Raw genomic sequence first — 144,179 nt, forward strand, 5'->3', positions numbered from 1 at the left:
AATGAAAGTTTTGATATATTTACTTTACCAGCATCAGCAACACCAGCACCTCGCCAAATTGCATCATTATCATCACCTTTTCTTACCAGCACAATTGTGTGTTTAGCTCCAAAGATGACTTTTCTAACATTTCTGCAGAATCCAAAGATATGAGATAATGGAATTGCACACGAAAAATTTCTATCATTTCCCGACAGCGCTGATCGACGTGCTGCAAACCCTAAGTTGTAAGTCGGGGCAATATCTTTTATGATTTCAAATTCAGCAGCTGGTCTAGCTTCACGATCGGGGTTGGCAGCTTCTGCCTGTGGATCAACTGCAGAAGCCCTTGGAGTGAGTACCTTGGTATACTGATTATGGTTAGCGTTGTCAGTGATATCTTTAGCGAACATCATTGTTGGACCAGCCGATCTTGTAAAGTCGTCAGAATATCTCGCCAGACCAATTATTGTTGTAGCAACGTCGACATCATTCTGAATTGATTCAATATTTTTTCCATCAATCATGTATGTGGCGCCACTAAATAATGCCATGATCCCGTTGTTGACAAAACCAACACGCAAATTAGCAGCATATGCCGTATCAGCTGCAACATTCGTCACAAGTTTACCTTCTACTTCAATAAACGCTTCAGCGGGCAAGAAATATCTACTTGTATCATGAACCTGTAATTCGATTCTCCCCCGCTGATTTGGTAGTCTTGCGTCATAAGAATAAAATTGATAATCACGTACTGACTCGTACTTAAGGACAGGTGCCTCCATATCAAATGCTGGGTCTGATTCGCGCCTGAACATTTTTATTATAGTTACCATTTTTCCAAATGATGATCATCGTCGACGAAGACCGCTTCCTGCTATTAAATTTGCTGTTATATTTTTTTCTGCTTCTTCAGATATCGCCGCTAGTTTTTGATTTGCAGCCTGATTTATTATTTTACTTACGTCTGCGGGCATCACCTCAGTACTTGCCAGTTTCACCGGTGGTTGTTGTTTTCGTCGCAATAATCGTGCTAGTCTTTCTTTGATCGCCGAGAACGCCTTACCAGCAACATTGACAATTGCACCAGGAGCTTTATCACGAACAATATCAATAGCCTTCATCGATAATTGTTTTGCGACGGGTGCTACTTTTGGAGCTATCCTCGTGAATAATCCTCGAATGACATCACCAAGTCCATTTCCGTAAATAACACTATAGATTGGTAATCGTGAGTTTACCGCTCTAACCTGTGTGGGTTTACGATGATTATCATGCACAATCATCTTATTTTATTTACCATTTATCTAACAACTAGTCATCAACGAGCTCATCAATAAGTTCTCGGTAAACGCCGATATCCATGATGCCACCTTGAAATAGTCGCCGACAAATATCAGCTGCTTCATTGGTTATTTCTGGTGAATTATTTCCGGCACGTTTTCCTCCTATGAGAACTTCTAACCGTGACACGTCATTGATGATATTATCAGGACATAAACCACGTCCTGTTTTAGGTTCATCTTGAGGTGGTGGTTGCATTACCGGAGTAAGTACTTCAGTAGTGGCCGGGGGTGAGTCACTTTCTCGAAATCCATGTGGTGAACCTGTCGGTGTAAATGTTACATCCGGTGCAGAAATTTTATGTAAAGGTGAAGAAATTTTCTTCGAGGGGGGTGATTTAAGTGGCTCTTTAGTCCTTTTAAGTTCCGACCTCAACCTTTGTTGCGGCGAAGAAGATTGCTGTTGTTCTATTTGTTGCAGAGGTGGAGGAAGCTGATACTGGGAGAATTCTTCTTGTTCTAGTTGTTCCCGTCTCCCTCTAAGTCTATTTACTTCTTCATTAAGTTTTTCAAATTCTGGACCTCTAGCTTGGTTTTTATTGTAATATACGCGATATATCCATTTAATGAAATTATCATCATTTGTTTTTTCATGAGAGGGTTTTAAAAAATTAGATTTATTAGATATATTTTTTGATATCATCTCAGGTAATCTCTCTCTTTCAATATTTCTAATTTCCTCAACAACTCCTTCGTTAAATCTTGCAATTAATTTTAAGCTCTCTCCTGCTGATTTGGATTTAGATGCAAGTTTTTCTCTCACATCGGCGACTTCAGTACGAAGTTCTCCAATACCTTCAAGTATTTCCTCACCAACAGGTGGAGGCTGAGCTGCAGCTATGTCAGTTGGAAGGTCTCGTAAAATCTTCTTTGCCTGTTTAGTTCTTCTTGCTATTTTTTCTGATACCGGAAGAAGATCTTCTTTGATGACAGTTGTAACTTGTTCAGTAGCTGCAGTGACGGGCTTAAACAGTTTTTTAGTGTCTTCTTCAAACTCAAATCGTGCTTCTTGCCGCGCTTGCAGATTTTTTCTAAATGAGTCTTTGACAGGAAGAAATTTTTTAATTGCTTCTAATCGTTCTCGAGCTGTTCTTGCAGTATGAGATTCTGGATGTACCATTTTATTATAACATAATAATTTAATTAATATCAGCAGAAGAGGAGCAGCAGAGAGGGTACCTACCAACGTTGGTCGTCAAAAAAATAAACAAGAAATAAATAAACACGTAGAGTACTTTATTTTTTCAGCTACTATTTCGAACTGAGGTTTTATTAGTACAATCGTCCATTACAGAAATAAAACATCTCAAGGAAAAGTTCATTTGTAAAATCTTGACCTTTCTACGAGATGATTTATTTGTTTGTTTTATCTGTTTTGTCGGAATTCTATGGTCTGTTCACCCTCTCTGCTGCTCCAAATGAGACAATGTAAGCATGTTCAGGAGCCAAAGTGTATGATGAACTCCCCTCCCCCACCCCCATACCGATCATCTAAGCTCGGTCAGAACATCTTCCACTTGTGATGAGGTAAAAATACCGTTAAACTGTATTGATGAGGCAAAGGTGTCCTTAGGAGAGGCACTTAGTTACCATTTCCTCGGCAGAACATTTCTGTAGATTTGGCCAGGTGTGATCACCTATGGAAATTTAACATGAGGATGGGACAAGATGGCCAGCTATGGAACTTTAATATTACGTAATGTCCCATATTGTAAATTTACTATTCGCTGTTTATAGCTCCATATTAGAATTTAACACAAGAGTTTTATGCCCTCTATGGTAACTATGATCCCTGTTGGGGATTAACATTACTTGGGAGGTATGGCCTCGTATGGGGAAGTACCATTTGGTGTTTATAAGGGCAATATATCATTAATTGCTTGTACTACCCTATAGGAATGGAACATTAGTGGTTTATATTCCTTTATGGGAATTTAGAAATACGGAAGATAATATGGGGCTTATAAACATTTAAGATAACGGAACTCTTTTAGGTTTCTTTAACTTGAAAAAGGCGGGTCAGAGACATTTAATAACATATAGGTACTCACTCTTACAGACCAACACACGATGTTTCTAATCAACTCTGACTCACTAACGTCTGTTCTGACTAAACAACATATATTTTGACTAACTAATACACATTCTTACTAACCAACACCTGTTCTGACGGACACCACATTCAATACATATTCTGACTAGCCAGCACATATTCTGATCGAGCATCAACTATTCTTTTCATTTGCGAATTCTCTAAGTCACATAATTGGGTTTTGCAGAGATGTTCACAGTGCTATTTTGGAGCCAGTACACAATCACATTATTTCGAAAGGGCAGCGCCATCGATGAAATTTGGTGCGATTGGCATGCTGTTTTTGGTATAGCTAAGTTGTCAACATTAATATTGTGGATGCCTGCACTAACCCCTGCCCGTTTACAGACTACCGTTTGTTGCGTTTATGAAGTCTACGTCTGCTTTACTTTGGTGTTTCTCGCACATGACACGCAGTCACTCACACCCAGTAACCGTATTCAGGGACAGTTTACATGGTAAATAAGTACCAAATATGGTCTTACCGCACTAAAGCACGTGTTCGCGGCGTTTCGAAATTAGATTCGATATAATGACGAAACGCAGAGAAAGATTGTATTTGACCACTGAAGTGTCTCTATGGTTAAACTGCCACCAGAAACCCTCTGAAGAAATTGTGTTTAAAGTCACCGACAATCGTGTCGCACGTGCTTATCACAAGCTGTCATTGTACGGATATCAAAATGTTGACACAGTTCTGCAGATTTCCCAGGAGGAATTTTGTATATTGTACCCGATTTATTACTTTTCATTAGAACACCCAGAGGTGTTCAGACAGTCAATGGTAGACGTGTACTTTCTTGGACGTGTAGACGTGTACGTTCAACTGCCGTGGCGAAAACAAATGCAATGCTTGATCCCGTCTGGCAATACTGTTGTTGGAGGGTGAGGGTGGCCGGATGAATCATTGATGCTCCTGTAGAAAATCGATAGAACTGTAACATAATAAATGAGATTTGTTACTTTTTCAAATAATAATGTACTATCATGTAGTTATTGTTGGCCTTATTCAAAAGCAGTTTACGAAACTATTCAACGCAATATGAAACAATTGCGGGGTCACTTTGAGACTATCTCAGAGCTAACTGAGATGATTTTTTATTGTTGGCAATGTCCATATTTTGAACTTTGCCTTTATTGGTTTCATATTGCCACTATTGTGATGAGGCGCCATCAAACACTACATACATACATACATACATACATTCATATATATATATATATATATATATATATATATATATATATATATATATATATATATATATATATATATATATATATATATATATATATATATATATATATATATATATATATATATATATATATATATATATATATATATATATATATACATATATATATATATATATATATATATATATATATATATATACATATATACATATACATATATATACATATATATACATATATATATATACATATATACATATACATTTATACATATACATATATATATATATATATATATATATATATATATATATATATATATATATATATATATATATATATTTCCTGAGAGTATATAAATTCAATCTCATGATTAAATGAATTCCTATCACGCTTAAATGTGTTTTATTCACCACGCACACGAATACGATTACATGAAAAAGAATATGAATATGTCAAGACTTTGATGAAACATTTGAATCTTTACTTTCTATTAGACCTGCATCACAGCTATCTGCAGATGGATACATTGCTCTTGTAGGATATGTTTGAAGAGCTTTGAATTGAATTCATGGTATATCCTACAAGTATAGCTCACCAGGACTGGCAAATTTGAAAATTAACAAAGTGGAATTAAAATTGTTAACCAGTTAAAATATGTTCCTCATGAAAGAAAGAGGGACTAGAGGTTTGATCTCCATGTTGTCTTGCAGATATGTGCAAATCATGTATTTGGATAGAACAACTTTTACAAACATTCGATGATGAAATATTTACCACTATAATCTTTAAAGCGAAACTAAAGCACAGACTCGAGGCATAGAAGAAACGTTGATGTTATGGAATGAAAATTGTTATATTGGAGGGGTAACAGAAATAGACCTGGAAATACCCATATTTACACCAATAGTGTCGGGACTTCACATTAGCTCCAGAAAGGAGGATTCCTACCTTCGACGGATTGTCACTGTTACAGAGAAAATGATAGATGAAATGGGATGAAGCCATCCATACCCTATCTATTGTCTATCCGTTAAAATAGTCAAAGTTATGAAGTTCGCTACAGTAAACTTAAACCATATGTCCATTTAGGGATACCATTGAAGAAGACACATAGAGATATATACTATTCAATTAAAAACATTGTTTACGGAGATATATTGAACTCAATACTCATTTACGTACTAAAGCTGTGAACGAATTTCAAATCAATGAAAACTGAGAAATAATGCTGTTTCTGGCAAACGGATGGAAATTTTTAGAAACAAATTGAAGATATGGGTAGATGCGTAAAAGTTCTCAACTGACCCGAAATTCCTACCCTGTGTCGTTCATATATTTATTTAGACGAGTCTGTACAGTGGAGTCGAGAAAATCACTGGTTTATGATTTCTACCACAAGAGGTTTTAGGTAATGTATGAGATTCGTTTCATAATAAATTACAAAGATACCGATTTGCTTTGTGCGACCATTCAGACTTGTAACTTATGTATCTATCTATTTCGGGGTTGAAAAGAATACAAAAGAGATATGGTAATAAAAATGGAGGTCATAGTTCAACTAATTACATTGAGTAGAAAAGTAGTAGAAGTGTATTTTCACCTATTTCACAAGAATTAGAAAATATGTACCTAAATAAATTTCATTTGGTCTTTTAGCGTCACTACAGTGGATAAAATATGTCACATCTTTTTGGAGAAGCCATTCAGTTTGTTTTTCATCTGTTTCTTCTCTGCTTTCCATTGTAATGGAAATTATATCTTGGCACTTATGTCTTAATGGGAGCAGCGTTATGATGTGTATAATTAGAAAGGAAACTCTTGCGGGTAAATTCCGTATTAGGTGAACAGCTATGCGATATCGCTTGCAATAATAATAATAATAATAGTGGTTATTTTTAAGATTGGCCACTGGCCCATGATACATATCCATACATCATACGGTACGAAAAGATGTTATAGTGCGTAACAAAAGAACATCATATTAATAAGAAGTAATATACATGAAAGTAATCATTATTGCATTTTTCGAATTTGTGAGATACAAGAATGCACTACACAGTAATCAAACAAATGGATTTAAGGGTAGCCCTAAAACTTGTGTGGAGCAAGATTTGTGACATTGATCTAAAGTCTTATGTAGAAGGAGTCGTTGATAAAACGGTTTTTCTAATCTTTAAGGCTGTTATAGTAACCTATGCTAAATTAGCCATCAGAATTTTACTAGTATCATTGTGTATAAATGACCTAATTTTTTCTAAAGTTAGTTTTTTAGATACAAAGGTGAGTAAGAATTGTCTTCGTATTTCTCCATATAGCGGACAAGCAGTAATAAAATGGAATTCATTTTTGATGTTAACGTTACAAATTTGACACAATCTTTCCTCATAGCAGATACGTTTATATCATCCGGTATTACCTCTGATTAGCAAGTTCCCCACTCTAAGCATAGTTATAATATATCAAAGATCGTTATCTTCCAACAATTTTTGACAAGTAAATTCTACTCTCAATGACCGATAGAAGCACAGTCTTTCCATCGACTTAATCTTATCCTGCAGCTTTTTGCCTAAAAATATCTTCACCCTCAGGCTGAACAATCTAAAAAATATATTTTCATCATTTACGCCCTGAGTGCACCAAACAATGCCAAGTCCAAATGTAAATAGAAGCTTAAACATATTAAAAAACTTGAAATTGAAACAGTCCCTGCTTTAATAACAAATACCTCGAGGAATGTGAAGATATTAAATTTCCAGTTTTGTTAATAAACTACTTTAAAATTTACCGGACCTTTAAACTTGATTAAATCTTAAAAATAACAAACTTCTACCAACCAGGCTACGAAGACAATTAGCCAGCACGAAATAATCGTTTGACATGTTTACAAGTATACATAACCCTCCTCGTAATTTTACGAAGTGCTAAAATTTATTTCGGTATTAGGTTAGACTAACGGAGCAATTTTAAGCCACGGATTTCGAATATTGAACTGAATGCATTATGATGTCCTTACAAACTGGTGCGTACCAAAGTCCTATCAATCTGAACCTCCTGCGGTTTGAAAGATTGAATTGTGTATGTAGGAAATTTGATATGTTATTTGCCTGTTTTTCCAGAACATGTCTAAAGTCCATACGAAGCGTATCATTAATTTGGTTTCGACTTCAAATTGTATGCCCTATTAGTCTTGCTTTTGGATATTTAACCAGATTTTGATCACCGTTTTGGATTTGTATGTTACTGAATGTGACAAAATGTTTTCATTTGTTCTTTTTTGTTTGTATTCGTTATGCCTGTTGTTGACTATGTATTCTTACTAGAAATCGAACTCACCTGTCGTAGATGAAAACGTTCGTAGCAAATCGGTCTACTTTAGACGGGTACTTTCATCACCTATCGATCTCGCATAAGCGGACACTTTCATCACAAATAGGCCTGTCATAGACGGACACTTTCATCATAAATCCATCTGTCATAAATTGACACTTTCATCACAAATCAGGCTGTCATAAATGTACACTTTCATCACAAATCGGCCTGTCATAGACGGACACTTTCATCACAAATCGGTCTGTCATAGACGGACATTTTCATCACATATCTGTCTGTCATAGACGGACACTTTCATCACAAATCCACCTGTCATAGACGGACACTTTCATCACAAATCGGCCTGTCGTGGAGGACACTTTCATCGCAAATATATAAGGGCTGTATTGTATGTTAAAGTTATAAAAGAAACGGTTTACTGATGGAAAGAAGGTTGAATAGTTCTGGTAGCAAAGAAATTAAATACAATTGTTGGGCTTGAAGAAAAGAGACTAGCGTTTTAATTTTGTAAAATAATGTTTATTTTCTCCAGAAAGATGGTCATAAAGTAAATATAAACAATACATTAAAAACATGGGGGAGTAAAATGTACTCAATTTTAACATTTTTAATTCCAATAAGGATGAACTAATTTTCTTCAGTTTTACTCCGGTATATCGGTACTTCAAACATATCTAGATAATTTTGTTCAGTTGACAATAATTTCTCAGTAAATGTTGTAACATTGCATCCAATGGATCGTTAAGAACATTAATACGAGTAACATGGATAATATCCAAAGTCTCAAATATTGCAAATGGAAAAACAATTAATTTTCCTGCTGTAGAGTGAATTGTATTTGCTAACGTTTATGAAATATAATTTTTACTACCACAATGTAGTTGTCTGTCTGTAAACTTTTTAATAACACATGGATGCTTAAATACTCTTTGATGGACACCAGTCGATTTCCATACTGTATGATTAAAACTCTGTATAATTAATGATCTAAAGAAACTTGCATATTGACTACATCAGTATAAATTCAATCCAGAAGGAACTAAATATCGTTGTTTTTGTTAAACCTAACTGAATGGTCGTCTGCAGGTTATCTTAAGGCATTTACATAAAACTACATTTAAAAGGCTTGAATTTTTGAGGGTATATCTATATCTAACCGAAAATACAATTGGTCATAATTTAATTCTCTTTGTATTTCCTATAACCAGTGCTTCTGCCGTTGGAGATTCCTTGATTCCGCAGCTATAGGTTATTCTCATAACGGGCATGTCGTCCTATGGAATATACATTCTCTCAGAGTCTCTTCGAATATCCTCCACAAGTCTAAATATATATCATCTCCTAGTTTCTCTATTGAAACAGTGCTATCACCACTCACAAGTACCTTTATAGATCCGGTAGGCTTTTCGGTAAAACGATTTGTGACAACAAGCCCAAATTTGGTCTCTTCCGAAGATCCAATCATGACTCTTACCTTTTCTTCTGACCTTATATCAAGATGTATGGTAATCAGGTACATATTGTTGTTGAACAGTTGTATAATATACTTCCTTCGGTGGTCTGCAAGAAAATTAGTTGCTATTTGAGAAACAGGTCTCTTTGTAAGAAAGGTTTTGAAGCAGCCATTAACACATTGGGAAGATTAAAGTCTACACAATATAGACTTGGGAACGTCAGGACAAAACAGCAACAAAACGAAAAAGGATAGCGACAATAACAAAGATATGATATCGTCAGAATTATCATTAGTAGCATTAGTAGTGGTAGTGTTTTAACAAGGATCTTACACTAGTATTCTAAAAGCAAAGAAATGTCCCTTGCAAATTTCCATTTCTAACTTTTACATTGACTGTTGTTCATCTAAGAATTATTAAAATGCAAAGGAGTGCAAAATACAACGAAACTAAAGGAAGTGAATGTTTTCTCAGAAACGATGTGATCAATATTGTATTTTAGCTACATCGTTTTCATTCGTGTGGACCTGATTAAAAGACGCTTCTTTTTGGATAATTATTATTGAACCTCAGGACAGATATATACATAGATAGACAGACAGATAATTATGGTCCCTAGATTAGTATACCACAGCATCGTCTATTCCCCGGCGTCATATCATCGTCCTTTTATACGGGTATGAAAACGTGCCTGTGCTTGACAAATTTGTGCTTGTAAAATGCCTATTGAAATAATCACTCTTTAGTGAGACTATACTATTTATTTCTTTATATGACTTTCTGCTTTGTCGATTTCATGAATGCTAGATTATTTGTGGAGCTTTATACCTGACAGCTGGAACATTTGTAGACCTTGGAACTCTACGCCATAGGCATTTAGCCGTGGGGGCAATGGCAAACCCAATGGATTTTTAAAAAAATAATAAGATCCATATGGCATACCAGTGTTCAGATACACGAGACCTTTAGCGGATTCCGAAGGATTGTACTAGGTATATAGTAAACATTCTGTCACATTTGGACGCAGTATTTAACAGTTTAACCAGGAGGTTAGACTCAATACAGAAGGAATAATTAAGCTTTCTTTAAGAAGTGTGCCGGGAAAACATTTGACTTGGATATTTAATGCCTTATGATGATATTCTGGATCTAAATGGTATACATTTTAGCAAATTAATTTAATTTCTACCTGTCCTTTGTTTTTATAAGGCGACTTTATTGATTGTTATGTGAATTAAGAATAGGTTTGCTTAACTAAACACTGCTTTCTCTTTTGATTTACAAGTGTTTCAGCATACAGTTTTATTCCGTTTATGTTATAATGAGAAAGTAAGTTCTTGCATGATCCTGGCATTGATACGGAGGAAAAAAGATTTTCTTTGTTTTCTTAAAACCTGACTTTCACAATGTTTTCAGATTTTGTTGAATGTTTACGCTGACTGAGTTAACATTAAACATCTTCAATTCAGACTTTACTATGAGACATATTTTCCTCCACGTCTAATTTAATGTGTTTACAAGATATACAGAATTACTTAGCATTGACCAAAACAGATTTGTTGAGAATTATACGATTGAAAATGAAAGAATTTAGTAGGTGAAACGGTCAAGAGCTTACCCATGAGAATGTTTCGTGTTTCCATTTTTCGTGACAATTTCATGTAATCATTAATAAGTGTAATATGTTGAGGAAAAAGAAAGAGTAAATAAAGTCGTACTTCGAAAAGTCGTAGCTCCAACGGTTTTCCGAAGGGGTTCCTTTAGTTGCTATCGACATAGAATACTTTACACTAGCACAGAGTGACTTATAACATTTTTGTCCTGGTTTTAAAAAAATAGTTTTCAATGGCATATTTAAGACAAGAAAGGAATTGAAAACTCACAATCACAATCAATTTTTGAAATTTAATGTTTTAAATATCCTACACCACATTTTCATACGGCAACACGATGACTGTCCAACAAACACATTATCTGTCATGAAAAATTATATTTCACTCTGATCATAACTTATGAGATTTTCATTAGAAACCAAATATAGACTTTTACATGTTGATTAATTTTCTTAATTTTCTCCGTACTCATAATAGATGTTGCGGATAAATAACGATTTTCTTTTACAGAATAGTCCAATTTGCTAAGACAAAGCGAGGGAAGAATTTAGTAATTTCGGAAATTTAGATTTGGTAACGAAATGTGTGAATTTGAGGAATAAATCTTGATTTTCCATCTGTTATTTACACAACCACAATCAGCTTCAAACCTGAAATTAAGCAATTTAAAATAAATATTTGATGTAAGTAAATATCTACCGACCTCTAAATTTTTCTGAAATGTTTCTTTTTAGGAACAACTTGATAGCTATGGATCAAGTCTATTGAGTTGATTTCATACCTGTCTCAAACCTTTGTAGTACAGGGTACACATTGAATATAATGTCACTAACTGTGTTATCTACAACCCTATCAGTGTTGTCTATAAAAGAGTTCAATTTAAACTCAAATTTTTGCACTTAATATTTCTAACTAGATTAGGATTAACTGACTTCATTTTCATTATTTTCACATGTTACACGTTGCATAAGTTGTTGTGTGGTAATCTTAAGTAGAAAGGAATTCTGCAAGCATGTTCTTCTTCTAAAAAATTATACACATTTTGTTTTTATCTAATCTATATATAAGTAAAAAAATATTTATACATAAGGTTTATTTTCTCTGAAGATTCATTCGGCTGAACTAATGTCTAGATATAGTAGACTGGAATACTCAACAGTTACTTGGCATACTTTGGGTACATTGTTTACCAAAATTACCATACAAATAGTATAATGACCGTTCAGAAATTGCACACAAGCCTTTTAGAAAAATAGACGAGAACGTTGAATTTATACCATAATTTCCTCCAGCGTCATGTTGTGTTGATTTTCGATACCTTCAAGAACAACGATCTAACCTAAAAATAAAACCGGTGTACATAGAGATATCTCTTGCTGTGAGATTAAATCCCTCATGGGAAGTATTGCATGTATAATACATTTATTTATGGAATATGGTATGTCTTATCACATGATCGATTTTCATTTAAAGTTGATCGGTAACAATCAGTGAGTTTAATGTTGAGTATTTTAAATAAAAAGCCAGTAACAGCCAAATATTCAGATACATGTTGTCTGCGATTCAAACAATTGTATTTCATTCCAATATAAAAAAAATGGCGATGGTATTTCAGATCTGTTCTCATTTTCTTTAGCAAACGTCCTTTTGTTCAACGTGGAAGCAATAATTTTAAGCATAATTCTAACACCCCTTGCAATTGCAGTTCTATATTAGATAGTACTTGGTTTCCAAGTTGATTAGAAAATTCCTACAAGATGTAATCAACAACACTAATATTTACAACAAATATAAACAGTTTATACATTTTAATAAAGACTTTTAATTTTCTAATGGAATCTTTAATCATCACAGTCAGCACTGTTAATGAAAGGCTTCGCCTAATCCATTCTCGCTACATAGAGGTGGATTATTGAATTGGGAAAGATACCTAGTAACACTGTCTACTTAGCCTTGTAACCTTCTAAGACTATGTCATTTAAATTGCATAAAAATAATATTTTCATAAAGTTTAAAGCTTATCAATTGTATACTTTTAGGTGGATAGGATTGTACGCTAAATGTTTCAGAATATCTCCCTAATCCTCACATGGGTGGAGAATGTATTTAAAGAACAAAAACTCATCTAGCACCGGAGTTAGGTCAGTCATATAAATAAACGACAACAGGTCTGGTCACTTAACGAAAATCGCTTGGGCTGCTCATTTTTCCGCATAACTTAAGGGTGGATAAATAGCATGAAAATCAAATATATGTGTAAATACAATCCGTTATGAAGCAAGATTTCGTTCAATATGATAATGAAGTTCCCAGATAGCATGAAATACGTAAAAACGAAAGGGGGTGGGTTAGTTAAAAGTTTGCGGTTGAGGGATAGATGGATTTTATAGGCCAGGATAAATGTATTTAATATCTTCCGGTCCAAAAATAGCAAATACTTATTATACCAACGTTGGTATATGACATGCTGATGTTTTTTCCAGCACAATGTGGGTTATGCAATGTTTGTTCGGCACATTTTTGTTGATCGGCCCTTAGTAGGGTCAAATCGTTGACTCCTTGTTGGTCCAACATATTTGCCAACCGAAGGCAATGTTAACAATATTGGCCCAACAGTCAAACAATGTCAGAATCCATGAAGAATTCATATTGGCCCAACAAAGATGTTGCTAGCTACTGACAGTTGCTGTTTTGGTCCAACTATTGGCCCTTCTTTCCCAAAGAAATACGGCAAAATGCTGACAATGTAGGATCTGCATTTAAATAATATATTTTCCAGTGACCCATAAATGCTTTAAGTGTTTCACTATTGATTGGAATCAAAAATAGGGAGAGCAAATTTTCGATGCGTATTTCAATAGCTACTTCAGCATTAAGGAAAAATATATTGCAGTCTTATATTTTCAATTATGATACATTATTGCAATCAACGCAACATTTAGTTCATTTTTAAAGCAGGAAAGAATGAGTTGCTGCAATATATGTCTCTCAAAATATCGATGAGTATAGTATGTCTGCACATTGACATATTTCAACCAGTGTCAGTTGATGCTGTGACATTTTTATTAAAGGTTAACTCTGGATAATTATTTGAAGAACATATTTAATAAATTCAGATCAGATCAATTATTGGAGGATTAAACATAAGGTTCATTTCAAGAAATATATCGATCTGAAATCGAATGACAATCCAATTAATTTTCTGAATAGACAACAAAATGTAAGTATCTTTAATCTTAGTATCCAATCAAAGCAGAACACTGAAATACATCAGTCCAAGACACTAACACCTATTCTCATAATGCGATTACAATTTTAAAAAATAATAACCCAGGCGTGTCTAGCTAAGTTAATATACAACTAGTACACATGTCTTTTGAGTGATTTTACACATCCCCGAACCAAAGGTTTGAAGTTGTTCTTATGATTATCATCATTTGTTTATGATGTGTTATCTCTTCTTTCTCTCTTCCCTCTCTTTTGTAACCCTTTCTCTATCCATTTTCATTGATATGTTAATTCTGGTACGTCGTTATGTATCTGAGGGAGAACAATATTCTATTCTCTTTAAAGATGCATAATTGCTTGCCGCGCCATTAAATGTTTGACTTCTTGCAAGTCTTAACCGTTTTAATTTAACCAGAAATCCCAATTATGAAAATGAATTCAAAGTAAACACGTGATTTGGTTGTATGTCTGATTAAAGGAGTATTACAAGACAGATCCACTGTAATATCAATCATCAAAATAACAAAGATGGCGACTATATGTCCTTCTTTAATAAATGCTTTTCTAAATCCACATTGGACATCAGATAGTAGTTTATAGAAATGTTTATAATGAGAGGTAAGTGTTTCAGAAGCTGACAGTGGATCTCATCCGGTTCTGATTCTATTGAAGTGACATGGACTCAATCACAAGGAAATTTTAGTTCTCAGAGAGAGAAACGTTTATTGCAATCTTCAACACTTGAAGATTTTAAATTCCCACGAACCTTTTATTTAAGCTTTTTCATACTGCATTAATAAATAATTAATAGAATCGTCAAATCCTTTCGAAGGCAAGGGGTTCTGTAATTCCTTATTCATACGTTGGAAACATACATTTCCACTCGCACCAGTGAACTACTGCTCTTTCCGTAGAGCTGGGACTTTTCTGTCACAATGTTATTGTAACCACAATAGCCCTTTGTGTTTCCTTCTCTTGTCCTACTTAGGGAAGTCGCTAAAGAAATAGACGTGGTCGCCCTACTAAAGCGGCCGCCCTACTAATTCGCATACTAGAACCATTGTGACCCTCCTGCCCAGATCTGGGGCGGACTCAATCAATCAATCAATCAATCTTGCAACTAAGTAAATGTTGGCCCTACGTTTGGTAGTTCAAGTACCGCAAAGGAGCTTAACGCCATTTTTTCGGATCATGATAGATATTCATGCAGCCATTATATCTGGTGTAGCAGGAATCCAGTAAGAACCACCAATATCCACAGTAGGCTATTGGCAAGCTTTATTACATATCCATAGTAATTTGTATGGCATTGTGTTCTCGTCTTACTAATCTAAAGAGGAACATGGGAACAACTACAATTATTTAACACCAGATATAATGGCTGCATGAATATCTATCATGATCCGAAAAAATGGCGTTAAGCTCCAAAAATGAGCAACAACAGCAAATTATTAGTCAGCTAATTTGCATCGATCTAATAGTGTGTTTGAATAAATTTTCTTCACCAAGAAAATAAAAAGGGTTGAATAAATTTCTTATAGTGTATATTGCCACTTGAAAGCAATGTGTCTGCTTATTATTTCGCAACTGTTCGCCTTGCTTCTACCTTGATCAACTTATAATTAACAATGTATTTTTAACGTATACCAAACATAACTATTCCATACCTGGTAAAAAGACAGGATCGGATATTCATGACCAAATTTTAAGGGAATTCCGCGTAACATCAGACCAGATAGGGTCGTCGAGTGAGTCAAACAAACTTTAACGAAACAAAAATTAGCTTATACGAAACGAAAATTTTTGTCCATGTGGTTATCGCATCACACAACCCACGCCTTACGAATAGATAAGAAAAATAAAAATCACGTAAATCACGGTTAAATTAAAGGAAAAACACAATATAAAATGATCACGAAAGAATTAATGTTCAGTTCGAATGGCAGTCTTTATTTCACAGTACTTCCAGTTCTCGTGACACGTGTTCACTATTCCAGATTAGAAAAGTTCAACAAAGAATTCATCAATCTCCTTGGGTAGTTTCCTGTCTCTAATGGGTAGCTTATCACCAGCTTTTATTGACTCTCTATTGTTTCTGTCTTTCACTGGAAGAATTTCTGTCATGGAGTCGACGGGATAAGTCGCAACAAGACTAACATCTTCGGGGTCGTCTTTCCCCTGATTTTTATCAGTACTTCTAGAAGTCTCAGAGTCCAATTCCCTCGCTACTTCAGTGACTTCATCAAGTCCATGATACATTTCTAAGTGATCCACGTGCACTATAAGAGGCTTTCCATATCTATCGCATTTGACTATATAATTGACATCACTCAGCCTATTAATGACGTCATAAGGCCCATACCACCAAAACAAACCAATTAGCTTATGTGAAACGAATATGATGGGGTTTTTCTTATTACAATACTCTATTCATCTCCTGCATTCCTTCAAATATCATTATTAATTTTCACCAGAACATCTTTGAAGAGAAAACGAGTGTTTAACTTACGTTTCATATTCAACTCGGTGGTGCTTCCAGAAATATCCATAGTTATGGTCCAAACGTAAATGAATATTCAAATATTTGTCATTTCCAGATATAAACGCATCAACAGCAAAAAGCTACAATCAGTCTAATCCAAGGTCTGAACACTGCAAAGTAGAGTGCCAATGCTACAAGACTAGTTTTGTAAGGATATCTCGTAATTTTGTGGCGTTGTTAAGTTGGCAATTGGTTGCGTTACTTTGTTTCGTTGTCGCTTTATCAACGCGACAGTGACAATGATAGATATCAGCCAGCATACCTCCCTGGTCAAGTGATAGCACAGGGTGCTCCAGAATATAGGGTGGAGTCACGATTTCCGAGTGGTTACTACGCTACGTCGCACTACCAATCAACATACATCTACACCGTGTATTCATGCCCCTCCAACGACATGTCTGAAGGACCATCATGAACATTCTTTTCGATGTTAATCATTTTAAAGATCCCCTGGTGTTGACAGAGCGTTAAAGGCTATCAACATCACGAGATCAGACACTTCTGGGTGTGGGTTCCATCCTCATTATTGCCATCCCTGAAAAAAAAATAAGTTATTAATTGTTTCATTGAATTCTGAGATAGTCTGTTGCACAATGTCCTAAAATATTTGTTGACGAAATGTAAAGCACGCTTCACTCAGTCGCTCCTTCCTCTTTTCATTCATTCAGTGTGGATTGGATCAATGTGTCCTGAGTTTTGAGCAGGTACTCTTCTCATAGCGTATATACGAAATCTAGAAACATCTCTCCCTCCCTCCCTCTTCCTTAAAGAGTTTTATAGAAGAATTGGTTCATTCTCTTATACATTTTCAGAACTCATAAACACATTTATTAAGTGCTTTGTGGAGCGTTCTAAGAGGAAAACATGTTAAAAGGCCTATTGGTCCAATATTTATAAAAAAAAATAAATTCTATGCCAATAATATTTTTATCACAGTGCTTGAATTTTGTTTAAAAACCCAAATATAAGAATGAAGAATAAGAAAAAAATTAGTTTCATCACATAATAAAGGTAAAACATTCAGATTGAATTCTTTTGCATACTTTTCAATCCTTTCAATGTCTTAATGGGCTTCTTTAAATTCTTTGATCTCTGTTTGACGATTGTTGAGTGTCTTCATCTTCGCAGTTACCCAACGGTGCCGCATTCAAAGCGCTTTTAGTGTTTGTGGGGTGGGTGGTTTCTAGTACCTATGTATGGGTTGCATTTAAAGACAGGTCTATTGTCGCCTGCCTAGCTGGTGTCTTCGCCGTTTCATACTAATCACTGAGGTTTCGATTGTACATCCTGGTATGCGATAGTGACGTATTTGTTCGAATAGGAGAATAAGTAAGACTGGTGAAATTGGTTTTGCCGTCGTTTCCTGATGTTCACAATTATGCTTAAATCTATTATTTCCATTTTGTAGCCCGTTTCTCATGAGCGTACATCGATTCACTGATTTATGTGTTTATCGAGCGCGATTATATTGTTTGGAATACTCTCTTGTTTATGTGTGTGGTTATTTTGTGGGAGTGGGGTTGTTTGTGTTTCTTTTGGGAGATGGGGGGAGAAGGATCATGAAACTTATGACATGCTCTCTGACTAACGTAAGATACGACTGAGTGGTAAGAGGCGCTACCCTTCCAACTGTGGAATATCGAGCTCGACCGCTAACCTCATCTTTATCCATTCACAAGAGCAGAAAGATCTTTTTTGTAAAGTTATGATCAGCAGTCTGTAAATAAATAAAAGATATAGAAGCTTTGCATCGCAATCACTGCTGTTTTTGTTAACGAAACGGGTCAGCATGGAACAACGCGTGCGATTAAATCTTACTGTCAGACCCCTTTTTGGGCTGATAAATGGATGCAGTCCGGTGCTCTATACTCAATTTGCTGCCCCCCCCCCTCCCTCAACCACAAAGAAAAATGGTTAACTTTATTGCATAATTCTCTCCCTTGGTCTGTAGTTAATACCCCCCTGTGTCCCGTGGTTACAAAGGTATTTAGTTAAGGCAATTTACCTCGTTTTGAGCATACTTTATTTTATAAAGAAATTCTTTAGCTCAGCGATAATTTTTATATTTTTTAAAATAAGAAATTGTTTCGCTCAGGAATATTTCATCAGCTAATACATTGTTCTAAATTAATACCGAAGACGTATTCACTCTTTTAATAAAAAAAAATTACAACTCTAGTGGAACATATTAAAAATAACAAAAATAAAAAAAAAATCATTAAAATGGGCCTTTTTATACATGTGTTAATGGATATTATTAATTGTTTTCCTGGAAAATTTTAATCGACGTGTAAGAGTAGATTTTTTGCGAATATTGATACATTCTTTGTGAATAATGTTCTTTTCTTTTATCCCAACATAAGTGTCTCTTACGTCTCGTACGTGAAAGTAGTAGCCTTTCAATCGAAAATACTATTTATCGACATGTCAAGATGCTTGTTTAATGAAAAAGTGACAATTTACACTTACTATCCAGCAAAAACAGTAAAACATATGCCGTTGGGGCGATAACATCAACGGTTCAATTATCCAGCGTCCCGCACTACTATCCAATTTACCGCTGAATTGACCAATACCTAGTTATGTACTATTCATAACTTTAAACTTACTATCCAACACGCCGATGTAGCGACCAATACACACGATTACAAAGCAATGGAATGGTTAGGATAAGTTTGTCTTGAGAGAGGATTTAAACTCTGAGTTACACGGATGTGAAGGAAACACCCACTTTGTTAATACAGTTAGCTGTCGTTGTGTTCATTCTTATCATGCTTGCCGTATATCTTTGTGTTTTAGAGGTCATATTTCTTCTTAAGTAAATACACGAATCAATAGACAGACAGCTTGGGTTTTCATCCTTGAGGTTCACTGTATTTTTCCTTCTTTACTTCATACAAACCCCAAATTCACTAGTTTGAAGAAAGAAAAAACAAACAACAACAAAAAACATGCCACTCATTACTGAACAAGTCTGACTTTACTGATGTGAGTTTGAATGTGAGTGTTTATGTCAAAATGTTTACGTGAGATTTTTTTAAAAATTGTGAGCTAGGAAAGGCGAACCAATACTGTAACCGATCAGTATTTGATGTGGTAAGAAGAAATGACACAATATACAATAGAGGGATTGTAAGTTCATTTTCCAGTCTGTCTGCACTGCATTGGTAACAACGCAAGAACGTAGGCAGTTTTGCCATACTGCCTTAGAACAAAACGATGCATTACCCGTTGTAATCCATTGCATTGGCTAGACTTCTTTTCTTACCGCGTTCGCTTCGAACTGACTTCAGTAGCTCTTAACACAGTGAACGAGGTAAGCCATGTTTTTCTGGGTCTCGCCGCTAGGCGATTTACAAAACAAATATTTTTTAAAAAATTAAAATAATGCACGAACAATCGTACCATGGGCGATCCCACAGAAATTGTGTCAATTTTATTGCAAAATGCACCAAGAAATGTTCGAAAGTTTAATTGTACTATTCTGTGAGAACATTTTAGTCGCATTCGTCATAAGTTCACTGGTGACATTTTACAAGGTGGATTTTTCATGTGGATTTGATTTTCTAAGTGGAATGTGTGTTTCCTTGAAACTTTCTTAGGGAAAATATACCAAAAAAGCAAATGTAAGTGTCGTGATACATTTTAACAGTAGGAATAACATAGTAGTCTCTCTCTCTCTCTCTCTCTCTCTCTCTCGTAATAGGTTTGCCCTTTGAAGATACCTCACCGAAAATGTGATCAGTAGTTACCATAATTATGTGAACTGTTCCGTTTGACATGTATATTTTTCAAAACTTACCCCCTAACAAGTGTAGAACGATGTTTTTCTTCTATCAGTAAATCGTTGGATGAAATAAAATCTTGAGTTGACTTGAAAATTTTACAATTTCACGGAAAATATTTTTAACATTAGATCTACCGTTTTTCAGAAAGGAAACAAACACAGGGCTTTTTCAAGAATGACGCGATTGCACTGTGTAACTCTACCTATGGTTAACTCTGAATTATAAAATCAAAACACAAGTTCGGAAAATATGTAACAATATATTCAACCTGTTTTCTTTCAGTTTAGACTGTTCATTATTTTTCCCCCCCGCCCTTAGATTTGTGAAAACTTTGCAACATTGTTGTAGCGTGTGCTGCGAAACACAGGACATCTCTTAAATTTGGAATATGTTAAGCAAATGTTAAGCAGTCAGTCGACAATAAATATCACACTACCTTTTTATGAAATTGATGAATAAATGAAAACAATGAACATTTTTCACATTGAATGTATTTTTTCTTAATTATCTTTGTCCTATATTACTGCAAAAAATAACAAAACCAAACATGATGTCATACGTTTTTTTCTTTTTTCTGCCCGTTCTACTGTCACCCAATGCAGTAACACTTGTGTGTGTGCGTGCGTGTGTGTGTGTGTGTGTTAGCTTTCACTTACACACATATCGTTCATACAAAAATTTAATTACAAAGAAATATAAACCATTGACGTAAACCATTTAATTTAACCGTGTAGATCGCTAGCACAAACCTCTACCATCACGCCTTGAAAAGTGTTGTGTGACATGGATCGCCATTGTCGCTTGGTGTCTGATTTTCCTTGGAAAATAGTTCGTTTCGTTTCGTCGTTCTCAGTTTTCTGGAAGTTCGTTTCTGCGCTTCTCAAATGTGGTAATAATTTTTATGGACAGAGCGAATTTCTTTTGGCGTGAATCAGGACTCTTGGTTTTGTGGCATAAGTGGAGAGCATGAATTCGAGCTCACTTATGTCGTCTTCGAAATCGCTGGCACGGATTTAAGCTAACACTTCAGCTCTTCTGTGAGGTGACACTGCACGTCTTTGCCTCTTACTTTCTCAATGAAATCGTTTCATCTTATTGCAAACTTTCATTTTACTAGGTTTCATACGCAGCTGGTCCCTGTATAGAGGGAGACTGTCTTAGAGTCAGAGTATTCATTCAACTCTCAAACGATAAAGAATATGGAAGAGTCAGCACAGATCGACCTGCTGGTCAAAGATTTGCTAAGAGTCATACGAAAGCATAATTCACAGGCGAAAGTGGAAACAAAACTTAACTTCGTTGATTTGATGAGAGTCATACGAAAGTGTAAGTGCTGATGAAGTTTGCTATATCTGCAAGGTAAATGGGTATTGTCTCCAGAATATCTTCTTCGTCCAAGAAAGAGACAAAAGTCAAGATACCTGTTATCGTTGCCAGGAGAAAGGACACTCGGCTTCAGAGTGACCTAGGAGAAAAGAGAAGAAACAGAAACAAAAAGAAAAATAAAGAGGTGTTAAAGAAGAAGAAGATACTGATGATGAGAAAGAACTTGTACCAGTGAAGAGATGGAAATGGAAAAATTGACCATTTCAGCCGATGCGTTGGCCCCGATGTGAAATTTCACACTAACTCCTAAAAGAAAATAGACCAGAATAAAAAACGTAAGTGTCTCTTGGTCTTGACATTTTATAATAAAGATTGTTTTTTTTTGTTTTTATTGACACTGCATGAGTATATGCTCTTTCACCTCTTTCTATCCCTCTCGGTCATTTTTTAGTTAGAATTGAAATGGAAGGGACGTTTTCCTTTACGCACGCACTTTAGGGGTAAAGTGGGTAAAACATAGTTAGTCTGTTCATCCATCATTCTGTCTTGATTTTTTTCTAAATCACACTGAAGCCATATAATAACTTGTTTAAAGTGTTTTGGAGAGTGTGTGTGTGGATGTGGTAGTTGGTAGAGTTGGTCATTGTAGATGAGGGATTAGTAAATTGAGAAGAAAAGAAAAGAAAAACGTTTTCTTCTTCACTCTGTGTTGATAGTATATAATGGGTTATTTTTTCCCTTTTATTGCTAGTATATTATGGGTTTTTTTCTTCCCTCTGTGTGGATGGTAGATATGGGGTTTGTTTATTACTTCTCACCTCTGTGTGGATAGTAGATATGGGTTTTTTGTTTCCTGTTCCGTGTGTGCATAGTACATTTGGGGTTTGTGTTTTCTCCTTCATCTGTGTGAATAGTAGATTTGGTTTTTTCTCCTTCCAGTGTGTGGATAGTATATTTGGGGTTTGTATGCGTGCCCGTACGTTGTGTGGATAGTAGATTTCGGTTTTATATTTTTCTCCTTCTTTTCTGTGTGGATAGTAGATATGGGATTTGATTTTTCCTCTTCCCGTGTGTGGATAGTATATTTTGGGTTTGTTTTTTCTTCTTTCCGTGTGTGGATAATACATTTGGGGTTTTATTTTCCTCTTCTCGTGTGTAGATAGTAAATAATAACTGAAGTGAGTGTAAGGGATGTTTTCGTTCATGTCTGTGCTTATCATGAATGAAGTCGAGCGTTCGTCATTCGTGCCATTCAACGTTGAATACAAAATGGCTTCGAACCACCTTGATAAAATGAAGAGGTGCGAAATGATATATACAATTTGGGAATGATAGAGGAGATGCGAGTCAAACTAGATGAGTTAAGATGGAAATCAACAATCTGAGAAAATCAAAGAAACGAGTTAAAGAAGAAAAAGAAGAAACGGAAGACATATAAGACAAACAGAGGATGAGAGAACGTAATGCTTAGATTTAAAAAGAAGAGGAGAATGAAAAGAGAAAAAAGAGGAGATAGCGGAGAAGAAAGAAGAGGAGGAGGATAAAAAAGGAAGAGAAAAAGAAGAATGTGATATGGAGGATAAGGTGCTGTTGGCAAAGAAAAGAAAAAGGCAGAAATTAGAAGAAGAAGATAAGCAACGGCCCTTTTCAGGATCATTCCACTGTCTCGAAAAGATTTGCCTCTTGCCTAAATTTGTTTTGTCCTTATGTATATGTTTATGTCTATGTCTATCCTGTTCTATGTCCCGTCCCGCCAAGCATTCTAGCTTTTTCACGCTGTTTGGTCCGATTGAGGTCAGCCCTTTGCAACATTGTTGCTAGCGGCCAGTACCATGACGTCAATTCCAATTGTTGCCAAACAGGCCCATACCCTTATCGCTGTACTGTCAATATTTGTGTGGCTCTATAGGCCCACCCATGTTAAATTTCCCCATGTTAAATTCCCCTTGTAGCTATCTTTGCCTACGACCTTTTTGACTGGGATTTCCATTGTCTCTATAGTGCCCCACTTCACTACTGCTTTTGCCTATACAAAGAATCATAAACTATCGAAGAACTCTACATGTGGTGCGCCACGTTTTGTCGTGGTTGCATATAAACGCAGGATACGAGCTGGTGCAGTACTTGACTTCAGATCATTAAAAGTGAGGAGGCACTGGCAGGCAATCAATGCAGATTTGTACGCATTGAAAAATGTGAGCACTGCGAAAGAACATGCAGTTATAAATATTGTAAATCACATTGACGTGTTGGTCGGTGCTCAAAAGTTGCATAATCAGTTTTGTTACCCATGCCGAAAATCTCGACGACTTCAACGATGTAGAAGTCAATGAAATAATAACCAGGATTTAGGCGATTTCCGTTTCTAATCATTGCAAAGTAAAGTATTTTAAAACATTATTAACGGAATGTGCAAATAGACAATGATTTTTCCCTTATATGTTACCATTCCGACATTGATTCAACTAAGATAACTCGCGCGAGAGAGTGGGACACGAATAACAAGCGGAATGCGAAAAGTGGACATATATGTATTGTTTGGACTTTCTCCAGAGACTCCGCAGTTGAATGTGAAGCAACTTCAAGAAACAACAGCGCAGCATCATTTCAAATCTCATACACAGGCCAAGATGTTTGAAATAGCAGAGATGATTGATACGAAATAAGAATGTCTCCGCTATATCATAGCTTATATATTATCGTCACTGTGGCGACCACAAAAGAACGACAACTCCAAGTTCCGGAGTGTGTGTTTCATAAACGTTCTGGCGATTTACAAAGTTATCCACGGGAGATCTTCCTTGGTGCGGGTTGTTAAATTTGCCACAGAGCTTGTTTGCCTTGGAATGTTCGAGAAACTCCGATCATCACCTTTGTCGCGTTCGCTAACTTTTCAACGGCAGCTTCTACTTTTCAATAACCGCGCGGACTGTAGTAGATCGCGGCTGGTTTCTTTATATCAGTATGATTTATCTCCAATGAAAATCGTCGCCGTCATATATCTGAGGATCGGTTTGTCTATTCCTTATCTGAGTGCAGGTTCAGGTCAAGGATGATAAATGTACTGACATGTTGGCGAGCACGGCTATCATTTTATGCCTTATAAGCAAGATCATGTCGCCAACAGTCATCATCAGCACAATGAATAAGTATTTCTCCAGGCGCAGGAACGTAAAACTCCTTGCTCCATGCAGAACACAAATTAAAGTGATCGCTGCACTGACATTACGCGTTTGAAATCGAGTTGGAATTTCAGTACCAATTTCATGCGGCATTTCAAATAATATGACGGCATGATTGTATTATACAATAATTGACATTTAGAATCTCACTCTTATAAGATCAAGTCAGGCAATCAAGACTTGTTGACCATAATCTGTTCGTCTACAAGATTTCCAAAGGTATTCCTTTGATGAATATTAAAACCAAAACAGGTCAAAAGCTTTGACAAAGTTTTTGTTTATACTTGTTGGCCTTCCCAAATCTGTCAAGTCTGATCACATTTTATTTCTGGAATTCTCCAACAATGTATGCATGAATTAGGCATCCAACAGTTGGAAAGATTACATCAGACTTTATAAAACATGATTTGGTCATATTGTTTTAATGCAGGAGAGGATTGGCATGAGCAAAATCAATTACTACAGGTTGATGCTAGGAAATGTGTTCAAGAATCATTGGGATTTGGACCTTTTGAACTGGATTTTGGACTTAATATCAGTGCACTATTGAAGTTATTAAAATTGAAACGTCTTTTAAATGAAGATTCCAAGATTAGTCTTCTAGAATATGTCTCTGATTTCAAACGTGAGTCATGAAAGGCTTATTAAGTAGCAAGATCTAATCTTCACTCAACTCTGTCCAAAATGAAATTAGGATATGAAAAAAATACACAGGAAAGGAGTTTTCAGCATGGTGACAAAGTTCTGATTCTCTTGTCCATACCTCCAAATCCTCTTAAGGCTAAATTACATGGTCCTTATAAAATTGAATAGAAACTAAATTACTTTAAAAAAATATATTAGGAAGACTCCTGTGAGTCAGAAACAGAAACAACTTTGTCATACAAAGATGTTAAAGGAGTATTTAGCTACATCTAGCCTAGTTAATTATTCAATCGGTTTAATTTCACTTGGACCGCATATATAGTTCAAGCTGACTGTAATGACTCTCGTTTACTGAACAATCTGGACCAGAAACTTACAACTACAACAACAGGAACGAAGTGGTAATATGAGCACTTCTTGTTGTGTTGTTTTGTTCTGGGTGATTATGGGTTTGGGTGGGGGATTGCGGGTTTGGGGTGGTGATGTTCAAACAAGAACAAATAAATTCGATAATAACGGTGAAACAGCATTCTTATGGGATGAATCCTCTCAAGCAAAAATGTTTGGAAAAAAAGAAGAAAAATCAATATTAATTGTAGAATGATTTTATAGATCCAAGTAGAAGTAACTGGAGTTCGCCTTGCATTATTGTGCCTAAACCAGATAATATAATCCGCATGTGTACCGACTATACAAAATTCAACAGTGTCACCAAAGCAGATTCATTTCCAATGCCAAGGTTAGATGTCACCAAGTTTGACGTTTTAAAAGGATTCCGGCAAGTCCCACTCACGGACAGAGCAAAAGAAATTTCGACATTTGCTACTTGAGATGAACTGTATCAGTATAAAGTGATATTTAAAATTTCTTCGTCTTCTTTCTGGTCTATCAAACTGAGATGCATTATCAATGACGTCATTAGCTGCAAAGATAAAGGTCACCTGGAAACTATACGATAATTCTTTGATCGACTCTATGATGAAAATCTGATGGTTAATTCAGGTAAAAGTCAGTTTCACTGTGCTTGTACCACATGTTTAGGACATATTGTGGGACGCGGTCCAGTTAAAACCTGTAGAAGGGCAAAGTTAATTTTGAATTCCGTGTGCCTATCAGTAAAAGCAATTAATGCGATGGTTGCGTATGACTAGGTATAATCGACTCAGTTCGTTGTCCGATTATTGTATTCGGTGATTGATCACAACCCCCAAGCTGCACACAAAATGAAAACACAAATCAGAGATAGTCGAGATGGAGTTTGATATTTCAAGAATACAATATTGACACTAGACACATCAGAGGAGAAAATAATCTGATTGGACATTCACTATAATATGTATAGAAGTGCTATATTGCTTTATTTTGTGTCAATCATAACATATCTTCATATGTAATATAAAATAGTATAGTATCTTATGTATATTTGACTCGTATGTGAAGAAATATTTGTGATATAAATCTTTCTTTTTGTTTATGACGGGAGGTGTTATGTGTATTTAATTTATATTGTGTGCTTGACTATAGTACACAATAGCGGGCTGTAGATAGCGTTTTGGCGGACCTGACTTTTTACATAATTGTAACTGGTATATAAGATTTTTTATAAGAATTTGAGTTCATGGCCTAACCGTGTTTACAAATTAGTGGAATTTTCTATGAGTTTCCAGAAATTACTATTGCGTAGTAGGTCATGTGAGAGATGTATAAATAGAGGTTTGGTAAACAAATTATTCATTCCTATTATAAGATCAATTTGTGGAATCCATTTTTTATTAGAGTTTATGTAGTGATTTTCAAATATAATTCTAGAAGATTTAATTTGTCATTGGAATTACAAAGTGCTCATTGACTGGATTAACACATTGTTTTGGGAATTTTGGGAATTCTCTCAAAGACGTTCTGTATGCACTAATGGTATATCAGGATATTCAAGATCATTGGTACATCAGGACTTTCAATGCGACTGGAATTCATTCGGAACATTCTATACATTTTAAAGGACAATTTGGATTATTTGGAATTTAATTCGCAATACTGTAACTTTCACTTTGTAACATGGAAAAATAAATTATTTGTTGAATTTTACTTAAATTGTTGGTTTCATTTCCTTTCTGTTACATATTTTAAGACCTAGAGTCATCACAATATAACAACAACTACGATAATAATAATAATAATAATATACTCATGAAGAGATTAAATATAGAGAATCTGACATGCCGCGAAGAAGTAAATTCGTAAAGAGGGTGTTAATTATCATTGATAACACGGAGATTCACGTTGATATTGTGATTAGAAGGCGTAGGGTACCGTTGAGGAAGGTAAAGCTTAATGGGTGAGTGAGACACAGCAATTTTCCCGCATTTAAACTTAATTTGTAGCTCTGTGAACTGTGAATCTCACCAATGTTAAGAATCAAAACTCGATCACTGATATATGTATGCACGTGGTAATCTATTTTATGTACGAGCTGGGTATTTTGTACCGAACTAATTATAGAAAAGTCTGGTTTTTTTAAGGATCTTATCTATTTCTGATACTAGAATTCTGACATTCAAAATCAAAAACTTGTGTTCGAACTCGGCTTAATGTTAACTTAGATGAACTTTTTTTTACTTTAATATGAGATTTTTACATCACAGAAAGAAACATAAGGTCAGTAATCAGTTCCTCTGCCTTTCTAGATGGTGTATACTGTATTGGATAAACAGAAAAAAGTAATACCTTCCTCACGATACTAGTTATACCAGGGTAACTGAAAAGTCACTGTTAAAAATGTCATGAATACAAATTTGAATGAGATATAATAACACCGTACTGGACTTAATAACAAAGGATCGGTCGATGAATGAAACTGTAACAAATTTGGAAGCCTAATAAAGATGCTGATATATGTATTGTGTTTTGATCGGAGAGCATAAAACTTGCACAAAGTTTTGCGTTGAAATTTGTTCTGCCGGAAGACATCTTTTATTTGGGAATTGTTTTTTAGTATCTTTTATTATAAATTTGAGCATGTTGATTAATAATAAAGCAAGTGTTTTAACATTTTTATAATTTGCTAGAAAGATATCATAATAATGCAACTATATTATTTTAAAATATTCATTTAAACTTATATTGAAGAAAATTTTGTGTAATTGAAAAATTAATAATTGTGAACTTTCCTAGTGACTTTTTCCAATCACTTTTCTCTTGTTACAATTTTATGTTACTTTCTTTCCTTTGCTTTTCCTGTTTTTTTTTTTTTTTTTTTTTTTTTTTCTTTTGAATCCTCATATCAAACTTAAGTAATTAAATTGAATTACGTCCACACAAAAACAATTCAAAAGATTTCATGCAATATTACACGGCGTGTTTGCTATCATGATGCAGCTGTAGTGAATGTGTATGAAAACAATATTTTTGTTAATTTATTTTTGGCTTTTGCTTTCGCTCCCTGATCCGTTTTCTCTCTCTCTCTCTCTCTCTCTCTCTCTCTCTCTCATAAGAAGACTGTTACTGAAACAGGCAGTATAAACGTGGTTTAAAAGCACGTGACACCATTGTGTAATTAAAGGCGGAGGTTGTCTGAAGAATTAAAACTAAATAAACTTGAATCGCTACGATATGTCCCAAAGCCTGTAAGTATTGTTTTATATATTTTGCGACATCGTACCGTAGGAGATCGCTCACATGCGAAATCGTTGGAACCAATAGTATACTAGTATTCAGTAAAATATTTGTAAGATTCACTCTCATTGGTTGTTTCTCGAAATGCTGCAGGATGCTGAATCTTTAGTACTGAAGAGTACAAAAATGTATAAAAGTCATGGCGGGCAAGATGTTCAGTATTTTTCGTAGACCTAGTAATTCACCTAGACTGCGTTGTTTTATAGCCGAAATTGTTATACAAGAGACTTTAAATGCATCGAGGTAGGTAGATTTATATTATATTTATAGTATTCGCATATCCTCCCGTTTGTTTGTAAGCCCTCTGTCTATTTCTGATATTTAGAATAGTCTATTTCAGTAGTAGCCTTAGTTCTACCTGTAAGACCCGACGCTGATATAGTAGCCTCGTCCTACATGTAAGACCTCGACACTGATATTTATGTTGTGGGCACCATATCACTAAAACAAAAATAATATGTGCTATGTCTTACATTGTAGGACTAAGTAGAAGCAGTGCCATCTGCATCCAATATGTGCAGTGTTTTTTTCTAATATTTCAAGAACATAATCCAATGGATGGGACTTGGTTGGTTTTGAATCAGAGTTTCCTTCTCCTAGATGAACTGCCTGACAAGGCTAACGAGCTTCATCTGCCCGGGTTTGGGGTCAGAGTTTCCCTTCTCTTAGACTGGTTTCCTGCCAAGGCTAATGAGCCCAGTCTGCCCACCCAGTTATACCGCCGGGTACTCGGTCGCGCCACACAGCAGGCTCTGTTAAAACAGGGGGCACCACGTGAAGGTGCTGCTGTGGACACAATAGTGTAGGAGAGGCCATATGCAAGTAACCTCCCGCCCCGCAGAGCGAGACAGTGGTCCTGCGGCGATCGCTACACCTGGAAAGGAGAGGCTATGAGAGACGCTTCACTTTCCTTTGGCAAGCGGGATGTCAGACCCAGGCCACGCACCCCCCATATACGGTGCCTAAAACGCATCCTGAAAATCAGCTGGCAAGACTGTGTTCCACACAGTGAGATCCTGCAGCGTGCACGTACCCCCAGCATGTACTCCCTGCTAATTAAACGCCGCCTTCGATGGCTGGGTCACGTCCGACGCATGGAGGATGGAAGGCTGCCAAAGGACATCTTATATGGACAACTGGCCACTGGCATGAGAAGAGTCGGACGCCCCTCACTCCGTTTCAAAGATGTGTGCAAGAGGGACATGAAGGCATGCAACATTTCACCCGATGGCTGGGAAGAGCTGGCTGAGGACCGAGGCACCTGGAAACTGATGGTAAACAATGGCATATCAGTCGCTGATGTGAGGAGAGGCCAGTTGGCGGCAGAGAAACGTAAGAGAAAGAAGAACGCAACAGCAACCACAGTAACGCAGACTTCCCAGTATGTCTGCACCAACTGCAATAGGGACTGTCACTCACGTATAGGCCTGCACAGCCACAGCAGACGATGCCAACGGAGACAGACAACACCCCAAGGGCGCTATTCGCATGGTCTTTCGAGACCGAGTCGCCAATGATGATGATTTCAAGAACAATTTGAACAAATAAATAGAAGGAATTCTTGTATACACGTGTTCAAAGAGATGTAAATCCCAAATTTATGGAATTACTGAGAGTTTGAAAGACAGTAATTTCAATCACAACTGTGTTTGAAAACAAGCTGGCCCAAGCAAAAATGGCGACCATGTTGCTAAAGAAGCTCCCTTTTGATTAAAAAAGTCAGCAGTGTTGGAGACCCACCTGGAGGCAATCAGTTTAGAACTCATAAATCAGTGAATGCAATGGCTAAGTTTTGTGCATTTTTGATATCTTTTATTCTTTCTGTTTTTCAAATCAGTACGGTGGTACAATCAAAGGGTATGGTGTGAGAATACTTTAGTAGTTCATAACCAAACAGCAGCATAACAGGCAGTCATTTGTATAATGTAATGTGCAGGTCAGGGTTATTGTTGCTTACAATTTACTCTTCAAATTATTTATTTATTATTATATAGTACATTTAATATTTACAGGAAAATTTAGTCTCGGGCTCTGCTCCGTTTTGAGAGAGCATGCCACTAGCTTCCCATCCGTCCGTGGTTTTTCCCAGTGGTTTTCCAGGTTCTTCCTCCACCAGATATATTTACTGTTGTGTAGCATGAAAAATGGCCTTAAGGACACACGGTACTAATTATACGGAAGAACTGTGAACCAGTCTAGAAATGGGTGAAGAAATGATAGAGTATTTACAGGTTTGGTGGTCCATAATTGGTTAATAATGAAAATTAAAATTTTAGGAAAAATATCTTTTGAGAGCTTATCCTATATGTAATGTAAAAAAAATATTGACAAATTTCTACTGATGCAACTTTAGCATTTTTACAGGCTTGACTCCGGAGTACTCAATACTGAAAGTAGCACCTGATTCATTTGGTGCAGAATCAATAACACGTGTTTCATGCACATGTATGTAAACAAATTGCCGCGGGTCATGTGGTGTTCTCCACACATAAGCTTGCACCAAGGTTAGATGTGCATGAAAAATTATAGGTGTCATTATCAGCACCCATAAATTTTAAGTTATTGAATTTTGAATATGATAGTGTTTCCATATGTTTACCATTGGAGTGGAATTAGTACCGTGAGTCCTATATGCGACCTATACCATAATAGGAGTTTGTTGTTTCCATGGTTACAACGTGCATACAGGGTATCAATTTGGTGGTTTTTACATATGACAGTCATATTGGAGTCTTTTTATCATGGTTTGAATGTGATTTTGGAGAAAAATTCTATACAAAAGACAGATGGGGATGGTTTTATACAATGGAGAGTGGAAGTAGATAGCTCAGGCCATAGGGAAAAGAGCATAGTATGGCCTAATGGCAGAATTTCATATGATGGTACCCATAGATTGGCCTATATGGTTAAATACCATTTAACACATGCAACAATTCACCAAAAGGGGGTGGGGGTGGGGGAGATTTTATATGTAAGCCACTTATGTCACAATCACTTATGTATCAGTACTGATCATTTATCTTTAGAGACACACTCAGCAGATCAAAGCAGAGAACATTGTAAAAATAAGGACTGTGCACAAAACTGCACATGCTGCATTGCCTCAACCTGTAAATTGAATTATTATATGTCGAGTCACATTGAATATCAATTATACCGGTCTTATTTCTTATCCTAGAATTAAACTCCTTGACACCTATTCTATGTTCAGCATGTTTCTCATATTGGTACATTACATTTTTGGGTAAACAGTATTGGAACTTTTCTGCATTCCTTTTGTTGAGGGAGCAGGGAGGGATATTTTCACTTAAAATAATAGTTTTCAACCCTTCATTCCAAATATAACTCTGCAAAAGTCCTATCTGTATTGCATTCTTTACACAGGCAGTTTTTCTTCCCCAACCTCTCTTCATACAGTTGAAACATTCTTGATGTATAACTGCATGGTGAACATACTGCTCTCTCCCACCAAACCAGATCTCTTTTTTCTTCATGTACCAAGTCCCATGATAGAAAACCTTCATACTCAGGGTGTTGCAACTTGTGGTCTCAGAACACATTATTCCAAATCTCAGCATTTGATTACTGCGTGCACTAAGTGATATGTGTTTTGTTCACCATATATGTTGTTGTGAATAAATGAAAACAAGCTTCATGTCAGAAATATGGTTTCATATTTGAAACAAAAGCTATTTATAAAACCTACATTGCTCTGTTCTTACCATCAAGTAATAGTAAGGAATCATTTAGCTGTAAATTAGACCTTGCTATTTGGTTTGCCAAATCAAGGTGTATTACCTCCCCTTTGACTGTAATTGAGTGATTGCAATGTTTGCTTTGTTTCTCTTTTGTTCAATAATGTATGCATTTTTTCAGCTTTATATTAAAAAGTAAGTAATTTAACACTGCTTATAGTGGAAAGCAGCCACAGTAATGATTTTTAGACTTTTTCTTAACTTTTTATGAGCTTTGGGTAAATGTAGGTATATGTTTATGTATTAGACAACTTCAATATGCAATTCAGTTCTATTACTTAAATTTAACAAGTAGTGTATTCAGTGACAATTTTTATCAGTGTCTGCATATTGCATAGAGACATGAACTTGTCTTGGCATAGCAAAGTTTTTCACACATTTCTCCACCTCCAGCATACTTAATAGCTTGAGTCATAACAGTTTGTGCATACACTTTCTGTCTCCAACATCAATGTCAGCATTATAGGAACTTTGGATAGCTTTTTCAAATTTGTCTCTTGATGTCCTTATGTAACATACCTCATGTTGATGTGTTATTTGGGTTGATATACATTCCCCCCACCCCCTTTGTTGTGGGGAACATTACCAGGCTTGAAGAAATTACTCTGTCTATTCTTTGCTTATTCACCCTTCCCCATAGTTTTATACTAAAAAGTAGCACTATGTTATTTAATTATTCAGTATAATACAGCTTATGGAACTCTTCCTTGGCTTTTACACCTTTTTATTAACATTTGTGGGTCATGAATCACATGTGATGATAGTTTAAATAAGTTTGGAATATCAGCATCTCTTGATGCTTCATGGGTGTGTGTATTTGTTTTAGTCACAAAAGGGCAATGGCCTCGTATCATTTTGACCTGTCATGTGGCACACTTATTTGTTTTGTTTGATTGATGTGAATAGGGATGCACTGTGTGTTATTTCTGTGAGAGTCAGCAAGAAAAGAAATGCAATTTTGAAATTTAAAACTTTTAAAACTTGTCTTATAGCCAGTGAGAGATGAAAATACAATGCGTCATGTAATTTGATACCCTGTGATGTCATACTTGCTGACGTCAGCATGCTTGGGTTTCTTTTGTGTAGCATGCATGCCATAGAAAGATAACATGAAGATACAAAGGCAGAAAACAATTATTTTAATAACAAGAAAAAGCCATTAATAAGTACAATACAACACAGCAACATGTAATGCGGATGCAATTTAACTACAGATATTGGTATCACATAAAATGCTATTGCACTATTATCCATGCACAAGCATGGCCAATTCTTTCTTACAATTATGCTCTAATATCAAGGAGTAAAATACAACTTTTTCAAAAAAAATTAAATCTGGTTATAGGACACATGGTACTAATTATACGGAAGAACTGTGAACCAGTCTAGAAATGGGTGAAGAAATGATAGAGTATTTACAGGTTTGGTGGTCCATAATTGGTTAATAATGAAAATTAAAATTTTAGGAAAAATATCTTTTGAGAGCTTATCCTATATGTAATGTAAAAAAAATATTGACAAATTTCTACTGATGCAACTTTAGCATTTTTACAGGCTTGACTCCGGAGTACTCAATACTGAAAGTAGCACCTGATTCATTTGGTGCAGAATCAATAACACGTGTTTCATGCACATGTATGTAAACAAATTGCCGCGGGTCATATGGTGTTCTCCACACATAAGCTTGCACCAAGGTTAGATGTGCATGAAAAATTATAGGTGTCATTATCAGCACCCATAAATTTTAAGTTATTGAATTTTGAATATGATAGTGTTTCCATATGTTTACCATTGGAGTGGAATTAGTACCGTGAGTCCTTAAGCTAATCATAACAGTGTAAGACATCAACCCTGATATTTATGTTTTGGGGATTTAGGTTTTACTGACTAAATAACGGTATGTGTAGTGAGTTCCAATGTTGACTAACATCAGAACAAGAAGTCAAATTGTCAGGAATATCTCACACTCTTGGCAGCCTGTCTCCACATTTTTCTACAAATTAAAGTAATAAAGTTTATCAGACTTTACTAACTCTGATGTCTTTTTTCTAATTCAAATTCTCACATAAGACATGATTTCAAGTTCGTTGGCCTACATTTCAGTTGGCAGTAATGCAACGGAAGTCAGAAATGCCAAAATTGGTTAAAAGGATGAGAAGTATCTTGAATGAAATGAAGCTATCTAAGCACTTTCTTAAGTATTAATATATTTTTTATTCTTTTCATTAGCTAAGTATACTTCAGCTTTATCTGATTTCAGCATTCCCAAAATGAAGTACATACTGTACGTACAGCAAGAGTAGTATATGTCTAAATACTGTGTTCTCAACACATTGAACAATTTGTCTCCAAAACATTAGTCAGTTTGATTGTGTAAAATATACAGATTCACTGCTTATCTATAAATCTGCAGTAGCATGGAATAAATTGATACAAGTTGTACTCTTTAGATTAACCAGCCATGCTGTAAGAGTAGAGTGTATGACTTAAAATTTGTATGAAGTTGTTCTGGTGGCAAAATTAAATTATTTTTGTATTTTCAGCACTGTATACCTCAATTTTGCTTGAGACGACCTGTCAGAGAAACCACCTGGTGTCACAGCAGATAGGTAAGTACCACACCCAGACAGGAATACAGAGCTGAAACAACAATGACCACAAACCATAGTAGGAGGTATAGCGTGACCACTCTTTTTATTGTATGCATAATGACGCATTAGAATTTTATTTTACATGTATCAGTTAGTTGCTACCATGGGTAAAAAGTTGATTGCATAATCATTGACCTAGTAGTAAACTGAACACCCAGTTGTTTCCAACCTATCAATTTTGGCCATTATTTCTTTTTAATTTTGGTTACAATTATTCACAATGCTACTTTTAACCGATGTGATGATAGAGATTTTGTGATTTAGGGTTTTGTTAGCTTAGCCACCAATGTTTTGTTTTCATTATTTGAAAATATGTTTGAAAATTTCTGAGAACATAAAAGTTATTTTAAGATCTTTTAAAGCCCACATTACCCATCCATTGATAATTGTTAAGTTTGGAAACAATTTATTATCCATTAGTTGTTTTTTTATCTTTAGATTCATTACAAATCAGATACAGAGATGCTTCCAGGGCATCAATCATGCAAAATTTGTATGAATTTCCCAAATATTGATGCACAGGAACTCCAACAATTTAAAGTCACACATAGGAAAATGTACTCTGCACTGTAAACAGTTTTTATTTAAAGTACTTCGGGTAAGTCACACCAGTAGAGGTATCATCATGTTTTTTGCAACATAAGTCTTTTTTCAGGTAGACAACTGTTTACATCTGGATTCTTCAACTTGACATCAATGGTTCTTAAACTAGATTTTATTGGCACATTGTGCCCTGTAGCAAGCATTATGTCATAGTATAAGCCATGTAAAAAGGAAGTTTTACAAGTGCATGTTAAAAATACAGCCTACCCAGAAAAAACAAAAAGGCTAATTCCCTGCTTGGTTCATCTTCTTTTGTTCCGCAAATACTGGCCGCTGACACTGATGAAGACAATGATTTCAGTTATTATGAAATATATCTGATTACTGGAGCTGGGAAAGTTTTAATGGAGATACTAGTGACTGATTGGTGTTAAATACGCGTCTGATGTACACTCTGAATGGACAAAATAGTTTTTCCAGTTCCCCCCCCCCCTTGAGCAGTAAATCAAAATTTAATGTAAAGCAGACATGATACAAAACCTAATTAAATTTCATACAATTTAAAATTAGAGTGCACTTTTCATTTCTTTTCTCAAACAATTTAGCCCTGCTGGATCATGTGCTTCAAAACTATACAGCCTTTAAGGGTTAAGATCTGTTGAATAAATAAAACTAACAAATGATAATAAGAAGTACAGTTATTTATTTGGTCAAAACACCTCTGTCGGAGCAAGCAAGCTATGGCATTTATGGACCTTAAACCCTAATACAGCATTAAAGAACAGATAAGAAATCTGTCAGTAGTGTGTGTGTGTGATTTGGATTTTTAATGTAGCTTTAAAAAAAATTGAGTCATATTGCTATGATGCCTGCAGTGTGGCTGTTTATAGTGATGGCCTGCAATTGGGCATCATGCTGCAGACATGTAACATAATGTCCTAGCCAGTCACATTAACCTGACACCAGGCCAGCCAGTCCTAAAAATAACATCTTAATGTTGAGCGCCAAGTGAGGCAGCTGTTAGTACCATTTTTGAAAGAATTTGGTATGACTCAGCCGAAGTTTTAACCTGCGACCTCCCACATCCATGGTGATGCTATAACCACTTAGGCCAACCAGAGCAGTCTAATCATAGTATTCAGTAAAGCACTAATTTGAGAAAGTGAAACTTTGGCACAGCTTAAGTTTGTTAAAAATTCAGTTTTGGAGCAGAAGTATCAAAAAGATAAAAGATAATACCTTTGAGCACTAGGAAATTGTACTTAACTACCATAAAGAACCATTGTCTGTCTGTATGCTTCTTTAGACATCATACTGTGAAAGGAAGGTTCACAGAGAGGAGTTTCAAAACACAAGTTATCTGGCCAAAATAAGGAGTTAATCAATTGGTAATTAAATATTAAGCATAATCATTGTCAGAAATGGAAAATCACATATTCTGAGAGCTACATAAAAAATGGAATATGTGTTATTTTGAAAAATTATCTTTGTTCCTTTAAATATTTATAATTTTAAAAGATGAAGTTCCCTAAAATTATATAATCAATGTACCATTAAAAAATTTGTTGTGAATAATTAGATATTTGATACGTGGACACATGCCACAGTTTGTATGCAACATGTCATTTTCAGTTAAACAGCTTATTTCTTTTCATGTCATTTTCAGTTAAACAGCTTATTTCTTTTTCATTTTTCAGTTACTTTGTTTCAAACAGTGATAAAATTGATATAGTGAAGGTTTCTTTTTTACTACATTTTCAGATGCAGATGTCATCATTGCTTGAATATATGTTATGTATAAAGACTGGCATTCTCAATTTTTTTTTTTGCCTATAGACTATAATGAATGATTAGTTTTATTGTAGAGACTATAGAATATAATTTAATTTTTTTGTGCATTATCAGATTTGATATGAGGACTTTTAATTTTTATTTGAGATCCCACCAACTTGTTGTGCTGCCTGTTCAGATAGAAGTTACATTATGATGAAGTAAACAATATTTTCCCAAATTTGAATTAAGAATATGCGATTTCATCGTGACTTTAAATTTTAAAAAGGCTGTCAACATTGCGTGAGGTTTTTTTACTTATTGATTATGGAATTTTATATTGTTACAGGAGGCATGACCTTTAATGAGATTTTAAAAATAATTTTGGGTTAAGAATATCAGAGCATTATTATTTTTATTGTTAAGACTCTTTTTCTTCATAATGGGTTTATGATTTTGATTTCAAGTCCATACTCGTATGCTTTGACTGAATTGTATTTTGATTGGGTTTTAACAGCCATTTAACACATTCCATATTATATGGACCATTTTGCAAGAGAGGATAAGGAGGAATCTGGGACTTCCTTATTTTTAATAAACATTTTCTATATTAAAATGAAGTTAATAACAGTAAATTTGTCATATACTAGGTTGGAATTAAGAAGGTATATTAAGATATACTGTTTTTATTAACTTCAGAGAAGAACCAAATTTTAATGCTTTATAGTCTCATGTAGCAAATATAATAATAATAATGAAATAATGAGGACTTTGTATAGCGCCTAATATTTAGAAGCTCTAAGCGCTTTACAACATTAGACAACACCTATAAGATAAAAAAACATATATAATGATATAATTACAAAACAAACGCTACGAAATTAGAAAACATAACAAACATGCTGAGAATATTTAAGGTAGGAAACATTAGGTCTTTAAGTTTGTTCTTGCATCGAAATAAGTGAGTTTTTAGAGCACTCTTCAATGGGATCACTGTGTCTTTGTGTCTGAGTTCAATGGGCAATTCATAACACGTTGCTGGGTCCTGGTATGCAAAAGAACAATGTCCATATGACTTTGTTTTCATAGTGGCAATAATGAGTATATGATTGTCAGAAGAGGAGCGTAAGTATCTTGCTGGTGTGCACATATGGGTGAGGTCGGATAGGTATGTTAGACTATAGTCCGACAGTGAAACATTGCACAGAGAACAAATTTTGTGTTTGATTCTGGATGGAATGGATAGCCAGTGTAGGGTACAGAGCAGTGGGGAGGTGTGCTCTGATCGTGGTACTGTAAGTATGATCCAAGCAGCTGTGTTTTGAAGTTTCTGGAGTAGATACTGAGATGAACCAGACAGAATTGATTTGCAATAGTCCAGTCTTGAAAGTACTAATGAACACACAAGTGTTTTAGTGGCATCAACTGAAAGATATTTGAGAATGGAGCTGATGCGTCTCAGCTCAAGATATGCAGCCTTGCATATGTTCATGACATGTTGGTGCAACGTGAGAGTACTGTCCAGAGTAACACCTAGGTTTCGTACTGATTGTATGAATTTAATTTTGGTGTTGCTGATACTTGTTTGAGGTAAAGGATGTGAATGAGAAAGTCTTTTTGTTGTGATTAGAATGGCCTCAGTTTTATCATCATTCATCTGCAGCTTGTTACATGTCATCCATGATTTCACAACTTAAATGCACCTCTCTACACCTTGGATGATAGCATCAACTTCAGTTGGGTGGCTAGATTTGTATATTTGGGTGTCATCAAAAAACAATTGGTGAGACACTGGATGATGATCTATGACACTTGAGAGCGGCTGAGTGTATAGAATGAAGAGAACAGGTCCAAGAACAGACCCCTGTGGAACACAATATAGATCAACTGGGCTAGAGTATATTCAATTTGTAGACACAATATATGTCCTGTTGACCAAATAGGACTTGAGCCACAGTAAGGCTGTATCATGAATGCCAAATACATACTGGAGACGGTGAAGTAATATATCATGGTCTATTATGTCAATTGCGGCAGACAAATCAAGGAGGGTGAGGACTGTAATCTTTCCACTATCCCAAGCAGATAGAATGTCATTAACTACTTTTAGAAGAGTAATTTCAGTTTTGTGGCAAGGGCAGTAAGCAGATTGTACATTACTGAAAAGACTATTTGAATTCAGATGAGATACAAGCTGGGGTAGAACAACCTCTTCTAAGATTTTTTATATGAATTTGAGATTACAAACTGGCGGTAGTACTTTAAATCGTTATGGTCTAGTGTTGGTTTCTTCAGCAGACGCTTTACAATGGCAGTTTTGAAAAATGAATCTTTTGGTTCATCTCAAGTTAATATCAGACATTATTTGTTTTCATTGATATTTGTGTTATGAATCATTCATGCTGTGGGCTAATACAAGATGTAATATTTGTTCTGGCAAACCATAATACCTGCAGAAGGAACAAACATTGGGACTTGCTATTTCTGTGTTTCCACCTATTGAAATGATAACTTGCTACAATCACTTGAACTTATTTCCCTAGCTACTAGGGAATCTTTGTATTTCTGAAGAAACAAAAAAAATGCCAGAATATGTAACTATATTTTGACTAACCTGACCATTATTCGTCTTCGTTGTGACTTAAACTAGGCTTGAAACAATCATATCTTGCATAAATTCAAATATTTAAAAGCCATTTTCATCCATTAAGCACATCAACTTGACAACAACAAAATATGGTTCACTTATTTTTATGTAGGATAATCAAAGACATCATTTCAAGCCCTTTCGGCTTGATGCATAAATTTTCATTTCATTCTAGGGAGAGTTATTGTTTGCCAGTAATATCCTACACATTATGTTTTGTTAATTTGTAGTAGTGTGAAATTTATAATTTTATTGGTGAACTTAAAGCTTGGTTTGACAAATCTCCAATTAATAACGAAATACAACATTCACCCAGTGAGGCAAATACTAAATTTTTTATTTGACTAGAATAAAGTTTTACTCTACCAGTTATGATACGAATATAAAAATTAACATTAATGACCTGAAATCAGTCATATGAAGGATTGTTAATGGAATATATTCTATTACCCTTCTGACAACAGTTACATGTAATTAAATTTAGACCAGTCTGCTCACCGTCTTGTAAACATTTATTAGTACCGAAGAGTGAAAACTTGTACGAGTTTGATAAAAACAAATGGAAAACAAACTTAGTGTAGAATGTATGAACTTTTAATGAATAAAGTGGGCAATGTTCTTGACATTAGAAACAATTATCAGCAGTGTTGCACTTTGAGGGAGGCCTGTGACACCCTCCCATCTCAAACAGCCAATGTTCCCCATATATTGATAATTATAGGGGCCAGAGATACATAAAATACCCCCCCCCCACCGAAAGCCCAACCAGTATGCGACACTTGGTCAGCACTGACTCTAAATTGATTTTGTCATAGAGTGGTTTGACAATCTCGACACCAGATATTTTTAACTCCCATTTATAAAAAGTTGGATTGTTTAATTTTAAGCCCCAAAAAGGTAAAGACCAAAAAACTTGCCAGTAGCTTCCCATGGATCAGTGGTTCTTGTCAGGTTCTTCCTCAGCAGTTATACTGGATGCTATGTAATACCTATTGTGTGCTGAAAAATGGCATTAAACCCCACAACAGCAACAACAATGACTTTGATTCATCTGATACTACAGTGATGGCATTCATCATGACATTATTGCAAGCTTGTTGATTTTTAAACCTGTACAATAATGCAATTCTCAAAATGAATAGGAGATAACTTTGCCAAACAGATTATTAAGAAATTCATCTGAACAATGTCAGTCTAAAATATCTCCCATTGCAGTAAACAATATGATTATGCCAGGCTGGATCAGGTCCATTGTTGGAGGAATGGGGTTGTTCCAAAATTTCCTTCAGGCCCTGACTTCTTTGCAAGGGCACCAAAGCTAAACTGTGTGTGTCTATTCACTCCAAGTGTGCATACTACCTAATAAACATGTGCAAGAATAAAATGATGGTCAAATTTAAAGTGACAAGTGACTGTACATTTGTGTGTGTATGTTTCTTTTTAAGCAGGAGTGGGTGCATGCCAGACACCCCCTACACACACACACACACACACCCTTCTGGCTATGATGATGCAAAGTGTTTATAATGCAAAACTCTGCAAAAACATATTGGACAAAGTACAGTTGTTCACATGCAAGTGATATGGGTTCCATTATTGAGTAGTGAAACAAGTTTGCTAACATTCTCTATGGAAAACTAACTTGCTGTCTTCAAGGCATGTCATGTATTTGCATCAATACCTATTAATTTGTCTTGCAGTGTTTTACTTATAACTGAATAGTTTATAAACAAATCTTCCTATTTGCATTATTTGTTATTTACAGTAATTTAGTGAAATCATGACAGTTAAATTAGCCTTAATGTTCTAGTGTCTTATATCCATAAATATTGTTGAAGTTTTTCATACCAAAATAGTTTGATTATTCCAATTTTAGCTTAACAAAAGTCTTAGGGTAGTGTATGAAATCTTTTTTTTTTATCTTTATTGGCTTTGATTTCATTTTACTGATTATAATCTCATTATAGGTTTCACTGCTAATAAAAGCTATAAGCTTGTTTCAAAAGATCATGTTTTGTCTTTCTTATTACAGATTGTTGTACTGAATAAACTGGAAACTTCCCATGATAATGAAAAGATGAAGTCAATAAAGTGATGCAGATAACTAACCAATTATGGTAAATGCAAATAGATCTAATTATGTTACTAAAATAGGCATGATAATAAATGTAAGACTGAATAAAATTCCAATAGAATCTGGTTGATATACTGTACCTACTCAAAGATACAAAGAGCAGTCAGCAAGGAACAGTGATCTGAATATGGCAGATGCTGTAAACATTAACAAAATATTTGGTATTTATGTTAATTTTTTAATCAGCTGGTCTGATTATAATCTTCAAGTATTGGATCAGTTTGTCTGGCCATCCATCTGTTCATCTGCAACTACATTTCATCTTAATCCACTGGGTAGAAATTGAAACTGTATGAAAATGATATACAATATAGCGATTCTTGACCAAACTGTATATAAAAATATACTGAGTTTTATATGGCAAGCGATGAAAGTAATTCTGTTTCAGTTTGTAAAGTAATTTATTACTTGTCTTTTCTTCCTTACAGCAATTTTTCAGTTTCATAAATGTTTTATACAATTTTCACACTCAGCTTGTTACATAATTCCTGTTAGCACAATCACCCCACCCCCACAGGTAAAAATAAGGTTAACAATTGGATTTGCATACATAGATGACATTTTTGGATTGTCCTGCCAGTATCACAGTGCTTTAAATGTTTAAAATGTTCATCAAATATTACATTGTATCTGTTTTTCAATGGGGCTATCGTGTTTTATAAACACATCTCTTTGTTCTTGTTATTTCTATTCCATCTTATGATTATTTAAATATAAGCAAATGTAAACTTTGTCTAGCTAAGACTTTAATATGAACAACATAATATTTTTAAAAAAATTATATATCTAAAAGTTTTGTAATTAAGCTTTTCTTTTGCATGATATTTTTTCGTATAATGTATGCAATAGTAGATTGCAAATATGCAATTTTTACCTTTTATAGGCTTCTTTATAACATAACAAATACATGCTGTCCCAATTTTGTTGCGCTTATTTTATCCTTCAGATGTGTTGATTGTATTTCACTGTATGCAAGAAACAATCTTCTTGTTTTATCTTTGCAGCCTGAGTGAGTAAAGAATGTATTATTGCGGGCTGTCCATTTAGTACATGCGCATGGAGGGTGGATGTGTCTACTGATGATGTATGTACACATATGAAAGGGGGTGGTGGGGGTGAAACCTCAATAATAATTTGTCTAATACGTAACCTGTTTGGGTTCAGTCGGCATTTGAATTTTATTGGACACTAGATCAACTTTTTAAAGTTACGCAGCTTATTTCTTTGGTGCAGCAAGACATTCTACGGCGGTGATATATCTGTGTTATTAAACACATTAATATTATTAATCCTTGATCATTTCTGAGTATTAAATATGGGCCATTCTTTAGAATTCTGGGTGTGTGTGCATCAAGCATACGTACACAGGGGTGAGATGTAAAAAAGCATGTGTGGGGGGGTCAAGCTTTGCCAGATTTTTGTGTATGTATTAAATGGATGGCCACTTGACAGTTAAAGTGGTATACTATCTAATTTAGTATGTTTCCTTTGTCAATTTTAGGTCCATTGCCCAGCGGATCTTGTGATCTGTGCTCTGACCAGTGAAAGCATGTGAATTTGCTAAAGTCACCCAAATTGTGTAGGTATTTCTCATATGGGTCTCCAGATTTGATTGTGCTTTATAAAGTTTTGAAACATAAGAAAGATGGAAGAGAAGAGATCGAAATTACCACTTTTAACTTGCAAACACTGACATTTGCATATATGATTAGCAGCATATTTTATACCTAGATATTATGTGAAATTCTATGCTAAATCATAATATTGTAAAATCATCACAATTTTTCAGTTGCTTTAAAATCAACTTAATTTTCAAGAAAAAGTAAGTGAATAATTGATATCATGTATGTGCATTTCTAGCATGTAATATTTTCCTCATTTTATTTTCCCTCACAAAATTCTCTAAAATGTTATACTTGTTAAAATTATTCTCAGTTTAGTTTTTATGACAGTTTGGAAATCATGTATTTCTATGTTTATGTGGTAAAAATGGAAAAACCTGTCCATCATTCATCTGCTAAACAACCAGAAAAATGAAAACAAAACATAGCGCACTGCATCCACACAGTTTAAAATTTTTAAGGATAACACCAAATCTGTCAAAAAGTATAGATACTTAAATTCAACATATGAAACTTTGAACAACTTCTTTTAAAAAATCACTGAATATATTTTCATAAATTTATCAGAAAGTATCAAGGCATTATGCTGATCCACTCTCCTTATATCACGACTTTTACTCCACATAGAAAAATTGGTAAGCAACTCTCTCACAAACATCTGTGCAACAAAAATTTCACATTAAGCACGAGTGTATTAAGTACTTTATAAATTTTTCAAATGAATTTGATTAATCATCAGATTTGGCCGTCAGTACTCAAAGGGATAATCTTTAAAATGACTTGAAATGGCAGGGATCTTTGCATAATATCTAGCTTTGAGGGACTTCCCATAATAGATTTCAGCATAATAAAAGTTTGCTTGTAAGAATGATGTCATCCATTTATAAAAGTGGTTGATGACATTTCCCTGTTAGTGTGTCTGTTTTATTCTGTAGTAAAATCCACATGAGATGGAACAAATTACAGAATTATCACATGAATTATTTCTTACTTTTTTGCAGAACCTCTCTTGAGAAGATCCTAGATATTTTGACAAGTGAACAGTGCTGCAGTAACCAGTTTCCAAGAAGGAAATAACTGTGAACAATATAGACAGAAAAGAACATCATACATGATTTCATACAGATGTTCACCTGAAATAAGCTTTGCAGTCCTCGCTGATTGACATGTGTAAAAAATACTACAATTTAATTCATTTGAGCATTAATATATAATGAGATCAAAACAAAGCATCATCACATTGTTACATCTTAAATGTTGCCAGCATGACAGTCTCGTTGGAGCATCGGTGGTTATTCTATTGGTTATTTGCAGCATAATTGACGATAGAAGCCAAATGATCATTTGGAGTAATAACTACCCATTGTGTATTTAATGATTCTATAAGCTTAAGCTCATAAGCTTCTAATGAGATAATATTGGACGTGATTACAGCAGATTGTACACCATTTTAAATGTTTTGAGACATCAGCTATCATTCTTCAATAAATGTTTCATTTTGAGAAAGTTAAGTCTCTATTGTGCTTTTGTCTCACTTGCTCATACTATTGAAAATAACATGATTAATTGTTATTGTGCATTAGCTGAAAGATGAGAAAAAAATTCTGTAATGGAACAACATCCAGCTTTCTGTTACCATTTTTTAAAATTTTTTTGTTCCACCTTAAGCCAGACATTCATTAAAGTTCAGCTTGTATGCTTCTCTGATTCAGAAAGAAATGTTTCTGTGAGAATCACACAGAATTTACCTCTCTCCTAGTGTCTGCTATTAAAGGGCATGGTGATTTTTATTATATTTTTGTCAGCAATATAAAATTTTAATTCAATACATAATTCCCCCAAAGTGTTTCTCAGAGGTTTTAGAATAATGTATTTTTTGTGGTAGTAACTTGTAACATTATAACCATTTATTGTAATAACAGTCAATTTTAGTGACCTAAATGTCACTGACTACTAGAGCAACAGTCATAAGGTTCATACTAGGGTTATCCTACCATTTTAGTGTCGCTTACTAGTCTGGCTTCATGGTAGGGTTATCCTACCATTTTAGTGTCGCTATCTAGTCTGGGTTCATGTTAGGGTTGGCTTACCATTTTAGTGTCGTTCACTAGTCATGGTTCATGGTAGGGTTATCCTACCATTTTAGTGATGCTATCTAGTCTGGGTTCAAGTTAGGGTTTGCTTACCATTTTAGTGTTGCTCACTAGTCATGGTTCTTGGTAGGGTTATCCTACCATTTTAGTGTCGCTCACTAGTCATGGTTGATGGTTGGGTTATCCTACCATTTTAGTGTCGCTCACTAATCAGGGTTCATGTTAGGGTTATCTTACCATTTTAGTGTGGCTCACTAGTCTGGGTTCATGTTAGGGTTATCTTACCATTTTAGTGTCTTTAGTGCCTCTCACTAGTCAGGGTTCATGTTAGGATCATAGGAATATCAAACAGTACTCTGCTTCCTTACATTAAGAAGGTAACCATGACTGCATGGGTACCTCATTGACATTTTAGTTATAAATATTGATTGATTCATTGATTGAAAGAAGCGAGTGTAAAGATGTAGTCATTCAAAAGTCATAAAAGATTATACACTCAACAAATACTGCAAATATGGTTTAAGTGCAACGACCCACTTATAAATGTGTAAAAGATCTTGATGGTTTCATGGGAGCAAGTAGTGAGTTATCGTTACTACCTAGGTGCCACCACTGCTACTGGTCAAATAATCGGATTACATCTGTACTTTACCTTCAATAGATAAACAAATCACTTCCTAGATTGAATTTTGAGGTTAAAATTTCTTTAAATGTTGGGTACTTCTATGGCACTGAGAGCAGTGAACAAAATTTAATCCCCAGACATCTAAGTACATGTGACTTACACAATGAGTTTTATTTACAAAACCATCTGAAGACGCAGCCAGAAATGGAAACTCTTAGGAAGCTACAAGTCCATGTGGCTGTACTGAATTCCCAAAGTCCTCCATGTAGCTCTGGACAGTGACTGTTGCCTGACATTTGTGACAACATTTGATGTTTTGGCTAACTTAGCACTATCTGATTTGACCTTGCCTTACATGTTCACCCGAACACTTCATAGTTTGAATCATGAGGTTAAATGTTCTTCAGTTATGCCAGGTATGTGTTATTGTGTGCCTATTTTGTAAGAAATGAGAGAAAAATAAGTAGGCAAATAATAATTGAACTAATGATAGTTTTAGCCAAAACATTTACAATTTTAACAATGAAGTAATTTTTTAAATATCGGATCAATATTTTTATTTGTCTTTGATTGCTAGTATAATGTGTACATCCATATATAAAAAATTTGTAAATGCATAGTTGGGGAGAAAATAAATTCAATCACTTACATGTAACATGTTCAGCTGGCAAGTCCAAACGACTTATGACACATTGACACCTTCAAAGAGTAAACTGTTCATGAAAGAACTATACTACATGTGATCCATTTTTAAAGAATTTCTACTTATGCTTCATTAATGATGTCATGTAATGTGCTAAGAAACACGCTTTAACTTACAAGCCTTTCAACCAGATCGTCTTCCTGAAATCCTCACATTTCTTCAACTTAATTCTTCTCAGCTGGATAATCATTAATAGACCAAATTTTGATTCCATGATCAATACCTAAACATACTTTGGAGCATACTTTGAGATATAAGTGTACATCAGTTGCTGGACTGGTAACAATGGAGCTGCCTATACATTTTCAAATAGCTGACCACTATTTCTCATTTTATATCAACAACTCAAAAAATATAAATGATATTGCTTCTATGTCACTTAGACCATAAAAAGTATTTCAGTGAGTAGTGTTTTCTGCTACATGTTATTATCTGCCATTTAATACTATATCTATAACGTACTGGTAAGTCTTAAGATTAATGGCAATAGGATGCAAACAATAATTTTATATGAAAAAATTGCATCACAGATCAGAAGAATCTTCATGAAATGAATATGAGGATTTGGATTAATTAATCATATGCTGTCCCACAATGGATCTTCCCTCTCGGTAATCATATACTGTCACACAAGGATCTTCCCTATTGGTAATCATATGCTGTCCCACAAGGATCTTCCCTATTGGTAATCATATCCTGTCCCACAAGGATCTTCCCTACTGGTAATCATATGCTGTCCCACAAGGGATCTTCCCTATCAGTAATCATATGCTGTCCCACAAGGATCTTCCCTATTTGGTAATCATATGCTGTCTCACAACTGTCCCACAAGGATATTCCCTATTGGTAATCATATGCTGTCCCACAAGGATCTTCCCTATTGGTAATCATATCCTGTCCCACAAGGATCTTCCCTATCAGTAATCATATGCTGTCCCACAAGGATCTTCCCTATTTGGTAATCATATGCTGTCTCACAACTGTCCCACAAGGATATTCCCTATTGGTAATCATATGCTGTCACACGAGGATCTTCCCTATTGGTAATCATATGCTGTCCCACAAGGATCTTCCCTATTTGGTAATCATATGCTGTCCCACAAGGATGTTCCCTATTGGTAATCATATGCTATCACACAAGGATCTTCCCTCTCCATAATCATATGCTGTCCCACAAGGATCTTCCCTATTGGTAATCATATCATGTCCCACAAGGATCTTCCCTATCAGTAATCATATGCTGTCTCACAGGGATCTTCCCTCTCAGTAATCATATGTTGTCACACAAGGATCTTCCCTCTCAGTAATCATATGCTGTCCCACAAGGATCTTCCCTATCGGTAATCATATGCTGTCCCACAAGGATCTTACCTATCAGTGATCATATGCTGTCCCACAAGGATCTTCCCTATCGATCATCATATGATGTCCCACAAGGATCTTCCCTATCGGTAATCATATGCTGTCCCACAAGGATCTTCCCTATTGGTGAAGTGCATAATTAAATCAGACCTTATAGTCTGATTTAACAAAAGGAAAAATCCCTCAAAGGGGCAAATGCTTGACTGTCAGGTTATTTTTTAAGCATTTTGTTAAATCATCATTGATACATTATTTAACTCCACCAAACCAAATTTTTATTAAAATAGTATTTTTCCTACATGTCCAAGTTGACATGTTTGCACGATTCCTGTCAGTGCAGTACAAAATTCTTGGTGCCAATCTGATATCAATATGACTTCCACAGCAGTTAATTTGAAAATCTTATTGCTCAAGAATATCAGATACTTTCAACACTTAGCAGTTAAAAGGAATAAATGTCTTATCTAGAATTTCTTTAAATTTTTTTTAGCCAGCATAATCTGTTTATTTGAGTGATTCTTGTTTTCAAAGCAAATCATTTTCAAACGTATTCAGCAGGCATATGCACAAACTGGGATTCATTAAAACAAAAAATTATTGTTTGTGTTATCATGCTTGTAAACCAGAGTACACAGCTGTAAGCCTGAGACAAATCCATTGACCGTAAAACCAATAAATGTATATTATCAGTTTGTTCACTGAATGCAAGTAAATAAAAACTATACTCAAATTTCACTTGTATACGTACGTGTTGCTGTGTTCATAACCTTTGATTATCATACGTGATAGACCAGAAGACGTGCATTATTAAGACGAATCCAGTCATACCTTGAAATTAAAGTCGGTTCAGCCGTTTGGAAGAAAGGTGAATTTATGTGGCTTTTAGGGTTAGCGATTAGGGTTAGGGTTAAGCTTTTCTGGAGAAAACGTATGAACGGACAGGCCAGATTTAACAGGATTTTACTGCAATACGTGTATCATCAGCACCGATAAAATGGTACCTGGATGATGCAAATCGGTTTAGCGGTTTGCGAGAAAAATAAATTTTGGTGACTTTTAGGGTTAGGGTTAGGGTTACAGTTTTCTGGAGATAACGTACGAACCGAAATGACAGTCTTGACAGAATTTTCTCTGCAATATTGGCCTCATCTAATCCGACAAACAGGTACCTCGCTCATGAGAATCTGTCAAGCCGTCTGGGACAAAAATGGATTTTTGTCTTTTATGGTTAGGTTTAGCGATGAGGGTTAGGCTTCTCTGGAAATGACGTACGGACGAATATTATAGTTTTCACAAAGTTTTCATTGTTTGAATACCGGGTTCGGAAAAACTGGTCTGATTCCCCACAACATCCGGCCAATGTCAATGTCATCGACTGTCTTTATTTATACCGAATTATACACCATCCCAAAGCTTTATAATTCATAATGAATATAATTCACAATGAATACCGAAATTTAAGTGTGATTCGAACTAAAACTGTTAAGTTGTCCTTTTAATGTATTGACTTATTTCATCTAAATTTTAACTGAAAGCTGCTCTCGGTTTAGTCACTTTTTTTTTTCTAACATAATCCCGCATAGAGGAAAATCTTTTTCCATTCTAATGGCTTTTAAATCTAAACTATTGCATGCTTGAAGTGTTCACAAATCTGCAATCGTTGCTGGTATACCGAAAACCTTCCGAATGCCAAAACGTATTAAAATTTTGAAGAATATTTTTTAAAAACATTTTATTTAAGATAATATTTTATTTCATATCAAAGCAATTTAATATATCTAATATATTATTTTTAGCTTTGCAGCATTGTGTAAGAGGTCAACAGAGATAAATTAGATATTATACAAGACCATCCTTGAATAAGCATAAACGTTGCACAGTTCATTACATTTCACATACATACATCTTTCCTTATACACGAGGATCATATTGAATATGTCGAGAAATTAGTATTTGATATGATCTGATAGACAGGAAGAACAATCCAGCAAATGACTTTTGCATTCTTTGTTCTGCTTGCATACTATTACCTTTGTGCAAAGTTTCAGTATTCTTTGCCAAGTTTTTCGCATTGTAGTTAGTGTTTGATTTGGAGTTACGGTTAGGTGTAAGTGTACGGTAACTTTAATTTGCACTGACCTAGGGATAATTAATCGTGTTCTTTAAAATGTTTTTAATAAGAAAAGAAACCTAAATATTTATTTTTGCAGTAGGCCCTGGCTAATTTATATGGAATATTTTCGGTCAAATTTGAGTAAATTTTTTTTATAGATTTTCTCTAAATCAAATAGTTGTGTTAATGTCGTGTCATATGTAGTGATGTCCATTTATTCGTGAAAATTAAAGCCCAAAGATTTTAAGGGTTTTAATTTTATAATCTCATTGCCCTATAAATCTATTAGATTGTCTTGGTCTATTAGTAATTATTTTGGAAGGACCAGTCACTTGTTTGACAAATGACTCTGTGACATTAAAATGGTTACGGGCCGGTTCATTTATATTGTGCTTGATATCAAATATGAGCCTTGCAAATTTGCCATTATGTGTTGGGTTTGCATGTCATACATAGTTTTCCGCATTTTCAAGATGTAGTAAGGTAAGTGATACTTTAATAATTGCATACATGATGTCACTTGAGATAGAATCTACATTAATCTATGAGTTTTATTCTACAAAACATGGACAAATATTGCAGCTACATCCATTGCTAGGTGTATATAGGCTACACGAACATGCCTGCTTTGTAGTATCATTTGTTATTTTTCCAAGAAAACGTTTATAATAACTAAGTGCACTACAAGCACTAAACAAATATATTGTTGACCGTTGCAAATATTTTACAAAGTCTATTAAACATAATTGGTTTGGAATTAAAATTTCTGCTAAAACTTTTATCCTCCAATCGAGGTTATTGAATATCTGCTTGGTAACAATGATTGTTCCATGGAGCATTCGTCAGGCACGATAGATTAAAATACATTCACAAACGCGAGAATTGTCCTTAAAAGGTTATTGTTTTATAAATAAACACATCTTGGGGATTATCTCGTACTTGAGGACTTCATCCTCTCTTTTATCAAGCGTAACAAGATTTATGCAGATTGTCATTGACCTTTGTCCGTTTGACCCCAAAATCGCTTGGTTTCTTCCTTAACCGAAGTGCAAGTAATACTCAAAGTTTGCGCCACGTTGCTATGTACAACTATTGTTATTGTGCGGAAACCAATTTTCTTCTTTTAGCAAGTGATCTCAACCTTTGGCATAAAATTCCACAACCTTCTTCCTCGCCTCTTGTGCAAGCAGTCGCAGAGTTTGGGTGAGGTATGTCGTTTTCAACTTTTGTTTTTGCACGGAAACCATGTTTTTAAGTCTTTCAGTCACCGTGCGTGCGTGCGTGTGTGTGTGGATTATGTCGCAAACATGTAGCATCATGTCCCTACCCCGGTATCTTTATCCTGAAGCCAGGCGTACCAGTTCTAACACTAACCTCTAAATGCTGAGCGCCAAGCTAGACAGTCTTTGTACCATTTTTATACCGCATTATAGGCGGACATTCTAACCACTTAGGCCACCAGAGTAATTTCGTTCAGACAGTGATCTTGATATTTGTGTTTTTGACCCTGAAATCAATCGGCTTCTTCCTCAACATACGTAACGTATCCAAGTAGTCTGGAAGTTAAGAGTCCCTAAAATGGAATGCCACTCTAGCGCAAACTAGATGTCACTGGAATTCAAGACAGTTTCTTCCCTTTGAAATACTGAGTGTTTAATATTCTTCAGTGGTAACACAATTTTCAAATTACCTCCTGTGGTGGATATACTGTATGTCAGCTTGGCACAGTTTTCATTTAGGACCAAGAAGGCATCATAAAGAGTGATCATGTGGAAATCCCGTTTTGATATTTTCTATTTGTCATAGCAATGGTATGATACCAAGATGGATGCCATAGTGGTCACATCCAATATCACATTGGCAACATTTCTACCTATTACCAACTATACATAATAAGTCTTTTGAAGAGAGACACAATGTCAATAAGACCAGCTGTCTGAAGTACTGACCAAAATGGCACCACAAACTAGTCTTCTGGCTAAAACCAAATGACAATATTTCCCTTCATTTTGTAAGCAACATTTCAAGATGGCCAGATACACCTATTCACTAAGAAATATCCAAAAGGTAATAGTGATGGATTGGTCATAAACTAAAAATGCTGCAAATCCACAACACTAGCTTGGCCATACAATTGTTAATAATGGACCAACCATACATCATAAGAAGTCTTTTTGTGAAAAACGCATGTTTATTTTACCATTCACTGAAATACAGTAATAACAATATTTTCCAAAACGCTGTCTGCTGTGGTGGCTGTATTGGATGTTTGAGTGGCACCATTTTCATTTAGGATCAATTAGACCCGAGAATGAATGTGTGTGTGTGTGTGTGTAAAGTTATGGCAATACTTGAGATAGTTTAGGAGTAGCAGAAGTGCTAACAATCTTAGCATAAACAGATAGATGACAGACAACACAGATCATCCCATAAACTCTTCTGTGCTGTGACTAGTATAGCTAAATAAACTCTTTAGAAGGTCACAGGAACATATCTCAATGTACAACATACCACCATCCAAAGATGTACCTACAGTGCAAGTTTTCATTGCACTCCTGAAATCTGTGTTAATCATAGACAGGGAAGATGGCCAGATGGACTCAAGGAGTATGGCAACAATAACATAACAGGAATACCGTGCATGGTACATTATAGTGGTTATAAATAACTTTAATCATTGGTCAAGGTATACTACCCTGAACTAAACATAATGTACAGAAGACACTATTTTCACATCTTGATCCCAAATTCAATAGGGCTTATCTTACCCAAAGTGTAAGAATCTGCATAGTTCTTTAACTTAAGATGAAGGACAGTTAGTACCACTTTGCCAAAATGAATACAGTCAAAGATCAACTGACATCATAATATGTCAGCCTTATGACCAGAGCATAAATCATATATGTAAATACAAATTTACTCCAATGAATGAGAAATCAATTTATTCATATTTTGCATGGTAAAATATCAACATATTCACAACAAGCAAATCATTTATTTTTGCTCTTTTTCAAATACATTACAATTCTTAAATACAAACAATAACCATTCACTGAACAAAATAATACAGATCTCAAATATAAATGCATGTCAAATCCTAAACAATGCATGGATGCAAGTACTGTTATGGAAAACATAAATGCATTATTTTCCAGAGATGACCAGCCTTATAAATGCAACAAAATGATTTAAGTACAGTTCACGAAAATAAAAATGTCTATTTACAAGTTATCAGCCTAACATGTTATCAAGTATATTCTATTCCTTTTTAACTGTATAATGGTTATGAACCTTTCTTACCCAGAATTGTAATTGGGGTACATAAATCTTAAGCACACACACACACACACACACACACACTGGAAATACCACGCATTAGGCAAAGTACTATAAGACATAATTTCCAATCATGTAAAGTCTAAATTTTCCTTACGCAGAACACACGCTCTCATAAAATTCCATTCTTCTCACAGCAACTGATACATGTACAGGAAATATTTTTCTACCAAAAACATATGCCTATTACTTCCTGTTTAAAAATCTCTGAACTTAACATTCATATTTTACAAAAAAAGTGTGTAAAAAAGTCCACTTTAAATCTATGACAGAAGACTCATTGGTACCTGATAAGTGACATAATCAGCATTACATTGGTAGTTACAGAAAAAACATTTTGGGTATTTTCATGAAGTAAATAAGTCTACAAAATCCTTAAGCATCAAATCATCTTAGAAAATGACCACAATAAAACAATTGGGAATGAAAATGATACAAAGAGGTTTCATATGAATTAATTTCTTTTAAATTTAAGAAAAGATAATGTATACGACTTTACACTTTTCCACATAACTGTAAAAAAAAATGCTGTACGAAAATCTGTCGCATGATAAAGGAGGACAGACTGTTACATGTAACAAATATGTGGGGACAATGTGTCACATTATAATTAGGTACAGACACTTCTGTACAGGTTACAAATGCATGGGGACAACATGTTCAATGTATACTCAATTTAAGAGTCTTGGAAAATAGATGAAATACTAATCACTGCAGTTTTACCACTGGTCTGTTTAATTAACTTAAGAACAGATTTGGTATATCATGTGCTAACCACAACACTATCTGAAATTCGTAACAAACATATCAAAATATTTATAGATTATCCAAAACCAGCAAACTTGAAGGATCTACATATTTTATTCTACTGTCAACATATTTTATTCTCAAACAACTTGCAATATAAATATATCCATTTTGTAAGAGAACTGCCTTAAAATAGTCTTAAGATGCATATTATAGACAGGGACAATAATCTGCTCAAATATGGTACATCCATTTGCACAGTAAATCATGCATATTAAATTTGTTGTACTAGACTGATATAAGTACAGTGTGGTTAGTGTATCAACCAACATAACTGAAAGCTAATGTACATCTTTTGCAGTTCTTCTTTTTCTTCTGGCTCCACTGGTGCATAAAAAACTGCAAGTAGTGATTGAATTTACCCATTCCCATAGCTCTTGCTGAATATTTGATGTGCTGAAGAAAATCATTTGTTTGCTCACATATTTCAGTGTTAATTTTTTTTAACAACATGAGACGTGATGACTTGTATACTGGTGGACACTTATGGGAAAAGCCATGAAATGTATCATGAAAAAAAATGTGTTTTTCCAAAAACCAGGTTCTTGATTCAAACAGTACTCCTCAAGCTGGCAACTAAAATCATAAAATATTTCTTCTGGGGCATTTTCCATGTATGCATAAGCAGAACAAGCAGGATCTTTTCTCCCTTCATGTCCTGGTATCATATGATATCCATAGCAATGCCCATAATGCTGTGGGTCAAACCAGAGAAATAAGTATGTTGTACCCTTCCTTCCCACTTCAGGGTAATTTTTATGGCATTTTTCTTCAGCTCTTGCAGGTTCATCATCATAAGTACTATTATGAGATATTTTATCCATTGTGTATTTTGGAGTGTCTCTTAACTGCTTACCAGGGGGTGTGAAGTAATATGCTCTCCCAAATTTAGCAGGATTATAACTACCTGGTTTAGGATTAATCTGGTCTGGTTCTTTACAGTTTGAAAAAAGCTGTTTCACTCTTGACACCAGATGGTCCAAAATTTCTAAAGTTGCTGAACATATACAAGTATTCGTGACTGCAAAATAATACATCTCTAATTTAAGGAGAAAACTTGGCAACTCTGTTTATAACATTTATGTCTAAGTCTGAATTTTTCCTAAGTAAATTCAAAATAGATTGGAAGTCGTCAACAAATCGATAGGGAATAATGCTTGAAATGGAATGATTTGAAGACAGTATCATAAAAAGAACTGCTAACTTTCTCAATACTCGGTTGCTACAACCATTCTGCATAAAAATATTCAACAGTGAGTGAAAGTTTCTATCAACATGTTGTAACAGAATATCATTTCGGTTTTTTTCCTCTTCTAAAGGTAGCTCATTAGCACTGCCCAAGGTACCAAGCACTTTCTTAGAAAGGTAGAGTAAGTGATTTCTACTCTGAGCTTTATCCTTTGAATCATGATCACCCTGGGCAAAGCTAATGAAAGCCCTCTTATTCCTTCGATGACAAGGATCTATTGAAAAGTCATTCGTTGGAGTCTCTATTGGTACAACTGTTGAATGTCGAATGTTGATGCCTATCTTAGTTCCATCAGCAGCTAACAATTTTGGACTAAATTTGCAAATGGAACAAGGCTGTCTATAATCTAAATTGAACTTACTTATCCAGGAAAAAAAACAAGCAATAAAAGTATTATTTGACATAAAAGAAGCAGAATTATGACTGACACGTTTGTAGAAGCTATTCATGATTGTACAATAGAAGCCAAAAGAAATATATGAGTTCAGAACATGGTCCACAAAGTCCCAGCCAATTTCATCGCCAGCTCCAGTATCCCTGGCAAGAAAGTGGATGGCCTCTCTCTCTCCTGGACCTATGTCACAATCCCGAGTGCCACTTAAACAACGGCGATACCAAATCTAAATACAAAATAAGAAATATCAGAATCCTGATTAACACTTAAACAACTGTGATAACAAATCTAAATATAAAATCACACACACACACACACACACACACACAAAATGTATCATTTACCAAATAAATAAAACATTATACAAACAACACAAATGTAAAAACAGATTCCTCACTGATAAAAAGTTAAGACTATTATCTTTTATACTGCTGGAAACACTAAGGCAAGTACACTGTCTTGACCACTGAAGTCAATCTTTTAATATCATAAAATTAGATGCTAATGCATGTTGTGAAATTTGTGAGTTTTCAAAGAACTAGATTTGGGTTTGTAAAGCAATAGAAAAATTATTCTCCCACATCCCCATAACTTAGTCGATACATCTTCGCTTGATAAAAAGGACTTATGCATGCCAATATAAGCAACAACATATTTTTCATTTGTCGGTATAAAGTGTTTTTTGTGTGCATATTTATGCTAACAATCTTTGACAGAAAGACAGAGATATGAATAGATAGGAACAAATAAAAATGCCATGCTTTCTAATAAAGTGGTTACTTAAAAGATGAGTTAGTTCATCATCAATGAACTGAAGCTCACTGAAAGAAGAAAATAAAGCAAAAATTTATACCTTGTGTTTTACAGGTCCATGACATGTATATACAGTGGAAATATGGGATACTGCAATTGTCTCTCCATTAGGAAAGACAAATCCTACCTGAAATCAATCAATTAAACAAAACTTTAAGTAATTCAAATATGACTGAGGAAAAGGATGAACAGAGAGTGAATGTTCAAGGACCAAAATTTAACCAAATTTCTTGTTGCAATGTGACAAATATTTCCTGAAGATGCAGCATAACCAAAGTAAATGTACTTTTATTTATTGTGTACAGGATGTGATATTAACTGTCTAGTCCTGGTCCATCTGAACCTGTACTGAATCCCATTAACATGTGCAGAAAAATCTGACAATGATACAATTGTTTTAGAATGAAATTTGATTTAAATTATGGATAAGCAATTAATACATATATTGTATAATTTTCCATAATAAGTAATATGCATATGACAATTCTGTATGATAGTCAATCAATGAAAGTACATCCATCCTTGGTCCACACAAATACTGGAAGTCACAAAGACGATGATTATTCTGTATTCCAGATGTTTTCTTTAGGCAATAACTTTTTTTTCTCCAAGCAATTTATCCTTCCTTTATTACACACTAGTTGATAATGCACTAACTCTTCCATACAAAACTGATAGATAACCTCAGTTTTTTCATGTAAACATCATAGATTTTTCTCAAACAGTATGTTCACGTTCCCACTCATAATAAGTAAGAGAGCTGATGAAAGATACACTAGAAAAATAATGTATCGTGACTATCTAATTAAAACTGTAACCAATAATAAATGGTAATTACAGGTAATTTACTTCTGTTACATGCATATAGTTTGTATAATTGTTATAATGATTTATGTCAGTTGTAGATGTGATCACGAGCATAATATTGAGCTACCTGAATGCATTTTACCATAGACCCTTATTTAATATTAGTTATTTTCATTCTCTTTTAAATACATTCTCCCAAATTAAGTTTGGTTTGGCATTTTACAGTACATCAACACAATGTAGTTTATTGGGGCAAAGTACCTTGCCAAGAACACACCACTGTAATTGTATCTGGCCTGATCCCATCAGTAGATCCATCCATGTGTTAGCATGGACTTTCAATTGATTGAGGTGAGGACAAAGGGTCTCAGCGTTGTCAAGACGGAGAACTTTACATTTTGAAGATGAATAAAGTGCATTACAAAATCCAGACTGACAAGATAGACTATTGTCAGTGATATGAACAAAAGTACATGTTTTGTCATCATCAGAATACACTGAGAACTTCAAAGTTTTATCAGATGAGGTTGGCATCTGGCAAATAGGCTCATTAATTTATCTTTGGCAGCTTCAAGTTTTTCAATTATCTTATTTTCTGACCTGGAAGAATTATTTAATAGAGAAGGTATATGGTCACTGATCAATTCATTAAAAAGTCTCATACGGCAGCATTTCACATCACTCAGATCTATCTCATCAAGATTTTCCTGAGGTATACTTATTGCGGCTAACTGCAGTAATATGCCATACATTCCACAGCTACAAGACAATTCAGTTATCTATATCTTTTTTGGTCAAATGAACATAAAAGTCTTCCTGAAACAGTCCAGTTGTCATACTAACTTCATTCATTGTAAAAATATTCACATTAGCTGCACTACGTCGCCAAATTACATGACCATTTTCAATCATTGCATATTTGAATTTATCATAACAAGATCTTTCTTCAGCTATATTTTCTGAAGAAAACTGAGGGTCTACAGTGTGTATGTTTGTCATCAATTCTTCAATTGTCAAACGTCTAGTAGGTTCATGACGTTTGCGTTTGGATGCAGAGGGAACTATGTCACCATAATCAGATGACTCGGGTAAACTTTCAAATGTGGAAGTAGACTGAGCTGGATCTAAGGCAATGTTTTTATATTTGGAGCAAATGGAATAGAACTTATCCATGTTACCCTCTCTAAAATTGTACAGCACCTGATTCCTTAGTGAAGCAGGTTTATACTTTTCTTTCATATCTGGAATTGATAGCCACTGGGAATAAGAAACTGTCTTGTGCTGCCATTTATGCCAATTTGGAAACATGGAGATATATTGAAGCTGCTGATCCCATGAAACTGGATATTCAAGTGGAACAAAGACATCTGAGAATGTAACTTGTTGGCACATACAAACTTCAGTTCTGTGAGTTTCAAAAGCGGCCTGAAAGGCAGTCCCATCAAAACATTTACTGACAGAAAAAAAACTGAAATGTAGGAAAAGAAAACATATTATTCTTTTACTGCATGCTAGTTGAAACAAATCTGTGATTAATATTTCTCGATGGAGATTTTATGCAAAACGTAAGACCCTGCAAAATGACTACACTACAAAAGCAATTGAAAATCTCAAGTACCAATTTTTTCTCTTTAGTGTATTTGTTACAGATTGCAAATAGTAAAGCCAAACCCAACATGAGATCTCAATCAATTTTGTACCCTGCAAGAATGATCATAAGTCAATTACTCATGTCACATTTCAACAATATCATGCACATACTTGAATGGCAGCATGTAACAGTGATCACTCACAAACACAATATCGAATTTTTCTTCCAGTAATTAGGTTATCAAACGGGTATTGTACAGATTCAGTTCTTATTAAAAAAGACCAATAACTAAGTCAGCAATTGAGCTGCAAAGACACACTCATTAAAAGAATCAAGTTCACATACAATGCAGTTAACCTAACGAATTGTATTTGGTTTTTTTTGAAAAGGCTACTAACAATGATGCTCACAGCTAGAGGAAATGTGAGCAATTTGATCATATAAATATACCAATGCCTCCTCAACATCACACCCCTAGCCCATGATGAAGACGTGTAGAGCTTAACAGTGCACAACTGTTTTTAAAAAAGTGCAAGTGAAATGCCTGTAAAGAAACTTGTCTTCTCATGATGAGCTGAACAAGTACCAAGTTTCAGGGCAATCCACTAAATACTTTGAGTAATTGCATTAACAAAATTTGGTCATACACTGTATCCAACTGTAATCCAAAAATGTCCACAACCCTTACAAATATCATGGGAGCACAAAGATTTGTACATGCAGTTTTAGATGAATATTGTCACACGTGCCAATTTTCATGATCCTTTCAAAAAGGCACCACAATCGGTAGCACTGGCAAGATTTTAACAATGCATTCTGCTGCACGACAATACATCAGACTAAAATTGCAAAAGCAAAGTGAACTGTTTATATGAACATTTTCAAATGATGACTGTAACATGCAGTTACATGGCAATCCAATGAAAAATGTGAGACAAGCTGACTTCACAAAATCCTATCAAACATTAATCTAAGAAAGTAACTAGCTCTAACTGAAATAGCAGCAGAGATTTGTCAATGTATGCAACTTCCGATAATGATGAAAACATTTTTCCAAATGTCATGGCAATCCAATGAAATCTGAAAGATTAGATGATTCATTAGATTATATTATGCACTGTCTTTAGATTGAAGTTAATAAAGGGCAATAATTCTAAACTTAATTAGCGGAACAGTGATTTGATATATGCATTATTTATTAATGAACATAATATTGTACTGAATTTCATTACAATCCATAAAGAAGTTGTACAATTTGCACTCACAAGTTTGTATCATGCACTGCATTAATCTACAAAAGAAAAATGAACAAAAATTGCAGAAGCACACTGATTCATTAATATATGTATCTTCTGATAATGACCATAGGATTTACCAAGTTCCTAGTCCAATTAAAAACAAAAGGACTAGTTCAGGGGGCAATTTTGTTGCTGGCTTGCCAGACGAATACCTGTGGGTTCTGAGGAAGGTCATTTAAAATTGATGGCCATCGGCCCAATTAAATTTTCCTCCATCATTATTTTCCTCTGATTGGGAGAGCCAGTTGATTTTCTGCAGGGCCAATTGATTTTCACACAAGATGGTCACACCAGCCAATGGAAAAAGTCTGTGTCACATCAACCCATGCTAACTGTACTAACAAGACTGTGACATTCAATTACAGAAAGAGCAATACATATAATAAAATTGCAGGGGCAAATGAGTCTCGGATTCGGATAATGTGGTTATATGAGAAAGCTTGCTGGTAGCTTATCGTCGGTCGGTGGTTCTTTCTGGGGGTTTTCCGGGTTCTTCCTCCACCATTAATACTGGCCGCCATGTATAGCCTATCTTGTGCTGAAAAATGGCGTTAAACCCTACAACAACAGCAGGTGCAAAGTGACTGGACAGTTGGTGCATATTTAGGTAATGACCAGTACATATAACATGTTTTATGGCAACTCATATAAATATATGAGAGACTAATTGTCTTAACAGTGTGCTGAATGGAAGGAAGGATAGACATATATGAATTAGCATATGGGCATGGTTATAACAAATGGAAAATGAAAGATGGATATAGAAAGACTGATGGAAAGGTAATAATGATTTCCTGCATTTCTTCTTAATACTTACTTCGCATTCTGCTTGTCTTTGTAGCTCTTTTTCTTCTCTATGTACACTATCACCCCCATACACTAAAAATTATTTTCTTTGAAAATATTTGTTTGTATGTGATGAAGAAGATGATCTAACGACTTCCTAATACTGTATTTATTTTGGAACAGTATTTCGGAATACCTTCTTCCTGTGGATGGTAATTTCTTTGACTCTGTAATGAAACAAAAAAAAAAAACAAAAAAAAAACAACATTATAAGCATAATGTTACTGTGTTAAACTTGCTCACCACAGACAATCAAATGTAGGTTATGGCATGCATCTACTTGCCAGCATGCACAAAAAAAGATCCATACCCTCTGTCAAAAGAACTAAACGTGACTATTTCGATGCAAGTTATATACATGGTAAAATATACAAGGTATAGATGTTAAATTTCTGTAAAATGTACATAAAGTATAAAGGTTTTACTGGGATGAATGGTGCAATTTTGTTTGCAGGTTTAGTGCTCTTTGTGGATGTCATTCACTTTATCTTACTTGTTTCCTTACTGTAGCTGCTTAATATTTAACAATTTGAAGGTCTGGTTAAATTGCTTTGATGTTGTTGCCATTTTGGTTTCTGGCTACTTTTCTCTTATAAAATGACATATTTTCCATTTTTATCACTCATAAGATCATGTGTTCTACTTTGTTTCCTCATGTACCTCTTGAAATAAAAATTACTTGACATCCAAATGATGTACTTGTCTTATGGACACTACAAGACATTCTTCTGTTTAAGCTGTATTCTCAAACTTGAAGTAGGAGTTGGTAAGTGTATATTACTATGGTACCAACACTACAAAGTATAAAATTAAATGCACTATTAAACATTAAAGACAATCTTCTGTTCACATTTCACATCAACAATGCCTATCTTGTTCTCACTTCATTTTTGTTCAAAGTTAGGTTTTAAGATAGTTGATTTTGTGGCTTCTAAACACTTCAGTATTAACTAGAAAGCTGGCAAGCTACAGGTATATTTGGTCATGTATTAGTAAGAAGAAAGCCTTGAATAATACACAAACCTGGCTCTGGCAGCTTTTTGCGTTTCTCGGTTAGCAAATTAAAGTATTCTCCTTCAGCTGCTTTGATATCATCCAATGTAAATATGTTTTCCCAAAAAAAATCCTCGTTTCTATCACATTCAAGCGCCTGTTTGATAATATCTAAACCTTGAAAGAGAAAGATTTATAGGTAAAATGTTGTGCCTCGATTCTGGAGATAACAAATCATGCAGACAAAGACTCATCCACTATAATTCTTCAGAATGAAAAGTTAACAATGTTTATCAGATGCAATACAATTATATATATATATATATATATATATATATATATATATATATATATATATATATATATATATATATATAATCAATAGATTGTCTTTAACAAGGAGAAAAGAACATTAAATATTTGTATAAACTGATAACCTGATAAAAAAAGCTATATCTGTAAATTTTGACAAAATGACAATGTTAAAGATAACATTACTGTAAGCCTAATGTGCTTTCATTAACCACACATATCAGAAGATTAATAACTGTTCTCTGACAGTCTTAATTTCAGTTTAATGCTAAATGAAATAAAACTACAAATTCAACTTCTAAAAACTTTCCTATCAGTGGGATAAACAAGGTTTTAAACTACACTGTTCTAACTTAACTGATATTTCAACATACATTTTTATACTTTTATAGCTACAACTAGGGTATGATAGTTTGTATCCCTCCCCTGTGGTTTATTTAAGGTGGTCATAGGTCAAATATAGAATAAATGCAATTACAAAGAGATGTCGTAGAATAGAATTTGACAAATGCTTACAAACATAAGCACAATGTACTCTGTTCTTTGATCACCAGTTAACCATCCAGTAATTTGGAGCCAGTTTGAATGTCCCAAAAGCATGAGCATTTGCTTTCATGAGTCTCAAATGTAGCTATAATGTTGTGATGATGTGATTACCTTTGCTTTCAAAGAATCCACTGAAAATGCCGCTTTAAAAAAAATCGTAAATAGTGCAGACGTCCCTGGCGAAATACAACACGATATGCATAGCCTTCTGACAATCCTGCTATTGCCATGTCCATCATACTCTTCTCCAAAAGGAACATGTAAGATGTTTCTGGTAAAGTTATCCTTTGGAGAAGATGGCAAAAAGCTGACTGCCGAGTCACTGCTGCATGACATAATTCCATGTTACGTCTGAGATTGGAAGTCCACTCTGTAAACACACAAAATAAAAAGATCATATATAATTAAAACCAGTTTGTGGCAGTTTACAGACACTGCACACAACTGTTTACTTCATCATTATCTATAGAAATATTCACACCACCAATATATTATTAGTTCTACGTATCTACATCTTATCCACCACCTTAACAAAACTGACTGAAGATAAAAGGATCTTTCAAATGTATAAGAAGTGTATGTATATACATATATATACACATACACACACTGGCCCTGTTCTTATTATGTGGCCTTTTCAATTGAGGACTAAATGTTTTGTGCATAAGTGTATAGAATGTACATAGTACGGTAGTAAGAAAGTTACATACAACTTCAAAGCATTTAACATCTTCATTTAAAAGCAGTATTAATTATTAAAATGTTCTTGTCTTAAGAACAGACTTATTTCAATTGAACAGCTGAATAATTCTTTTTCTCGACTTAAGAATGAAATGCAAGTGAGGTATATTTATCATGCAAATTGCAGAAACATTCAAAAATGTCATTTAAATCTTGGTACATATACAATGCTCTTTCCATTTACTCCATTTTCCAATGCTGATGAATATCCTCCTTATCTGTTACAAAAAATGTATTGGATTGGAGCCTTTCCAACATGAAGCGATTTGGGCCCCACACACCACCGCTAAGGATGTTGAGTCGAATGACTTTAACTTTTCTTTTAAAGTAATAGGTCTCCATTTTCGTGATGAACTGTTAAAGTTTTCTAATGATTTTTTCCTTTTTTGCTAATGGTACAGTACTGCAATTGATTATGAAGATGAAACTTTTGTGGACAAAATGCCTAGTTTATAAAGGAAGTGATGCATGAGTTGTCTCATGATTTTCTGGTCTTTGTCTGGTACTCAGTGCTGTTTAAGGTTAATTTCTTCCTGTGTGCTAATCCACAAATCTATTTTTAGCCCATGAAGACCATTTTGTAATCCTGGCATTTATAGATAATTATATATTAACCTTAGTGGTACACTCAAACCTGACATTGGGAAATAGACATCAGAAGAGATAATCATGTTACTTACTGTACCAATCAAATATTGGTTTCGGACACATATTAAAATAAAATGTTGCCACTTGTGAAGTGAGAATCTTACATTTGTGCACAATTATAATTGCTGCTGTTTGCATTTGAGGGGTGGACTTTCTTGGGGATACTTTTAAACAGGAACTCTTCAGTGCCATGGAATTCTGGCCATAAAAAGTGGGTGGACACCGGTCAAAGAGACATTCAAGAGGGGGGCCACTGTATATAAAGGCTTCTAATGTTTTTTGTTGAACCCGATTGTTTTAACAGGGCAAGGGAATTATAAAAGCATGAAAATGACAATAGTACTGACCATGAATAATACAAAATATTGAAATATGTATTTCATGAACTAATGTGTGAGAATATATGCAGGTTCCTTTCTGGATGTGCTGTTGCATGGTTATCATTATCAATTTATAACATATTTCCCTTTCAACTTTTTTATTGTAAAAAATATATTTTCTTACATTAACATTTAGTTTGGAATATTAACCTGAAACAGTAGTTTCTTGTGAATTAAACAAAATCAAATTTAACATTAGTTAACAGGCTCAAGTCCATGAAAATGTATAATGCTTACATAGCAGACAAATTTGGTGAGTTTGATGGTGAACTAGCTCAAAAATAGTATTCTGTTATGGATAATAAAGGTTATTTCTGTTGCTTAAATCCTATCTAATTAATGCAAGCCATACAGGTTAACAACCCTGACAGTCTGTATTAAAACACATTATGATTTGTGGTGAGACAAATAAATGTGAGGATAATGGATGGATGGACAAGGACATGGAAACATTATTTTACAAATATTCAAAAAGATAAATTGTAAATAGCAAAAGGCACATCAGAATCAACAGCTTAATAAGGCTAACAAGTTTTATAAAAGGTATTTTGAATTGTTTGGGAATGATGCTCTTAAACTGAAAATGTGCTTGACAGTCTAATACACAGATGGCAAGATGGAATCCATTTATACATCTTTTGTCAACTTTTGTTATCTTGGGGGTGAAAACAAAATGTCACCAAAGTACTATTGTGAAGTAATCAATCCATAACAGGCCTGCACAGGGTTAAACTACTGGTATTAAACAGCTAAGATTCCAATGATTTGATAAGTTTTGACTACAAAACACTGCATTTGCATCATTTTTTAAATCAGTCACAGCTCCTTAAATGATTATATTTATTGTCACAATAAGATGTCATATCCTCTCAAGTTTGGTTTTCACTATGAGTTTCCAGTGTTTCACCATTCACTGAATGTCTCTTATACATTCTTAACTTTAAAACTGTTGGAAACACCTGGAGATTTGAGGGATAGATCCTTGCATACCAATTTTAAGTTACTTTATATAACCATACAAGAATCTAGCATTTATATTAATTTTAGAAACATTTTCTTGGACACTGTATGCATTAATGGACATTTCATCATAGTAACAACTCATTTACCTCTCCACTTTGAACAATATTTGAAGTGTCTTTTGTGAAGATAAAACAACAGAAACAAAACTATTTCAGCCTTTAGAAACCAAAGCTTAATGAAAGCACTATATGTATCAGAACTGTTATGGAGGACAATCTGCAAATATAGTTGCTTAGTAATTTAAAACTTTTCTGTTAGTCATATGGAAATGGATAATCAATGCACACTTAGAGAACTACCTTTGTTTTGCTGCATTGTTGCTGTGTATATACCAAGTTCTGGACGGTCTGATGGAACACCCATGACAAGCACCTGCAAGAAAATAATATCCTTCATAAAATGCTGGGTGGAGATGGAAGTTTACATGCAGTGATTTAACCTAACCAATTAATAAATAAAAAAACACAGTATGGCCACATGTGTATAACACTGTATATGGGTGTTTATTATTTTTTTAACAATAGCTTTTACAAGTTTTCAGTCATACCGCTATGTCTGAATCCAGGACAACCAGTCTTAACACTAACCTATTAATGCTGAACGCCAAGCAAGGCAGCTGTTAGTACCATTTTTTTAAGTCTTTTGTATGACTCGACTGGGGTTCAAACCTACAACTTCACGCATCCAAGGCAGATGCTCTAACCACTAGGCTATTGACACTGTATACAATCATTGAGCATATTTATGGATGTATGTATGTAGAGAGAGAGGAGGGGGTATTCAACATAACACCAGTACATGCCTTAAAAAGCCAACCTAATTTGGTCAAAAAATATTGAAAAAACTAACCAATTTCATATCCCTACTTGTACTCTGGAAGCTGATGCTAAATTCAACTAAAACACGATGAAGAAGATGGAACAAACATTAAATCTTGTCTTAGATATAAATATGACATTTAAAATGATGTCTCATTATTACCTAAGTATGTTGAGTGGTTGGCAGAGTTCTGTATTCAAATCATATGAAATAATGTATGACTATTTATCTCGGATTGCCAATTTAAAAAAGGAAATGTTATCAGAGCAACTCATTGATCTTGGTGCAAAAATTAGTTTACCTTCTTTTATTGAGAACTAAAGTGATTACTATCACTGGAAAATATCATAAAACAGGGCCATAAAGTAACATTTTCATATACTGGTCTGAGTATATTATTCCTTTTCTTAGATTTACGTAGAATTTACCTTTATACCATATGCTGTATTACATACCGCTTATACTAAATAAACCTTATAAAATAAACTAAGAAGCTGGAGTCTTGTTTAATTCATTATTTAATTTGATATGTCATACAACTGAGTTAACTATTAATAAAGTGCAATTATTGGGCGACAATACTGAACTTTCCACCAATGAGAGTCACTCAATATTCATTTAAACATTCTTATTTGTAAAAGTTTAAACAGTAACTTGCAAATATCGAAATACGGGTAATGAGTATATTACGTATATCGTGTTACGAGGTATGCGGCAGCCTACGAATAGCTTTACGTAAATTATATACACGGCGGCAGTGCTTATAATCTTTCCAGACATGGTAAACGGCAGCTGTTAGGTGTTTTAAAGGACGATTCAAATTGTTAATATAGGTTTTAAACTAGAACAACATAATCCATGGGAAAGGAGTAACTTGCTAGAATTCTAAAATATTTCCTCTTTCAAACGGCTATGAATAAAATCACATTTTGTTTTCTTTAATAGACCAGCCATTTCGGGTGGGTGGGTGGGTACGGATGAGATGATAATTTATAATTGGCAGCTGTTTGGTACGTCTATAATACACACATTGGTGTAATCTTTTCAAGAAATTGAAATACAAACCTGTTCACTGCTCTCACTGCGTAACTTCTGGTAATGTGTACTTCCAGAAGTACTGGGCACGCCAGTGTTCATTCTTGATGGTCGATTTTCATCTTTTGACGCCATATTTACAGCTGCTGAGTTTGGTTTTGTGTGTGATGTCATGACCACGTGACACACTTTTTGGAAGAAATTACGCGATTGGTTCCAACGATTTCGCATGTTCATAGTCTGGTAGAATACAGTTTAACCAAATTTCCCATAACAGTTACCTTAAAATAAACTTAGCACTTTGCCATCGTTGTGACATTTTTTCTTTTTCTTGAAGTAGATATATTTTACTTCGTTAAGATGAAGGTATTTGATTTGCTTTATAACATTTATATCCTAAAGATTTGCTTTTGTAACACCTTGATCAAATGTATGCGATCTTTATAATTCATATAGAATTTCGACCTCAATTAAATCTTATTTTTATAAAATGCACCGTGAAACACAGCAAATCGGTTATTTCAGACACTTTAAAACAAACTTAAATCTTATGCACGTTAAAGTGTATAGCCCAAGGCCCAAAACAGTAAAAGGAAGAAGAAAAAAAAGAAAGAAAAAAAAAACATTTTGTAACAAAATATTCATCGGCCGTTTAAAACATTTAGTACATACGAAAATTGGGGATATAAGCCAAAAGTAAAGATCGAATAGAACCAAAAAGGATGCAACATAATAGAAATGCGAACAGAGAAAAGCAATGCGTTTAAATTACATTTGAAATTCTTATCATTATTCAAACAGAATCCAGATTTCGATTCATTAAAGCTCTAAATGCTATTTTTCAGATGATGCCTAATAAAATTTATATTTTAAAAATGAACTCTATTGTCATAATCAACGTAGCTTCCATCCGGAAATCATGGCAAAAATGTATTTATTTTATGATTATTTAGCGTTTGATTTAAGTAATGTTATTTATGAATAACGTATAACTCTAGCCCTCTATGATTCATGAACCATTGGAAATTCCTTAAATTTGAGAAGTTTCCTTGAGAAGAAAAAAACAACCTGAAAAACCCTGTTAATCTTTGAAATGGCCTTCCGTTTACTGAAAACCTAGTTGCTAGTTTCCTAAAAATCACTGAATTTATTCGAGGAAACACACATTATTTAAATGGAATGAAATATATCACTTTAAATTAAGAATTTGCCTTATTCGCGAAGTTTTGAAAATTAATTAATAAATAAGTACATAAAATGGGATAAAATTGTGTAGATCAAATGATATACAACACGATTAGTTGTCAGATACAGTATCATCCCTGTTGATGTAATGGCATACTGGCTTTTAATTTTGTACCGATTTACGCAACATAAGCAGAAACTTAAATTTTAATAAGAAAAAATGTTTTCAACCTTCTGAAACCCCTTGAAAACCCTTTGAAAAGTTATTTTTAGAACAAAAACTGTCTAAGGATATAGGAACAATGTACTATCGTTTTTAAGACGAAATGGTTGTGACAAAAGGAATGGGGAAGATGGTGGTGTCACCCGACTCATATCCAATTACATGGTACTTATAGACAGCTGTGTTATTGTTGTGAAGGATCAAGGTTTTGTATCTTGAATTAGCTGGAAGCTCTCCGTAGTCGTCCATTTTCTTCGAATGCACGTAACCAAGCTTTAACTTGGATCCGTTTGCAAACGGTGTCATTTAATTTTCATCATGGGCATAGTTTTTATTCCGTCATATTAAACAGACAAAGTGTATATTTTGGCACAAACAAAGGGTATATTTAATTTGATCATTCGGTCGCTGACGAAAAGTCTGTAACTTCTTATGCTTCTAGATCAAATACAAGTAAATGTTTTAATAAAGAAGCGGATAATAATTATTTACAGACTTTCTAAGGATCTTAAAAGTATTTGCTGGTTCCACTCCTTTCTCTAAAAGTAAGAAGTGGGAATTTCCGTTATTAAATAATTGCAGCGGGATCAATGGACATACTTCACCTTTTTAGTAAGCCGACACTCGTGCCAAAATTAAACTTAGACAATGATTCGCTAATTTATTTAGGTATCTCTCAACCTTGTCAGCAGTGGTAAGTCAGCTGGTATGCAGGTATATGTAGTTATGTACCATTGCTACTAAGCAAGCGCCTCTGCTATCTGTCAAGTTTAACTATCCAATTTTGGATATTATCCCTACGCTGACGAGCTTGGCAGATACGTATGTATTTTTAATGTGTAACAAAACAGTTCCAAACATTTCACCTCTTTACTTTGTTTTGTTATAACGTGATAATAACGTCAATGTACTATATGGAATGATTTTATATGAAATAAATTCAATCCTTCATGAAAGAGAGGTAACGTGTGTATTTGCAAAAACGCATAATTGTCCATGCTCACTGGAGCACTTCCGTTGTCAGATCTTCAGCTTCGGAGGTAAGTAATTTTGAACGTCAAGGTCTTACATTTTGGAGGAAGGTAAATCTTCCATGTAATCAGCAATCCAATATTGGGAGTGATGGATTTTGAAATACCATTGAACTGACGAAGTTCGAACATTTTATTTGTTAACTCTGGAACTTTAAAATTGGTGAGACTTTAAAAGTGGTGAGACTTGAAAAGTTTCACCAGCGAGAAATAGCTTCAGACTGTGCTCACCGTATGACAAAAGGTATATAAATTCAGAACAGGCAAAATAAAATAAAAGCTGAAAGTGCTTTATAAAAAGAATGAATTTAAACTCTGAATTTCTAGTGAACTCGGACAGTACAAGAATATTCATTGACTTTTTCTGTCCATTTTCCATTCCGTCAAAAAAATTGCATTGAAACGGTAAATAACCTAGATAATAAAACCGATGCAACTGATGTATATTCACCTGCAATTGTGAAACTAAACAACAACTCCGTCCGCAATTTGAATCATCATATCAGTAGAATGGATACCGTAACTTTTTGGAAAATCTCCCGAAGTAAACATGTCCACAATTTTCACTTGTCTAGAGCACGGACAAGTTTGAGGCTGGATGATTTCCTTTATGATTCTATTATTTTCATCAATCTGCACATTAATCTATCCATAAATAAAAAATGCAAAAATATAAAGGAGGTTGTTCATGGATAATAAAGTACCCATAACGTAATTTAATGTCAAATTTACACACAACACTTTATCAAACCTATTTACAAACAGTCGTCCAAATATGCATTCAGTGGACTAAAAGATTATAAATTGTGTATAGATCAATATGAGAAAAATATGTTATTAGAGATTACCCGACTAGTAATATTGAAACAAATGAAATATTTGCAACGGGTGTGTTTGTCAATAACGAAATCACTAAATTAGTTTGAAAAGTATTGAAGAGCTGAAAATTTAAAATCTGTAGACTTTGATGAAAATGTACAATTATACACTCCCTCGTGTTATATTATCAATAATAATAATAATAATAATAATAATAATGATGATGATTTTTCATGATCACATTTTTCTGGAAATAAATCTTATCTCGTCCCACATGTAGTATAAAGACAATATCAGCATGAGTGACCGAAATTTCAAAAAAAATTTCATGCTGACAATATGCAGTTTCTAGTCGATCGTTGAAAATTAACTTGTTAAAACTAAGATACCTTTCCTTATTTTAGCGATGTACAAACATGTTTAGCCGGCCATAGTCGGCTACTTGTTGGCGAAAAGTGCGCGCGCAGCGACTTTCTTCAGGTTAAGTTGTTGTTTGTGGGCGGAGTTGTGGATAACGTATTAAAAGTGAACCGCGAAATTGTCCATTTCTCACATTATCTTTGTCCCATAAAGTTTTTAAAAAAAAATTTAATTCAAACTTTCAGTCTACGGGTTAGGGTGATAACTATGGTTCGTGGTATTTACCAGTAAAATTCTGAAGCATGTTTTGGAATCTTCGAACAATATGTTGGGAGAGAGTTGACTGAGTCACTGAAGCAAAACACCAAAAATACTATAAATGCTAAATAGATGACAGTCGCTATGAAAAAAAAACTTGTATGCATTTTTTAAAATAAAAAAACATGTAAATTAAGTACAAATACAGATAATAAATCATGATATATAGATACAGAGGGTGTAAAATTAATGGTCCAGGCATGAATTAGTAAATTCACGTCAGAAAATAGAGAACAACACTACAGATTCAATGTTTTATTCAAGAGAAAAATAGATTTTTGCAGTATGTTTCGTGTTTCGTTTAAAGAGGCCATGAGGGATAACCGTTACTGCTGTGGATGCGATAACTACCCGGGGAATACGCTCAGATTACAAGCGGAATACGTTAGAAACACGTGGGTGTTTCTAAATGATCATAACATGGAACTTTGTCATATTTTCTCTTGAATGATTTATATCTTGTAGAAAAGTAAATACTCACCGAACAATTTATTCAACACAGTCATGTAGCCTCAGAAAAGTCCAATACTTGTGATACATATTGTTTGTACTTTAATACAGTGTGACTGAGGTATATAAGTACTTTATTTAATTCCATGTCATATAATTTCTTATTTTAAAGTTATACTTTACAGACTTTCAATAACTTTTAAAGTTATATCAGACATGGCAGCGTTATTTTTCAAGATATCTTTCTATACTAGTGCTTCAAACTACTGAATATAATTTATATTCAGCTCATTCATTGTCTACTAATATAGTATTTAATCTTCAATAAAAGATTTGGGTCACATAAAACTGCTGCTTTGATAGAATAGTTATTTTTATGAGTCTTTCTAATGAAAATTAAACATCTAATGATTTCTAACCATAACATTGTTCCAGATATTTTAAATAATAATAATAATAATTAGTAGTAGTAGTAGTAGTAGTAGTAGTCCGCTCCGGTGGCCTACCGGCTAGAGCGACAGCCTCGTATGCCTCGTAGGTCACGGGTTCGAACCCCGGCCGAGTCATACTAAGGACTTATAAAAACTGTACAAACACCTGCCTCGCTAGGAGCTCAGCATTAAAAGTTCAGTGTTAGGAATGGTCGTCCTGGTGCTGGATAATGTGACTGGTTGGGACATCATGCTACATGACTGCGGCATGATGCCCCAGTGCTAGACATCACTGTTAACTGCCACACTGCCGAAATGGTAGAGATGTGACTGAAAAAACTGTTAAAGCTACGTTTAAAAAAATCCAAATCACACACGCACATTATTATTATCATTAGTAGTAGTAGTAGTAATGGTAGTAGTAGTAGTGGTGGTAGTACTAGTAGTTTGGGACGATTTTACAGCATGCTGAAACGTATTTAAAGAGTTCTCAACGGCTGAGATGTTGACTTGACTTCCAGACTCTTACAGTCTATAATTTTAAAATCGTTTGAGATTAATGATGAAACATAGTGTGTCTATACAGCATCACTGTACCACACTGAAACAAATATATTCAAGGTCTAGGTCACAGCTCAACATGTTACGTTTTCACATTCCTGTCGGCTGTATAACTTTAAAAATGTTTGAGTTTAAGGAATACACCATGGTTACTTTTGTATCATTATCGTTAGAGTTGCTGTGCACCCTGTAGGGGATGCTATCTTCAAGTTTGGTCCAGGTCATTACTCAACATTTTACATTTTACATTACACTATTCTGTACACTGTTTACATTTTACATTACACTACCCTATACACTGTTTACATTTTAAAGATGTTTGAAATAGAGGCAAGCAACTTAAGTACTTCTACGCCATCACTAGAAGGTATGTTACGTGCTACATGGGGGCGGTATCTTCGGGGTCTAAGTAACGGTTCAGTAATGTATATTTTCATCTCACTAGGGCAGTGATTCTCAAACTGTGTGCCGCGGCATACTAGTCTGCCACGAGAGATTTGCAGGTGTGCCGTGGGAGTTTTGAAAAATAGTTAAAATTGCTAGCGTTTTGAAACCTTGAACATATCGAAAAATTAAAATGGTAAATCAATGTCGCTAAAGTTAAAAAAGTAACATATATAAAAACGCAATTTCTGTCAGTCTGTCATTCATTGGTTCCTTTCGTAACGCGAGACTTGTGCGAGATCTCGGGAGAACTCGATCGCTCTAATAATTTCGTTCTTGGAGGTTGAATAAACAGACTTTGGATTCTCTCTTCATGACGAAATCTGGCGGCTGAAGGTTCAATTTCTCTCCGATTTATTCTACAAATTAAATTCACTGAATTTAAGTCTTCAAGGATTATCAGAAAACATCATCACTGCAACATCAAAACAGAAGTCATTTGATGAAAAGTTGTCGCTGTGGCAAAGTAAGGTCTCGAAGGGAGTCCTCGACTGCTTTCCTACTGAAAACGAATCTCATTCAAACAAGAAAATCATCCCCGAAATTCTGGACACACTGAGAGACCTACAATCGGCACTGCAGCATTACTTCCCATCACATGCAAGCGATGGATTTAGATGGGTGATCAATCCATTCGAAGAACAGCTCACTGATTTAAAAAACGATGAATTTTTCCAGTCAACATTTCCCGAAAAGAGCCTGGATGAGTTTTGAATCTCAATCAAGATGTCATATCCTGCAATCAGCTCAAAAGCAATCAAAGTAATTCTGCCATTTGTGTCCTCGTGGTTTTGTGAGTTTGGATTTTCAGATTGAATGAAATCAAATCGAAAAAGAGAAAGAGACTTCTTAAAATCGACGATGAAATGCGCGCTTGTCTGTCGACTTTGGAGCCTCGCTTCAATCTCATTTGCTCTCGAAAGCAGGCACATCCTTCACATTAAATTTAAAATTAAATATATATGTAAAAGCAAATAAGTTCTTCACCACAAAAATTGTTAGATCTTTTCAGGTGTGCCGTGAAAATTGTCAGATCTTTTTGGTGTGCCGCAAGACAAAAATGTTTGAGAAACACTGTCTTATTTCCTCAGATGGCATAGCCAATAGTATGTTAGGAGTGTCGTCAAAACCAACAAAAATTAAATAGTAAATAAATCTATCACATTTTGATTTCTGCTCTATAACTGTGTTGTTGTTGTGGGTTTAACGCCGTTTTTCAGCACACGATACATGGCGGACAATATAACTGGTGAAGGAAGAACCGGGAAAGTCCCGGGAAGAACCACCGATCCAGTGGAAGATACTGGCAAACTTTCTCAAACGTTCACAACAGCTGAGTTCGAGACTCGAATCCACGCGGATAGAGGTGAATGGGGGAATGGCCATGATCGGTAAAGGCAAGCGCTTTAGACCACTAGGACGCATGTGGCCCCCTCCATAACTTTATAGCCGTTTGAGATTAATGGATGAAACTTGGTGTGGATGCACATCATCACTGGAAAGTGTAACACATTAAAATGGAGTCCCATCTTAAAGTCAACGACATTCTTCAACGCTTTTGTTTTCTATAGTACCTTCTTTTTCTCTCTATAACGTGAATATTCTTTGAGATAAAGCGATGTAATTAGGTATGCATAACAAGTAGTGAAGTGGACCACCTTACGTACAATGGGAATTAGCATTAAAAAACACCCTGGGCCACTTTACGTACAATGGAAATTTAACATAGAGAAAAATCGTATACCACTTTACGTACAAGGGGAATTAACATGGGAATAAATTGTGGGTCATTTTACGTACAAGGGGAATTGAACATGGCATTTTTTTTTTTTTTAAATTTTTTTTAAAAAAAGGGTAGGCAATTGAAAAGTCATTCTCTTTTCGAGAAATATGGCTGGCCCTGAAAAGGGCCTTTGGGTTTATGTTAATGTTTCCATTAACATAAAGGGCACCGCATTGGTCTTCTTCTTGTTCTTAGGCTGCGTCTCACTGTTGGCCCGTAAATCAGCACTCTTTTGAGGCATCCTTGTCTTTCGACGTAGATCCTACGTATCCACAGACTGGTGTTTGTCCTGTGGACAACGGTCCACTTGGATCGGACATACATGAGCATGTCCGTCCTAAACATCATGGAAGACACAAGGGTGGATGACTCAACTGTGGTCCACATCTTGAAGCGACGAGAACAGGTGAATCAATGCAGTGAACTGCGCTTATTTATAGGTAGAGGTAGGATTGAAACGGATTGAGTTCATTCACCAATCCAAACACGCGTTACAAAATTCAGTCAGCTCGCATCCAATCCGAAGAGAACAGTCTGTGACGTCACGTGGTCTATATAGATTCGCTAGCGCTTGTGTGCAGTCAATCTATGCGACAGTGATTCAACATGACGGAAATTCAGAAAACGATCCATTGGGGTGCACCAACAGGGGAGACCGCCCAAGGGAACCCGGACTTACTTTCAGAAGACGTGAATTGGGATTTTGTGGATTTTCTCTCCTCGCAAGAATTTGTTCCGGAACCTTCGTTATCTTCTTCATTACCGCAAGTGGAGAATTTTAGACAGAGACAGAAAGAAGAATTGGAGAAATTTATACAACGACAAAAGGAAGCGGAACAAGCTTTTCTCCTACAGCAACAGCAGCAAGAAGAAGAGGTAAGAAAAAAACAACAGCAACAACAGCAAGAAGAAGTAGCAGCAAAGAAACAAGAGGGTGAAAATCAAACGGTCACGGTACTGTTGGACATTTTAGCGGAGTTAAGAAGTCTGAAACAAATGTATCAGACTTCTTTATTACGACCGAAGAGAATACGACCTTCCCGAGCTAAACACGCCAACCCTGTGACTAAGCCTACCGTACCACCCTTAGTGATTTCAACCCAATCATCATCAACATTACGCAGTCCAGAAGTAGGCCTTGGCCGTGGCAAAGGCTTAAGGCAGTTAAAGTTGATTGCTTAAACTCACCCCTACACCAAAATAAAAAAGGCCCTTTTCAGGGCCACCCACATTTCTCGAAAAGAAATACAATTTCAATTTGCCAATAACTCAAAAAAAACCCCACCCATTTTACCCTTATAGTACGTGTCTGTCTATGAGTGCGTGAGTGTAGCTTCTTATTTTAAAATCAAAACTCAAAGACACTTACCTTATATCATTAATTTATTCTTTTATCCATTTTTACAATCCAATTCACAATTCACAACAGAACACTTTAATTAAAAGTTCATTGACTTCTTCTTTCTCCTTGTTTAGTCTCTCGGTTTTCTGAATTTCTTCACCGTTTTTTCCTCATTTTCTTCCCTTCTTCTTTTCTTCTCCTGTTTCTTTGCCTCTTGTAAATAGAATTGTCTTCTTTCTTCCTCTTCTTCCTCTGAAGAATCCCTCTCTTCCTCTGAAGAATCCCTCTCTTCCTCTGAAGAATCCCTCTCTTCTTCTGAAGAATTCCTCTTTTTTTCTGATTCCTCTTGTTTCTTTTTTGGGCAATCTGGAGACCAATGTCCTTTTTCTTTACAATAATAACAGGTATCTTGACTTTTGTCCTTTTTAGCCCCTGTTTTTTTTTCTTTTTTGACGGTCTGGACACTCTGAAGACCAATGCCCTTTCTTCTGACAGATATAGCAAGTATCTTGACTTTTACCTCGAAAGGAAGGAGAGTAGTCCGTGGGCTGGTCTGAAGAGAATTTTCTAATGACCCCTCGCAAAGCTCTGACGAAACGTTCGATTTGGTTAGTCTCTTCCATCGTTGTGCTCGGCTTGAGAGTGAAATGAATAGTGAAAGGACAAGACACACACCCTTTTATATACGCTGGTCTGCCATGACTATAAATTAGTCTATGGTGTTTAAACTTGAGTCATTTGACGTTTTGCACTCAAGATGAAACGATCCTATTCATTCGAGAAGAAAGAAGAAGAAGAAAGTAAGAGGCAGAAACGTGATCTATCGCCTCGTACCAGGGCTGAAATCTTGGCACAAATTCATGCCAGTGATTTTGAAGAGGACATGAGTGAACCAGAATTTGAAACCTCTAAACCAAGTTCACCACCCTTAGTCAACCCTGAAAAATACTATTCCATTCGAGAGACGGAAAAGCGCTCCTCTAGAAAATTTAGAACCACGGCTTACAAATACACGGTGAAGTTTAAAGATTTCAAGGCTGAAGTGCCGTTAGAGAAAGCAGAAGTGTTTATCACTGGGGTGTGGGATTCTTTGCTCACTGCTCTCAAGCAACAATGTCAACCCAAAGAAGACGTTCGCTTGAGACTTTCCATACAACACGACGGTTTGAAATCCCCTGTTTGGATCGAGTTTAGCACCCCTGCAGAATTGACCGCTTCCAAAGTCATGGACAAGATTCAACACGTACAACAATCTAATGATCAGTTTGACATCACCGATGGTAAAGCCACACTGGACATGACCCACGTCTCTCCTCCTCAAGGAACTGGACGCAAAAAGATGTTATTGGTGGACGACCTTCGCAACACCAAAAAGAGTCTCGTCCGAATTAACAACTCTCATGACCAGATGTGTTTAACCCGTGCCATCGTGGTGGGACGAACCTATGCCGACAAGAACGACACGGTAGAATGGAAAAGAACCTGGAACACTATTCAACGTTCCCATCGAGCCAAACAACGAAACGAAGCAGAACTCCTGTTGCAACAAGCTGGCCTGTCTAAAGACGCACCCTGTGGCATTCCTGAGATGCAAAAATTGCAAGATGTCCTAGCTCCACGCTACACCTTGAAAGTGCACCCTCAAGAAATGAGCGGGCCTCTGTTGTTTCGAGGCCAAGATTTTAAGGATGGAAAATACATTCATGTTTATTATCACGATGACCATTTCGATACCATTACCACCATCACCGGATTCCTGGGATACAGATATTACTGTGAGAAATGTGATTATGGTTATAACAATCGAGAGCAACACAAGCATTGTGGAATGAAATGCCCAGGATGTTTGGCCTCTCCACCCTGTCTGAGCGAAGAACCAGTGCCTTGTTCAACTTGTCTGCGCACGTTTGTCAGCCCTACCTGTTACCAACAACATTTGAAAACACAAGGTTCACAGAAGAAATGTGCTTGTCAACTCCTGAAATTGTGCCCTACCTGTGGACAAGGCCTATGTACCAATAATGCCAAGGCACACGTATGTCGAGGAAAGAAAAAATGTCACATTTGTCACCACATCGTGGACTTGGAACACCAATGCTACGTGCAAAAATACCAACCCCAACCAGAGAAAGAGGACGGTCACAAGAAGAAAGGCAATTTCATCTTTTTCGATTTCGAATGCATGCAAGAGACTGGCATTCACATTCCTAATTTCTGCGTGGCTCATCGAGCGTGCAAGAAGTGCATTCAAGAACCTATCTTCAGTCATTGCCCTCACTGCAGCAAGATTCCTGGAGGACGTGAAAAAATCTTTCGGGGACCGAATACGCTAGCCGATTTTGCTCGATGGGTCTTAGACCCCATCGACAAGACGTGGAGCCAAGAGGACATCGAACGTTACGGAGATTGTCATTGTCATGCCACGGTGATGGCTCACAATTTCTCCGGATACGATGGACAGTTTCTTTTGAGATACTATACGGAACAAGGCACCGAACGTCCTAAAGTCACTTTGAACGGAGCCAAAATCATTTTCATGCAAGTGGGACAAGTGCAGTTTAAAGATTCGATGAGCTACTTGGCCATGCCTTTGAGTCGAATGCCTAAAACGTTTGGAATGACAGAAATGGCTAAAGGGTACTTTCCACACTTTTTCAATACGGAAGCCAATCAACACGCCGTTCTACCCCATTTACCTGAGGCTCACTATTACGACCCCGACAACATGCGTACCGAACAACGAGAAGCTTTCTACGCTTGGTACCAGGCTCACGCCTCGGACCCTTTCGACTTTCAGGAAGAAATGCTAAAGTATTGTCGTTCCGACGTAGACATTTTACGGCGTTGCTGTGGAAAATTTCGAGAACTGTTCATGGAACACGGAGGGGTCGATCCTTTGAAAGAAGCTTGCACCATTGCCAAAGCGTGTTCCTTAGTGTATCGACAACGATTCATGCCTGAAAAGACAGTGGCTGTCATCAGTCCTCAAACGACCCACTATGTCAAACGTCAATACTCGGTCAAAGCCCTACGTTGGTTACATTACTTGTGCGACAAGGAAGACAAATGGATTCAGCATGCCCGTAACGGAGGGGGCGAAAAGACCATCGGAACGTATTCGGTCGATGGCTGGGACTTAGAAAACCCCAAGATCGTGTACGAGTTTAACGGTTGCTTATTTCACGGATGTCCCGTCTGTTACCCTGACCGTGGCACTAAAAATCAGTTTTTACAACGAACCATGGAAGACTTGTACCAGGACACTTGTCAGCGGCGCCTAAAGTTAGAACAGCAAGGATACCAAGTGGTGGAAATGTGGGAACACGAGAACGATCACCGTATGAAAACCGATCCCGAGTTTAAACGCCTCGTGGAAAGTTACCAGTTCATGGACCCGCTGAACCCGAGGGATAGTTTGTACGGAGGAAGGACCAATACCACCTGTTTGCTGTACCAAGCCAACGAAGAGAAAGGAGAAGAAATCAAATACTTGGACGTGTGTTCGCTGTATCCCTACGTGTGCAAATATTGTCGCTTTCCTGTAGGGCACCCGCAATTGCTGACGGAACACATCGACCTGAAAAACATTCGACAATACGAAGGCTTGATCAAGTGTAAAGTTTTGCCTCCCACGAACCTATACCATCCCGTCTTACCTCACCATTGTCAAGGCAAACTGATGTTTCCCTTGTGCCGTACTTGTGCCGAAACGTGCAACCAAGATCAGCCTTGTCAGCACACCCAGGAAGAACGGGCCTTGACGGGAACCTGGGTCAGCGTAGAATTGTTCAAAGCTCTGGACATGGGATACCAACTGTTAGAAGTGTACGAAATTTGCCACTTTCCCAAGACACAACAATACCACAAGGGTGATCCCAGTCAGAAAGGCATTTTCGCCGACTACGTGGATGCCTTTTTGAAACTGAAGCAAGAAGCCAGCGGCTATCCTTCCTGGTGTCACACTCCCGAAGACCAAATACAATTCAAAGAGAAATACTGGGCACAAGAAGGCATCACTTTAGACCACATCGAGAAAAACGAAGCCAGGCGATCGTTTGCCAAAGTGATGTTAAATTGCTTGTGGGGTAAAATGGCACAACGACCGTGTTTACCCAAGACGGAATATTTGACAGAACCTTCCCGCTACTTCCAGATGATTCACGACAAAACCAAATACATGAAACACGTGGACGTCGTTCGAGAGAATTTGATCTTGGTCAATTACGAAGAAGATCTGGACTTTGTACAAGACGACCCTTTTGGAAATGTCATGCTCGCTTAAAATTGTACGAAGCTTTAGAACTGTTAGAAGAACGCGTCCTGTACTTTGACACGGACAGTTGCATTTACATCCATCACCCGAGTCAACAGCACCCTAACATCGAAGGAGACCGTTTAGGAGCTTGGACAGACGAGCATCCCGACGACAAGATTTTAAGTTTCGTCAGTGGCGGTCCCAAAAATTACGGCTACGAATACCGGGACAAACAAGGAGAAGTGCACACGACGTGCAAAGTGAAAGGACTGACTCTGAATTATCGTACCAGTCGAGTGGTCAACTTTGGAGTATTGAAAGAAGCCTTGCAATCGGGAGAGGATGGAAACTTTAAAGTGACCACCTACCAGGCGAACAAGATTGTACGTTTACCCACTCACCACATCGTCAGTCGGCCCTTGGAAAAAGTCTATCAAATCGTGTACCAGAAGCGAGTGAGACTTCCCAATCACTTTACGTTGCCGTACGGTCACGTCGGTATTGGTCTGTATATAAAAAGGAACCCTAGGCAAGATCGATAGTTCATTGTGACTACCAAGACTAAGCGAGCAAGATGAATACTTTGAAAGAGACATCGTTCCAGTTTGGGGAATGTAAAAAAGTTGTAGCTTCCTCTAGTGTGACTAATATTGGATGGATAAGACCCATGCATTGCGACGGAAAATGTCCGGAGGGAAATTGCGATTGTCCATGTGGTTACCATTGTAATTGCGTAACGGAGTTTGCAGACGAGTGCGATTGTGAGCCTTGCGATGGGAACGATGCTGTACGCTGTGACCTTAGCGATGCCGTAAAGCATCATGGGAACTTTGTTCTCACTACCCCTATCATGGAAAGTGATGCTGTGCGTGTCAAACCTGAGGGATGCGAAAGTGATGCCGCTCGTCCTCTTGGACATTTTACTGGGTTTCGTTTTGAAGGGGAATGTTCGCCTTCACGTCTACCCCCCTACGGATGTCATCCAGCCCTGAGCAAACTCCTGTTCATGTCACCCAACCCTCATCGAAACGAACCTGTGAAAGACGAATATTCGCTCCCTGTGCGTTTGTCGGAATACTGCGACTTTGAAAATCGTCTTCAATCGTTCAAAGGAAAATGGCCTAAGTATCTGGGAGGACCGACCCGCGAAGAATTAGCCAGAGCCGGATTTTTCTACTTGGGCGAAGGAGATAAAGTCAAGTGCTTCAGTTGCGGTGTGTCACTTCACCACTGGGAAACGCAAGATTCGGCCTACGTAGAACATGCTCGATGGTCACCGAATTGTCATTACTTACCCTTAGTGGGACCGAGACATTGAAGTAACGTACCATAATCTGTTCATGGATACTTTACAAGAGAACATTCGTGCTTTGCCTGTGGAGTTGAGAGAACGCATTTACCGAGAGCTGGTCAAAATACAAGTGAAACGTAAAGAACAATTGCATCCGTTACGTCACCGGTGTTTGAACCACTGGTACCTGAAGGCTATACAAGGATTGATTCAATTGAAAGTGTTCCATCGGACAGACATTGATGAACGATCCTCTAGTTTTAAAAAGGATTGGTTTGTTATGGACGATTCTACCTACATCATTGTAAACTTACTGCATCGAATTCCAGAGGAAGAGTTAACGAATTACCAACATCTTGAACACAATGTCAACTTAGTAAAAGAGGAAACTTCTGAACGAATTGTAATGTGCAAATTAGTGACTAAAGGATTTAAATTCGACACTGAAGTAAAACCATGTTTGTGCAAACAGTACATTTCTTGTGTCAGACCAAAGAGGATTTAGTATGACCTATTCATGGATACTTTGCTAGAGAACATTCGTGCTTTGCCTATGGAGTTGAGAGAACGCATTTACCGAGAACTGATCAAAATACAAGTGAAACGCAAACTCAAAGTGATTCGTCCGTTTTTAAATTATGCTCTGTTCCAAAGTACAAGAAGACTGATTATGAGTGGATATTACATCAGGCACAAAGTTAAACGAGGCTATTGGCCACCACCCAACGATTCCAAAAACAGTGTATATACTTATGGATACTTTACAAGAGAACATTTTGGGCTTGCCTGAGGAGTTGAGAGAAAGGATTTACCGAGAGCTGGTGAAAATACAAGTGAAACGTAAAGAACAATTGCATCCGTTACGTCACCAGATCTTTAACCACTGGTACCTGAATGGTATAAGAGGACTGATTCGTCAGAAATTTTTTCAGTGGTCAGACCTTGTTGAACACTTTCAGTTTGGGAATGATGATGGACTAGACGTTCGTAATTTTGGTTACTTCGAGATTCACTTACTGCAACGTATTGAGGAAGACGAGTTAAAGGATTACCAACATTTGTTACATGGAATCTGCTTAGAAAAAGACGAAACATCTTGACAAACTCTGACGTTTCAGTTACAGTATGTAACATTTAAATTCCCTACTGGAGAACGAACATGTTTAGTTAGAAATTACCTTTATTGCTTCCGAAACAAAGACACTATAAAATCAAGTTGCCATGCCACGGATTATGTCACATATCATTGAACAGATTCCGTGGAAGGAACTTAATGACCATATTCAAACCGTGGATCATTACCATCGATTATTACAAGAACTGTATCCATTCAATTTGGGACGACAAGTGGTGTGTGTCTTAGTGACTTGTTTTCTGGGATTTCGTTTACCAGCCGATTCTTTGTGGACTCTTTACGATCAGTACTTACCACCTCAATGGCCTTAAATGGTCACGAAAAACTCCTTTTGCTCAAAGCCTTGCGTTTTCATCTGGATACTTCTCGACCTCAACAGGAAAAAAAGATTCGTCAACTTTTAGCTACCCAAGACGTGTATGACGATGTGTGTGTAGCTTGTGACTTACATCCCCATTGGACAGATGTCCGTGCTTGGAAAGAATGGGGTTTTGAGGCTTGGACCCAAGAAGTGGCCCAGTATGCACGAGAGTTGTTCAAAGAAAAAAGTTACTTTTCAACCCGTGTTAGTGACGGTGCCAGAAGAACCCGTCACCCAGGACAGGCCTGAAAGACCCTTTCGGGAGGACACTTGTGTGACCTTACTACCCCCTACTATAGAACTGGTTAGAACATTACCCAAAACATGTTGTTGTACAGACACTTGTTTTTATTCCACGTTAATAGTTATCATGTGCCTTTTATCCTTGTACTTAAGCCTTTGGCTTTTATGTATTTTTGTCTTTCGTATTCATGTTTAAAACATTCAATAAACGTGTTCTGAAAAAGTATATAAACTCTTGTCTTGTTTGTTTTCGTGTCACAAGTCACATTTCTCACACAATGGCTACCTCTGCTGTCTCTGCTCCCTCTTCCTCCACTGTCAAAGTCATCGACGAACACTTAGATCGTGCCAGTTGGGAGGCTTTGTATCTTCGCCATCCCTTTAACATGCTCATTGCTGGACCTAGCGGTTCAGGCAAAACCGAATTCGTCAAACGTTTGATCGAACATAAACATCATTTGATCGATCGGCCACCTCAATTAATCGTGTGGTGTTACAAAGAGTGGCAATCGGCGTACAGCCTCTTGCGAGAAAGTCAAGGCGATTCCATCGTGTTTGTGGAAGGCATTCCTAAAGAAAACGACGGCATCGTCTCTGACTCCTGTCAAACCCATTTGGTTATTTTCGACGACATGTTTGGAGAAGACGAAGAAGAAATTAAACTGTGGTTCACGCGCAAAGGGCATCACCGTAATGCCAGTGTCGTTTACATCACCCAAAATTTGTTTCAACAAAGTAAAGCCCATCGCACCATCAGTCTCAATGCGCATTACGTGGTCTTGTTTAAAAGCCCTCGAGATAAATCGCAAGTGCAAGTCTTAGCCAAACAGTTAGGAACGCCTTGGCTGACTCAGGCGTACGACGATGCCACTCAAACGCCACATGCCTATTTACTCGTCAATTTGAAACCTACGACCCCCGATGATTTGCGATTTCGTACCCACTTGTTTCACCACTGGTGCCAAGACGGAGGGCCTGTCCTGTACACGTCTCCGTCCTCGACTTCATTTCACTCCCCATAAAAAAATCTATAAAAACCTCAGACCCTTTTTCGTCTGTCTCACACAGTGTGAACATGACGTCCCTTCAGTCGCATCTTCCCGTCAAATTGATTCGTGCCTTGTATGGCATCAGTCGAGAAAAAAATCCACAAACACGAGCTCGTGTCTTAGAAGCTAGTCTCAAAGAAGTCTTACGATGGTTCACGGTGACGGCACGTCAAATACTCCAAGGAATCATTCAGATTCCTCATCAAACCAAATGCTTTTTCGATCGAAACAAAGTCGCTTTGGTCCAACTGGCCGATCCCCGCATCGACACTCAAACCAAAAAACAAATCATTTTGAAACCTGGAGGGAGCGGTACTCTAGGAGGGGTCATCATTCGCTCTCTCTTAAGATGGGATCCTAATGCCCCCAAAGTTTTCCCCAAGAAAAAAGTCCAACGAAGCCCCAAGAAGAAAAAGAAAAAGACCAGGTCCCCACGAAGAACTTCAGTGGCGGGACCCTCCTCTTACCAGACACCACCCCGGAAAAAGAAAAGAAGCCCCCAGAAAAATAAACAGAGAAAAAGTCCCCAGAAAAAGAAAAGTCCACAGAAGAAAACTAGTCGCAAGAGAGGCACTTCGGCCAGGACGCAACCTTACACTCGCAAACCACGATCTGCCACGGCAGTGACTACGTCTCCGGCATCCTCACGTTTGTCCACTTCTCCGTTGATGACACCAGGAACTGAAGAGTACTTGGAGACGTTGATCACACCAAGAACTTCTCCGTTGATGACCCCAAAAAGAACTTCCCCAGTGGCAGGACCCTCCAATTTAGTGGCAGTGGCTGCTGCTCACAAAGTACCTTCTCCCAAAATCAAAGTGCATGAAAGATCGGGCATGTTACAAAGTTTACTGGATTTGTCCAAGCAAGAACTGGCTCGATTTAGTCCGTTGCGTACCCCTGCACGACGTGTCATGCCTGTCCTCAAACTGATACGACGTAAAGACAATCAGTGGCGACGCGTTCCAGTATAAAAAAGGCCTGTGACCAAGTAGGGTATCAGTGTTTTTTTGGTGCTCCTGAAGACTCAAAGATGTCACCCTCCAGAAAACCCCAAGGAAAGAAAAGGAAAGGACTGCCACCACGTTTAGCCAAACATGGGGACATGTTATCTGTCCTGTCCAAAGCTTCTCCACCCCTACGAAAAAAACTCATTCAAACGGCCTCCAAAGAGGTCATCGATACCGTGTGCGAATGTTGTCTCAACGTTTTGAAAGGCACGATTCCTTTGTCCAAACACCAGAAACAATGCTTAAGCAAGCATCGTCACGTTCTTCGCCAAATGGTTCGAAAGAAAATTCCCATTCGTCAAAAAAAGAAGATGTTGGTCCAACGTGGAGGCATTTTGCCTCTCTTGTTAGGCCCCATACTGAAAGGAGTCTTGGAAACCATGTTGGGAGGACTGGTGGGAGCAAGATAAAAAGGCCTTCGGAAGTCCCAAAATCTCAGAATTGACCCCTGACAACCCCATGGAAGGACGAAAACTAGCTTTAGTGCCTTACAAACGATGGATGGAATACCATCGTTGGCAAGAACAACGCACCCCGCATTTACCTCCTAATCCCCATTTGAGCGAGATGTCCCAGTTACAACACGAATTGCAGTCCTTGATGGATCGCCAAGATTTGTCCGAAACAGAAGAATCGCAAAAGTACGGTCAACTCTTGCAACGACTGCAACTCTTTCACCAGAAAGCTTTAGACGAAACAGCTCTACCCACTCTGAAAGATTTTAAGACCTTGATGAAAAGTCCAGCACCATCACCAGTACCAGTACCAGTACCAGTGACCAAGACAGAAAAAGGAGAAGAAGAAGAAGGGTTTCAAACTCCACCAGAAAAAGTACGCAAGTTAACAACACCACCTACCTCCAGAATTGGATGGATTAAAAAGATGATGGCCACCCCGTCTTCATCGCAAGAGAAAAAGAAAGTGAAGACAGAAGTGAAGACAGAAGTGAAACAAGAACCGATATCCTCCGCTCAGACATCCTCCTCTTCAACACAAATTGCCGGTCGCACACGCAAAGCATTGCAATCCAAGAAAGTACCCCAAGAGAAAAAGAGTAGCATCCTCCAAGAGTGGGTGTCTTATTAACACACACACAAACACAAAAAAATAAAAAATGGAAAAAGTCTTAGCCAGCATTTACTACGATCCCTCCCATCCTGCAGGTTACGCAGGAGTTCAAAAATTGTATCGTGCTGCCAAAACGCGACTGAAAAGTCTCCGTTTACCTCAAGTGCAACGATGGTTACAAGAACAAGCTACCTACACTTTACACAAACCCATTCGACGCAAGTTTGCCAGAAGTCGCACCCGAGTGGAAGGCATCGATCATCAATGGCAAGCCGATTTAGCCGATGTCTCTCATTTGGCCAGCTACAATCGTGGCTACAAATATTTCTTTTGTGTCATCGACGTCTTTTCCAAATTTGCCTGGGTCGTGCCCTTGACTTCCAAATCGAGCAGCGAGTTAGTGCGAGCCCTGCAACGGGTGTTGAAACAAAGCGGTCGTCACCCTCTTCGATGGCAAACGGACAAAGGCACCGAATTTCTGAACCAAGCTTTCCAAAAAGAATTAAAGAAACGTGACATTCATTTTTTTACCACCGAGAATCCCGAAGCCAAAGCCAGCATCGTGGAACGTTTTCAACGCACTTTGAAAGAACGCATGTGGAAATATTTTACGCATACCACACCCTGAAGTACATCGACATCTTACCGCACCTGGTGCAAGCGTACAACCAATCTTACCATCGAAGCATCGGACGTGCCCCGCAAGAAGTGACTCCCGACAACGAAGTGCTGGTGTTTGAGCGTCTGTTTGGTACGTCCCCGACGAGGGCTGTCCCCAAGAAAAGTGGAAGAATGCTGGCCGTAGGAGATTGGGTGCGCATTGGCAAAACCAAACGCACTTTCGACAAAGGTTACTTACCCAACTGGACAACCGAATTGTTTCGTGTCACTGGACGAGTGCATGGCCGTCATCCTGCCGTCTATAAATTGGAAGACATGACTGGAGAAGTGCTCAAAGGAACGTTTTATTTGCCCGAGTTACAACGTGTCACCAAAAAAGAAGACGACGTGTACGACATCGAAAGCAGTCTCGAACGCAGAACCCGTAAAGTGGGCAAACGACGTGTCAAAGAAGTCAAAGTACGTTGGAAAGGATATCCACCCAGTTTTGATTCTTGGATCGACGCTTCGCAAGTCATCGACTATAAAAAGAAGTGACCATCATGCCCTTTCACACAGACGTAGCTACGTCGACCACTCCTTCACCCAGTTCTTCTGTGCAAGATTTACAAAAAGAACCCTTGTGGGTGTGGTGCGGAGAACGTGTGCCTAAAATGCAAATCGCCTTTTTCTGCCAAATCTTCGTGGTGTATTGTGTCATCGGGGCAGCCATTGCCAATTTTAGTTTGCAACAAGGAGACAAACAATTGTGGACCATTTTATTGAGCAGTTGCATCGGTTACCTGCTTCCCAATCCCTCCCTGAAATTCTCCTCGAACGGGAACCTTGTGTCCAGTGCCAGTGCCAGTCACCACTCCAACAACAACCAGAACCCCATTTTGGGCGGAGACACGCCTCTGACGTCCAGTAATAACCCCTCGGACAGCCACAGAACTCTGGAATTATGAGTCACGAAAACCAATTTTACTTAACCTTACCCAGTGACAGTTCCATGGAGATGTTTCCCCACAACACGTTGTGCTGTTACACGGCCAAATTACCTCAAGCCATCCCGTTAGATCACGAAGCCCATTGGGAAGTGGCTTTAGTAGAAATCATTCACACGACCCAAGTCCTCAATGTCCTTCCCAATCAAAATTTTTTTCATGTGGAAGTTCATGACGAGCAAGTGCAAAAGCACTTGAATAATGTCAAATATGATCTCAAAAAATATAATCAAACAACTCGAACGTGGACCTACCAGTTGTTGATTCCCCCAGGCTATTATTTTAGCGGTCAACATTTGGTCAGCACCATAAGCTCCAGGTTTAATGCCGTGTTTGGGAAAGCGTTGGAGCTTGCCCAAAAAAAGGTCACCTTTGAGTACCACAAAGCAGCTCGTCGCTTATTGATGAAATTTGAGCCGAGTAAAATCGTGTCCATTTTATTTTGTCCTGAATTGTTTGACATGTTGGGCGGGGACATGGAGCTGAGGAAGATAGTAGAACAAAAACTCGAATAAGCAGTTATTTTTGACAACGATTCTTTTGCCAAGTTTTTTCGTACCCCGGTAGAACTGAACCAAGGACTGAATTTGATGTTTATGTACTCCGATGTGGTGGAGTACAACGTGGTGGGACACACCTCCGTGCCGTTACTGCGTGTCATTCCTTTCAAAGTGGATTCTGCCACGAACGCTGACGAGGAAGGTGGAAACACTTACCACGTCCACCGCGAATTTGTCCATCCTCACTATTTGCCTGTCAGCAAGTCGTATTTGGACACGGTCAACATTACTATAAAAGGAGATTTGGGACAAAATATTCCATTCACCAAAGGAAAAGTCACGGTGAAACTCCATTTTCGAAAACGGTTCTCTCACGACTCGTAAGTCATGTATCCAGTGTACCGAGGGGTTGCAGGACACGGTTTAGGAGATATGTTAAAATCGGCCTTTCGTTCGGTGGCTCCGGTATTGAAACCGATGGTGACACGCGGATTGCATGCCTTAAAAGATGCGGCACTGACGCAAGGCAAAGAATTTCTCCAAAATGTCATCATCGACAAACAAAACCCTAAAGAAGTCTTCATGAGGGCTGGCAAAAATGTCTTGCTGCAAACGGGTAAAGACATTTTGGGCCGACGAGACACACCTATAAATGCCCTGCACGCTACCGAATCAGGCATTCAGCAAGGAGAAGGCAGAAAGAGACGACGAAGAAAACACCCTTTCACCAGACTTCAAGCTAGAAAGGCCAAGAAAAGAAAAACCGTTCGAGACTTAGACGTTTTCGATTACTGAGACACAGAAAAAATGATGCACCGAGAGTCATGTGCTTGTTCCAAGACGGAACTGGATATGTTTGCCATGCGCCCCACCATGATGACCATGCAAGAATCCCAGTGGGTGGAATTTCACCCGGTCTCCTCATTGACCGATTCCGCTCCCATCGAGTTTGAAATCAAAGGACAGCCCGAAGATTACATCGATCTGAATAGCAGTTACCTATACTTAAAAGTGAAAGTGATCGAACCACCCAACGCTGACCTAGCCGATAATGATGTAGTAGCTCCCGTCAATAATTTCATGCATTCCTTGTTTAGCGAAGTGGACTTGTACTTGAATAACAAACTGGTCAGCAGCAGCATGGATACTTACCCTTATCGAGTCTACCTGGAAAATCTCTTGACGTACGGAAAAGAAGCCAAGAACACTCATCTGGATGCTTGCGTGGTATGGAAACCTGACCAAGAGAATAGGTTCAACAGCATTACAGTTGCTGGGGATGTTCAAAATTTATCGGGATTTGTAGAACGACGAACGAAAATTGCTAGAAGTCGTGTTTTAGAACTGATGGATCACCTGCATCTAGACATGTGGTTGCAAGAAAAGTATTTGCTGAACGGGGTGGATATCCGCCTGAGACTGAATCGGAGCAGTGCCGCTTTCCATTTGATGGCTGCTGCTGATGCCACTTACAAAACCATCATCCAAGAAGCCAGGCTCTACGTGCGTCGCGTGGAAGTGTTGCCTAAAGTGGGAAACGACATCAGTCAAACGTTGAGCAGAACGACCGCCAAGTATCCAATCCGACGCGTGGAAGTGAAAACCTTCACCATTCCTGCTGGACAGCGATCCATGATCGAAGATCATCTGTTCCAAGAACAGTTACCCAAACGTTTGATTGTTGGTATCGTCAAGAATTCAGCTTTCAATGGAGTCTACAACGAAAATCCTTTCTACTTTAATCATTACACTGTGTCCAAGATTGAAGTCAGTCGCGATGGCAAGACCTTGTGTACCCGACCTTTTGAGCCTAACTTTGGTGCCGCGAAGAATTATTTGAGATCGTACTTGTCCCTGTACGAAGCTACCGGACAGTTAGGAACCAACACCAGTCACGGCATTACGTACGACGATTATGCAGGAGGCTACGCTTTGTGGGCTTTCGATTTCACTCCAGACCAAGGCAGCGACGAGGGACATTTCCACCCTATAAAATCCGGCCAGATTCGTGTGGAAATTCAGTTTGCGAGTCCACTGGATGCAGGGAACACAGTGAACGTCATCCTGTAAGCAGAATTCGATAATACCATAGAAATCAACAGTTTGAGAGAAGTCATTCTAGATTACTAGAAGTCATGGAAGACTGTTATCCCTCTTTACCTAGTGGAGAAACTTTGGACATGAAATGTAAGGAGACTGTGGTGGAAGAAGAAGTGATCATGATGAAGTCGAGATGGCCAGAACAAGAAGCCCATTTAGTCTCCTGTTTTGCCAAACACTTGGTCGAAAAAATGACGGAATTAATCAAGAAAAATTGCTATGGATGTCAAAACGATCATCCCAGTCAAATTCAACACGATAAATGCCTAATGTTAAGTCAAGAAGAAAAATTGGACGAGTATCTGGACGAAGCTTGGAGTCTCATCTCGAACAAAGACGTGCTGCATCAGTGGTATAAAGACTTGCGTGAACATTCTTGTCCACCATTAACCACTCAAGAGATCCATCGTATCGAAGCTCTCCTGAATCAGAGTGAGGAAATAAAACGAATAACCGTTTATTCGTCAGACATTTTCAAGCAAAAAGTCAGGATCGAATTGACAACTTATTATTACATGTGAAGAAGAAAAAAACACGGATACCTGGGAACTTTATTACCTTTTGAACCACAGTTCGTATACGGCTTCTTGGAATCCTGTCGTCTGTGTTAAAGATGAACTCCCTCATCGCAAACCTAAAGACCATCAAGCTTACGTGATCAACACGGACGACAGTCATCTCCCAGGAACCCACTGGGTAGCCGTCTACTTTCCTCAAGAAGGATGTGTGGAATATTTCGATTCGTACGGATTGCCCCCTTTGGAAGACGATATCATCGACTTTATGAGAAGAAATGCTCAGACTACCCGATTCAATAACGTGAAATTACAAGGCACAGATTCCTTGGTGTGTGGACAGTACTGTGTGTATTTTCTGCATCATCGCAGCCTGGGCTATTCCTTAGAACATTTAGTGACTCATTTTGATCCTCGTTCTTCTGCTAGAAATGATGTGAAAGTAGATCGATGGTTTTGTGACCATTATGCTTATCTTTTGTCTCAAGCTAAGAAACGTAGTGTCCATCAATGGCCTAACGATTTCCAACAGTGGAAATCACAATTTCATTCACAACGTTGTCAGCCCTGTTTAAAGTAGATTGTCAATTGAGAAAAAAAATGTTTGTGATTTGAAAAAAATTGTTTGATGTTATATTGTTGGATTATTGTTAAAAAATGTTAGAGTTGTTGTTGGTTAGTGTTAAGTGATTTTTGAATAAAAAATGTTGTGTTTTGAAAAAATGCCTTTGTCTTTTGTTTAGGTATAAGAATGTTGGATTGATGCTCTTTCATTTCTTACTATCCCTCTCATAACACTCACTGAACGCTGCGACTCGAAAACCGTGTGGGGGATGTTTTCCTTCACGTCCGCGCTTTGACTTTAAGAACCGGGGTTGTTTCCAGTCTAACCATCAATTGTCGACTCATCCTCCTAAGAAGATGTGCTCCAAACTAGCTAAGCTCAACGAAGCCTACGTGAATTTGCATAGGGTCAGACACAGTCTGATACCGAAGCCAGAAGAAATAGAGAATGTGAGAATGTTAAAAGTCACTGAAGACCTGATAGAAGAGCTCTTCAGAGAAGAAATGAACAGGGAAAAAGAAGAATGGACAGAGAATTACAGACTTCAGAGACAGCAGCAACAGCAGCAACAACAACAACAACAGCAGCAGCAGCAGCAACCTGAAGCTGACAGAGGCTTTGTCGATTGTCGTATCGACACCAAAGAGTTCTTCTTCTCTTTCCGAAGAAGCAGACCTATCGCCAGAAAGTCTATCCTCAGAGGACATCGCATTCTTAGAAACTAAAAAAGAATGCCATAGCAAACAAAAAAACAGCCCTTTTCAGGGCTACCCCAATACTCTAGAAAAGAAATAACGATAAATTTGCCAATGTGTGTAGGTAGAGTAGTGTGAATATAAACACTAACTCTTTTTTAAAAAATGTGAGGGTATGTGTTTGTGTGTTTGTGTGTTTGTAAGTGCTCACGTACGTTGGTATGGATAGTAGATTAAAATGATGTTTGTTTTTTTGGCTGTTAGAGGTGTAGATTTGGGGTTAGATTGGATTGCTTTGCGTATGTGGATAGTCTATTGAAGTGATTTATAAAAAAATTTAAAATAGTGATGGGTAGCATAAAAAAGTGAGTGAGTGTTTCTTTTAGGTCCGCGCATTGTTGTTTTTTGGTCATGATCTAGGTAAGATCAATTTTATGTTTTTAGGGGGTGTTTTCCTTCACGTCCGCGCTTTCACTATAAATTGAAACTCGCTAGGCAGTCTAGCTACCCTTGTTGATTGATCAACACCACCAGAAGAATGAACACCAGAATTGTGAAACTGTTAGAACTCCAGATGCACCTGGAATATGCCAGGCGCATACTAAATGAACTGGCCGCGGAGGCCATTGTCGAAGAAGCAAGAATGAAAGAGGAGGAGGAGGAGGAGGAAAGAAGAAAAGAAGAGGAGGAGAGAAGAAACAAAGAAGAGGAGGAGGAAAAGGAGAGAAGAAGAAATTTCAGAATCCCAGAAACCGACAATTGGGATTCTGAAGCCACATATCCTGCCTCTGCACTCCCAAGAAGAAAGGTGAAAGGAGACTGGGGAAGAAGATGCGTGTGTGGCGCCAGGCCAGGAAGGTGCAACCATTAGATAGGTGCATCTGGAGTTCAAAAAAAAACAGCCCTTTTAAGGGCTATCCAGTACTCTAGAAAAGAAATAACGATCCATTTGCCAATTTGTGTAGGTAGAGTAGTGTGAATATAAACACTAACTCTTTATTCATAGTGAGAGTGTATGTGTTTGTGTTTGTAAATGTTCAAGTAAGTTAGTGTGAATAGTAGTTTCTTTATTGTTTCTTAGCGTATGTGAAGAGTATAGTTTGGGTTTTATTATATGATATGAGAAAAGTGGGGATGTTTTCCTTCACGTCAGCGCGATGTTTGGTCATGATCTAAGATCAATTTTATGTTTTAGAGGGGATGTTTTCCATCACGTCCGCGCTTTCACTATAAGAACCCACAAGGTTAGATTTTCGAACCATTCTACGGAATAACAGATACAAGATGGAAGTGTCGGCGTTGTTTAATGACTTAAGAAATGTTTACTTTTGGATGATGGATGGAGAGTATACTATTGAAAGGATAGAAAGAGAATGGAGGTTGAGAAAAAGTCTTGGCTATGTCAATGAACTACAATTAGCGAGGAAGATGATAGAGGAGATGACAGAGGAAGAAGTTAAGAGATTGAGAGGATTGATTCAACCAGAATATGTAAGAGTGGGGACTATAAAAGAGTCTATGGACAAAGTAAAAGCAGTGAGATGCTATTTAGAAGAGCTAGAGAAATGGTCAGAGTGGAAGTTCGTGAAAAGGGGCATTGAACAACTAAAGAAAGCGGAAGAAAAGATGAAAAAGATAATAGAGAAAGAAGTGAAGAAAATTAAGGACAGGTGGGCAAAAGATAGAAAAGAACAAGAGAATAGAAAGAAAAAAGAAGAATATGAGAGACTGAATAATAACTGGATAAAAATCCAACAGAAGTTCCGAGCCATGGGTCACCCGGACTGGATACCGGACAATGAAAAGAAGAAGAAAAAAGGAATTTGGGGAAAGATTAGGGGCTGGATGAGTAAATGGAGGAAATAGAAGAAGAAGCAGAAAAAAGCCAAAGGCCCTTTTCAGGGCCAGCCATATTTCTCGAAAAGAGAATGACTTTTCAATTGCCTACCCTTTTTTTTAAAAAAAATTTAAAAAAAAAAAATTAAAAAAAATCCCATGTTCAATTCCCCTTGTACGTAAAATGACCCACAATGTATTCCCATGTTAATTCCCCTTGTACGTAAAGTGGTATACGATTTTTCTCCATGTTAAATTTCCATTGTACGTAAAGTGGCCCAGGGTGTTTTTTAATGCTAATTCCCATTGTACGTAAGGTGGCCCACTTCACTACTATAACACATCATCATTAACAGGTAGAAATGCAAAATGAGTATATAATATGAAGGCAGCTGCATTTGTAAAGACACATATGAACTCGTTTTTTCTAACTAAATGATTCTCCTAACGACGTGAAGTAAAGCTTATTAACTCCTACATATTTTCCTATACAATTGCAGTAACCGATAATTATCCAGTACATTTTATAAGTCGTTCGTGAATGGAAATGAGACTTCCAAGAAACTCTGTAAGGGGCCGTCCATTTAGTATGTACGCATGGATGGGGAGGGGGTTAACCCAAATGCATACGCTTGCGTATGGAGGGTCTACTGAACATGTACATACACATAGGAAACGGGGGGGGGACCTCGATAATAATTTGTCTAATACGTAACCTGTTCGACTGGGTTAAGTAGGCGTTTGAATTTTAGCGGACACTAGACAAACTTTTTCAAGTTACGCAGCTTATTTCTTTGATGCAACCAGACATTCAACGTCGGTGGACAGTCTGTTTTACTAAACACGTTAATATTATTAATCCTTGATCGTTTCTGCGTGGATTAAATATAGGCCGTTCAATAGAATTCGCTGATGGTTTGCGTTAAACGTACGTACGCAGATGGGGGGGGGGGGGGGTCAAAAAATACGCATGTGTACAGGGAGTGAGGAGGGATCGAGTTTTGCCAGATTTTTGCGTACCTACTAAATGGATGGCCCCTAATTACTCTGAACAGGTCAGGTCTCTACCTCTCAGTAGTTGTGAAAGTCATTTATTAAGGGACAGGTTTAATGCAACATAGTATTCGGGTACAAATCCTGCATATTCTATTCACTTTGTTTCGATGTAATAGTAAAAACAATAACATATTCGATTGCTGGTTTAGCTCATGAATGTTTCTTGACATTCACGCATGCTCAGAGTTCGTGCATCTTTATGCTGACATATGAAATGCATGTTCTCTTACCAGTCGGAGGCCTTCGGCTGCGCCCACCCCCCTCCTTTCTGTGATTAAGAGGCTGTGGTCCGCGATTTCTTCAGTATCTGGAGTCCATTGTTGTTGCATTTGCCGAAGTCATTTTTGCCGAAGTCGCCTGACCATATTGCTTTACATTGGATTTTTCCACCACTGGGTCAGGTCAAGAGACTTTGATGCAGTATTTGTATTACATTAACTAGCAAAATGCATACATTATATTGCTCTTGTTATACAAGCGCATTCTGGCTTCCTTTAATACAGATGATATGTATGAGACGCGGTTTGTACATAAAATAAGTGTCAAAGGCAGACAAATTTATCATCCTTGGTACTTCATTGCTGGATTTCGACTAGATCATAAGAGCGTCCCGAGAAATTGTTAAATTTTTGCTGCGAAAGTAACAGTTTATTTTAAATGCCCAAATTTTCCATAGAATAAAATGGTAAAATCAGACTTTTATGCATTTTCATATGACTTTAGATTTCAGGCAAGTAAACCATTCGGGATTATTTCGTTCCTATGGCTTAATATTTATGAAGTATTTTAGCACAAATAATTGAGCTTGTGCTGAAAACTCCAAATAAACAAAAACTCAAATATGTTGAGGTTTACAGCATCACGTGACTTATGATGCGCTTGAAAACAGGAGAGCCTTATAAATCGAGCACAGGCACTTTTTTCTCCATGAGCTGCAAGACCTTTGAATGTGCATTAGGAAATTTTAAACTGTTTGAACAAAGGTGTTATAGATTGAATTTTTTAATTGAATTCGTTTGGTTCATTATTGTTATTATGGTATGATTGATAGTGGTTCATACGAAAAGGTGGTGTTATAATGAAGTTTTTAGTTTAAAGGAAAGGTCTTTTAGCAAGATGTTTTTTCTTTCATATATGATAATTTGTAATTGCAGCATTCGTTACAACTATGCTATGTTGTATTACTGCTAGCAAGGAGCGCGTAATTTTGTTTCCCAAACGGTTGAAGAAAAATTCAGAAACGTTAAGAAGATTAACATAAACATGTACTGAAAATGTATTATTTGTGTTCATATCTGTTATAGCCTGCAACGTATATTTTATGCCAGAAGCAACTTTTACAATTAATTTTAGTCTCTTTCTAGGTGAGTTTCTACATGGGTAGTTTTCTGTCAAGGAAATTGGAAGCTGAGGACGATGATGTCTACCAATACAAGTCATCTGCAAGAAAACGTGGTCCGGAACATACCCAAAAGGTGCAAATTCACCGCAATCAGGTTAAAAATGCGTTTGGGGGCTGGAATTTCCAGGTTGATGACATCCAACGGGTCCGGCGTTTTTTGATCATGGGATGCGAAGGAGGCACCTACGCAGCTTCAGAACAGTTACTAAAGAGAGAAAATGCAAAGTACTTTGATAGGTACGAGCAAAATTTGACATTAATGTCGATTGTTTACATCCAAATAACTAATTCAACGGATTATTCAAGCCGTTACATGTTCAAGTACGGTATTTGGTTTTTAAGTTAGGGACTCTTCTAATAACCCACAGGAAACATCCAGACATAAATAATATAGCAGAGTGAGTGATTCCTATTTAAGACGCTTTCAATGGGAGCCAGAAAAATTACATATTAAACAGAATTTTTTTTATTTGGCTTGATCATTATTTCAGAGTATTTAGAAATGCAAACTAATAGCTGCAATGCAAATTTTACGACATTTGTTCAGCACATGAAGGAACTCTCATACTTAAAACAAAGGTAAAAAACATTCCATACAGAAGAGTCTTCTAAATTTTTTATTTTTATTTTTTAGGTTAATTTCTGAGGGGAAAGGAAAGGAGCTTGTTAAATTGATACGATAAATAAGTGTGGAAGGGAGAGCTGCAAAGCAAGGACCAGTCATATTTGGCTTGGCTGTCTGTGCAAGATCAAATGATAAGGAAACCAAGAAAGCGGTTTATGGTTGCCTAAATGAAGTCTGCAGAATTCCCACCCATCTTTTTATGTTCCTCAAATATGCTGAAGGTGAGAGCAATGGGACCGGATGGGGAAGAGCACACAGAAGAGCCATCAGCAACTGGTATGAAAAACTTGCAGAAGAAAAACCAATGGCATTGGCCTTGCTCATCACAAAGTACAAAAACGTGAAAATTGGTCACACAGAGACTTGTTTCCTCTGTCACACATCAAACCAAAGAATGATTGCTTGAAAGTCATCACCAGGTTTGTCATCAAAGGACTTGAGGAGGCAAAGAAGTTACAAGAAGAGCTTGAGAATAATGTAAATCTACAACATATCATTGCATTCTTGGAGGCAACGGAAAAAGCAAGAAAATGTACAGATGATAAGGTAATGATACAACTGATTGAAGAGCACATGCTTGTCCGAGAGCATGTTCCAACCTCCCTCTTGAATTCTAAAGCAGTTTGGAAAGTCCTTTTGAAGAGGATGCCGGTGACTGCAATGATCCGTAATCTTGGAAAGATGACATCCCTGGGTCTTCTTAATGATGGTTCTGAGTACAAGAATACAATTGCAGTAAGACTGAATGAGGAAGAAACATTGAAGAAAGCACACGTTCACCCCTTCAATGTTCTTGTAGCTTTGAATCAGTACAAAAAGGGGAAAGGTGACAAGGGACACATGAAATGGTATCCTAATGAAAAGGTGATGACTGGGCTTGACAGTGCTTATTACTTGGCCTTTAAAGCTGTTAAACCGACTGGAAAGCGATATATGCTAGCTATAGATGGTAATGGGTCTATGAGCGTGCCATGCATGGGAACACAGAGTCTCACATGCCGTGATGCTGCATCAGCCATGATGATGGTTACCCTTCGAACTGAAGAACATTGCGAGGTTGTTGCCTTCTCACATGAACTTCGTCCTATTCTAATTACAAAGAAAGACACCCTTAATGAGGTCATTGAGAAATCATCCAAGACGCCTTTTGGTGGCACTGACTGTGCTCTGCCCATGCTGTATGCAATGGAAAAGCAAAAGAAGATCGATATTTTCATTGTTTACACAGACAATGAGACATGGTATGGGAAAGTCCATCCCTTCAAGGCCATTCAGGACTACAGACTTAAGAGTGAGATCTACAATGCCAAGTTGATCGTGGTGGGCATGTCCTCTAATGGATTTACTATTGCTGATTTACACAGACAATGAGACATGGTATGGGAAAGTCCATCCTTTCAAGGCCATTCAGGACTACAGACTTAAGAGTGAGATCTACAATGCCAAGTTGATCGTGGTGGGCATGTCCTCTAATGGATTTACTATTGCTGATCCAGATGACCCCAACATGTTGGATATTGTTGGATTTGATTCGGGGGCCATTGAAGTCATGAAAGATTTTATTCTTGAAAAAGTTTAAGCGATGCAAGGGCATGGAAAAGGACGGTTTTATCGCAAATGAAGGTGATTTTTTGTGTGAAATACTCACCTTTTTGTGATAATATTTCTCCGAGAAACATTACTACAATATTTAAATCATTGGAGACTGAGATATTACTTATATATATATTTGATTCTCTGATATATGATTCTCTTATTATTTGTGCAAACTGATATCTTATACCTTACTTTATATTTTGTACATATATGTAGATTATAGTAATGTTGCTGTCAACGCTACTTTATGTGTGCTTGTGTTTTTATCTTTGTCTTAATATTGTAAATATTGTGTTCCTTTTTGCATAACTTGTTTCCTTTTAGTTGTTATCTGGTATGTTAATATCTACGTTTATTGTAATGGGTTGAAATGCTGTGTTTTAGTCATGTACAGTATTGTCTTTCCTTGTAATAGTTCCATACTGGGACATTAGCACGCACCAAGTAATGTAGTACTATTTTTGGGTAGTCGTGACGTGATAAATGAACAACAATAGAATTATATGCAGCTCCTTAATGAAAAATTTCGAAAATTTAGTCGGTACTAAAAACTAGACGACTTTTTTTCAGGCGTGTGTGCAGATGATACTCCTGCATTTCAACTCTAGCTTTTCATTGTTGGATACCATATTCACTCAGTCATGCTAAAATGTTTTATTTTATAACAGACTTTACGCCCAAAATCATCAAAAACTTGTTTCTAAAAACGATAATCTACTGTAATACTCTGAAAATTTAATATGGCCATCGACATACGACTATGATATAGCATGTCGTCCACTTATGACCGTGATATAACATGTCATCATCTTGTTACCATGATATAGGATGCAATCCATTTATGACCATGATATAGCACGTCATCCTCGTATGACAGTGATATTGTATGTCATCCTCTAATGACCATGACATAGCATGCCATCCTCTAATGACCATGATATAGCATGTCATCCTCTAATGACCATGATATAGCATGCCATCCTCTAATGACCATGATATCGCTTGCCATCCTCGTATGACCATGATATTGTATGTCATCCTCTAATGACCATGATATAGCATGCCATCCTCTAATGACCATGATATGGCATGTCATCCTATAATGACCATGATACAACTTGCCATCCTCTAATGGCCATGATATAGTATGTCATCCTCTAATGACCATTATATAGCATTCCATCCTCTGAGGACCATGATATATCATGCCATCCACTAATGACGACGATATAGCATGCCATCCTCTAATGACCATGATATAGTATGTCATCCACTTTTGACTATGATATAGCCTGTCAAATTGCATAGCTTTAAGTTAAATAGACTGTGTGCTATCTTTCCACGACAAAATTTTCGTGTTATTGCAACGGTGGCATAAAAAGTATATCAAAGATTATACCTACATACCTTCTCCTGTACACGTTTCACTCTGTATATCGAAGATTATACATACATACGCTGTACAGGAAACATTTCATTCTGTGTATAGATGATAATACCCACATACATTGTCCTGTGAACATTTCACTCTGTATATAGATGATAATACCCACATACCTTGTCCTGTGAACATTTCACTGTGTATAGATGATAATACCCACATACCTTGTCCTGTGAACATTTCACTGTGTATAGATGATAATACCCACATACCTTGTCCTGTGAACATTTCACTGTGTATAGATGATAATACCCACATACCTTGTCCTGTGAACATTTCACTCTGTGTATATATTATCATACCCACATGCACTGTCCTGTGAACATTTCACTCTGTATATAGATGATAATACTTACATACCTTGTCACATACATTGTCCTGTGAACATTGCACTCTGTGTATAGATGATAATACCTATATACATTGTCACATACCTTGTCCTGTGAACATTTCACTGTGTATAGATGATAATACCCACATACCTTGTCCTGTGAACATTTCACTCTGTATATAGATGATAATACCGACATATTTTGCCCTGTGAACATTTCACTCTATTTTAGAATTAAATTAAATTTCAATGTTGTATTGTTTGCTCTTTGTTTTAGAGAGTTTTTTGTGTGTTTTTTTTAGAGAAAGGCAAAACCTCGATTTTCACTACATTTCAAATTTATCTTCAAGTGAAGCATAGTTTCGCTCAATGCTACACAAAGCGAATCTTTATTAGTTATTCTTTCCTGGATGACTGTTTGAATTTAGGTTGCTTTCCGCAGCGACTTTAGAACGCACTCTCTCTCTCTCTCTCTCTCTCTCTCTCTCTCTCTATATATATATATATATATATATATATATATATATATATATATATATATATATATGGGTGTGTACATATGACAACAACTAAGACATTAAGTACAGTGTATTTGTTACACAGTGAGGAAGAGTCAATAAAGATGCAAATTAAGATTTAGAGCATGGATTTTCATATTTACACTGGGATGAGAAGGAGGTTTGATGGTACCGTATCATGAACTAATGTCTAATGAGTGAATGGGACACTCAGCAATTTTCACGCCTATTAACCCAGCACTGTGAACTGTGAATCTGACCAATGTTTACCATTAAAACTCGATCACCGACATATGTATGCACACGGCACTCTAATCTATTATGGGTAATGTGCTGGGAATTTTTCACGATCCAAAAATAGCTTTATGATCTGAAAAAAGTATACGAGGATATCGTCGTACAGAATTGAAAGTCTGCGTTTGAAATCGGATGAATTTGACCTTTGGGAAAAGAGTGTTTCTTTAAGTGCCTTTCATCTCTGAACTTTATTTTTATTTTTAAATTGAGACCGTTTAGATCGCAGAAGGAAATACAAGGTCAGTAAAGCCATTTCCTCTGTCTTCATAGTTGTCTTATACTGCATTAAGTTATCAGTGTGATATATATTTTGGGGATAAGGAACAATCTTTTCAGAGCAGAAACAGAGAGACAGAGAGAGAGAGAGAGAGAGCGATACCTTCCGCAACATAACAATGATACCGGGAAACGGACAAAACTTCACAGGTAAAAAAGTCACTGGTATAAAGTCGCTTTTACGTAAGGAAAAAGGTCACCAGTAAGTTCAGATGAAAAAATAATGTTGTACAGGATTCAATATTAAGGATTCATACATCAATGAACTGATGTAGTAAAGGCATGAGGTACACATACAAGTTACATAAAGATGCCGGTATACGTAATGTACCGAGTATAAAATTTGCAGAAAATATAGTGTTGAGGGTTTGTTCAGCCCTGAATACACTTTTTTTTGTTTTGTGTTTTAATTTATCATTTATATGAACTTTGGTTAACGATAATGTAAGTGTTTCAACAGGTTCATAGATTACAAAATGGTTTTCATTAATAAAGCTATTAAATTATAAACAAAAAATTCATTTCAGTTTAACTTGTATTAAATAAAAATTAGTATAATTATATAGTTAATAATTGTGACTTTTTCCTGTGACTTTCTTTCCTGAATAATAATAGTAATAATAATTAATTTAAATTTAGTCCAAAATATAACAAGAGTTGGTGTAATTTCACACGGCTTGCTTACTATCATGAAACAACCGTCTCGATACGTAGCAAAACGTTCTTCACTTTCTTTATTTTAGTTTTTGTTTTTCTCTTCCTTCCCTGCTCCATTTCTTCTTCCGTATGTCAAGACGTAATTCTTATGCACATTTAAAAAACACGATAAGCCGCACGACATTATTGTATAATTAAAGACATAAGCTATCTGAAAAAATATAACGTCGATTAACTTTAATTGTCATGACAAGTTCCAAAGCTTGTAAATATTGTGCTAGAAATTTTGCGATCTCGTACCACAAGATACGGTTTAGTGAAATTTCACCAAAAAGACCAGTTCCCTTAAAATATACTTCGTATTTTGTCATCGTTCTACCATCTTTTCCTTTTTTCATGAAGTAGATATAAATCAATAAGAAGAAGGTGAATGTTATTTGTTTTACTTATTACATTTATCATTTTATGTCATGAACTGTTTTTGTATCACCTTGGTCAAATGTATTCGAACTTTACGATTCATGTAAACTTTCAACCGCAATTAAATATTACTTTATAAAATACGATGTGAAAAACAGCATACTAGTTTTTAAATCCAATGTGAAAAACAGCACACTAGTTATTTAATGCGATGTGAAAAACAGCATACTAGTTTTTTAATGCGATGTGTAAAACATCATACTAGTTATTTAATGTGATGTGAAAAACAGCATACTAGTTTTTTAATGCGATGTGAAAAACATAATACCAGTTATTTAATGCGATGTGAAAAACAGCATACTAGTTTTTTTCAATGCGATGTGAAAAACAGCATACTAGTTATTTCAGAAATTCCTCAAATTTCTTTCAAAGTGTTCAACTTTTAGGCACATTGCACTTTAGAGACAAAGGGTCAAGAAAAGTAAAATGAAAATAGGAAATTTGATAAAAGTTTCCAAGGACCGTTCAAAACATTAAACAGATACGAAATAATGGCTCTATGTCAAAAGGAAAGATAGACTAGAACTGAACTGGATAGAACAATAAAGAATACAAATACGAACACAGATTGACCATACGTTTAAATTACATTTGAAATTTCTGTTCATTTGGCGTCTAGAACCTGCTTTTGATCGCATTTTCGTTAAAGATAGAAACTGTATTAACCTTCAAATTGTCAGATTTTCTACTCTAAATGCAGTGGTTGTGTCGGATAAATCTTAAAATTTATATTTTAAAATAAGATGATATTGTATTGTTGTCGTTATTTTTCATTCATAATTCTAAGCAAAACTATCCCTTGCAATTATTTAGCATTTTAATATCGGCAATGTTATTGATGAAAAACAGACTAAATATAAACGAATGATGCATTAAATCATTTTCTCAATGTACTGATAAATTTATTTTGAAACAGATTGCTTTTAATTGTCACGTAAATGTGTGGAAATAATACAATGGAACAAATCTAGGTCCAGATACTTCCGAATCACGTCGGAGTGTCAACTGCTTCTTACTTTTGTTAGGGTACAGGAATATAGCTTTCCCAAAAGTCTTCAATAATGTCGATAACCAGCCTATCGGCTATACTCCGCCCACCCGTAGTAACGCACAAAACAATGAAGTGTTCAATATTAAAATATGACTACTGTACACAAAGAAGTGTCGATCCTTTCACCCATCGAATGTTTTAATTTGCAATGAAAGAAGAATCTCACTGAGATTTTAAAACACTGTAAGACTCTCTCTCTCTCTCTCTCTCTCTCTCTCTCTCTCTATCTCTATATCTCTCTCTCTCGTCAACACACACGCAATCCTAGACGCATTATTTACAGTGGCATGAGTCTACATTATATGCAGGCCTAAACAAATCTCCGGGAAAACCCTGATTCTTTGGCTTTTTAGCTCCGTCTTAGGATCTTTGGATTAGCATTATAAAAGTCTCACGATCTTATTTTCCTTAATTACGAATACTTATTTGGGCGCAGATTACATATTAGACTGGTTATCGACTTTGTGAGCGCTTAACCGAAAGCAGGAAACCAAAATTTCAAGTGGGTTTATAATAATAAATTTCGTTGGATCAACGTATTTTCATCAACCAATCATAACTCCATGTAGATGTTTTCAAGAGATTTTATATTTCCTGTACACACAATTGGCCATTGTTTTCATTAATAACAATCAAAAGAATAAATAGTTATGGATGACTTATCGGCAATTCCTTCTTACAAGCAAATCTCTGGATAAAAGACGGGTATTGAACCAAATCTCAGGATTTCTGACCAAAAACTTTTGGGAGACGTGTACATGTAAAACCAGTGAGCAAGTTGTCACCTGTAGAGACGCTATATGTATGTATTTAATTATTTTTAAATACTTTGTAGAGGTTTGGTAAAATCTAAACAACTAAATGTTCTTGTTTTAGATTTTTGGTAAAATTTAGCACTTCAAATTTTAGAACTTTAAATATCTGAGCAAATGTTTTTAAAATTTCGAACATTTATTTTTTAGAGATTTGATTAACAACCCAGTGATTAAAAGATACACAGTATACTGTCTTCTTTTCATTAGGACCGAGTGCCCATGGGCTATTTCCAATCTCTCATTTGATATTCCCATTTATAGTTTTTCTTGCATTTTAAAATGCATTGTTTGATCATATCTCTTATTATGGCGTATCAATGAATTATTATATATCAATTAGTAGCTAGAGTTAGATAAAAAGTTTACAGTTTTTCGATGGCATTAGCTGCATTAGTTACATTTTATACGAAATTGAAGCCTGCGCTTATTTTCTTATTATTTGATATATTTCATGCTACCAAATATAACGCGCACAGAGTCATGAGTCACAGAGACACATTATTTACAATTTTCCTTTTACTACACTATGTGCAAAACCAGTCAGCAAGTTATCAACTGTAGAGATCCCTTATTCATATATTTAGTTATTTTTAATGATCTGTAGAAGTTTGGTCAAAATCTAATAACTAAATGTTCGTGTTATAGATTTTGGTCAAAATTTGGAATTACATATTTTAGAAGATAAGATATCTGATCACATTTTTTAAAAATCGAACATTTACTTTTCAGATTTTTGATCAACACTCCAATGATTCAAAGGTACGAAGTATATTGCCTTCTTTTCATTTGGACCGAGAGTACCCACTGAATATTTTCAATCTCCGATTTTATATCTCATTTAATTTAGTTTTTCATTTTTAAAATGCCTTTGTTTGGATATATCTCCGATTGTGGTGTATCAATGAATTATAAGAGATTAATAAGTAAATAGAGTGAAATAATAAGTTTACATTATAATTATTTTTAAATGGCATTAGCTGCATTTGTAAATTTTATAATCATGCCTACAATTATTTTCTTATTGTTTTTATCATGCTAAACGCGTACCAAATATAACTGAAATTCAAAACTAAAAAAAACCATTGAGGTGATTATTGTTCCTTTTTCTTAATATTATTTTATATTCGCTCCTGAATAACATACAACAACAAAAAAATCAAAGAAAGGAAAATGTCGACCTGGTTGTTGGGTATTTCGGGGGGGGGGGGTAGTCAAGTCGATTTGAAGATATTGCCGTGTATGCGTCAGACATGCATGGATTAATGAGACAGAATTGTGATTCATACTTCCATATCTATTTGTCGGGTGGGGCAAGCCTTAATAACTATTTCAAAGATAAGGTCATACAGAAAAATCACCGACACTATTTACCGGACATAACGAGTTATGAGAGGAATTTATTCCGTACACATGTTTAAGTCTCGTCAAAATTAGGTTTGGCCATTTCTTCATTCAGCTTTGTAGTTCCTAGAAACTGTTTTATTCACAGAGCATTAAAATACACCTTGGTCTCCGATAAACCCGTTATTTATGATAAATACGTTTTACGTCTTCTAAATTACTTCCACACTCATGAGCAGAGGTTATGCAAGATCTTAAGTTTAAAAAATTAAAACAAATTTCTATCGTAAAACACCCAAATATGTCGCTGACATAACTGTTTGGACGTACATCAGAACTGGAAAGAGTATTTTGAACAGTTTTTCTTTTTGAAACTTTATTGTCATTTATTAACGATATTGTTATTTCCCAAGCCCTGATACTATGTTAGGGAATGATGCGAACACTGTCAAATAGTGATTTCTTGGTTGTATTGTATTTTAGACTCTGTAAATTTATCCATGGTCCATAATAATATTCAAAAATATATATTTTTTTAATTTGGAATCTTGGCTCCTAAACGGTTTATTACACAAATACTTTTCTTTAATTTGGACTAGAAGCTTCTAACAGTTGTATTTATTTTACAACAGCAATATCACAGTAATAATAAACTTCCATAAAAGTACTATAAACAGCAAAGATTATATATCGCAATAACTGAATTACACGCAGCCCATTTTAACGGAAATATTGTATGGTGACAGAATTAACGCTATAGGACATGCTTCTTTATTGATGGTCGAGACGAGTGTAGTTGGTTATCAGTCCACTCCGCATCCAGTTTATCTTGCATCCAGAAAATGCGTTTTAGTAAGATATAATTCTGCCGTTCTTTTAGACTTACCACCCACCCCCACCCCAAATACCACCAGTGTTATAAGCACCAGGCCACTTTGATGCTCTTCGGTCGCAAGAATAATTACATGTACATCACCTGAGACACTGACTAAGAGAGAATATGAAACGTCCACACAAATCCTGAGAAAATAATTTGATTTCGAACCAATTAGCAGTAGACGGTTTATCAGTCAAACTCTTCATCGCTTTTCAGTTGTTGTAGGTACTAAAACTAAAGTGCAATTAAAAGCACCTAGTAGCTGTAGACCTAGCAAACACCTACAATTAGAACACACATTTAATCACTGAGCTGTTATATTCAGCCCGTCTTCAACTTTGGAGTAGTAATCACTAAACTCTTACTACACTATTATATTCAGCCCCAGTCTTCAGTCTTCTCCTTTGGAGTAGTAATCACTAAACAGTTACTAACCTATTATATTCAGCCTCAGTCTTCAGTCTTCTCCTTTGGAGTAGTAATCACTACACTATTATATTCAGCCCCAGTCTTTAGTCTTCTCCTTTGGAGTAGTAATCACTAAAGTGTTACTAACCTATTATATTCATCCCCAGTTTTCAGTCTTCTCCTTTGGAGTAGTAATAACTACACTATTATTTTCAGCCCCATTCTTCAGTCTTCTCCTTTGGAGTAGTAATCACTAAAGTGTTACTAGCCTATTATATTCAGCCCCAGACTTCAGTCTTCTCCTTTGGAGTAGTAATCACTACACCATTATATTCAGCCCCAGTCGTCAGTCTTCTCCTGTGGAGTAGTAACAACTTAACCGTTATATTCATCCCCAGTCTTCTCCTTTGGAGTAGTAATCACTAAACTATTACATTCAGCCTCAGTCTTCACCTTTGGAGTAATAGTCGCTAAATTGTTACTAACCTATTATATTCAGCCCCAGTCTTTAGTCTTCTCCTTTGGAGTAGTAATCGCTAAAATGTTACTAACCTATTGTACTCAACCCCAGTCTCCAGACCTCTCCTGTGGAGTAGTAATCACTACATTATTATATTTAGCCCCAGACTTCAGTCTTCTCCTTTGGAGTAGTAATCACTAAACTGTTACATTCAGCCTCAGACGTCTCCTTTGGAGTAGTAATCACTAAACTGTTACTAACCTATTATATTCAGCCCCAGTCTTTAGTCTTCTCCTTTGGAGTAGTAATCACCAGACTGTTACTAACCTATTATACTCAGCCCCAGTCTTCAGACTTCTCCTTTGGAGTAGTAATCACTGCACTCTTATATTCAGCCCCCGTCTTCCGTCTTTTCCTTTGGAGTAGTAATCATTAAACTGTTACTAACCTATTATATTCAACCCCAGACCTCAGTCTTCTCCTTTGGAGTAGTAATCACTAAATTATTACATTCAGCCTCAGTCTTCTCCTTTGGAGTAGTAATCACTAAACTGTTGCTAAACTATTATATTCAGCCCCAGTCTTCAGTCTTCTCCTTTAGAGTAGTAATCACTAAACTGTTACTAACCTATTATACTCAGCCCCAGTCTTCAGTCTTCTCCTTTGGAGTAGTAATCACTAAACTGTTACTAACCTATTATACTCAGCCCCAGTCTTCAGTCTTCTCCTTTGGAGTAGTAATCACTAAACTATTACATTCAGCCTCAGTCTTCTCCTTTGGAGTAGTAATCACTAAACTGTTACTAACCTATTAAATTCAGACCCAGTCTTCCGTCTTCTCCTTTGGAGTGGTAATTACTAAACTGTTGCTAGCTTATTATATTCAGCCCCAGTCTTCAGTCTTCTTCTTTGGAGTAGTAACAACTTAACTGTTATATTCATCCCCAGTCTTCTCCTTTGGAGTAGTAATCACTGAACTATTATATTCAGCCTCAGTCTTCTCTTTATGGAGTAGTAATCACTAAACTGTTATATTCAGTCTGTTTTCTCCTTTGGAGTAGTAATCACTACACTATTATCTTCAGCCCCAGCCTTAAGTCTTCTCATTTGGAGTAGTAATCACTAAACTGTTATTAAACTATTATATTCAGCCCCAGTCTTCTGTTTCAGAGTAATTCATCAGTGGACTGTTGTATTCATCCTCAGTATTATAGTTTGTTCCTCGAGCACATAATCAATGGACTTTATATTCAGCCGCTGTCTTCTCTTTTAGAGTATATAATCAATGGATTTTTATATTCAGCTCAGTCTTCTCCTTTGGAGTAGCAATCACTTAACTACTCATTCCTCTGTTTTAGAGTAATTAATCAATGGACTTTTCTATTCATCCTCAGTATCATATTTTAGGTCTAGAGTATATAATCAATGGACTTTTCTATTCATCCTCAGTATCATATTTTAGGTCTAGAGTATATAATCAATGGACTTTTCTATTCATCCTCAGTATCATATTTTAGGTCTAGAGTATATAATCAATGGACTTTTCTATTCATCCTCAGTATCATATTTTAGGTCTAGAGTAATTAATCAATGGACTTTTCTATTCATCCTCAGTATCATATTTTAGGTCTAGAGTATATAATCAATGGACTATCATATTCAACCGCAGTTATGTCTTTTAGAGTATGTGATCAATGGACTACTATATTCAACCGCAGTCTTCTTTTTTAGAGTATATAATCATTGGACTTGTATATTCAGCCTCGGTCTTATATTTTGGAGTATATACTCAATGGAATGCTATACGGGTATTCATTCTCAGTCTTGTATTTTAGAGTATATAATCAATGGACTTTTATATTCAATATCAGTCTTATATTTTAGAACATAACATAAATGGACTAGTATATTCAGCCTTATTCTGATCTTTTAGAGTATAAAATCAATGGATTATTATATTCATCCTCAACCTTTTTTTTTACAGTATTTAATCAGGGGACTTATATTCAGCCTGAGACTTCAGTTTTAGAGTATTAAACGATCCATTGGATCGCTCCAATCAGATAGATGGCGTATGATATATGCCTCTGCTCAAATGCATTCTTTAATTCGCTATATCTCTGTTTTCCTGTCATTTCACTATTTTGTTTCTCAGACAGTGATTGCTTATCACGTCTATCATCCTGCATGTATTTTGATAAATTCTTACTACGCGGGTGAGGAATAGTCTTTTCGGGAAAGGAATGGAGCCAAAAAATATTTGTTACTGTCCTTAAAGCGTTTGTAAAGAATTATTTTCCGCTTCTTTATTTTAAAACGTTCACTCTTATTTTTATCTAGAAGCATTAGAATGTATAGACTGCTGATCAGCGACTGAATTATCCAATTAAAATGTTATTTGTTCTGTGCCAGAATATATAATGTATGCCTGCATAATATGACCGAATAAAATATGCCCTTGATGAAAAGTAACTGAGACGGTTTGCAAAACGGATACAAGTAGAAGTAGTAAAGCTTGTAACGTGCTTCTAAAGAAAATGGAAAAAATATAAAGAGCTCCCAGCTATCTCAAGATACGAAACCTTGATCCTTCACAATCATATCACACAACTATCGATTAATAGCAGGGATTTGGATACGAGTCGGGTGGCGGCAATGTCTGAAGTTCACTTTAAAACAATTTATTTCACACCAACATCTTCCCCGCCCCTTTATCCACCATATCCTCATAAACCGATAACATATTATTCGTACAGACCTAGAACGTTATTGCCCGAAGAACTTCTCAAGACGTTTTCAAGGACTTTCACACAAGTTTTTTCTTCTTGAAATTTGACTATCTGTATCACTACGTAAATGTGAACAAATCAAAAAGAGAAAACATAGTAATTAGTCTGACACAACAGCAGATGGATGCTACTCCATGTGCTATCTAACCGTGTCGTATATCGTCTGATCCACCCAATTATATCCCATTTCTTATGTGTATTTATTTATTCATTACTTTTGTACGTAAAGAACAAGAATTCGGATTTTAAAGTAGTACATCTTATTTCATCATTATATTTTATTTCCTTGAATAAATTCAAGGAGCTTTAGGAAAATGTCAAGAAATTATTTAAAAAATTAAGGATTTTTCAAGTTTTAAATAAATTATTTGAAACTTTCAAGACAACCTCTCAATTTTAATGAATTTTCAGAGCTGCATGTGATGTGTAATACTTGACTTATATGTTATGCATCTAACCTTTAAACTATATAATCGTTTTCCGCAAATATCTCGTAGAATTAAACATTTGTGAGAATTGAGAAAACAAGTTTCAGATATCGTTTCTAGATATTTTACAATTGATGGACTGCAAAGGGTTTCTTTTTGTAATATTTCCAAAGCTTATGATAAAATTTTCATACGTTTTAGAAGAATTTGCACTGTTATTTCCACTTAATAGCTGCAGTGATTTATTTGAAATGATGTTTAGATCTAGGAATGGGGATCCTAGCGGATGTTTAATGCGAAGAAAACATGCGTTGGAAATGTAGGTGAAACTGAGGCTACGGATTTTACTAGCTAAGGTTAAAGGCACGTAAACCTTGCCTAGAATAAATTAAGTGCGAGCTCCTAATACTATTCATTTAGACCTTCTCACTAAATTAATCATTTAGATTTGACTTCCGGTACACGTGTTGTGTTGGTCATGGAAATTATTTTCAATAAAGTTTCCTAAATTATTTAAATAATCATGCTGAAATGTGTTTAGTTTATACATCAAAACACGCAATAGAATTAGCTGATACATTCTTGAAATTACCATAAATTTAAATTCTCTAAAACATTGTGTGTTTAACCATAAAAATTTCAATAACACTATTCAATTTCAAACTAAACTTGCAATTCTTGGATTTTTCTTGCCGTCATTTGTTTTAGATTAATCAGGAGCAGATTCACTGGGAACGAAGGAGGGGTGCTAAATACCTGCGATAATTTTAGGAAATCAAACTGATATTTGTCAAAATATTCTAAAAGATTCGTTTGAAAACTGTCAGACTTTGCTTGTTTGTTTAGGGGGAATTAGTGAGAAATTCAGATACGTGTTTTTTCTCCTTTAGATTAACTGTTAAAAAACTGAAGCTTAAAGGTACGGGCAGACAGTGGATCTAATTTATGTTGGGATGTCAGAGTATTGTCTTCACTGAAAATATCACATTCGTCGTAAACCACGTGGTAGAGACAAAGTAGTTAAGACTAGCATGATTAAGCGACATTGTATCGTGTCCCACCTGCGTGAAATCTACATGTATGCATTAATCTTCTTAAGAATTATGCCATATTTTACCTTTGTAGCAAGCCGACACGAGCCAATATTTACCTTCGACAATGTTCTGCTAGTTACTAATATAGGTATGTTACATCCGTTGCCGCATTGACAATCCAGTTATCCAAATGATATTCGCATAACAAGTAGTTTGTATTTTTTGGAACAGAAAAGGCGAGGGGATTTTAAAGTTGTTTGGTGATTAATAGCTTTCAGGTTTGTGATCACCAAATGACACAAGAGCTACAAATTCAGCAAATGAGTCATTGGAAATTTTAAAAGCTGAAAGCAGTTTTTAAAAAATGAATTAAAACTTTAATTATTAGTGTTGCACAACAGTATAAGACAGTTCGTTGACTTTCTTTGTCCATTTTCCCTTCCATGAAATGCTAAAACTTGCGCTATGAAAAGAAAATTATCCAGATAACGAAAACTAATTGACTGGTGAATATTCAATAGTAATTTTGAATACAAATAACTTTATAAAAGTAGAACCCATCCGAAATTTCATTCAATATTTCAAGAGAGCAGATACTGTGGTGGTTTTGTATATAAAAAAATTATATCCTAAGTAAACTTGTCCACAAATTTTCACTTTCCTGGTGCACGGACAAGTTTGAGGCTAGATGGTTTCCTCTATGGCTCAGTTGTTTTTACCTAGTCTATATGTTCATCTAGCCAGCCATCCGTAAAGGCATAAAAACAAAAAGGAGGTTGTTCATGTATGCCAAAAAACCCACAACGTAATTTAATGTAAAATTGACACTGATACACAATACCTATTCAATATATTTACAAACAGTCGTCAAAATATGCACTGACTGGGTAAAAAGATTACAAACTGTGTATAGATCAACATGAGAAAAAGATGTTATTAGAGATTAACTGACTGAGTGTTACTGAAAAATGAAACATTTACCATAGGCGTATGCAGCTACAAACGAAATCCCTAACTTGGTGAGACAAATTGTTGTATAGTTGAAAATTTAACATTGGTACTTGGACAAGAATGCCGGAATATATATGCCTTTGAATGCCACTGTCAACAACACTACTACTACCACTACTACTATTACTACTACTACTACTTCTACTACTAGTTCACTACACAATGTATTTATGGTCACTTTATCTGCTGGAAATTAATTTTTTTATGTGGCTGAAATTTCGAAAAATTTAAGACTGCATGCCGCTGACAATATGCAGTTTGTTGTAACTAAAATTGAATTTTAAAATCTTGATTGTTACTAATTAGCTAGATGAAACTATGATATTGTACCTTTTTACTCTTTAGCAATGTACATATTTCTCCTGTTACAATCAGGTGACTGATAGCGAAAAGTGTGATCTCCAGTTGGTTAACTTGGTATTTGTGAGTGGACTTGTGGATAGCGCAATTGCGGTGTTTCAAACTGAACCTCGAAAATTACCATTTCTAACATATTTTAGTCACCTAAAATGGAATATTTGTAAAATTTAAACTTTGAGTCCACAGGTAAGGGTGATAATTACGATTTGTGATATTTACCTGTAACATTCTGGAACATAGTTTGAATCTTTTGAATAATATGTTGGGAAAGAGCTGACTGAAGTAAAAACAATATTACAGATGCTGATTAGATGAAGTTCGCTGTACAGAACTTGTATACATTAATAAACGTGTAAATTATGTACAAATACAGGTAAAGCATCATGATAGGTAGATACGTAGGATGTAAAACATGGATCACGCATGAAATAGTAAATTCTCGTAAGACAGAACCATAGAGCAGTACGCTTCAGATTCCTTGTTTTCATTCAAGAGCATGATAAAATGTTGTAAGTGTTTCATTTGACAATGTCGTGAGAGATAACCGTAACTGCTGAGTATTCAATGGCTATGAGTGGAATATGCTCAGATTACGAGTGGAATACGTTAAAAACACTTGAGACTGGCTTAATGATCAGAACTTGGAAATGTTTCATATTTTCTGTTGTTATGTATGTTTCCTTTGTATTTGTTAGTTTTTCCTCCATGATCCATATATTATGTATAAGTGTATTTTGGTCTTGACCTTGTCTAAAATCAAGTTCATTGTGTACCTGACCAGTAACTTTTATTTTGTAAACAAATAATACATAGTTGATATTTCTCTATGAATGTGTGTTAAATATTTGGATTATTATCAATGGAGATAAATATGTTTATTTCGGTCTGGGTCTAGGACATTGGAATCCCCGTATGAAGAACCCGTTGTACATGATGTTTCCCATGAGTAGTGAAGTGGGCCACTTTAGCGTCAATGGGAATTAGCATTAAAAACCACCCTGGGCTACTTTAGCGTCAATGGGAAATTTAACATTACGAAAACCCCTGGGCCACTTTAGCGACAATGGGAAATTAACATGGGAATATATTTTGGGTCTGTTGAGCGACAAGGGAAATTTAACATGGGAGAAAAAAAAAGCAATTCTAGGGACAAGGGGAATTTGAACATGGGATTTTATTTTTGTTGTTTTTTTTAAAAAATATAAAAATATAAAAAAAGGGGTAGGCAATTGAAAGTCTATCTCTTTTAGAGAGATGTGGGTGGCCCTGAAAAGGGCCTTTGGTTTTCTTCTTCTTCTTCTAATTTCTTCTATTTCTCCATCAGCTTCTTATTTTCTGTCCTACACTTTTTCTCTTCTTTTCTTTCTTTTCTTTCTCCATTTTCTTCTTTTTCTCTTCTTTCTGCTTCTCCTCCTCTTCTTTCTTCCTCTTCTCATTTTCTTCTTCTTTTTCAATTTTTTCGTTCCATACTCTCATCCTTTTCCTTTCCTCTTCATCCTCCTTCTCCTCCTTTATTTCTTTCAACAGATCACTGATCATGTCCTTTACTTTTCTTAAATTGTTGATCTCCATCTTCACTCGATGGGGACTATAAGAATAGTGATCCTCGGTTAGGTTAACTAACATTTGCTCCATCATGCCCAAATTGTCCAGGACGTCTTGCAATTTTTTCATTTTGTCAAGTTGGTTCGAAGCCATCTTCTTATTATTCTTTGTAGAATGGTGTGAACGACGAATACTGTGGGTTCTTATACGAAAAGCGCGGACGTGATGGAAAACATCGCCCTAAAGCCCAGAAGTTACATTACCTAGATCATCACTTAAAACGCGCGGACGTGAAGGAAAACATCCCCTACTTTTCTTATTTCATATGATCTACTATCCACATAAGTGAAGCAGCAATAAACAAACCCAAAATCTAGTATTCACACAAGCAAAGCATTAAAATGAAACCCAAATCTACTATCCACACAAACATACGTGATCACTTACAAAGCCCAATAATCTACTATCCACACAAACGTACGTGAGCTCTTACAAACACAAACACATACACTCACACAACAAAAGAGTCAGTGTTTATATTCACACTACTCTACATACACATATTGGCAAATCGATTACTATATCTTTTCTAGAGATTGGGGTAGCCCTGAAAAGGGCTGTTTTTTTTAACTCCAGATGCACCTATCAAATGCTGGCACCTTCCTGGTCTGGCACCGCACACACATCTTCGACTCCAGTCTCCTTGCCAATTCACCCTTGTCTCTGTAAGCGCAGAGGCGGGTTGAGTGGCTTCACTATTCCAATCTTCTGTCTCTGGAATAGTGAAAACTTCCCTTTCTCTTCTTCTATTTCTAATTCTAGGATGAATCGGCATCCTTACCTCCTGTTGTAACTGTGGTGCAGCTACAGGTTGGGGAGATGACCTTGCCTCAGGTGTCACCTTGCACACAGGGTTCATCATAGGGTGACACCTGATCTCTCTCTTTCTTTCCTCCTTTTCTTTCATTTTTCTCTCTTCCTCCTCCTGTTCTATCCTGGCTTCTTCCACAAGGGCCTCCGCAGCCAGCTCGTTCAGGAGGCATCTGGTATATTCCAGGTGCATCTGGAGTTCAAAAAGTTTTTCAAGTCTGCTACTCATTTTTATTGTTGATCAATCAACAAGGGTAGCTACACTAGTTAGTTAGTTGGATTATAGTGGTTTTCGTTCTTTTGAACATGTACCACTTGTTTATTCACGCACCGCGTGATTTTTAATTACTCCTTGGGGAAGGAAAAGGAGCCTCATCCCCCAGGCTTTTATGTACTCAAAGAGTACTTTTTAATTTAGCTACTCAGGTGTAGGACTAACTAGTCCTTAACAACCTGACTGAAAGGCTAATAAACATGAGTGCGAATAGTCACACCACACACTCGTGTTTCTTAGTAGGATTGAAATGCCCCAGGTGTCAAACCAAGCAGTAGGTGACTCCCGCTACGATTGGTCGGCAGCGATGATGTCACATTAGGACACCTGGTCTTGTGGCATTGACGAAGTGGCCCGCTTTTTTGATATCATCAATTGCCTTTCCCAGTCCCATATTCCGGTAGACAAAGCCTTCATTTTTCCCACTCTGTTTAGGTGGTGCAGGTTCATCAGCTTCATCGCCGCTGGATGATGATACTTACAGGGCCGCTGCCAGCGTGGAAGTTTCAAATTCTTCAGGGTCGTCTGCCAACATAGCCTGGATTTGGCTGAGTATGTTAATAGAAATAGCTGTGGAAGCTTGACTTAAAAGTTCAGCCAGATGTTGTTTTAAAGACAAGGAGACGGTTAGGAGTATATTTTTTTTTTTTTTTTTTTTTTTTTCTTCATGAATTCCTTATTTATTTTGATTCCTTATCTTATTGGTTTGGAATGAAAACTTGTGTTATGGTTGTTTGTATGTTATTATGGAGTCCTGTTTTAATTAATTCCTATTTTCCTATTTTAATTTTTTGTAGCCTTAATTGGTTTTTATTATTCGGGCTATGAACGGCTGTGTCAGTTTATGAACCTACGAGACCTAGCAGGCCGTCATAATTCCCAAACAGTGATTTTGTAATATTCGTCCTTAACTGGTTTTTATTATTCGGGCTATGAACGGCTGTGTCAATCTGTGAACCCACGAGACCGAGCCGGCCGTCATAATTCCCAAACAGTTATTTGTAATATTTTTAACTGGTCTTTGATTTACTTTCTTAGATATTTTTGATTAGATTGGATTCATGTATAAAACGTATGATATTTTTGAATGTTAGATTAATATTGGGGTTTGTGTTCATCAAGAATTCTGGGTATGTTGCAGGGGATCCAATATTATGCTGTTTAACTTTAAACTTAGCCCTTTCTTTTTCAAGTGTATGGCAGTTGTTAAAAATATGCTCTATGTCTTCTGGGACCCTGTAGTGGTAGCAGTTAGGGTTATGTGGTTGTGGTCCTATGTACTGTCCGAAGCTGTTAGCCAGCTTGGTTTTGCCCGTGAGTATTCTATTTATGAATTTTTGTTCACTGCCTTTTGTTTTGGGTGGTTTCCTATTTCTACATACTTCTTTAATGATGGTTTTTAGTTTCTTGCCTTGAGTGCTTGTGTTCCATAATTCCTGCCATTTATTATCAGTGAGGGTTTTAGATATGCTATTGAGTTCGCATATGCTATAATCTAGGTTGATGTGAGTGGTTTCGTTTAGTTTTTGTTTAGCTGTTATATCTGCCATATCGTTACCTGGTATGTTAATATGGGATGGTATCCACATAAATTCTACTTGTAAGTTATTATTGTTCAGTATTTTTTAACAATAAATTGGTTTGCCTAAGATAGTTTTCTCTTGATTTGGTGTTGTTATTAAGTATTGAGTTTATGACGCTTAGCGAGTCACTTATTATTACCGCTTGGGGTATTTTGTTCTCTTTGATCCATTTGAGTGCTTCAAGTATGGCCCATAATTCAGCTGTGTATATAGAGCAGAGGTTAGGTAGTCTTCATCCTACTTTAATGTTAAGTTCGGGGATTACGTAAGCTGCTGCTGTTCTGGGTGGTTCTGTAACTTTGGATCCATCAGTGTAAATCTTAATGTAGTTGCAATATTTTGAGTTGATTTCTTCTGTAGAGATTGTGTTTAGTTTGAGTTCCTGTTTGTCTTTATTGCCATATTTCGTAATGAGGGTGTTAACTGAGGGGTTGATATTTATCCCATGGTTCTTTGTCATAGTGATTTGCAATTTCTGCTTGGAGGTTGTCTATAGGAAGTTGTTCAACTAATTGATGGACTAATTTCCCTGCTGGTATGTTTTGTGATAATTTAGTTCTAAAAGGTATGTTGCATTTATTTATAGCTAGCCGGGTGGGGTGTGTGTCGGGGTGTGTTGTTAGCCTGGCTGCATATCTGAGGGTGAGTTCTTGTCTTCTAAGGTGGAGCGGCAGTTCTCCAGTTAAGATTTGAAGTTCCACTAGTGATGTGGATGGTAGTGCTCCAGTGCAAATAATTAGGGCCTTTCTTTGTATGCTATCTAGTTTCTTGAGGTTATTTTGGGGTGCCGAGTTGTAAATTTGGCATCCGTAATCTAGTTTAGATCTAATTAACGATTTATATAATGCTAGTAAGGTTTCTTGATTGGATCCCCAGGTGGTTCCTTTAAGGGTTGTAAGGAGGTTAAGGTCTTTATTGCACCTTTTGACTAGCTCGTTTATGTGGTGTCCCCAGATTAGCTTGGAGTCATAATCCATTCCTAAAAATCGTGCTACTTTTACAAATTTAATTTCTTGATTTTGGATGGTGAGTTTGGGAAACTGATTTTGTAATTTACGTTTGGTGGTGAATAATACTGCTATGGTTTTTTCATGGGATAATTTGAAACCCTATTTATCAGCCCATTTCCCTATTTTGTTTAAACTTGTTTGAATATCGCTGATTACTTTGTGGTTGGAGGGGTTTCCTGCTCTCCATAATCCACTATCATCAGCAAATTGTGAGAGTTCAATTAGTTTTGATGTTAAGTTGGTGTCCAAGTCATTAATCATGATGTTGAAAAGGGTTGGGCTGAGTACGCTCCCTTGTGGTGTACCGTTTTCAAGTGTGTGTGGTTCAGAGTAGGTGTCGCCGACTCTGGTTGATATTTTACGGTCAGCGAGGAAGTTTTCAATGAATTTAAACATTCGACCTGTGATGGCGTAGTGGATGAGTTTGGCTAATAAGCCTTTGGTCCATACAAGGTCGAATGCCTTTTCGAGGTCAATAAATACTGCAATTAAATTCCTATCAGGTTTGCGTTTGGAGTTGAACGCTAATTTGATTGCGGTTTCCAATCGTATTAGTTGATCCGTGGTGGATCTTTTGTTTCTAAATCCGCATTGATTATCGGAGATTAAATTATTGCTCTCTAGGTGGTGTTTGAGTCGGTTGGTGACTATGGTTTCCATGATCTTACAAATGTTGTTTGTTAGGGAAATGGGTCTGTAGGAGCTAATATCGTTAGGGTCTTTTCCTTGCTTGGGTATTGGAATTACTATTGCGTGTTTCCATTTATCGGGTAGTTTGCCTGAGGTCCATATTTGGTTTAGTAATTTAATAATTGTTTGTTTAATGTTATTTGGGATGTTTTTGTATATTGTGTATCCTATTTGATCTTCCCCTGGACTAGTTTCGTTTTTGGTTTTCAATGCTAGGTCCCATTCGTAAGCTGTAATGTCTTTATTTAGGTTCGAGACTTTGGGACCGAGGTCTTTAAAGAGATTACTATGGGTTCTTTCTACTTTGTCCCTATGTAATTGAAATGCTGGGGTGTGGTTGGTGTTGCTACTCATATCTGAGAAATGCTGAGCTAGTCGGTCAGCTTTTTCTTTATTAGTAATGGCTCCAGCTATTTCTGGGGTGGTGTTAGTTGTCTTTCCTCTAATTGATCTAATCTTATCCCAGACTTGTTTGGTACTAGTTGTGATATTGATATTCGTGCAGTAATTATGCCAAGTTGATCCCTTTGCCTGTTTAATTATGTTTTTAAGGTTTTTCTCCTTTTGTTTATATATAGTGAAATCAATAGAGTTTTTAGTGCGTTTGAATTTATTGAGGGCTTTTTTCTTATCAGTGATGGCTTGTTTGCATTCATCATTGCACCATGGGACTGCTTGTTTATTTGGGTTACCACTAGTTTTGGGTATGTTAGTGGTGGCTGCCTTTAGTATGGTATCAATCAGGTCTTCGTAATATTTATTAATATTATCATTTTCTAGGTTTTTGGTGTCTATTTTGCTTAGTGTTTCATTAAATGTGGTCCAATCTGCTTTTGAATATATCCATCTAGGGGTTCTTTTTAGCGAGTTGTATTGGACCGTCATCTGCAGGGTGACTATTACTGGAAAGTGGTCACTGCCCAAGGGGTCAGTTTGATCCACTCTCTTGTCCGCCACCTGGGTTATTGATGGCGAGCAAATGGTGAGGTCGATGGCGGACATGAGACCGTTTTCTGGGTTAAGGCGTGTTTTTGTACCGTCATTTAAAATGGTAAGTTAGATTCTGCGGTCCATTCTTCAATCAATTTGCCTCTTTTGTCCGTCACACCGCCCCCCCCCCCCCCATACATCGTTATGGGCATTGAAATCTCCACAGATGACGATCGGATTTACTCATTTGTGATCATTTATTTGTTTGTAAGTAATTAAGTTAGCTGTGCCTGATGTTCCCCCTGGGTCATAAATATTGAATATTTGTATTTGACCCTTGCCTGTATGAATTATGAGGGACTGAATTTCGAATGCTTCGTTGCTACCTGTGGTTGGTGTTATGGTTATTGTTGTTACATTCGGGATGTTATCTGCTATATAGATGGCTAAACCCCCACCTCCTTGTCCTGTGTTCGATTTTTGAAGTGACCTGGGGCGTATCCTGGGAGTTTGGGTATTTGTTTGGTTCTACTTGTTATTTTTGTTTCTTGAATGCATATAATATCTGGTTTGTGTTCTAAGCTTTGTAATTTGGCTTTGAGTTCACTGATATTACTTATTAATCCTCTAGCATTCCATTGCCATATTATAATGTTCCGGTTTGTTGTATAATCCATTATTGGGGTGGTCATTTATTGATTGTTTTGTGTTGAGGGTTATGATGTTAACTTCAAATTTGATTCGATTTTGCTTATTATGCTTATTATCTGTGTTATTTTATCCACGATGGAGTGGTGGTTGTTGATAAGTTCGGCTTTGATCTCAATGAGTAACTTTTCTATTGTCGGGTTTGACAGTGATTTGTTTTTGGTGTTAGTGTTATCTGATTCTTCGTGGTGGAGTTGTGAGTCTTTGTGGGATTTGATTAAGAATGTATCTTGTTTATTTAATCTTGTTTGATCTTGTTTGACCTTGGTTGGTTGGGTGTTTGGGCTGTGGTTGCTTCAGTTGCTGGTTTGTTTGGGGTCATGATGTGGTGATTTTTATTACTGGGGGTTAGTTTTTTCGCCGCATGATACGAAATTTGCTTGTTGTTCATGATATCTATGGTTTGATATTCCTTGATAGTGTTGGGGCATTCGTGGGATTTAGGTAGGTGGGAGCCCCTGCAGTTGGTACATTTGGGTGTGGTTCTACGACATACACCTTTGTGGTTTCCCCCGCATTTGTAGCATAGTTGGGTATATCTACATCTGTTAGAGAAATGTCCCCAGTGTTGGCAGTTGCTGCAGAACCTGGGTTTGTTTATGTAGGTCTCAAGGCGGTGGCGTGCCCCAGAGTGATCTAGTCTTATCATGGTTGAGAGTGGAGAATTTGATTCTAGTATCGCTGTATTGGTTTCCTGTCCTAAATGATTTTTGAGTTTATACGCCCTATTTATGGGGGTACCACTGTCTTTGAGTTTGGCAGTGAGGGTTTCATTGTTTATCCCTTTATTTTGTCCTGTGAGTTTTAGAACTGCTTTAAATGTGGGGTTGTTCGTGCGGGAGTGTGTGGCTAAGTCATTTGTTCGTGTGTTATTGTTTATTGCCATGAGGGTCTGGTTCTATTGTGTGTTTTGGTTATTATGTTCTTTGTCCCTATTTGTTTGTGTCTTACGACGTTAACCCTAATGTTGTTAATAATTTCAATTTCTAGGAATTTGGCCATTTGACTGCGAGTGCTGCAGTGTACTATTATGTATCTTGTGTTTGGCCTAAATATTTGGAATTGTCCTTGATGAACCCTAAGGAAGGCCTGTGTGAGACTGTTAACAGTTAAATTTATTAGTTTATTGGAGTTGCTACTGATATAAAGTGTGTGTTCTATGGGGTGGTATGAAAATTTGGCCAGTTTCTTTGGTTCTTTGGGGGGGGGGTGAGTTTGAATTATTTTGGGGGGCAGGTTTGTTCTTGGTAAACATGGGTCCCTTCCCTTTACCCTTGCCATCCCACACGTTAGGTTTTGATTTAGTGGTTGGATTAGCTTGTGTTTTGTTTCGGCTGCTGAGTAATTGTTCTTCAGTTAAGGGTTTTGATGGTCCAGGGGTCTGACTGTTATGATATTTCGGTTTGTTGTTACTGATATGAATGGGTGGAGTTATCGTTACCATGGGCGCCATTTTGGGTGTAGTTTTTCCTTTGTTACATGAGTTGGGCCCTATTTTCGGTGGGTTTCCTATTATCATGGCTATATGTTTTTTTTTTCCGGGGATTGTACAATGACCATGTATTTGGGGGTGGGTGGCTGGTCTTGTTTTTGAAGTGGCGATATTGGTGTTTCTATAGGTATTGTATCGTCCAGTTCATTGTTTGCCGATGGATCTTGTAAGTTTTTGAAACTTACAGTTGAGTTGATACTTAAGTCGGCTGCTGATATTTGAATTAGTTCATTTCTCTCAGGTGTGGTTAGATGCGGTATTGTTAAATCATTCCTTTCAGGAGTGGATGAGAAGTTGAGTTTCTTCTCGCAAAGTTCAAGGTGCTTGGAGTTTGCACTGAGATCCAATTTCCCCGTGATTATTTGCGGGTTTGGTGTCATATGGGTGGGGGGTTTATGTGATTTCATTTCCTTTTCGAGCCTATTGTTTCTCAGAATTTGTTTTCTAGTGTTAAAGTTAAGTTTGTTTGTGATTGATTGAGACATTCCTACTTTGGTTTTGAATAAGTTTTAGGTTAGTTATTGTTGTTAATAGTGGTTGTGGTTAGGAAGAAACAATGAGAGGTGAGATTCTGTTATGTTCCGTGAATCGGAATATCTCACAGCGGTTAGCTTGTGTTTGTAACTTGTGAGATTCTGACCAGGCGTGGTACCAGTGTGTTTCCTAGTGCCTGTTTTCGGGAACAGTGCTAACAGCTAGAGTCGTTATTATGAGGAAAAGGTAGTGGTTAGTTGTGTAATTTGTCGTATTTATTCTCTGTGATTGAAAATCACACAATGATATTTGGTGCTTTTATCATGTGTGGGTTCAATCCAGTCGGTTCTAGTATGGTTCTTAGAGACTGTTTAAGAGAATAGGCGGCAAATTGAGTAGATACGGAATTTAGTACAAGTAAGGTAAAATATATTATAGTGAGATGTAAACAGCACAGAGTTTTAATTGCAAGCAGGCTTAGTAATTTTTCTACCTTGTACTAAAGTACTTAGCTATTATACGAGGTGGTATGATCCAAAATGGCTGCGTGGCGGGCTGCTTGGCTGGATTTCCTTTGTCTGATATATTGCTATATTACTATCATACTGCGTGTTCCTATCGTTCCTTTGTGCGAGTTCCTTTGTTCTGTGCACTTTCTTTGTTCACGGCTTGGCGGGTTGCTAATCGTTTCCTCTTCTTAGCATTATTTCTTTGTACAAGTTGTCCTGTTCCTTTTTTCTATATTAATTGGTGTTGGTGGTGGCCGCACTCAGTAGAACTTTTAAAATTATACACCAAGCCGGTTTTAAACAGTAAACAAATCAAGCAAATTCAGAGATAGTTTTCAAACTTGACGTTATGCGAATGACGCCACTAAAATAAACAACGTTATTTTGTCATTCTATGTAATTCTGAATATATTTAAAGGATATTGAAACAATAGTCACAGAAACCTTACATAATTCATTCTCATCAAAATGGTGTAATATTCGATAACAAAACTGTATCCATTTGCGAAGTAATTTCAATAACATTTGCAACAATATCAGAGCTCAAATATACGTTTGTTCGCTGTGACGTCAAGAACGAGACTAAGCAAAAGTTATATTACCTAGATCATGACCAAACAACGCGCGGACCTAAAAGAAACACTCACTCACTTTTTTACTACCCATTACTTATTTAAAAATTATCATTAAAAATAATATACTATCCACATACGCAAAGCAATCAAATCGGACCCCAAATCTACTCTCCATGCACGTCAAACAGCAAAAAAAAAAACATTATCATTATCTACTATCCACACAAACACATACACTCACAACACAAAAGAGTCAGTGTTTATATTCACACTACTCTACATACATACATACATTGGCAAATCTATTGTTATTTCTTTTCCAGAGTATTGGGTAGCCCTGAAAAGGGCTGTTTTTTGTGTGCGAAGTTGAAGCTAGGGCGATCTTTTAGTTTCTAAGAATGCGACGTCCTCTGACGATAGACTTTCTGACGATAGGTCTGCTTCTTCGGAAAGAGAAGAAGAACTCTTTGGTGTCGATACGACAATCGACAAAGCCTCTGTCAGGTTCAGGTTCCTGATGCTGCTGCTGTTGTTGCTGTTGCTGCTCTCTCTGCTGTTTCTGAAGTCTGTACTTCTCTGTCCATTCTTCTTTCTCCCTGTTCACTTCTTCTCTGAAGAGCTCTTCTATCAGGTCTTCAGTGACTTTTAACATTCTCACATTCTCTATCTCTTCTGGCTTCGGTATCAGACTGTGTCTGACCCTATGCAAATTTACGTAGGCTTCGTTTAGCTTAGCTAGTTTGGAGCACATCTTCGTAGAAGGATGAGTCGACAATGGATGGTTAGACTGGAAACTACCCCGGCTTTAAAGTCAAAGCGCGGACGTGAAGGAAAACATCCCTCTACGGTTTTCGAGCCGGACCGTTCAATGAGTGTCATGAGAGGGATAGTAAGAAGTCAAAGAGCAAGAGCAAAGGCATTGTTTTCTTCAAAACACAACATTTTTTTATTCAAAATCACTTAACACTAACAAACAACTCTAACATTTTTAACAATAACCCAACAATATAACATCAAATATTTTTTTCAACTCACACATTATTTTGGACAGGGTTGACAACGTTGTGAATTAAATTGTGATTTCCACTATTGGAAGTCATTAGGCCATTGATGGACACTACGTTTCCTAGCTTGAGACAAAAGATAAGTATAATGGTCACAAAACCATTGATTTACTTTCACATCGTTTCTAGAAGAAGAACGAGGATCAAAATGAGTCACTAAATGTTCTAAGGAATAGCCCAGGCTGCGATGATGCAGAAAATACACATAATATTGTCCACACACCAAGGAATATGTGCCTTGTAATTTCACATTATTGAATCGGGTGGTCTGAGCATTTCTTCTCATAAAGTCAATGATATCGTCTTCCAAAGGAGGCAATCCATACGAATCGAAATATTCCACACATCCTTCTTGAGGAAAGTAGACGGCTACCCAGTGGGTTCCTGGGAGATGACTGTCGTCCGTGTTGATCACATAAGCTAGATGGTATTGAGGTTTGCGATGAGGGAGTTCATCTTTAGCACAGACGACAGGATTCCAAGAAGCCGTGTACGAGCTGTGGTTCAAAAGGTAATAAAGTTCCCAGGTATCCATTGATTTGTGTGTGGTTTTCTTTTCTTCTTCTTCTTCACAGGTAATAATAAGTGATCAATTCGATCCTGACTTTTTCCTTAAAAATGTCTGACAAGTAAAAGGCGTTTAGCTTCGTCTCCCCACTCTGATTCAGAAGAGCTTCGATACGATGGATCTCTTGAGTGGTTAATGGTGAACAAGAATGTTCACGCAAGTCTTTATACCACTGATGCAACACGACTTCGTCCGAGATGAGACTCCAAGCTTCGTCCAGATAGTCGTCCAATTTTTCTTCTTGACTCAGCATCAGGCATTTATCGTGTTGAATTTGACTGGGATGATCGTTTTGACATCCATAGCAATCTTTCTTGATCAATTCCGTCATTTTTTCAACCAAGTGTTTGGCAAAACAGGAGACTAAATGGGCTTCTTGTTCTGGCCATCTGGACATCATCATGATGACTTCTTCGTCTTTGTCTTGAGATTCTTCTTCCCCGGTCTCCTCACATTCCATCTCCAAAGTTTCTCCACTAGGTAAAGAGGGATAATAGTCTTCCATGGCTTCTAATAGTCTAGAATGACTTCTCTCAAACTGTTGATTTCTATGGTATTGTCAAATTCTGCATACAGGAGGACGTTCACTGTGTGATCTGGAGGTGGATTTGCAAACTGAAGTTCCACACGAATCTGACCCGATTTTATAGGGTGGAAATGTCCCTCGTCGCTGCCTTGGTCTGGAGTGAAATCAAAACCCCACAAAGCGTAGCCTCCTGCATAATCGTCGTACGAAATACCGTGAATAGTGTTGGTTCCTAACTGTCTCGTCGCTTCGTACAGGGACAAGTACGATCTCAAATAATTCTTCGCGACACCAAAGTTAGGCTCAAAGGGTCGGGTACACAAGGTCTTGCCGTCGCGACTCACTTCGATCTTGGACACATTGTAATGTTGAAACTCAAAAGGATTTTGATCGTGGGTTCCGTTGAAGGCTGAATTCCTGACGATACCAGCAATCAAACGTTTGGGTAACTGTCCTTGGAACAGATGATCTTCGATCATAGATCGCTGTCCAGCGGGAATGGTGAACGTTTTCACTTCTACGCGTCGTATCCGATACTTGGCGGTCGTTCTCCTCAACGTGTGACTGACGTCGTTTCCCACTTTAGGTAACACTTCCACACGACGCACGTAAAGTCGGGCTTCTTGAATGATAGTTTTGTATTCATTGGCATGGGCCATCAGATGGAAAGCGGCACTGCTACGATTCAGTCTCAGACGGATATCCACCCCGTTGATCAAATACTTTTCTTGTAACCACATGTCCAAATGCAAACGATCCATCAGTTCCAAACTTCGCCCTTGCAGAATTTTCTTACGACGGTCGTTAAACCCCACATTGTGAGGATTGTCATCTTCTGTCAGGACTCTATCACTAAACGTGGCTACACCTGCCGTGTCAGGTTTCCATACCACGCAAGCATCCAGATGAGTATTCTTGGCTTCTTTTCCGTACGTCAAGAGATTTTCCAGGTAGGCACGATATCGGTAAGTATCCATGCTGCTGCTGACCAGTTTGTTATTCAAGTACAAGTCCACTTCGCTGAACAAGGAATGCATGAAATTGTTGACAGGAGCTACTCTAGCATCGCCTCCTGGATTGGTGTTGTCCGTTTTGATCACTTTCACTTTCAAGTACAGGTAACTGCTATTCAGATCGATGTAATCTTCGGGCTGACCTTTGATTTCAAACTCGATGGGAGCGGAATCCGTCAAAGAGGAGACGGGGTGAAATTCCACCCACTGGGATTCTTGCATCGTCATCATGGTGGGTGGCATGGGAAACAGATCCAGTTCCGACTTGGAACAAGCGCAAGACTCTCGGTGCATCATTTTTTTTCTCTTTCTCAATAATCGAAAACGTCTAAGTCTCGAACGGTTCTTCTTTTCTTTGCCTTTCTAGCTTTAGACGTGTGAAGTCTGGTGAAAGGGTGTTTTCTTCGTCGTTTCTTTCTGCCTTGTCCTTGCTGAATGCCTGACTCGGTAGCGTGCAGGGCATTTATAGGTGTGTCTCGTCGGCCCAAAAGGTCTTTACCCGTTTGCAGCAAGACATGTTTGTCTGCCCTCAAGAAGGCTTCTTTTGGGTTTTGTTTGTCGATGATGACATTTTGGAGAAATTCTTTGCCTTGCGTCAATGCCGCATCTTTCAAGGCGTGCAATCCGCGTGTCACCATCGGTTTTAACACCGGAGCCACCGAACGAAAGGCCGATTTTAACATATCTCCTAAACCGTGTCCTCGCTGTCGAGCAACCCCTCGGTACACTGGATACATGACTTACGACTCGTGAGAGAACCGTTTTCGAAAATGGAGTTTCACCGTGACTTTTCCTTTGGTGAATGGAATATTTTGTCCCAGATCTCCTTTTATAGCAATGTTGACCGCGTTCAAATACGACTTGCTGACAGGCAAATAGTGAGGATGTACAAATTCGCGGTGAACGTGGTAAGTGTTTCCACCTTCCTCGTCAGCGGTCGTGGCAGAATCCACTTTGAAAGGAATGACACGCAGTAACGGCACAGAGGTGTGTCCGTGTCCCACCACGTTGTACTCCACCACATCGGAGTACACAAAGATCAAATTCAGTCCTTGGTTCAGTTCTACCGGGGAACGAAATAACTTGGAAAAAGACTCGTTGTCGTAAATGATTGGTAATTCGTTTTTCTTGAGCATGGCCATTCTCATGTCCATGTCTCCGCCCAATATGTCAAACAATTCAGGACAAAATAAAATGGACACGATTTTACTCCCGTCAAATTTCATCAAGAAGCGACGAGCTGATTTGTGGTATTCCAGGGTGACACTTTTTTTGACACTTTAAACCTGGAGGCTATGGTGCTCACCAAATGTTGACCACTAAAATAGTGGCCTGGGGGAATGAACAAGTGATAGGTGGTGTACTTTTGATTTTGTGTGCCAGGGGTTTTTATGTTATATTTGCCATGGGTATCCAAGTACTGTTGCATTTCCTCGTCATGAACTTCCACATCAAAAAAGTTTTGATTGGGAAGGACATTGAAGACTTGGGTCGTGTGAATGATTTCTACTAAAGCCACTTCCCAATGGGCTTCGTGATCTAATGGAATGGTCTGAGGTAATTTGGCCGTGTAACAGCACAACGTGTTCTTGGGAAACACCTCCATGGAACTGTCACTGGGTAAGGTTAAGTAAAATTGGTTTTGGTGACTCATAATTCCAGAGTTCTGTGGCTGTCCGAGGGGTTACTGGACGTCAGAGGAGTGTCTCCGCCCAAAATGGGATTGTTGTTGTTGTTATTGGAGTGGTGACTGACACTGGTACTGGACACAAGGTTCCCGTTGTTCCCGTTCGAGGAGAATTTCAGGGAGGGATTGGGAAGCAGGTAACCGATGCAGCTGCTCAATAAAATGGTCCACAATTGTTTGTCTCCTTGTTGCAAACTTAAATTGGCGATGGCTGCCCCGATGACACAATACACCACGAAGATTTGGCAGAAAAAGACGATTTGCATTTTAGGCACACGTTCTCCGCACCACACCCACAAAGGTTGTTTTTGTAAATCTTGCAGAGAAGAACTAGGTGAAGGAGTGGTCGACGTAGCTACGTCTGTGTGAAAGGGCATGATGGTCACTTCTTTTTATAGTCGATGACTTGCGAAGCGTCGATCCAAGAATCAAAACTGTGTGGATATCCTTTCCAACGTACTTTGACTTCTTTGACACGTCGTTTACCCACTTTACGGGTTCTGCGTTCGAGAATGCTTTCGATGTCGTACACGTCGTCTTCTTTTTTTGTGACACGTTGTAACTCGGGTAAGTAAAACGTTCCTTTGAGCACTTCTCCGTTCATGTCTTCCAATTTATAGACGGCAGGATCACGGCCATGCACTCGTCCAGTGACACGAAACAATTCGGTTGTCCAGTTAGGTAAGCAACCTTTATCGAAAGTGCGTTTGGTTTTGCCAATGCGTACCCAATCTCCTACGGTCAACACTCCACTTTTCTTGGGGGCAGCCCTCGTCGGGGACGTACCAAACAGGCGTTCAAACTCCAGCACTTCGTTCTCGGGAGTCACTTCTTGCGGGGCACGTCCGATGCTTCGATGGTAAGATTGGTTGTACGCTTGCACCAGGTGCGGTAAGATGTCGATGTACTTCAGAGTGTGGTGATGCGTAAAATATTTCCACATACGTTCTTTCAAAGTGCGTTGAGAACGTTCCACGATGCTGGCTTTGCTTTCGGGTTTCTCGGTGGTAAAAAAATGAATGTCCCGTTTCTTTAATTCTTTTTGGAAAGCTTGGTTCAGAAATTCGGTGCCTTTGTCCGTTTGCCATCGAAGAGGGTGACGACCGCTTTGTTTCAACACTCGTTGCAGGGCTCGCACTAACTCACTGCTCGATTTGGAAGTCAAGAGTACGACCCAGGCAAATTTGGAAAAGACGTCAATGGCACAAAACAAATATTTGTAGCCGCGATTGTAGCTGGCCAAATGAGAGACATCGGCTAAATCGGCTTGCCATTGATGATCGATGCCTTCCACTCGGGTGCGACTTCTGGAAAACTTGCGTCGAATGGGTTTGTGTAAAGTATAGGCAGCTTGTTCTTGTAACCATCGTTGAACCTGAGGCAAACGGAGACTTTTCAGTCGCGTTTTGGCAGCACGATACAATTTTTGAACTCCTGCGTAACCTGCAGGATGGGAGGGATCGTAGTAAATGCTGGCTAACACCTTCTCCATTTTTTTGGTTTCTTAACAAGGCACCCACACTTGGAAGATGCTACTCTTTTTCTCTTGGGGTATTTTCTTGGATTGTAATGCTTTGCGTGTGCGACCGGCAATAGGTGTGGAGGAGGAGGAGGAGAATGCCTGAAAAGGGGATATTTTTTCTTGTTTCACTTCTGTCTTCACTTTCTTTTTCTCTTCTGATGAAGAAGGGGTGGTCATCATCTTTTTAATCCATCCAATTCTGGAGGTAGGTGGTGTTGTTAACTTGCGTACTTTTTCTGGAGGAGTTTGAAACCCTTCTTCTTCTCCTTTTTCTGTCTTGGTCACTGGTAGTGATGGTAGTGGTACTGGTGATGGTGCTGGACTTTTCATCAAGGTCTTAAAATCTTTCAGAGTGGGAAGAGCTGCCTCGTCTAAAGCTTTCTGGTGAAAGAGTTGCAGTCGTTGCAAGAGTTGACCGTACTTTTGCGATTTTTCTGTTTCGGACAAATCTTGGCGATCCATCAAGGACTGCAATTCGTGTTGTAACTGGGACATCTCGCTCAAATGGGGATTGGGAGGTAAATGCGGGGTCCGCTGTTCTTGCCAACGATGGTATGCCATCCATCGTTTGTAAGGCACTAAAGCTAGTTTTCGTCCTTCCATGGGGTTGTCAGGGGTCGATTCTGAGATCTTGGGACTTCAGAGGGTCTTTTTATCTTGCTCCCATCAGTCCTCCCAACATGGTTCCCAAGACTCCTTTCAGTAAGGGGCCTAACAAGAGGGGCAAAATTCCTCCACATTGGACCAACATCTTCTTCTGTTGACGAAGGGGGATTTTCTTTTGAACCATTTGGCGAAGAACGTGACGATGTTTGCCTAAGCATTGTTTCTGGTGTTTGGACAAAGGGATCGTGCCTTTCAAGACATTCAAACAACATTCGCACACGGTATCGATGACCTCTTTGGAGGCTGTTTGAATGAGTTTTTTTCGTAGGGGTGGAGAAGCTTTGGACAGGACAGATAACATGTCCCCATGTTTGACTAAACGTGGTGGCAGTCCTTTCCTTTTCTTTCCTTGGGGTTGTTTAGAAGAGGGATGTTTTTTGGAAGGTGACATCTTTGAATCTTCAGGAGCACCAAAACACTGATACCCCGACTTGGTCACACACCTTTTTTATACTGGAACGCGTCGCCACTGATTGTCTTTACGTCGTATCAACTTCAGGACAGGCATGACACGTCGTGCAGGGTTACGCAACGGACTAAATCGAGCCAGTTCTTGCTTGGACAAATCCAGTAAACTTTGTAACATGCCCGATCTTTCTTGAACTTTGATTTTGGGAGAAGGTACTTTGTGAGCAGCAGCCACTGCCACTAAATTGGAGGGTCCTGCCACTGGGGAAGTTCTTGGGATCATCAACGGAGAAGTTCTTGGTGTGATCAATGTCTCTAAGTACTCTTCAGTTCTTGGTGTCATCAACGGGGAAGTGGATGAACTTGAGGCTGCCGGAGACGCGGTCACGGCCGTGGCAGGTCGTGGTTTGCGAGTGTAAGGTTGCGTCCTGGCTGAAGTGCCTCTCTTGCGATTAGTTTTCTTCTGTGGACTTTTCTGGGGACTTTTTCTCTGCTTCTTTTTCTGGGGGCTTCTTTTCTTTTTCCGGGGTGGTGTCTGGTAAGAGGAGGGTCCCGCCACTGGAGAAGTTCTTGCAGACACGGGTCTCCTTGGGGACCTGGTCTTTTTCTTCTTCTTCTTGGAGCTTCGTTTGACTTTTGTCTTGGGGAGAAGTTTGGGAGCATTAGGATCCCATCTTAAGAGAGAGCGAATGATGACCCCTCCTAGAGTACCGCTCCCTTCAGGTGTCAAAATGATTTGTTTTTTGGTTTGAGTGTCGATGCGGGGATCGGCCAGTTGGGTCAAAGCGACTTTGTTTCGATCAAAAAAGCCTTTGGTTTGATGAGGAATCTGAATGATCCCTTCTAGTAATTGACGTGCTGTCACCGTGAACCATCGTAAGATTTCTTTGAGACTAGCTTCTAAGACACGAGCTCGTATTTGTGGATTTTTTTCTCGACTGATGCCATACAAGGCACGAATCAATTTGACGGGAAGATGCGACTGAAGGGACGTCATGTTCAAACTGTGTGAGACAGACGAAAAGTGTCTGAGGTTTTTATAGATTTTTTTGTTCAGTGAAGTTAAGTCGAGCACGGAGACGTGTACAGGACAGGCCCTCCGTCTTGGCACCAGTGGTGAAACAAGTGGGTACGAAATCGCAAATCATCGGGGGTCGTAGGTTTCAAATCGACGAGTAAATAAGCGTGTGGAGTTTGAGTGGCATCGTCGTACGCCTGAGTCTGCCAAGGCGTTCCTAACTGTTTGGCTAAGACTTGCACTTGCGATTTATCTCGAGGGCTTTTAAACAAGACCACGTAATGCGCATTGAGACTGATGGTGCGATGGGCTTTACTTTGTTGAAACAAATTTTGAGTGATGTAAACGACACTGGCATTACGATGATGCCCTTTGCGCGTGAACCACAGTTTAATTTCTTCTTCGTCTTCTCCTAACATGTCGTCGAAAATGACCAAATGGGTTTGACGGAAGTCAGAGACGATGCCGTCGTCTTCTTTAGGAATGCCTTCCACAAACACGATGGAATCGCCTTGACTTTCTCGCAAGAGGCTGTACGCCGATTACCACTCTTTGTAACACCACACGATGCGTTGAGGTGGTCGATCGATCAAATGATGTTTATGTTCGATCAAACGTTTGACGAATTCGGTTTTGCCTGAACCGCTAGGTCCAGCAATGAGCATGTTAAAGGGATGGCGAAGATACAAAGCCTCCCAACTGGCACGATCTAAGTGCTCGTCGATGACTTTGACAGTGGAGGAAGAGGGAGCAGAGACAGCAGAGGTAGCCATAGTGTTAGGAATGTCACTTGTGACACGAAAACAAACAAGACAAGAATTTATATACTTTTTTCAGGACACGTTTATTGAATGTTTCAAAAATGAACAACACGAAAGACAAAAATACTTAAAAGCCAAATAGTTATGTACAGCAATAAAAAAACACATCAAAACGATCAAAGTGGAATATAAACAAGTCTCTGTACAACATGTTTTGGGTAACCAAGATGTCCTAGGGACAGTGTGTAATGTTCTTACAGTCTCTACACGAGGTATTGTCACACAAGTGTCCTCCCGGAATGACCTTTCAGGAATGTCCATGACAGTCCTGTCCTGAAGCGAGTGGTTGTTCTCGTTGACGGGTTCTTCTGGCACTGTCACTAACACAGGTTGAAAAGTAACTTTTTTCCTTGAACAACTCTTGTGCATACTGGGCCACTTCTTGGGTCAAAGCCTCAAAACCCCCCTTTTTCCAGTCACGAACATCTGTCCAATGGGGATGTAAGCTACACACACATCGTCATACACGTCTTCGGTAGCTAAAAGTTGACGAATCTTTTTTTCCTGTTGAGGTTGAGAAGTATCCAGATGAAAACGCAAGGCTTTGAGCAAAAGGAGTCTTTCGTGACCATTTAAGGACATTGGGGTGGCAAGTACTGATCGTAAAGAGTCCACAAGGAATCCGCTGGTAAACGAAATCCCAGAAAACAAGTCACTAAGACACACACTATGCGTCGTCCCAAATTGAACGGATACAGTTCTTGTAATAATTGATGGTAATGATCCACGATTTGAATATGGTCATTGAGTTCCTTCCACGGAATCTGTTCAATCACTTGTGACATAAGCCGTGGCATGGATTCCTGATTTTATAGTCGCTTTATTTCGAAAGCAATAAAGGTACTTTCTAACTAGACATCTTCGTTCTCCAGTGGGGAATCTAAATCTTGCATACTGTAACCTACACTTCAGAGTTTGTTTAGATGTTTCATCTTCCACTAAGCAGATTCCACGTAAAATATGTTGGTAATCCTCTAACTCGTCTTCCTCAATGCGTTGCTCTAGGTGAATCTCGAAGTAACCAAAATTACAAACATTCCGTTCATTCACTAACTCAAAGTGTTGAACAAGGTCTGACCACTGAAACAATTTCTGACGAATCAGTTCTCTCATACCATTCAGGTAACCTCTGGTGACGTAACGGATGCAACTGTTCTTTATGTTTGACTTGTATTTTGACCAGCTCTCGGTAAATGCGTTCTCTCAACTCCACAGGCAAAGCACGAATGTTCTCTTGTAAAGTATCCATGAATAGGTCAGTCCGTACAATTCACAATCCTCTCCTAGAGCAAAAGTAATCCACATAGTGAGTAATTTCTGACCACTGCCATTCAGGGTAACGTCCAAGAATCTCATTGAATTCTTTTGATGTAAACGGTCTAGAGTGATATAATAGGATGAATACACACTTGACCCAGAGAAATCTAACACACTGATTAATTTTTTTCACTTTCCTCTTGTGAATTTCTCGGCACAAAAGTTCTACAGTTACCCATTGAGATTTCACTCTAGCAAGTCCCTCCCAAACTTCCTTGTAAATCTGCTCTTGCAGTTCTTTAGGTAATGATTCAATATCGTTTTTGAAATAGAGTTTAAATACTGGTCTCGGTGATATCCAACATTTGATTCCTAGCCAATCTGGTTTCTTCTTCAAAGACATGGTAAGTTACTTCAATGTCTCGGTCCCACTAAGGGTAAGTAATGACAATTCGGTGACCATCGACCATGTTCTACGTAGGCCGAATCTTGCGTTTCCCAGTGGTGAAGTGACACACCGTAACTGAAGCACTTGACTTTATCTCCTTCGCCCAAGTAGAAAAATCCGGCTCTGGCTAATTCTTCGCGGGTCGGTCCTCCCAGATACTTAGGCCATTTTCCTTTGAACGATTGAAGACGATTTTCAAAGTCGCAGTATTCCGACAAACGCACAGGGAACGAATATTCGTCTTTCACAGGTTCGTTTCGATGAGGGTTGGGTGACATGGACAGGAGTTTGCTCAGGGCTGGATGACATCCGTAGGGGGGGGGGGGGTTGACGTGAAGGTGGACATTCACCTTTAAAACGAAACCCAGTAAAGTGTCCAAGAGGACGAGCGGCATCGCTTTCGCATCCCTCAGGTTTGACACGTACAACATCACTTTCCATGACAGGGGTAGTGAGAACAAAGTTCCCATGATGCTTTACGGCATCGCTAAGGTCACAGCGTACAGCATCGTTCCCATCGCAAGGCTCACAATCGCATTCCACTTCAGAAGCCCCAAACTTGAATTGTGCCTTTCTGAACTTGTTTTGTGTTTCTGTGAAAGTATTCATCTTGTTCGCTTGGTCTTGGTAGTCGCTTTGAACTATCGATCTTGCCTAGGGTTCTTTTTTATATACAGACCAATACCGACGTGTCCATACGGTAAGGTGAAATGATTGGGAAGTCGCACTCGCTTCTGGTACACGATTTGATAGACTTTTTCCAAGGGTCGACAGACGATGTGGTGAGTGGGTAAACGTACAATCTTGTTGGGCTGATAGGTGATCACTTTAAAGTGTTCATCTTCTCTAGATTGCAAGGCTTCTTTCAATACCCCAAAGTTGACCACACGACTGCTACGATAATTCAGAGTCAATCCTTTCACTTTACACGTCGTGTGCACTTCTCCTTGTTTGTCCCGGTATTCGTAGCCGTAATTTTTTGGACCACCACTGACGAAATTTAGAATCTTGTCGTCGGGGTGCTCGTCTGTCCAGGTTCCTAAACGGTCTCCTTCGATGTCAGGGTGATGTTGACTCGGGTGATCGATGTAAATGCAACTGTCCGTGTCAAAGTACAGCACACGTTCCCCTAACAGTTCTAAAGCTTCGTACAATTTTAAGCGAGCATGAGCTGTCACGTAAGCCGCAATGATGACATTTCCAAAGGGGTCGTCTTGTACAAAGTCCAGATCTTCTTCGTAATTGACCAAGATCAAATCCTCACGAACGACGTCCACGTGTTTCATGAATTTGGTTTTGTCGTGGATCATCTGGAAGTAGCGGGAAGGATCGGTCAAATATTCCGTCTTGGGTAAACACGGTCGTTGTGCCATTTTACCCCACAAGCAATTTAACATCACTCTGGCAAACGATCGCCTGCCTTCGTTTTTCTCGATGTGGTCTAAAGTGATGCCTTCTTGTGCCCAGTATTTCTCTTTGAATTGTATTTGGTCTTCGGGAGTGTGACACCAGGAAGAATAGCCACTGGCTTCTTGCTTCAGTTTCAAAAAGGCATCCACGTAGTCTGCGAAAATGCCTTTCTGCGTGGGGTCACCCTTGTGGTATTGTTGTGTCTTGGGAAAGTGACAAATTTCGTACACTTCTAACAGCTGGTATTCCATGTCCAGAGCTTTGAACAATTCTACGCTGACCCACGTCCCCGTCAAGGCCCGTTCTTCCTGGGTGTGCTGACAAGGTTGGTCTTGGTTTCACGTTTCGGCACAAGTACGGCACAAAGGAAACATCAGTTTGCCTTGGCAATGGTGAGGTAAGACGGGATGGTATAGGTTCGTGGGAGGCAAAACTTTGCACTTGATCAAGCCTTCGTATTGTCGAATGTTTTTCAGGTCGATGTGTTCGGTGAACAATTGTGGGTGCCCTGCAGGAAAGCGACAATATTTGCACACGTAGGGATACAGCGAACACACGTCCAAGTATTTGATTTCTTCTCCTTTCTCTTCGTCGGCTTGGTACAGCAAACAGGTGGCATTGGTCCTTCCTCCGTACAAACTATCCCTCGGGTTCAGGGGGTCCATGAACTGGTAACTTTCCACGAGGCATTTAAACTTGGGATCGGTTTTCAAACGGTGATCGTACTCGTGTTCCCACATTTCCACCACTTGGTATCCTTCCTGTTCTAACTTTAGGCGTCGCTGACAAGTGGCCTGGTACAAGTCTTCCATGGTTCGTTGTAAAAACTGATTTTTAGTGCCGCTGTCAGGGTAACAGACGGGACATCCGTGAAATAAGCAACCGTTAAACTCGTACACGATCTTGGGGTTTTCTAAGTCCCAGCCATCAACCGAATGCGTTCCGATGGTCTTTTCGCCCCCTCCGTTGCGGACATGCTGAATCCATTTGTCTTCCTTGTCGCACAAGTAACGTAACCAGCGTAGGGCTTTGACCGAGTATTGACGTTTAACATAGTTGGTCGTTTGAGGACTGATGACAGCCACGGTGTTTTCAGGCATGAATCGTTGTCGGTAGACTAAGGAACACGCTTTGGCAATGGTGAAAGCTTCTTTCAAAGGATCGACCCCTCCGTGTTCCATGAACAGTTCTCGAAATTTTCCATAGCATCGTCGTAAAATGTCCACGTCGAAACGACAATACTTTAACATTTCTTCCTGAAAGTCAAAAGGGTCTGAGGCGTGTGCCTGGTACCAAGCGTAGAAAGCTTCTCGTTGTTCGGTACGCATGTTGTCAGTGTCGTAATAGTGAGCCTCAGGTAAATGGGGTAGAACGGCGTGTTGATTGGCTTCGGCATTGAAAAAGTGAGGAAAATACCCTTTATCCATTCCTGTCATTCCAAATGTTTTAGGCATTCGGCTCAAATGCATGGCCAAGTAACTCATCGAATCTTTAAACTGTACTTGTCCCACTTGCATGAAAATGATTTTGGCTCCGTTCAAAGTCACTTTAGGACGCTCGGTGCCTTGTTCCGTATAGTATCTCAAAAGAAACTGTCCATCGTATCCGGAGAAACTGTGAGCCATCACTGTGGCATGACGATGACAATCTCCGTAACATTCGATGTCCTCTTGGCTCCACGTCTTGTCGATGGGGTCTAAGACCCATCGGGCGAGATCGGCTAGCGTGTTCGGTCCCCGAAAGATTTTTTCACGCCCTCCGGGAATCTTACTGCAGTGAGGGCAATGACTGAAGATAGGTTCTTGAATGCACTTCTCGCACGCTCGCTGAGCCATGCAGAAATTAGGAATGTGAATACCGGTCTCTTGCTTGCATTCGAAATCGAAAAAGATGAAATTGCCTTTCTTCTTGTGTCCATCCTCTTTCTCTGGTTGGGATTGGTATTTTTGCACGTAGCATTGGTGTTCCAAGTCCACGATGTGGTGACAAATGTGACATTTTTTCTTTCCTGAACATACGTGTGCCTTGACATTAGTGGTACGAATGCCTTGTCCACACGTAGGGCACAATCGCAGCAGTTGACAAGCACATTTCTGCTCTGAACCTTGCGTCTTCAAATGTTGTTGGTAACAGGCAGGGCTGACAAACGTGCGCAGACAAGCAGAACAATGCACTGGTTCTTGCCCTTCGTTCAGACAGGGTGGAGAGGCCAAACATCCTGAGCATTTCGATCCACAATGCTTCTGTTGTTCTCGATTGTTATAGCCATAGTCACATTTCTCACAGTAATATCTGTATCCCAGGAATCCGGTGATACTGGTAATGGTATCGAAATGGTCATCGTGATAATAGACATGAATATATTTTCCATCTTTAAAATCTTTCCCTCGAAACAACAGAGGCCCACGCATTTCTTGAGGGTGCACTTTCAAGGTGTAGCGTGGAGCTAGGACATCTTGCAATGTTTGCATTTCAGGAATGCCACAGGGTGTGTCTTTGGACAGACCGGCTTGTTGTAACAGGAGTTCTGCTTCACTTCGTTGTTTGGCTCGGTCCGATTGTTGAATAGTTTTCCAGGCTCTTTTCCATTCTGCCGTGTCATTCTTGTTAGCATAGGTTCGTCCCACCACGATAGCCCTGGCTAAACACATCTGGTCTTGAGGATTGTTAATTCGGACGAGACTCTTTTTGGTGCTGCGAAGGTCGTTCACCAATAAGATCTTTTTGCGGCCAGTCCCTTGAGGAGGAGAGACGTGGGTCATGTCCAGTGTGGCTTTTCCATCAGTGATGTGAAACTGGTCATTGGATTGTTGCACGTGTTGAATCTTGTCCATGACTTTGGAAGCAGTCAATTCTGCAGGGCTGCTAAACTCGATCCAAACAGGGGATTTCAAGCCGTCGTGTTGTATGGAAAGTCTCAAGCGATCGTCTTCTTTGGGTTGACATTGTCGCTTGAGTGTGGTGAGTAAAGAATCCCACATCTCGGTGATGAACCCTTCTGCTTTCTGTAACGGTACTTCGGACTTGAAATCTTTAAACTTCACCGTGTATTTGTAAGCCGTCGTTCTAAATTTTCTAGAGGGACGCTTTTCCGTCTCTTGAATGGAATAGTAATTTTCAGGGTTGACTAAGGGTGGTGAACTTTGTTCAGAGGGTTTGGATTCTGGTTCACTCATGTCCTCTTCAAAATCACTGGCATGAATTTGTGCCAAGACTTCAGCCCTGGTACGAGGCGATAGATCACGTTTCTGCCTCTTACTTTCTTCTTCTTTCTTCTCAAATGAATTGGATCGTTTCATCTTGATAGCAAAACGTCAAATGACTAAAGTTTAAACACCATGGACTAATTTATAGTCATGGCAGACCAGCGTATATAAAAGGGTGTGTATCTTGTCCTTTCACTATTCATTTCACTCTCAAACCGAGCACAACGATGGAAGAGACTACACAAATCGAACGTTTCATCAGAGCTTTGCGAGGGGTCATTAGAAAATTCTCTTCAGACCAGCCGACAGACTACTCTCCTTCCTTGCGAGATAAAAGTCAAGATACTTGCTATATCTGTCAGAAGAAAGGGCATTGGTCTTCAGAGTGTCCAGACCGTCAAAAAAGAAAAAAAGGGGTTAGAAAAGACAAAAGTCAAGATACCTGTTATTATTGTCAAGAAAAAGGACATTGGTCTCCAGATTGCCCAAAAAAGAAACAAGAGGAGTCAGAAGAAGAGAGGGATTCTTCAGAGGAAGAAGAAGAAGAAGAGGAGGAAGAAAGCAGACAGGTGAAGAAAAAGAAACAGGAGAAGAAAAGAAGAAGGGAAGAAAGTGAGGAGGAAGAGGAGGAAAAGACTGTAACGGTGAAGAAATTCAAAAAACAGAGAGACTAAACAATGAGACAGAAGAAGTCTATGAACTTTTTAAAGTGCTCTGTTGTGAATTGTGAATTGGATTGTAAATATTTATAAAAGAATAAATTAGGTATAAAAAGGTAAGTGTCTTTGGGTTTTGATTTTAAAATAAGAACGTACACTCACACATTCATACACACGTACTATAGGGGTAAAATGGGTTTTTTTTGAGTTATTGGCAATTGAAAGTGTATCTCTTTTCGAGAGACGTGGGTGGCCCTGAAAAGGAACCTTTGGTTTTTGGTGTAGGGGTGAGTTTAAGCAATCAACTTTAACTGACTTAAGCCTTTGCCACGGCCAAGGCCTACTTCTGGACTGCGTACTGTTGATGATGATGATTTGGTTGAAATCACTAAGGGTGGTACGGTAGGCTTAGTCACAGGGTTGGAGTGTTTAGCTCGGGAAGGTCGTATTCTCTTCGGTCGTAATAAAGAAGTATGATACATTTGTTTCAGACTTCTTAACTCCGCTAAAATGTCTAACAGTACCGTAACCGTTTGATTTTCACACCCTTGTTTCTTTGCTGCTGCTTCTTCTTGTTGTTTTTTTTTTCTTACCTCTTCTTCTTGCTGTTGTTGCTGTAGAAGAAAAGCTTGTACCGCTTCCTTTTGCTGTTGGATAAATTTTTCCAATTCTTCTTTCTGCCTCTGTCTAAAATTCTCCACGTGCGGTAATGAAGAAGGTGACGAAGGTTCCGGAACAAATTCTTGCGAGGTAAGAAAATCCATAAAATCCCAATTTACCTCTTCTGAAAGTAAGTCCGGGTTCCCTTGGGTGGTCTCCACTGCTGGTGCACCCCAATTTATCGTTTTCTGAGTTTCCGTCATGTTGAATAACTGTCGCATGAATTGACTGCGCACAGACGCTAGCGAATCTATATAGACCACGTGACGTCACAGACTGCTCTCTTCGGATTGGATGCGGGCTGACTGAATTTTGTAACGCGTGTTTGGATTAGTCAACAAACTCAATCCGTTTCAATCCTTCCTTTCCCTATAAATAAGTGCAGTTCACTGCACTGATTCACCTGTTCTCGGCGCCTCAACATGTGGACCGACGTACAATCTTCCACGCTTGTGTCTTCGATGATGTTCCGGACGGACATACCAATGTATGTCCGATCCAACTGGACAGTTATCCACAGGACAGACACCAGCCTGTGGATGCGAAGAGTCTATGTAGAACGTCAAGGATGCCTCAAAAGAGTCCTGATTTACGGTCCTGCAGTCAGGCGCAGCCTAAGGGCAAGAAGAAGACCAATGCGGTGTCATTTATGTTAATATATCTTAATATTAACATAAAACCCAAAGGCCCTTTTCAGGGCCACCCACATCTCTCGAAAAGAGATAGACTTTCAATTGCCTACCCCTTTTTTATATTTTTTTATTTTCTAAAAAAAACAACCAAAAAAAATCCCATGTTCAAATTCCCCTTGTCCCTAGAATTGCTTTTCTTCTCCCATGTTATATTTCCCTTGTCGCTCAACAGACCCAAAATATATTCCCATGTTAATTTCCCATTGTCGCTAAAGTGGCCCAGGGGTTTTCGTAATGTTAAATTTCCCATTGACGCTAAAGTGGGCAAGGGTGGTTTTTAATGCTAATTCCCATTGACGCTAAAGTGGCCCACTTCACTACTCCCATGTTCTTTATTATAATTTTAGCAATAGACCTGTCTTGTTCACAACTTCGAATATTCTGGAAATTAACGTTTTACCCTCTACATTT

General features: G+C 37.4%; 2 protein-coding genes, 1 long non-coding RNA gene and 1 pseudogene across 3 annotated transcripts; 2 read left to right on the plus strand and 2 right to left on the minus strand.

The window, feature by feature from the left end:
- The first annotated feature begins 29,499 nt into the window (after window positions 1-29,499).
- LOC149795161 (uncharacterized) lies at window positions 29,500-46,025 on the plus strand. The gene is made up of 5 exons (XR_016422270.1): window positions 29,500-29,640; window positions 35,696-35,761; window positions 42,796-42,880; window positions 44,399-44,476; window positions 45,521-46,025. It is a non-coding gene; the product is annotated as an uncharacterized LOC149795161 (long non-coding RNA).
- Window positions 46,026-59,592: 13,567 nt separating this feature from the next.
- LOC149795162 (uncharacterized) lies at window positions 59,593-63,713 on the minus strand. Its single transcript, XM_089963765.1, has 3 exons — window positions 63,580-63,713; window positions 62,528-62,723; window positions 59,593-60,289 (listed from the first exon to the last, which is right to left on the minus strand). The coding sequence occupies exons 2-3, from the start codon at window positions 62,584-62,586 to the stop codon at window positions 59,593-59,595; spliced, it is 756 nt and encodes a 251-aa protein (XP_089819891.1). The 5' UTR covers window positions 62,587-62,723; window positions 63,580-63,713.
- Window positions 63,714-64,309: 596 nt separating this feature from the next.
- On the minus strand, window positions 64,310-69,286 carry LOC149795163 (uncharacterized). Its single transcript, XM_089964045.1, has 3 exons — window positions 69,084-69,286; window positions 67,499-67,571; window positions 64,310-64,777 (listed from the first exon to the last, which is right to left on the minus strand). The coding sequence occupies exons 1-3, from the start codon at window positions 69,282-69,284 to the stop codon at window positions 64,527-64,529; spliced, it is 525 nt and encodes a 174-aa protein (XP_089820171.1). The 5' UTR covers window positions 69,285-69,286; the 3' UTR covers window positions 64,310-64,526.
- A 29,376-nt stretch (window positions 69,287-98,662) lies between these two features.
- Window positions 98,663-100,943, plus strand: LOC149795164 (RNA-binding protein RO60-like; annotated as a pseudogene).
- Window positions 100,944-144,179: the final 43,236 nt, after the last annotated feature.

The sequence above is a fragment of the Sinohyriopsis cumingii genome, chromosome 7, assembly GCF_028554795.1.
Source record: "Sinohyriopsis cumingii isolate HCF-2022 chromosome 7, ASM2855479v2, whole genome shotgun sequence".
NCBI classification, from domain to species: Eukaryota; Metazoa; Mollusca; class Bivalvia; order Unionida; family Unionidae; genus Sinohyriopsis; species Sinohyriopsis cumingii.

Coding starts and splice junctions, on each gene's coding strand:
- LOC149795162 (XM_089963765.1), bottom strand. CDS start 62,586: ATGGGGGTGATAGTGTACATAGAGAAGAAAAAGAGCTACAAAGACAAG. Junction 60,290..62,527: donor AAAGACAAGCAGAATGCGAA/GTAAGTATTAAG, acceptor CCTACATTTCAG/TTTTTTTTCTGTCAGTAAAT.
- LOC149795163 (XM_089964045.1), bottom strand. CDS start 69,284: ATGCGAAATCGTTGGAACCAATCGCGTAATTTCTTCCAAAAAGTGTGT. Junction 67,572..69,083: donor GCAGTGAGAGCAGTGAACAG/GTTTGTATTTCA, acceptor ATTTTCTTGCAG/GTGCTTGTCATGGGTGTTCC. Junction 64,778..67,498: donor AACAATGCAGCAAAACAAAG/GTAGTTCTCTAA, acceptor GTGTGTTTACAG/AGTGGACTTCCAATCTCAGA.